Genomic DNA, 105,039 nt, shown 5'->3' with positions numbered 1-105,039 from the left:
AACATCATACACTAAGACCTGAAAACTGCCCTACCCTGCACATCACAGACTTTAGCAAACAAACCCAGTGCAAGCTTTCCTTTGTGATTCCCTTTCTACTCTTATTTCTCAAATATGTCTATTATTAAAATAATCCCATATTCATCCTTCTATTTCTGGCTTATTTCACTTCACAACATTGTTTCAAGCTCAATCCACTATGAGGTAAATAAGCTAAGATGGCAGACTGAGAAGTAGCTTCTTGTCTGAGTTCTGACAACAACTGCTGGAAACGGTAGGATTTTTTGCCTTCAGCAGGACAGTAAATTCAGGGTCCTAGCTGTGACACCAAGGGGGTTAATATAGCCCAGTTTGGGTCTATAGAGGAAAAAAGAAAGGATTTTTTTTATTATTCCAGAAGCGCACCCCTGCCACCCACCCCCATAACAAGACCCCTGTTGCCAGAAAACTGCTCCTAGCAGGCTTCCCTGCTGCGCTTCTTTTTTTACCAAGATTCCTAGCTCAACATGGGTTCCATTCCTAGTCTATTCCTTTCTGAAACCATTGGACCTCTTTCTTTCTAAATGGTCAATTGGATCTACAAAAAGGAAAGACTGCCCTGAGGTGCTTTTTTTTTTTTTTTTTTTGGTTTGTTTGTTTGTTTGTTTTACTTTCTTAAAAATCAGCTGTCTCTGCTCAGGTAGCTTAAGGCAATCTGGGACAGGGTTTTTTACCCTACTCTATCTTATTATTAATATTATATAAAGGTGTATCTCTTCCTCCCCTTTAGGTTGACCAGAATTAACTCTTAGTGTATTTTCCATTGCTATGGGACTGGCATCTTATCCATTGTGAGAAGAACTTGTTTCACAACTCCTACCACCTCTACCCAATCTCCACTTCTCCCTCCTCATAGCTAATTAAAAAATAAAATAATAACTAATTAATTAATTTAAAAAACTTTCCTTTCAATGTGCCTTTATTACAGTTCTTTTTCTTATCTTTTTTTTCTTTTCTCTCTCTTATTTTTCTTCCTTTTTTTCCTCTTGTCTTCCTTTCTTCCTTCCTCGTTCTTTGGCTTTCTGACTTAATGAATATTCATTTGTGAATTATTTTGGGGAAGAAATCTGACTCAGAGTGTGTGTATCTCTGCTCTACTTCCCTTTCTCCTCTTGCTACCCATAGAATACACAGTGGGTAGTAGATTTTCATAATAATCTATTCTTGCTATCCCTTTTTTTCCTTTCTCTTTCTTCTCACTTGGATTTGGTTGTTATTTTTTTCACAGACTGAAGACATTGTTTGTCTAACTGGTAGTGCTTAAACTGCTTCAATCCTTGCTTCAGTTGCTATTTTAATTTCTGAGGTTAGTGATTGCATTTATCATAAAGGTATTTAGTACAGTGTTGCTTGTCCTCAAAACACAACAACTGAGGAACAACAGAACATAAAAATAAGAAAAAATTAATCAAAAAATGGGTAGATCAAGAGAAAATAAAACTGCTACTTCAATGAAATAAGACAAGATCCCAAAGAAACTATAAATCAGCCAGAAGTAACCATAGACAAGAAAAGTATGCAAGCATAATAAACTTATTAAACACAGAAATGAAAACAACTTTGGAGGAAAAAAATAGCAGTATTAGAGAAACAACAGATGAGACCCCCAAGGAAAATACTGATTATCTTTAGGCAGTTAGAGAACTGAAAGCTGAAATAGGTGAACTGAGGAAAGAAGCTGAGGGAAGGGAAAGCAAACTAACAGAAGCAGAAAACAGAATTAGTCAGACAGAGGATGAGTTAAAGAAAACTAAGAAAGAGGTGAAAGAGCTCAAAAAGAGATTGAGAGACACTGAAAACAGAGACATATGGGATGATCTCAAAAGATGTAACATTCTTATAATTGGCCTGCCTCAGGAAGAAAGATGGGAAGGAGAAGGAAACATTCTAGAGGAAATTATAGAAGAAAACTTCCCAGACCTGAATAACAGAAAGGACATTAAGATTCAAGAGGCCCAGAGAGTCCCAAACAGAATCAACACAGACATGAAGACACCAAGACACATCATTGTTACAATGAGAAGAAGTAAGGATAAAGAAAGGATCCTACAGGCTGCAAGAGAAAAACAAAAAGTCACATGCAGGGAAAACCCATAAGATTATCAGCAGACATCTCCACTCAAACTCTAAAAGCCAGAAGAGAATGGCAAGATATCTATCGAGCCCTGAATGAAAAAGGGTTTCAACCAAGGATAATATATCCTGCTAGACTTTCATTCAAACTAGATGGAGGGATCAAAACCTTCTTAGACAAACAACAGTTAAAGGAAGCAACCATCATGAAGCCTGCCCTGAATGAGGTTCTAAAAGACCTCTTACAAACAAGAACTTCCCTATAATACTTGCCATATATCAGAGCAAATAAAAATTCATTGAATAATGGCACTACAATAAATTAAATCAATAATATAAGCAAATATCAATGGCTTAAACTCACCTATCAAAAGGCACAGAGTAGGAGGATGGATCAGAAAACATAACCCAGCCATATGCTGCTTGCAAGAATCCCATGTGACACAACATAAACACGGACTTAAAATGAAAGGATGGAAAACTATCATACAGGCTAATGGACTACAAAAAAAAAAAAAAAAGCGGGAATAGCCATTCTCATCTGACACAATAGATTTTAAAGTAAATAAAGTAATAAAAGATAGGCAAGGACATTACATAATAATTAGAGGATTAATAAGCCAAGAAGACTTAACAATTATTAACATCTATGCAACCAATGAGGGACCATCTAAACACATAAAACATGTACTGAAAGAACTATAAAAATACATCAGTAGTAATACAATAATAGTTGGAGATTTTAACACCCCACTTTCACACTTAGACAGATCAACAAAGCAGAGAATCAACAAAGAAACAAGAGAATTAAATGAAGAGATGGTCATACTAGACCTCCTGGAGTTCTTCAGAGCCCTTCACCCCAAAAAACTGTAATACACATTCTTCTCAAGTCCACACAACACATACACAAGGACAGACCACATGTTAGGCCACAAATACAGCATCAATAAATTTAAGAGCACTCAAATCATCCCAAGTATCTTCTCAGACCACAGTGGAGTAAAACTAACATTTAACAACAAACAGAAAAATATTAAAAGACACAGAATTTGGAAAATAAACAACATACTCCTTAAGAACCACTGGGTCAGAGAGTCACTCAAGCAAGAAATTCAAATGTTCCTGGAAAAAAATGAAAATGAAGACACAACCTATCAAAATATTTGGGACACAGCTAAAGCAGTATTGAGAGGGAAACTTATAGCCATACAATCACATATTGAACACCAAGAAGAAGCTCAAATGAACGACCTTACTGCACACCTCAAGGACTTAGAGGAAGAGGAACAAAGGAACCCTAAAGCAACCAGAAGGACAGAAATCACTAAAATTATAGCAGAAATAAACAACATCGAAAATAAGAGAACCATACAAAAGATCAATGAAGCCAAATGTTGGTTCTTTGAAAGATTAAACAAAATTGACAAGCCCTTAGCCATACTCACTAAACAAAAAAGGGACAAGACTCAAATTCATAGAATTGTAAATGATAGAGGAGATATCACAACTGACACCACAGAAATCCAGAAAATCATGAGAAACTTCTATGAAGAACTATACACCATCAAGCTAGACAATCTGGAAGAAATGGAAGAATTCCTAGAAGCATATGCCCTTCCAAAACTGAACCAAGAAGAACTAAAAAACCTAAATGCAGCAATCACAGACAAAGAAATTGAAACCGTTATTAAAAACCTCCCCAACAACAAAAGTCCTGGACAAGATGGGTTAACAAACGAATTCTACAAAACCTTCAGGAAACAGTTAGTACCCATACTTCTAAGGCTAGCTTTTCCATAATATTGAAGAAACAGGAACACTCCCTTCCACCTTCTATGAAGCCAACATCACCCTGACACCAAAAGTAGATAGGGACACAACAAAAAAGGAAAACTACAGACCAACATCTCTGATGAACATAGATGCCAAAATATTAAACAAGATATTGGCCAACCGGATACAGCTGCATATCAAAAATTTTGTTCATCATGACCAAGTAGTATTCATTCCAGGAATGCAAGGCTGGTTCAACACATGTAAGTCAATCAGTGTCATTTACCACATCAATAAAAGCAAATACAAAAACTACATGATTATCTCAACAGATGCAGAGAAAGCTTTTGACAAAATCCAACACCCATTCATGCTCAAACCCTACAAAAAAATGGGAATAGATGGGAAATTCCTAAAGATAGTGAAATACATATATAACAAACCTACAATGGACATCATACTCAATGAACAGAAGCTGAAAGCATTCCCCCTCAGATCGGGGACTAGACAGGGCTTTCCACTGTCACCATTACTCTTCAACATAGTATTGGAAGTTCTTGCCATAGCAATCAGGCAAGATAAAGGAATCAAAGGAATACAGATAGTAAGGGAAGAAGTCAACCTCTCACTATTAGCAGATGATATGATAGTATACATAGAAAAACCTAAAGAATCCAGCAGAAAACTACTGCAAGTTGTTAGGCAATATAGCAAGGTATCAGGCTACAAAATCAATGTACAAAAATCAGTAGCATTTCTTTATTCAAACACTAAATTTGAATAAGACACCCAGAAATCACTCCCATTCACTGTTGCAACAAAATCAATCAAATACCTAGGAATAAAGTTGACCAAAGAAGTGAAAAACTTGTATACTGAAAACTATAAGTCACTATTCAAGGAAATAGAAACTGATACCAAGAAATGGAAAGACATCCAATGCTCATGGATCGGAAGTATAAATATCATCAAAATGAATATTCTCCCCAGAGCAATATACAAATTTAATGCTATACCCTTCAAAATAGAGTAAAAACTACAATAATTTATCTGGAACCTGAAAACACCTAGAATTGACAAAACTATCCTGAGGAAAAGAAACAGAAATGGAGGCATCACACTCCCAGACCTCAAACTTTATTATAAAGCCATCATAATCTAAACAGCATGGTACTGGATCAAAAATAGGCACATAGACCAGTGTAACATAATTGAAAGCCCAGAACTAAACCCCCACACCTTTGGACATCTAATCTTTGATAAGGGTGCCCAAAGTATTAAATGGAAGAAGTAGGCTCTCTTCAATAAGTGGTGCTGGGAAAACTTGGTTGTAAAATGCAAAAGAATGAAACTGAACCACTTTATCTCACCAGAAACAAAAATCAACTCCAAATGGTTTAAACACCTGGATATTAGACCAGAAACTCTCAGATACTTAGAAGAAAACATTGGTGTAATACTTTCCCACTTAAACCTCAAGGACATCTTTGATGAAACAAACCCAATTGTAAGGAAGACTAAAGCAAAAACAATCCAATGGGTTTACATCAAATTGAAAAGCTTCTCCACAGCAAAAGAAACTATCACATAAACAAAGAGACCACTCACAGAATGGGAGAAGATCTTTGCATGCCATACATCAGACAAGAGACTAATCACCAAAATATACAAAGAGCTCAGCAAACTTAGCACCAAAAAAGCAAATGATCCCATCCAAAAATGGGCAGAGGATATGAATAGAACATTCACTCCAGAGGAGATTCAAAAGGCTAACAAACATGAAAAACTGCTCCAGGTCGCTGATTGTCAGAGAAATGCAAATAAAGACAACATTGAGATATCACCTCATCCCTGTGAGAATGGCACACATCAAAAAGGACAGCAGCAACAAGTGCTGGAGAGGCTGTGGAGACAAAGGGACCCTTTTGCATTGCTGGTGGGAATGTAAATTGGTCCAGCCTCTGTGGAGCTGTCTGGAGAAATCTCACAAGGTTAGAGATGAACCTTCCATATGATCCAGTAATTCCTCTCTTGTGGATATACCCCAAGAACTCCATAACACCCAACCAAAAAGATGTGTGTACTCCTATGTTCATAGCAGTGCAATTCATAATAGCTAAAACCAAGAAGCAACCCAGGTGCCCAAAACAGATGAGTGGCTGAGAAAGCTGTGGTATATATACACAACGGAATACTATGCAGCTACTAAGAACAATGAACTCAACTTATCTGACCCATCTTGGTCAGAGCTAGAAGTAATTATGTTACGTGATCTAAGTCAGAAAGATAAAGATGAGTATGGGATGATCCCCACTCACCAACAGAAGTTGAGAAAAAAGATCAGAAAGGGAAACTAAAAGCATGATCTGACTAAATTGAAAGTAGGGCACCAAAGTAAAAAACCTGTGGTGAGCGGGAGACTTCATGTGTGGAATGACAACCCTTCAGCTTCATTACTCGGGTGAGACCTTTCCTTTCATAGTATACTCTAATTCCATCTCAGGTGGTTCACTTTCTAACAAAGTCCCAAAACCTAGATATACACCAGTTTCTGTGAGAGAGAGCATATGTTCACACATATCCATAAACTACTACAAAATATATACCTGAAAGCAGAAGTACACTAGACTTTGCAGTGAGTAACCCCCTAACACTTCCTCTCCACTATTCCAAGCTTTGGGTCCATGATTCTTCAACAATATGTTTGGCTTTGTATGATAACTCTCTTTTCAGCCACCAGGTTCCAGATGCCATCAGGATGTCGGCCAGGCTTCCCTGGACTGAAGAACCCATCAATGTGTCCTGGAGCTCCCCTTCCCCAGAGACCCACCCTACTAGGAAAAGAGAGAAGCAGACTGGGAGTATGGACTGACCAGTCAACATCCATGTTCAGCTGGGAAGCAATTACAGAAGACAGACCTTCCACCTTCTGCAACCCACAATAACCCTGGGTCCATACTCCCAGAGGGATAGAGAATGGGAAAGATATTGGGGAGGGAATAGGATATGGATATTGTGTGGTGGGAATTGTATGGAGTTGTACTCCTCCTATCCTATGGTTTTGTTAATGTCTCCTTTCTTAAATGAAAAAATTTTAAAAAAAGAAATAGACTTATCATGCTGTTTTGGACTTTAAGAAGGCAATAGATAGTTATTGCAACCAAATTGCTAGGTTTTTTATTATTTTGCTTTGAAAATAACATGGTTAGGATTTGTTATATGTCATAGGCCTTACCATGATTTATGCCATTTAATGCTATAAATATATATATCTTTTTTTTGCCTCCAGGGTTACTACTGAGACTCAGTGCCTTCACCATAAATTCACTACTCCTGGGGGCCATTTTTCCCACTTTGTTAGCCTTGTTGTTGATACTGTTATTATTTTATTGCTGTTGTTGTTGGATAGGACAGAGAGAAATAGAGAGGAGAGGGAGACAGAAAAGGGTAGAGAAAATAGACACTTACAGACCTGTTTTCACTGATTGTGCTATAACCACCCTGCTGCTGGGCTAGCATGGGGGTGCTTCTTCCCTGGGTGCATGCTCTCTGAGTTGGAGAGAACTCGACCAGTGCCAGCCTTGGCTGCTACTCACTCAGCAACGCAGGAGAGTCTTGAACATGTGGCAGAGTGATAATGCAAAAGGTCAACTGATTAGAGAGCCAATGCTTTTATAGGATAGAACTGGACATGGCAAGTCAGAAATGGAAATGGCTAGGAAAGGGGTTCAGAATAGCTGGAAAGGTAGGAACTTCCTTAACAACTGTTGCGAGGGTTTTACCGGTGGGATTAATGTTACCCTGCAGGCAGGACTGGTCTCTAGGTAGAAAGAAGATAGATCAGTGGAATGGGTGGGGATATTTCAGACAAAACAATGACTATGTAAATAGGCCATAGTATCAACAATTCAGCATGGATCAGGGGGAGTTGGTTTAATTCCAGACACCCTGCAGGTGGTGAGCCTAGGTCTTGAAAAGGTATCCCTGAACAGGTCCCTGAGATTCATGTGCTGTGCACTTAACCCATTGTGCCTACCTCCCCCCCCACACCCCATAATTTACAGTTATACAAGTGATAGCTTATGGTCTCCCTGGTCTAAGACTAGCAGGTGATATAATGTTTCAATTATAAATTCAAGATTAAAACTGTATTAAATCTAATTTTCCTCTCAATTATTGATTAGTGATTTATAAGATAAAAATAGTACATATTAATGCCATTTCTACCACCAAAATTCTGTATACAAACTCCAACTCCCTATAATGAAGCTAAACATCTACCTTCTCCCTTACTTTGTTTTTTACTTTGTTTTTTACTTTGGTGCCATACTCAAACTCAGTCAAATTCTACTTTGTTTTTCCATGCATTTATTCCTTTCTCAATTTTTATTTAAGAGTAGCATCAACCTATAACCATAAGCAAAAGTGCACAATAGTTTGTAGTGACCCAAAACAGCAATCAAAGAGAAAGACCTAAAACAAGAAGAAAAGACATTATAGAGCAATACTTAAATAGTTTTCCCGTATTTGGGAGCTACTCTCTTCTCTCATCCAACTTTATAGTCCTATTTCCAACTCTGACACTATCTCCCCAGACAATAATTTTGGTCCCCCTTCATGTTAGCTATTAGGTTCAGGCAAAAATTAGTGAAGTTATGGACCCCTTGGAATACACCTAAAATAGAACAACTAGCTTTTTCCAAAATGAGGATCCCAAAACTTATCTACTATGTTCTTGCTTTTACATTTCTGACAATTAAACAATTTGTTTTGTTCTATATCAATATTTTTTTATCACTAAGTTGCAGATGCTACCATGATGCTAACCTGACATTACCAGTGTACACAGGACCCTACCTCTCCAGAGCCTGGCCCCACTAGGAAAAGATAGAAACACGCTGTAAGTATGGATTGACCTACCGAAACCCGTCTTCAGCACAGAAGCAACTACAGATGCCAGACCTTATACCTTCTGTACCCCATAATGATACTGGGTCTGTGCTTCCAGGGGAACAAAGAATAAGAAAATTTTCATGGGAGTTAATGTGACACGGAGCTATAGTGGTGGAAAAATGTGTGGAATTATACCATGCTTATCCTATGGTCTTGTCAATATTACTATTATTAATCCACATTGAGGGTAAGGTCCTAAAGGGACCCACTAAGGGGTCCATTGTATAGGGTCAAGACAAGGTGACTGTTGGCTTCTTCAGGGTTAACAGGACATTTCTGGCAAAGCCGCAGCTCTCGGCTGAACTAACCTCCTTTGTCTGTGGCCCTCTGCAGACTGTGTAGGGCCAAAGTGACTGTTGGTTCCTTCCGGGTTAACAGGATATTGCTGGCAAAGCCCCAGCACTAGGCTGAACTAGCCTTCTTTGTCTGTGGTCCCTCCTCCTACCACAAATTCTGGCAGATCTCCTACAGAGATATTCTTGGTAATAGTTGTGCTGAGACTGTTGTTCTGCTCTTAGGGGAAATAATTTATGTCAGTCTCTTTCCCTTATTCAGCTTTTGTAGTTCTTACTTTGTCTTACAAGGTTAGCTTTGGAGTGGTTGAGGAACATGCAGTAGGAGGTAGGTGAGGAGGTTATATAGGTGTAAGTAGACAGTGTATAATTAGGTACTTTAAGGTGTCTTTTTAGTTCTTTCTATTTTCTTGATTCATTTACTAACTCACTGCAAATTAGTGTACATTTTTGCTTTAAAACATTTATTTTCCCCTAACATTTTAAAGTATATTTACCCCTAACTTAACATGTACATATGTCTTATCTAATGGGCCCTGGTCTATAACTAGGTTATGAGGTTTTGTTAAGAAGTGAATTTGAAATGGAGTTAAGTACTCCTAAGAGCTAGGAAAGATCTCACCAGAGTAATGAAGCTGAAGAGTTGACATTCCATACCTGATGTCTGAGGTGGTACTGGTTTCACTGAGTAGGTTGGAGAAAGCAGATGCAGAATCAGTTGATATGACATGAAAGAAGCATGGAGGAAAATGAGCCCCATCCTAGAGTTTCCAGGACTGGGCGATGTATTGGCTTTATAGAAAAAGGGGAAGTTTCCTGCTGTCTTAGGGTTAAGAAGGCAATAGATAGCTATTACTATAACCAAGTTATTTGGCAATTGGGTTAACTTTGGTAATCCCATTTTTAGGATATGCTGTATTATACAAGACCTCACCATAATATATGTCCTTTATTGTTGGTATGGTTCTAGTTCTGCTTCTGGGATCCCTTCTGTTACATTGCTTGACGTTGTGGTCTATTTGTATGGTTATTCTGTTACATTGGTTTGGTCTCACTCTCCCTGCCTCCAGGAGATTTTGGTTTAGTCCTTGCCTTTTCATGCCTCTTGCTTCTCCCCATCCCCGATTCTACATACTTCCTTGGTTCCTGACATTGCCGCCGGAGGAGAAAAAGGAAGGGCAGGATCGTGCTATGATTAGGTTAGATTAGTTTTTTGAACCATTCACTCGTGAATAAAGAAATACTGCTTCTCCATTCAGCCCTGTGTCCCTGGTTGTCTGTCTCCTGCCACAAAGCTAGCCTGGCATACTGAACATTGACTGACACTTTATGATATATATTATAAAGTAGCACCACCAGATACTTTTATTCTCCCTGGTCTAAGCTTTTAGAGTAGTAAACATTTCAAAGAACAAGTCATTATTAGAAATGTACTGATGTTTTTGTTTTGGTATCATACTCTGAACTCAGTCAGATTCTGCTTTGAGTTTCTCTTTTTTTATTTATAAAATAAAATTAATTATTAATTTTTTATTTATAAAAAGGAAACATTGACTTAACCATAGGACAAGGGGGTACAATTTCACACAGTTCCTACCACCAGAACTTTGTATCCCATCCCCTCTTCTGAAACTTTTCCTATTCTATAACCCTCTGGGAGTATGGACCCAAGCTCATTGTGGGATGCAGAAGGTGGAAGGTCTGGCTTCTGTAATTTGAACAGGTTGATCCATCCTCCCACCCTATCACCCTCTTTCCCTAGTAGGGGAAGGGCTCTGGAGAAGTAGAGCTTCAGGACATATTGTTGGGATTGACTCTCTGGGGAAGTCTGGTCAGCATCATGGAACCTAGCAACTGGAACCTGATGGTTGAAAAGAGTGTTAACATACAAAGCCAAACAAATTGTTGACCAGTCATGAGTTTCTCTTTCTGTTCTTCTTTCTCAACTTCTGTTTATGAGTGGGATCATCCCATACTCATATTTGTCTTTCTGACTTAGCTCACTTAACATGATTGCTTCTAGATCCATCCAAGATGGGTCAGAGAAGGTGGGTTCATTGTTCTTAATAGCTTCATAGCATTCCATTGTGTATATATACCACAGCTTTCTCAGCCACTCATCAGTTGTTGGGCACCTGGGTTGCTTCCAGGTTTTAGCTATTATGAATTGTGCTACTATTAACATAGGTGTACACATATATTTTTGGTTGGATGTTATGGAGTCCTTGGAGTATATCCCTAGGAAAGGCATTACTGGGTCATAAAGAAGGTCCATGTCTAGCCTAGTGAAAGTTCTTCAGACTGCTCTCCACAGAGGCTGAACCAATTTGCATTCCCACCAGCAGTGCAGAAGTGTTCCTTTGTCCCCACAGGCTCTCCAGCGTTTGTTGCTGCTGTCCTTTTTGATGTATGACATTCTCACAGGGGTAAGGTGTTATTAGAATGTTGTCTTTCTTTGAATTTATCTGACAATCAGTGACCTGGAGTAATTTTCCATGTGTTTTTTAGCCATCTGGACCTCTTCTGTAGTGAAAATCTGTTCATATCAACTGCCCATTATTGAGTGGAATCATTTGTTTTTTGTAGCTAATTTTGGTGAGAAAAGAATGAAATATATTAACAATTAGAGTCAACTGTTAAAATCATTTTGATTATCAGTTTGAAGGCTTAAGTGCTTAGATGAAAGATCATATAATCAGTCTATGGTCTATGCATCAAAAATCTTGAGATATTCAATCCATTTTCCCTCTCATATTAATGAGGTAGTTATTTGTGAGACTGTAAGTTAATAGGAGTGTGTATTAACATCATTCCCACCACCAAAGGTCTCTGTTTCCCACCAACCTCCCAGTGAAGCAGAGCATCTACCTTTACCCTCCACAGATTTTTACTTTGATGTCCTACTCTGAACTCAGTTGGATTCTGCTTTGAGTTTCCCTGTCTGTTATTCCTTTTATGAAAGGGATTTATGAGTGGGATTATCCTATATTTATGAGTGGGATTATCCCACATTCATCTTTGTCTTTCTGACCTACCTCACTTAACATAATTCCTTCTAGCTCCATTAGAGATGGGTCAGAGAAAGTGAGTTCATTGTTCTTTTTTATTATTATTATTTATTTATTGCTGGGGATCATGTGGGGTGAATATCAGCCAGGAAGGTAAGCTTACCGAGACTCTATCACAAGCTCAAGAGACTATGTGATAAAGAAAGAGACTTGGGGAGTATTCTGGCATGAACACTCTCATTTATTTGGGGGTGGGCTTGGGTTTATATAGAGATTTAAACAAAGAACATTTTTCAAATACATCATAAATTACAGGTTTCTTAAAGGTCAGCTTGCCCCTATATTCGGGAGCTGGTAATACAAGAATTGAAGTGATACATAAAGGTCAAGACAATTATTCTCCATGATGCAAACAGGTTAATTATCTAAAGGCATTTGAGAGAAGCATACGGGTTAAACCAATAGGGTGAGATAGAGAGAAGATAAACAAGACTTGATGTAAATAATAAATATCAAAGAACATAAGGAAATAGTGTTTTGGGGCTTCACTGTCTGGTGTCTAGGAAGTGTTTGATGGAGTGTGTTCGCCTTTGTGATCAAAAGTGAGGTGGTTGTGTGAACTCTGGGTGACTATGTGAGCTTTGAATGAACCTTAAAGCAGGCAGCCATGTGGTAGCAGGTGGCCTGCTGCTAGCAGGGAGAAACTGTGAGATTTATGTGGGATTGAGAGTCTTACAAAGGGAAACTGAGTCTGGGAGACTTTTTCCCCTTTACTCATCTCTATGAGAGAGGCTAACAAGGGGGTGTCTTTTCCAGACCTCCATCCAAGGATGGGGAGTTTTCCCTAAGTTCTACCAAGCTTTCACATAGTCCCACAAAGGAAACATTAACAAAACCATAGGATAAGAGGGGTAGAACTCCACACAATTCCCACCAATAGAACTCCATATCCCATTCCCTCCTTTGATAGCTTTCCTATTCTTTAACCCTCTAGGAGTATGGATCCAGGGTCATTGTGAGATGCAGAAGGTGGAAGGTCTGGCTTCTATAGTTGCTTCCCTGCTGAACATTGGCATTGACAGGTCAATCCATACTCTCATCCTGCCTCTCTCTTCCCCTAGAGGGTAGGGGTTCTAGGGAATCAGAATTCCAGGACACAATGGTGGGGTTGTCTGTACAGGGAAGTCTGGTTAGAATCATGCTAGCATCTGGAACCTAGTGGCTGAAGAGAGTTAGCATATAAAGCCAAGCAAGTTGTTTACTAATCATGAACCTAAATGCTGGAATAGTGCAGACGAAGAGTTGGGGGGGGTCTGTTCTGTAGATAGCTAGTAGGCATATTTCAGTTATATTCCAAAAGACACGTGGAAATATTAGTTTTTTGTTTTGGGTGTTTTTTTTGTTGTTGTTGTTGTTGTTGTTTTTCTCCTGATCCTAAAATCTGATATCCAAGTGGATCCTAGTTATTATCTGGGGAGATTATGTCATGGATGGAAATGGACCAGAAAGCTTCTTCACAGAAAATAAACCAGTGCTCAAAGAAAGAGACCCCTCACACTATGAGAGAAGATCTTTACATGTCATACATCATAAAAGAGTTTAATAACCAAAATCTATAAAGAGCTTGCTGAACTCAAGAACAAGAAAACAAATAGTTCCATCCAAAAATGGAGAGAGGACATGGACAGAATATTCATCACAGAAGAGATCCAAAAGGCCAAGAAACACATGAAAAAAATGCTCCAAGTCTTTTATTGTCAGAGAAATGCAAATAAAAACAACAATGTGATACCACTTCACTCCTGTGAGAATGTCATACATCAGAAAAGGTAGCAGCAGCAAATTTTGGAGAGCTTGTGGGGTAAAAGGAACGAGGGTTCTTTGCTGGTGGGAATGCAAATTAGTCCAGCCCCTATGAAGAGCAGTCTGGAGAACTCTCAGAAGACTAGAAATGGACTTACCCTATGATCCTGTGATTCCTCACCTGGGGATATATCCTAAGGAATCAAATACACCTATCCAAAAAGACTTGTGTATACTTATGTTCATAGCAGAACACTATTTAATAGCCAATTTCTAGAAGCAACCTAGGTGTCCAACAACAGATGAGTGACTGAGCAAGTTGTGGTATATATACACAATGGAATACTACTAGCTATCAAAAATGGTGACTTCACCATTTTCATCCCATCTTGGATGGAGCTTGAAGAAGTCATGTTAAGTGAAATAAGTAAGAAAAATAAGGATGAATATGGGATGATCTCACTCTCACGCAGAAGCTGAAAAAACAAGATCAGGAGAGAAAACACAGTAGAGCCTAAATCTGAGTTGATGTATTGCATCAAAGAAAAAGACTCGGGTGGATAGGGGGAGAGTACAGTTCCAAAAAGGATCACAGAGGACCTAGTGGTATGTATTGATATGTGGAAACCTGAGAAATGGTATGCATGTACAAACTATTGTATTTACTGTCTAATGAAAAACATTAACTCCCCAATAAATAAATAAAAAACACAAAGCAAGGACAGACAATTACAAAAAATAAACTCCTCTATAAATTCTAGAGATAGTTGGGAGAGAAAGGAAAGGATAAAACACAGAGAGAGAGAGAGACCACTCCAAATGAGACTTCTTCCACAAAATGATTATTGCCAGTGAATACAGAAAGAAAAAGAAAAAAAAAAACAGTGAAAAGAAAGAGATTTTTTGGATCATCTAGGAGGAGAGAAAAATAAAGGTGGAGAAAAAAAGATAGAGAAAAGCAAGTTTCTACCACAATGGATAGTAAACCCAGTCAACTATCAGTAGAAAAAGCAACAATGGTTAATTTTGATCAACCTGGAGAAGAGGGAAAAGACACAAGTGAATATAGTAATAATAATAATGAAATAAAACAGAATATAAAACCACAACAATCAGTCTGCAGCTTAGACCTCTCCTGATTTGCTGCACACAGCCTCCTAAAGCAAGCAAAAACAATTACAAGAAGAAACTAATAAACAAACCCCAGAGGTAAATCAAGGAAGATAGGTAGCCTTCTCACACCAGGTATTGTGCCCAAGCTACCATCTTGGCTCAAACACAAAATATTTTTAAGTGATTTTAGTACTAATAAACTGTAACAGGTAGCATATGAAAAAAATAATGATAAATGGACCAACCCTATTATCTAGTTATTTCTCTCCTTCATATTTCCCCAATGAAATAAGTAACATCTAATAGAATAGTTCTATGTACACCTAAGTTCATAGCAGCATAATTTCTAACATGCCTGACATGGAAACAAAACAATAGTCTACTGAAAGATGAATAGAAGTGTGTGTGTGTGTGTGTGTGTGTGTGTGTGTGTGTGTGTGTGTGTGTGTACCTGCAGCAGGGGGTCACTTCACAGTGGTTGAAGCAAGTCTTCATGTCTATATTTCTCTCCCCCTATAGTCCCCTCCCCTCTCAATTACTTTTGCTCTCATATTCAATGACATGGAAAAAATACATGCATACTTCTCTCACTCCCAAGCTATCTTTATCAAAGCAAGGACTGAAAAAGCTGAATAAGGGCAAGAGACTGGCATACTCTAACAATGACTCTTTAGTCACTATCAGGCCACTCCAACAGCTGGGGCCCTAGTCGGAGAGTTCTGAGATTTCCAAAGAGACATGATGGGCCTAGACCTCGAATAAATCCCTCTCTCCATTGTTACTGGTTATCTCTATCAGAAACAATAAAACAGACCCCATTGTGGGCCCCCATAGGACCTTGCCCTCAACTTGGATCAACAACGGTAGAGAATGTTCCATTCTCCAAAGGATGGATGGATAACATACTCTATGCTACACCTGAGGAAGATGGGTCCTGATATTGGGGCAGCTTGGAGCATTCCTAATCATGACTATAGAATGTGACTCAGATCTACAGGGATGCAGAAGTTACATAGGCTCCTAAGCTGAATATGGGCCCCAGATCACATCAAATCAATAGGGTTTACAATCAACAATATTTATACACCTTTTCCATATTTGGGAGCTACTCTTTTCCCTGATCCAGCTTTCTGGTCCTTTATGCAGCCATGACATCATCTCCCCAAACAATAACTTGGATCCACCTGCATATCAGATTTCAGGCTCAGGGAAAAAATAATAGTATATCCACAGGCCCTTTGGAATATAACTAAAATATACCTACTAGCTATATACAAAATGGAGACAACCCCCCCCCAACTCTTCATCAGCAGTTCTCCAGCCTTTAGTTTCATGATTAGTCAACAACTTGTTTGGCTTTATATGTTAACTCTCTTTAAAGCCACCAGGTCCCAAATGATAGCATGATGCCAACCATACTCCCTGGACAGACAACCCCACTAATGGGTCCTGGAGTTCCAATTCCCGAGGGCCCCACCCCACTAGGGAAAGAGAGAAGCAGGCTCTGAGTATGGATTGACCTGTCAATGCCCATGTTCTACAGGGAAGCATTTACAGAAGCCAGACCTTCCACCTTCTGCATCTCACAATGACCTTGGGTTCATACTCCTAGAGGCTTAAAGAATATGAAAGCTATCAAGAGATGAGATGGGATACGGTATTTTGGTGGTGGTAATTGTGTGGAACTGCACCCCAGTGTACAATTGGTCCAGGGTTCAACATTTCTGACCACACCACAGGGTAATAGCTTCCTGAGTGATGAAGCAGGGTTGTAGGTGTAACTCTGTCTCTCTCACTCTCTACCTCCCTATCTCTCTCAATTTCTGGATCTTTCCAATAAATAGAAATTTTAAGAAAAATGTGGTACATGACACAGCAGTTAAAAATGATAAAAGTCGGGGGTTGGGCAGTGGTGCAGTGGGTTAAGCACACATGATGCAAAGTGCAGGGACCAGGTGGGGGTCCTGGTTCGAGCCCCTGGCTCCCCACCTGCAGGGGAGTCACTTTGCAGATGGTGAAGCAGGTCTGCAGGTGTCTTTCTCTCCCCCTCTCTGTCTTCTCCTCCTCTCTCCATTTCTCTCTGTTCTATCCAACAATGAACAACATCAACAATGGTGATGATAATAACCACAGCGAGGCTGCAACAACAAGGGCAACAAAAGGTGGAGAGATGGCCTCCAGGAGTGGTGGATTCATGGTGCAGGCACCGAGCCCAGCAATAACCCTGGAGGACAAAAAAAAATGATAAAAGTCAGGAGATGGGCAGTAGTGCAATGGGTTAAGTGCAAGTGGCACAAAGAGCAAGGACCAGCATAAGTATTCGGAGCCCCCCTCCCCCCGCTCCTCACCTGCAGGGGAGTCACTTCACAGGCAGTGAAGCAGGTCTGTAGGTGTCTGTCTTTCTCTCCCCCTCTCTGTCTTCCCCTCTTCTCTCCGTCCTATCCAACAATGACAACAATAATAACTACAACAAGGGCAACAAAAGGGGATAAATAAATAAATATTTTAAAAAATGATAAAGTCATTACATTTGCCTTATCTTGAATATAACCTGAAGGCAACATATGGACTAAAATAATTCAAAAAGAGAAGAAGAAATACAGCACTATCTCACTTATATTTGGAAGATAAGAGAAAAGGACAGAGAAGAAAATCTGAAAGTGATACTTAGGCTTGGTATGGTATATTTCCCCAAAGCTTAGGAGTCTGGGAATTTAGAGGGAGGTTAGTAGTAAAGAGAACCTTGAGGTCTGCTACATAAAGTATAGGGTGATGAGAAACATTACCCATTCTAAACACTCACACTGTAAACCATTAACCTCCAAAGAAAAATGAAAAATATAATAATTAGCACATTTGGAAAATTCCATACTTTATAAACATTTAGGCACTCATCTTTTTTTAATTTTTAATACAATGATTCTGGGTCCATATCCCCAGAGAGATAAAGAATAAGGAAGCTATCAAGGAAGGAGATTGGATATGGAGTTCTGGGGGTGGGAACTATGTGGAAATGTACCATTCTTTTAAAAAAATTTTTTTTTTCCTTTTGTTGCCCTTTTAAAAAAATTGTTGTTGTAGTTATTATTGTTGTTGTTGATGATGTTGTCATTGTTGGATAGGACAGAGAGCTGATATTTGTAATGAGATGAACTTGGACTCTCTTCAATATTTTGTTGACATAAGCTAGTTTTTCTCAATGACTCTATCATGGCAAATGAGCGGTCTAGAATCAGGAGTATAGCATAGTAGTGATGCAAACAAAATACAACACACAAAAACACGAGCAAAATAACTGTGCCTTCATCTCCAGTTTTCCATGATCAAACCCCTGCATCACCGTAAACCAAAGCAGAGGTGATCTCACTGGTAGGCAGAAGTTGTAAAACAAGATGAGAAAAACACTAAGCAGAACTTGGACTACAGTTGTTGCGTTCACCAATTAAAAGACTCTGGGGTGAGTAGTAGGGATGGTTTAGGTCCTGGAACATGATGGCAAAGGATCTAGTGAGGGTTGTATTGTTATGTAGAAAACTGGGAAATGTTAAGCATGTACGAACTGTTGTATTTACTGTCAACTGTAAAGCATTAGTCCCTCAATAAATAAATAGATAGATAAATAAATAAACAAAGCTGAGCATTGAGTGAGGGTGGAGGAAGAGAGCATCACATGGATAAGCCCATTATAGTAAGCTATAAAATCTCCACCCTCCTTATTTCTTTCTTTCTTTGTCTGCTTCTGTGCAGGATAAACAGTTGGATGAGTGAGGGTGAAGGAGAAGCATTCCATGTGTAACTGCATCTGGGTCACTCCTCCAGATGTGTCAGATCTTGTCTCAGGATGAACTGTTCTCCTAGGAAGAATACAGGCATGGATTCATTCAGTTATATGACAGCACATATGCTAGAATATACATGTTTACAAACCCCAGGTGTCAGAAATGAGGCTTGTATTAGACTCATACTATTTCTCTGATGAACTCTCACCTAGAAGAGGATAAACTTAAGATGGGATTGTGTTTCTGCAGTGGTGACCTCAACTCTGAGATTGGTAATCAGGACATTAAATTGAAAGATTTATCCTAGTTCTGAAGGTTTTAAACTGGTTGGGATTAAATATGGTCTCTATGTCCAGGAGGCAATTCACAAGATATAAGAAGAAAGGATGAATCTCTTTGCTGTGTTTGTTTCACATTTTTTTATTTGTAAAATGGAAATATTGACAAGACTATAGGATAAGAATGGTATATTTCCGGAAGAGTCAGGGGGCAGCACAGTGGTTTAAGAGCACATGGTGCAAAGTGCAAGGACTGGCATAAGGATGCCAGTTCGAGCCCCTGGCTTCCCACCTGCAGGGGAGTCACTTCACAGGTGGTGAAGCAGGTCTGCAGGTATCTATCTTTCTCTCCCCATCTCTGTCTTCCCCTCCTCTCTCCATTTCTCTCTGTCCTATCCAACAATGACAACATCATCAACAACAACAATAATAACTACAACAACATTTTTTTAAAAGGGCAACAAAAGGAAAAATAAATTTTAAAAATTTGTTTAAAGAATGGTACATTTCCACATAGTCCCACCCCCAGAACTCCATATCCAATCTCCTCCCTTGATAGCTTCCTTATTCTTTATCCCTCTGGGGATATGGACCCAGAATCATTGTATTTGTTTCATGTTTATAGATGTTGTTTGAAGAATCTTCCCCACATATGGGAATGGGGTCTCTCACTCACCATACACAGCAGTCTAGCTAAATTTCCAAGATTAGCAACTGTCTCTGATCCTTCAGAACTTTCCTAGCTAGGAATCTCTAGGACAAATACCCTAGGACTCTATAGTGTGTCCTTTATAATGGGTACTGGAAGGTCTAGAAAGATATTTTTCCATAACCATTAACAGGGGGGTTTGAGCATTGCCTCTGTTATGACATGGTTTAGTAAACTTTGTTTCTTCTAAATGGAAAATACACAGAATTAGGAGTAAAACTTTCCATACTATAGAAAGACATTATTACTGGATAATTATTTCTGAACAACAGAATGCATTGGTAGGTGAGGCAGGTCAGTCACTTCAAGGTGAAGGGTTCATTGTAGGAGGTGATCAGGATCCCAAAACACAGAGCTATGCCTCAAGAGCAGGTTCAGGCAGTCTGGGAGCAGGGCTTTTTAGGGACCAAGATTGACTGTTTCAAGAGAGAAAACATGTGAGAGTGTACTAATACTGTTATGTGTCTATTAAATCATATTAACTTGAGAACACATACAAGCTGAATGAGAGATTGAATGTTAGCTTATATATATAATGTGCCAGATTTTGCATATAAAAATATAGATTTCAGCTCAGCTACCATCACACAAGAGAAAGTTTTAGTGTTGAACTACCTTTCCCTATCAATTTCTGTAACTAACTTTGTGTCTTTTTTTCTATCAGAAAATTCAGGGGTAGTGGCACACATGGTTTAGTACAAATAAAACTAAGTTGAAGGACCCCTGCTGTTGGGCTTTTTTGGAGGGGGCTCTTTGCTGGGCATAAACCTCTAGCTTACCCGCTCTGTTGCCCACCAGATGTGGGAGGTTTAGAAGAAATGTTCTGGGGCAACAGGAGTGAGCAGCTGTGTCTTGCCCTGTGTAAGTAACAAGAGATGTACCAGAGCTCACTGGGGGAATGTTTCTTGAACAATCCATATATTGAACAGCAAAGTAGGTTTTATAAGGGGTTGTGAGAGGAAGCAGATTATCCATTCATGTATGGTTTCTCTCTCCCTCTCTATCTATCCAATGCCTCTATAATCCCTCTCTATAATAGTCAATACAATGAGAAAAAAATAAATAGAAAGAAAAATGCCCTCAAGGAGCAGAGAATTTGTACTGTCGACATGGTACCCTAGTAATAGCCCTAGAGGCAGAAAAAAAAGAAAAGGAAGAAAATAAAGAATTTCAACTTGTGGTAATTAGACCAGATGATGGATGACAAAAACATCCTGAAAACATATATGCACAAACAAAAAGAATTCCTAAGACCTCTGGTATCTTCAGTGCAAGAGCTGAAGCTCAGGGAGGGTTAAAGGGTCATTGGAGTAACAGTGGGGAGAGACAGTGGCCTGAATAAGCACATATTAAGATCTCAAGAGTCTATATCAGGTTCACTTTCTCTATGTTATTGGAAGGTGTAGTTTAATGAGCAGTCTGTTTTGTGGCAACTGTTCTTTATTGTGTAGACATTATGCACAGCCTTCCAGGACACAAAAATGGTTCCTGACCTCCAAGAGGGTAAAAATTTGTTGGTACCATGTGTCAGCCTGATAGAGCTTAGGAAGAACCACCCCCGTCCTTGGATGGAGGTCTGAGAAGATAACCTCTTGGTAAGTCTCTCTCAACCGAGGTGAGCATGAGGGGGGAAACTCAGACTTGGTTCTTTCCTTCTTGACTCTCAGGCCCACAGAAACCACAGTACTTCCCTCCATTAACTGCAGGCCACATGGCCACAGATTCACTTATTCAAAGTCACCTTCTGATCACAGAAGAACACACGTTATCACACACTTCATCACACACCTCAGACCCCAGACAAGAGAAATTCCAAACTATATGGCCTTTTATTTTCCATCTTCTTTCTGTCTCACCCTATGGGCTTAACCCTTATGCTTCTCTCAAATACCTTTGGATAATTAAGTTGCTTGCATCATGGAGAATAACTGTCTTGTATCTCATTAATTCCTGTCATACCAGCCCCCTACCTTAGAGGCATGCTGACCATTAAGAAACCTGTAATTTCTGATATATTTCAACAATAATTCCCTTCATTGCTTTTCTATTTAACTCATGTCCACTTTGCTAATAAATGGATTATACGGATTCTAGAATTCTAGGCACTCTAAGAGTCCCCTTGTGTCTTTTACTTCATGTCACCCCTGTCGTGAGCAAGAAAGAACCAGCCAGTTACCTTTCCCCTGGAGACCACCCCAAAGCAGAGAGAGAGATACCAAAATCTGGCACCCAGAGCATGGGGCAGAATTTCCCCAACCAGAGAGAGACAGAGATACCAAAAAAAAATTGGAGATTCTCATTGGGTTGGCACTGATCAATTAATCATACTTCCCAGTTTTGACTCAGAAAGAGGTAAGTCCTGACCTATAAACACGTCTGCCTTATGAATATGCAAATAACCTCAGATCTCTGGAGTGAAATGCAGACCAAGGTGTCCTGAGAACATTGCCCACAACTACCACCTCCCTAGGATCCCTGACTGCAAATTCTCCATCATGGAGTTGAGCTGCAGAGTCTTCTTCCTGGTGGCAGTGGCTACAGGTACAACCCCCAGTCCTTAGAGGGAAGAGGGGAACAGAGTCAATTCAGGGCTTGTATCCACTGCTGTTTTCTCCCCACAGGTGTGCACTCCCAGATACAACTGACCCAGTCTGGGGCTGAGGTGAGGAAGCCTGGCACATCTGTCAAGGTCTCTTGCAAGGCTTCTGGATACACTTTCACTGACTATAGCATGCACTGGGTGCGGCAGGCCCCTGGAAAAGGCCTAGAGTGGATGGGATGGGTTTATCCTAAAAATGGTAATACAAAGTATGCCCAGAAGTTCCAAGGAAGAGCCACCATGACTGCAGACACATCTTCCAACACAGCCTACATGCAGCTGAGCAGTCTGAGTTTTGAGGACACAGCTGTGTATTACTGTGCAAGAGACACAGTGAGGAGAAGTGAGGGTGAGCCCAGACAAAAACCTCCCAGCATGGAAAACAGAGGTGGTTGAAGTTGGTGCTCATAACCAGCAGAGGGCGAGCTGACCACATGGACACACATATTTACTGCAGGAACAGGTACAGCTGGACATTTAGTGTTGTTTTCCTGCCAGAGTCAGGAACTTCCTATCCATCAGTTACTCAGAATTTATATTTTCAGTTCTGTGTCTACCAGTCACATTGCTTAATAAAATAAACATATTTGTAGATTGGAAGTCTAGGAATACTCTAACATAAACTAAACACAGGGCAGAAAAGAGACAGAATCAGTGCAGTTGCAATATAGACAGTGTGTCCATAAAGGTAGTAGGTCCCTCACATTATTCATATTTTAGGAAAGGGGTCAGCAGTAACAGTGATTTCTCAAGTCTAATTGTGGTAAAGATCTCATTTCCTAGTAATGGACCCCAAAATACTATCACAATCAATGTCATGACTGCCTGTGCCTTACACACACACACACACACACACACACACACACACGAACCAGATAATTGACCACACAAAAAACTTCTTAGGTCAGGTCCCAAGTAAGTTCTGGAATTAGGATGGGAATTTGTAAACACTGATTAAATTTTTTAAAATATTCATTTAAATATTCTATATGACCAGGGAAATTGCATCCACTTCATGAAAACAAATGAAATCCCCATACTAAATTGATATATAACTATTTCTTCTAACAGTGGTTATCAATGACAAGTGCTGTCCTCTTCTATAATAATTTATATTTGGAAAATTAATGAATTACAGTAAGTACAATTCTTGGTAAATATGTAAAATTTGTGTATTCAGCAAAAAAAGTCTCAGTTCAACCTAGGTTCTCCTTTACATTCTTCCACAAGGACCTAAAAGCCTCCCCAACACAATCTTTGACTTTCCTGGAATATACCAAGTCCAATTCAATTTATCCTTTGAGTTTCCCTTTATGATCTTATAATTTTTGTCTGTGAGTGAGACAATCCTTTATTCCTCCTTCACTTTCTAGCTTACTTTACTTCATATCATTCCTTCAAGCTCAATACAAGAAAAGGTGAAGCTGAGTAGTTTTCCATTTGTATATATACCACTAGCCACTATCTGTTATTGGACACATAGGTTGCTTCTAGGTTTTGTCTATTACAAAGCATGGTGCTAATTTAATGATGATGCCTTCTGGGGCCCTACTCAGGGAATCTTGGGATTCCCACATAGATGTGATGGGACTAGACCTGTAACAGATCCTTCTCTCCAGCAACTCTGATAATCTCCATCAGGAACAACAATCCCTATTGTGGGCCTCTATAAGACTTTGCTTTGTATCTTCATGCTTTTCAGCCACCAATGTGCAGATGCTACAATGATGATAACCTAATTTCCATGGGCAGACGACCTCAGCAATGAGTCCTGGAACCCCACTTCCCCAGATTCGTCTACCACTGTGGAAAGATAGAAACAGGCTGAGAGTATGAATCCACCTGCTAATGTCCATGTTCAACAGAGGAGCAATTATAAAAGTCAGACCTTCCACCTTCTGTACCCTATAAAAATTTTGGTCCATTCCTGAGAGAGAGAGAGAGAGAGAGAGAGAGAGAAGAAACCTTCCAATGGAGGGGGTGAGATATGAAACTCTGGTGGTGGGTATTGTACCTATCTTATCTGACATTCTTATTGATTATTATTAATTCACCAATAAAAAATGTGGAAAGTGTGGTGCCTTGGACATGGTGTACATATATCATTTTATAATGAGAATGTTTGGTTACTTGGGGATATCCAGAAGAAGAAGTATTTCCTAGGGTAAGTCCATTCCCAGACTTCTTAGAGTCATTCAGACTACTCTCCATAGGATTTGAACCTATTTAATTTCCCACCAGCAGCTCAAGAAGGTTCCTTTGTCCCCACAACCTCTCAAGCATATGTTGTTATTATCTTTTCTGATATATTGAATTCTCAAAGAAGTGAAATAATATCTCATTTTTCTTTATTTGCATTTCTCTGACAATCAAAGGCAAAGGAACTGAGAAATATGCCTAATTTTTATAGTTATTCAATGACACATGTCCAGTTGCAAGAAAACAAAACAGAAATAAGACAATGGAGGCAACATAAAATTGAAAAGTTTCTGCACAGCAAAAGAAACTACCACTCAAACAAAGATAATCCTTAGACAATTGAAGAAGTTCTTTCATGCCATACATTAGACAAAAGGCTAATAACCAAAATAAATAAAGAGCTCCCCAAACTCAGCAAACAAATGAATGCATCCAACAGTGGGGACTGAGCATGAATAGAATATTCACCAAAGAAAATATCCAAAAGCCCAACACACATGCAAAAAACAAAATGTTCCCCTGGTCAACTAGGAATACCAAAGAAGATTATATGAGACTATGACAAAATGAGACTAGGACTACTTTGAGAACCCTCCAAGTCACCAGTGAGTGCAAACATGTGTGGCTCATGGACAGAGGGGAACCTAAGGAGAGAATCCTGGGGCTAAACCCCTTATCAAATCCAGAGCAGCTGATAACAGTCTGGTAGTTTGCCACTTGAGGTGCCACCTCCAGTCTGCTTTACCAACAAAAAGACTGCTGAAGGGAGGAGAGGACTCCCCTAAGGCTCACCAAATGCAATTGAGAGTCTCTATTGCTACTGCCCTTCAGAGGCTGGAGCCTCAGTGTGGAGGCCCTGTGCTAACATGGGGTGGGAGGCAAAGAACTGACCAGGAAACTCAGGAGAAGATCTACACCCCAGTGGTATAAATATGGGGTTGTATAGTGGGAGCCTTTCCACATTGTTCTCCTAATGAAAGCATGGCAAATAGTTGACTCAGACCCATAAACAGGATTTATTTAGAAACTCACAAAATCAAAGTGCTATCAGGCTTGTCCTGGTTGCTGGCAGAATAGCTGAATTGAGCCCAGGGCTTTGGATCATTGGGACTTGGGAGACTCTTTGCATAACCACTGTGCTATCTCTCCCCCATCCCCCGCCCTGCTTTATCTCTTGATCAGGAGTGAGTGATTAAGCTAAAAAACACCTATATATATCTGAAAACACCTCAGGATCCTGTAGCCTACAGGGAAGAAAAAGAACAAAGGAGCTTTTTTTTTTTTTTTTGACTCCCAGCATTTTATTCTTTTGTTTTTTTTTAAATTTTTTATTTAAGAAAGGATTAGTGAACAAAAGCATAAGGTAGGAGGGGTACAAATCCACACAATTCCCAACACCCAATCCCCATAACCCACCCCCTCCCATGGTAGCTTTCCCATTCTCTATCCCTCTGGGAGCATGGACCCAGGGTCGTTGAGGGTTGCAGAAGGTAGAAGGTCTGGCTTCTGTAATTGCTTCCCCGCTGAACATGGGTGTTGACTGGTCGGTCCATACCCCCAGTCTGCCTCTCTCTTTCCCTAGTAGGGTGTGACTCTGGGGAAGCTGAGCTCCAGGACACATTGGTGGGGTCTTCAATCCAGGGAAGCCTAGCCAGCATCCTGGTGGCATCTGGAACCTGGTGATTGAAAAGAGAGTTAACATATGAAGCCAAACAATTTGTTGAGCAATCATGGATCCCAAGCTTGGAATAGTGGAGAGGAAGTGTTAGGGAGGTACTCACTGCAAACTCTAGTGTAGTCCTGCTTTCAGGTATATATTTTGCAGTAGTTTATGGATACGTGTGCACATAAGCTCTCTCTCACAGAAACTGGTGTATATCTAGGTTATGGGACTTTGTTGGAAAGTGAACTACCTGAGATGAAATTAGAGTGTACTATTAAAGGAAAGGTCTCACGCGAGTAATGAAGCTGAAGGGTTGTCATTCCACACGTGAAGTCCCTGGATACATTCTGAGGTGAAGCATGTTGAGGTAGCAATCGTTGCTTTGGTTAGGTTGTGATCGGCAGATGCAATGTTATTTGGTTTGGATTGGGAGATGCATACGGGAAAGTGGGCCCTATCCAAGGGTTCCAGGATTGGGGGAAGTAGGGGCTCTATAGTGAAGATGTGAGGTTCCTGCTGTCTTAGGGTTCAAAAAGACAATCAATAGTTAATATTATCATCACATTATTTGTTAATTGGGTTAACTTTGAAAAGTCCCTTTGTTATGGTTTGCTGGACAGTACCCAGTATCTTGTATATAGCTGTGCTATTGGAAGCTTCTAATCTACTTGGTCTAGGCTTTTGAGAGAGTCCGCATATCAAATACATAGCCTATATATTAAAAAGATTCAGTTTGTCTTTTGAGAAACTTTGAGACATACAATTGATTTCCCCCTCTCATATTAATTAGCTCCTGATTTATATGTCTACATTTTGCTAGGAGTGTACATAAACACCATTCCCACCACCAAAGGACTGTGACCCATCCCTCCCGCCCACTCCCACCCCCCACTGGCCAAGGAAGCTACATGCGTATCCCTCACCACTGGGTTTTTACTTTGGTGCCATACTTACAATTTGATCAGGTCCTGCTTTTAGTTTCCCTTTCAGATCTTCTAAGTCAGCTTCTGTTGATGAGTGGGATCATCCCATACTCATCTTTATCTTTCTGACTTAGTTCACTTAACATAATTCCTTCTAGCTCTGTCCAAGATGGGTCAGAGAAGGTGGGTTCATTGTTCTTGATAGCTGCATAGTATTCCATTGTGTATATATACCACAGCTTTCTCAGCCACTCATCTGGTGTTGGGCACCTGGGTTGCTTCCAGGTTTTAGCTATTATGAATTGTGCTGCTATGAACATAGGAGTACACACCTCTTTTTGGTTGGGTGTTATGGAGTCCTTGGGGTATAACCCCAGGAGAGGAATTATTGGGTCATATGGAAGGTCCATGTCTAGCCTTCTGAGAGTTTTCCAGACTTCTCTCCACAGAGGCTGTACCAATTTACATTCCCACCAGCAATGTAAAAGGGTTCCTCTGTCCCCACATCCTCTCCAGCATTTGTTGCTGCTGTCCTTTTTGATGTATGCCATTCTTACAGGAGTGAGGTGGTATCTTAGTGTTGTCTTGATTTGCATTTCTCTGATAATCAGTGACCTAGAGCAGTTTTTCATATGTTTGTTAGCCTTTTGGATCTCCTCTGTGGTGAATGTTTTGTTCATTTCCTCTGCCCATTTTTGGATGGGGTCATTTGCTTTTTTGGTGCTAAGTTTGCTGAGCTCTTTATATATTTTGGTGATTAGTTTCTTGTCTGATGTCTGGCATGTGAAGATCTTCTCCCATTCTGTGAGGGGTCTCTCTGTTTGTTTAATAGTTTCTTTGGATGTGCAGAAGCTTTTCAATTTGATGTAGTCCCATTGGTTTGTTTCTGCTTTGGTCTTCCTTGCAATTGGGTTTGATTCATCAAAGATGTCCTTGAGGTGTAGGTGGGAAAGTGTTTTACCAATGTTTTCCTCTAAGTATTTGATTTTTTCTGGTCTGACATCTAGGTCTTTGATCCATTTGGAGTTGATTTTTGTTTCTGGTGAGATAAAGTGGTTCAAATTCATTCTTCTGCATGTTTCAACCCAGTTTTCCCAGCACCATTTATTAAAGAGAGCCTCTTTTTTCCATTTAATCCTTTGGGCCCCCTTATCAAAGATTAGATGCCCCTAGGTGTTGGGATTTACTTCTGGGCTTTCAATTCTGTTCCACTGGTCTGTATGCCTATTTTTGTTCCAGTACCATGCTGTTTTGATGATGATGGCTTTATAATATAGTTTAAGGTCTGGGAGTGTGATGCCTCCATTTCTGTTTCTTTTCCTTAAGATGGTTTTGGCAATTCTAGGTGTTTTCAGGTTCCAGATAAATGATTGTAGTGTTTGTTCTATTCTCTTAAAGAAGCCTGGTGGAACTTTGATGGGTATTGCATTAAATTTGTATATGGCTCTGGGGAGAATATTCATTTTGATGATATTTATTCTTCCAATCCATGAGCATGGGATATCTTTCCATTTCTTGGTATCAGTTTCTATCTCCTTGAGTAGTGACTCATAGTTTTCAGTATACAAGTCTTTCACTTCTTTGGTCAACTTTATTCCTATGTATTTGATTGATTTTGCTGAAACAGTAAATGGGAGTGATTTCTGGATGTCTTCTTCTTCAGATTTAGTGTTTGCATAAAGAAATGCCACTGATTTTTGTACATTGATTTTGTAGCCTGATACCTTGCTATATTGCCTAACAACTTCCAGTAATTTTCTACTGGATTCTTTAGGTCTTTCTATGTATACTATCTGTTGCTGAGGACTTATTCTGATGCAGTCTCCGCTCCCAGGTTTTTCTATGCTCCGCTAAATCCTAGAGTGCCCCCTTTCAACCAATCCTGGCTCCGCCCCCAGGTTTTTCTATGCCCCGCTAAATCCTAGAGTGCCCGCTTTCAACCAATCCTGGCCCTACACGTCACCCCTGGTTGTCACCCAATAAAAAGCCCCCTCACACCTCCCCTCGCTCTCTCTGGGCTCTCGGCTCTCGCGCTCTCTGGGTTCTCGGCTCTCGCGCTCTCTGGGCTCTCGGCTCTCCCTCTCTCGGCTCTCGGCTCTCGCTCTCTGGGCTCTCGGCTCTCCCTCTCTGAGGTCTCGCTCCCTGCTCTCCCCCCGTGGTCGGCCATTGCTGGCTGGCTCCACGTGGTCTGAACCAAACCTCCCCCCCCATCCTATAATAAAGATCTGTGTACCCCTTTGCTCTGGACGTCCGCTCTCTTCTCCGCGGTGCAGCCCGACACCAGACCGCCTCAACAACAACTATCATATCATCTGCAAATAGTGAGAGCTTGACTTCTTCCCTTCCAATCTGTATCCCTTTGATTTCTTTCTCTTGCCTGATTGCTATGGCAAGAACTTCCAATACTATGTTGAAGAGTAACGGTGACAGTGGACAGCCCTGTCTAGTCCCCGATCTGAGGGGGAATGCTTTCAGCTTCTGTCCATTGAGTATGATGTTGGCTGTAGGTTTGCTATATATAGACTCCACTATCTTGAGGAATTTCCCATCTATTCCCATTTTCTGTAGAGTTTTGAGCATGAGTGGGTGTTGGATTTTGTCAAAGGCTTTCTCTGCATCTATTGAGATAATCATGTGGTTTTTGGCTTTGCTTTTATTGATGTGATGAATGACATTGATTGATTTACGGATGTTGAACCAGCCTTGCATTCCTGGTATGAATCCCACTTGGTCATGATGAACAATCTTTTTGATGTGTTGCTGTATCCGGTTGGCCAAGATCTTGTTTAATATTTTGGCATCTATGTTCATCAGAGATATTGGTCTGTAGTTTTCCTTTTTTGTTCTGTCCCTATCAGCTTTTGGTATCAGGGTGATGTTGGCTTCATAAAAGGTGGAAGGGAGTATTCCTGTTTCTTCAATCTTATGGAATAGCTTAAGAAGTATGGGTATTAACTGTTTCCTGAAAGTTTTGTAGAATTCATTTGTGAAACCATCTGGTCCAGGACTTTTGTTGTTGGGGAGATTCTTAATAACGGTTTCAATTTCTTTGTCTGTGATTGGTGCATTTAGATTTTGTAGTTCTTCTTGGTTCAGTTTTGGAAGTGCATAGGTTTCTAGGAATTGTTCCATTTCTTCCAGATTCTCTAGCTTGGTGGCATATAGTTCTTTATAGAAGTTTCGCAGAATTCTCTGGATTTCTGTGGTGTCAGTTGTGATATCTCCTGCATCATTTACAATTCTATTAATTTGAGTCTTCTCTCTTTTTTGTTTGGTGAGTCTGGCTAGGGGTTTGTCAATTTTGTTTAATCTTTCAAAGAACCAACATTTGGCTTCATTGATCTTTTGTATGGTTCTTTTATTTCCGATGTTGTTTATTTCTGCTCTAACTTTAGTGATTTCTGTCCTTCTGGTTGCTTTAGGGTTCCTTTGTTCCTCTTCCTCTAAGTCCTTGAGGTGTGTAGTAAGGTCGTTCATTTGGGCTTCTTCTTGGTGTTTAATATGTGATTGTATAGCTATAAGTTTCCCTCTCAGTACTGCTTTAGCTGTGTCCCAAATATTTTGATAGGTTGTGTCTTCATTTTCATTAGTTTCCAGGAACATTTTAATTTCCTGTTTGAGTGAGTCTCTGACCCAGTGGTTCTTAAGGAGCATGTTGTTTAGTTTCCAAATTCTATGTCTTTTAATAATTTTCCGTTTTTTGTTAAAAGTTAGTTTTACTCCACTGTGGTCTGAGAAGATACTTGGGATGATTTCAATGCTCTTGAATTTATTGATGCTGTCTTTGTGGCCTAACATGTGGTCTATCCTTGAGTATGTGTTGTGTGGATTTGAAAAGAAGGTGTATTCCAGTTTTTTGGGGTGGAGGAGTCTGAAAATGTCCAAGAGGTCTAGTCTGTCAATCTCTTCACTCAATTCTCTTGTATCTTTATTGGTTCTCTGCTTTGTTGATCTGTCTAAGTGTAAGAGTGGGGTATTGAAGTCTCCCACTATTATTCTGTTACTATTGATGTATTTTTGAAATTCTTTCAGTAGGTGTTTAATGTATTTAGATGGTCCCTCGTTGGGTGCATAGATGTTAATAATTGTTAAGTCTTCTTGGCTGATTGATCTAATCATTATGTAATGTCCTTGCCTATCTTTTATTACTTTATTTAATTTAAAATCTATCGTGTCTGAGATGAGAATGGCTGTTCCTGCCCTTTTTTGTGGACCGTTAGCCTGTATGATAGTTTTCCATCCTTTCACTTTAAGTGTGTGTTTATCTTGTTGTGACAGATGGGATTCTTGCAAGCAGCATATGGTTGGGTTATGTTTTCTGATCCATCCCCCCACCCTGTGCCTTTTGATGGGTGAGTTTAAGCCATTGACATTTATTGATATTATGGATTTCATGTATTGTAGTGCCATTGTTCTAAAAAATGATTTGTTTACTCTGATATATTACAAGTATTATAGTGATGTTCTTGTTTATAAGAGGTCTTTTAGTACCTCTTTCAGGGCCGGCTTGGCGATAGTTGCCTCCTTTAACTGTTGTTTGTCTAAGAAGGTTTTGATCCCTCCATCTAGCTTGAATGAAAGTCTAGCAGGATATATTATCCTTGGTTGAAACCCTTTTTCATTCAGGGCTCGATAGATATCTTGCCACTCCCTTCTGGCTTTTAGAGTTTGAGTTGAGAAATCTGCAGAAAGTCTTATGGGTTTTCCCCTGTATGTGACTTTTTGTTTCTCTCTTGCAGCCTTTAGGATCCTTTCTTTATCCTTACTTCTTCTCATTGTGACTATGATGTGTCTTGGTGTTTCAGGTCTGGGTTGATTCTGTTTGGGACTCTCTGGGCCTCTTGCACCTTGATATCCTTTCTGTTATTCAGGTCTGGGAAATTTTCTTGTATTATTTCCTCTAGAATGTTTGCTTCCCCTTCCTCTCTTTCTTCCTCTGGCAGGCCAATTATACGAATGTTACTTCTTTTGAGATCATCCCATATGTCTCTGTTGTTGTTTTCAGTGTCTCTCAATCTCTTTTTAAGCTCTTTCACCTCTTTCTTAGTTTTCTCTAACTCATCCTCTGTCTGACTAATTCTGTTTTCTGCTTCTATTAGTCTGCTTTCCCTTGTCTCACCTTCTTTCTTCATTACAGCTATTTCAGCTTTCAGTTCTCTAATTGTCTCAAGATAATCAGTATTTTCCTTGGGGGTCTCAACTGTTGTTTCCCTAATACTGCCATTCCTTTCCTCCAATGTTGTTTTCATTTCTGTGATTAATAAGTTTATTATTGCTTGCATACTTTTCTTATCTATGGTTACTTCTGACTGATTTGTGGTTTCTTCTGGGCTCTTGTCTTTATTCATTGGAGTAGCAGTTTTATTTGTTTTTAATATACCCATTTTTTTTATTTAAGTGTTTCTCTTTTTTTTTTAATGCTCTGTTGTTCCTCAGTTGTTGTGATTTGAGCACAAGTAACACTGTACTAAATACCTTTATGACAATTGCACTCACCAACCTCCGGAATTACAGTAGCAACTGAAGTAAGTATTGAAGGAGTTTAATCGTTACCAGTTAGCCAAAAAATTTCTCCAGTCCGTGAAAAAATAGTAACCAAATCCCAGTGAAGAAAGAGAAAGAAAGAGAGGATAGCAAGAATAGACAGTTATGCAAATCTACTATCCAGTGTATATTCTAGGGGTAACAAAAGTGTACAGGGAACTAGAGCAGATATACACACATAGAGAGTCCACTCTGGGTCAGATTTCTTCCCCAAAGTAATTCACAAATTCAGAAAGGCAAAGAAGAAAGAAGTGTATGAAAAGATAAAATAATAATAATAATAATAATAAAAAGAGATAGAGAGAGATAAGAGAGAGAAAATGGAGAATATAAGAAGAAGGGTTGCAATTAAAGAGCAGTGCGAGGAACTTCCCAAATGTGTATCAGTGAGTTTAAAAAAAAAAAAAAAAACCCTGTTTGGTGGTATGGGGTATCCTGCTAGTAGCTGGTCCCAGGCACTGCTTATGGGGGGGGGGGGCGGGGGCGGCGGGAAGGATGTATGCTTGAAAATTAAAAGGAAGAAAAAAGAATTTTTTCCCCTATTCTAATTCTTAACCCAAATTAAGTTATAGACACATCCTTGGTATGACCGCTATGGCCCCTTATTGGCTGGCCTGCTAAAGGCAGAAAATCCTATTGTTTACACGAGATGTGTCCGGAGCTCCAAGGCTAGCCGCTTCTCAGTCCGCCATCTTCCGGGAAACCCCTCCCTCCAGACTTTTTTAAAGGATTTCTCAAAAATGAAAACTAGCTCCAAATCCTTTGATCCAATGAGAGCTATACTCAAGAAGTCTTTGGATCTGTTCTCAGGGCCGCGGTGGACCCTGCAGACTCCCAAGAGAAAGCCCCCAAGCTAAAGTTCTCTCTCCGGTTCCTCTGCCCTCCGCGCTCTGCAACCGGCGGAGGAGCCGCCTTCCTGGGCAGGCGGAGGACAATGCCCGGCGCACTCGCCTTGCCCGGCGCCCTGGGAATTCTGGAGCCCCGCTAGTCCGTGTCACCTTTACTCTAATTCTTAACCCAAATTAAATTGTACTCACTTTTTGGTGTCATCCCTTATTAACTGGCCTGCTAAAGGCAGAAAATCCTACCGTTGCCGACGATGTGGTCAGAGAGCTCGCTGTCAACGACTTCTCAGTCCGCCATCTTCCTCTCCCCCCCAACAAAGGAGGTTTTAACAGCCACTGTGTGACCCTCAGGGATTGAGGTAACATTGAAACAACAGCTAATTTCCACAACTGTGAACTCTTTGAGTACCTTACTTAGAAACAAGTCAATCCAGGCAAGTGGATTGAAAGTACCTTATAGCAGGCTATATACAATAGTTAAACCAAGAAGAAACATTTGAGAAATGAACCAGCACAACAGGCCAGATTGAACCCCCAATCCTTGGAGGGAGTTGGGGAACAGAGTTAGTTAAGGGTTTGTTTCCACTGCTGTCTTATCCCCACAGGTGTACACTGCCAGGTACAACTGCCCCAGTCTGAGGCTGAGCTGAGGAAACCTGTCACATGTGTCAAGGTCTCTTGCAAGGATTCTGGATACACATTCATTGACTGTACATGGACTGAGTGCAGCAGGCCCCTGGAAAATGCCTGGAGTGAATGGGATGGGTTTATCCTAAACATAGTAATACATGGTATGCCCAGAAGTTCCAAAGTAGAGCCACCATAACTGCAGACATATCCTCCAACACAGCCTACATGCAGCTAAGCAGTCTGAATTTTGAGGACATGACTATGTATTACTGTGCAAGAGACACAGTGAGGAGAAGTGAGGATGAGCCCAGACAAAAACATTCCAACAAAGAAAAAAGAGGTGGTGTCTCCTCTCCTCTCTGGATCAACTAGGAATATCAAAGGAGACCACCCGTGACGAAAACAAGACAGGACTAGAATGACCACAGGATCCCACTAAATCACCAGTGACTACAAACACATGTGGCTGGTGACAGAGAGGAGAGAGGAACCTAAGGAGAGGTTAAGTGACTGATAAAAGTCCAGCAGTTTATCAGTTGAGACACCACCTCCAGTCTGCTCCACCAACAAGAGGAGAGGAATCCCCAGAGACTCATCAAGTGCAACTCTGAGTCTCCATTGCTACTACCCTCAGAATCTGGAGCAGTGACAAGGAGGGACACCAGGGGACAGAGATCTAACCAGGAAACTCAGGAGAAGACCTATACCTCCATGGCATAGCTGAGGGGCTGTGAAAGTCTCTTTGCATAACCACTGGATTATCTCTGCCACACCCTGCTTTATCTCTTGGTCAGGAGTCAGTGATTAAGCTTCTTCTTCTTCTAGCATTTGCACTTCTTCTGTAGCCAGTCAACAGCATCAGGTTGAGCCTGATGTAAAGTTTCGAGACCTCCTTTGAATCTGGAGAGGTGGCAGTCGTTGACTATGTGATTAAGCTGAAGTCTATTGATAGTTTAAAAGCCTTCAGGCTCCCATAGCCTACAGGGAAGAAAAAAAAAGAGGCTTTTAAACCATGAGCTCAAACTCAGGGATTAAATACTATTGAAAAAACTTTTAACTTCCAACACTGTGAACCTTTTAATTAACTTCCTTAGACACAAGTCAATCCAGGAAATAGTGATCAGTAATTTGAAAAGTACTGATAAAGGGAACTCATAACATAATATATAAAATGGTTAAAACAACAAGAAGAAATATTGGAGAATCAAACAGGGACAAGAGTCCAGCTAAAAGTCCTCCAGAGGGTGAAGCACAAAATAACGAGTTCAATATTCAAACATTAGCTAAGGAAATAATAACAGGAGTGAGTAAAGAATTTGAAAAAATTGTAATGAGAAATACAGGAACAACAAATGAGACTATGGAAGAAAATACTAATTATCTCATGGTTATTAGAGAGCTGAAAGCTGAAATCGCTGAGCTAAGAACGCAACTAGCTGAACAAGCTAAAACAGTATCAGAACAGGGCAACAAAATAGATGAACTCCAGAAAAAAAGTAGAGGGCAGAGAAAATTGAATCAATGAGGGTGAAGACAGAATTAGCAAGATTGAGGATGAATTAGAGACAACTAAAAAAGAAGTAAAAGATCTCAAAAAGAGATTAAGAGATGCTGAAAACAACAACAGAGTCCTATGGGAGGACTTCAAAAGAAACAATATACGCATTATTGGCACACCAGAGGAAGAAAGAGAAGGAGAGGAAGAAAGCATTTTCCAGGCCATAATAGCTGAAAACTTCTCTAGTCTAGACAACATAAAGATTCAAGAAGCCCAGAGGGTCCCAAACAGAATTAACCCAGACCTAAAGACACCAAGACATATCATAGTTAGAATGGAAAGGAATAACGATAAAGAAAGGATCCTGAAGGCTGCAAGAGAAAAACAAAGAGTCACCTACAAAGGAAAACCCATAAGATTAGCAGCAGACTTCTCCATACAAACACTACAGGCCAGAAAAGAATGGCAAGATATCTATTGAGTGGTCAATGAGAAAGGCTTTCAGCCAAGAATACTATATCCTGCTAGACTGTCATTCAGACTAGATGGAGGCATCAAAACCTTCTCAGACAAGCAACAATTTAAGGAATCTACCATCACCAAGCCTTCCCTGAGAGAAGTTCTGAAAAGTCTCCTATAAACATTCAGACCACCACAAATAGAACATATATCAAAACACTCTAAAACTCTACAAGAATGGCGTTAAAATATCTTCAATCTTTGATATCAATAAATGTCAATGGCCTGAATTCACCTATTAAAAGACACAGAGTAGGAAGATGGATCAGAAAACACAACCCAACAATATGCTGTCTACAGGAAACCCACCTAACTCAACAAGACAAACACAGACTTAAAGTGAAAGGATGTAAAAATATCATACAAGCCAATGGCCCACAAAAAAGGGCAGTAACAGCTATTCTCATATCTGACACGATAGACTTTAAAATACGTAAGATTAAAAAGGATAGGAATGGACACTACTTAATGCTCAGAGGATCAGTCAATCAAGAGAACTTAACAGTTATTAACATCTATGCACCCAATGAGAAGCCATCTAAATACATCAAACTTCTACTGAAAGAGCTACAGCAATATATTAACAGTAACACAATCATAGTAGGGGACTTCAACACCCCACTCTCTCAACCTGACAGATCATTCAGGCAGAAAATCAATACAGACATAAGGGAGCTAAATGAAGTGATAGATAAATTAGAGCTATTGGACATTTTCAGAGTGATTCATCCCAAGAAACTGGAATACACATTTAACTCAAATGCACATGGGTTATTCTCAAGGCTAGACCATATATTAGGCCACAAAGACAGCATCAGCCAATTCAAGAGCATTGAAATCATCCCAAGCATCTTTTCAGACCACAGTGGAATTAAACTAACATTTAACAATCAACAAAAGATTAGTAATAGTCCCAAAATGTGGAAGCTCAACAGTACACTTCTTAACAACTTCTGGGTCAAAGAGGAAATCAAGGAAGAAATAAAAATGTTTCGAGAGTTCAATGAAAATGAAGACACAAGCTACCAAATATTTGGGACACAGCTAAAGCAGTAGTAAGAAGGAAGTTCATAGCTATACAAGCACACATTAGGAAACAAGAAAAAGCACAAATAAACAGCCTGATTGCACATTTTAAAGACCTAGAAGAAGAACAACAAAGGAACCCTAAAGCAACCAGAAGGACAGAAATCACTAAAGTTAGGGCAGAAATAAATAATTTGAGAATAGGAAAACCATACAAAAGATCAACAAAAGTGAATGTTGTTTCTTCGAAATAGTAAACAAAATCGACCAAACTTTAGCCAGACTCACAGAACAAAAAAGGGAGAAGACCCAAATAAATCGGATAGTAAATGAAAGAGGAGCTATCACAAAAGACACTGCAGAAATTCAACATATGATACGAGGCTTCTATGAACAACTATATGCCACCAAGCTAGAGAACCTGTAAGAAATGGACAATTTCCTAGATACCTACCAACTTCCAAAACTAAGTAAAGAGGAAGTGGATAACATGAACAGGCCCATCACAGCTAATGAAATTGAAACAGTTATCAAAAATCTCCCCAAAAATAAAAGTCCTGGACCAGATGGTTTTACAAATGAATTCTACAAAACCTTCAAAGAAGAACTAATACCTCTACTTTTAAAGGTCTTCCAGAAGATTGAAGACACTGGAATACTCCCTGCCAGCTTCTATGAAGCCAACATCACTCTGATACCAAAAGCAGACAGGGACACAACCAAAAAAGAAAACTACAGACCAATATCTCTGATGAACATAGATGCTAAAATATTGAACAAAATTCTATCCAACTGGATACAGCATTATATCAAAAAGATTTTTCATCATGACCAAGTGGGGTTTATCCCAGGCATGCAAGGTTGGTTGAATATATGTAAATCAATCAGTGTGATCCACCACATCAACAAAAGCAAGACCAAAAACCACATGGTCATATTAATAGATGCAGAGAAAGCCTTTGACAAAATACAACATCCCTTTATGATCAAAACACTACAAAAAATGGGAAAGATGGAAAATTCCTCAAGATAGTGGAGTCTATATATATAGCAAACCTACAGCCAACATTATACTCAATGGTGAAAAACTGGAAGCATTTCCCCTCAGATCAGGTACTAGACAGGGCTGCCCACTATCACCATTACTATTCAACATAGTGTTGGAAGTTCTTGCTATAGCAATCAGGCAGGAGCAAAGAATTAAAGGGATACATACTGGAAGATAAGTCAAACTCTCCCTATCTGCAGATGACATGATAGTATACATGGAAAAACCTAAGGAATCCAGCAAGAGGCTTTTGGAAATCATCAGGCAATACAGTAAGGTGTCAGGCTACAAAATTAATATTCAAAAGTCAGTGGCATTCCTCTATGCAAACACTAAGTCATAAGAAATTGAAATCTGGAAATCAATTCCTTTTACTATAGCAACAAAACCAATAAAATATCTAGGAGTAAATCTAACCAAAAAAGTGAAAGACTTGTACACTGAAAATTATGAGTCACTACTCAAAGAAATTGAAAAAGACACACAGAAGTGGAAAGATATTCCATGTTCATGGGTTGGAAGAATTAACATCATCAAAATGAATATACTACCGAGAGCCATCTACAAATTTAATGCTATCCCCATCAAGATCCTAAGCACATTTTTTTAGGAGAATAGAAAAAATGCTACAAATGTTTATCTGGAACAAGAAAAGTCCTAGAATTGCCAAAATAATCTTGAGAAAAAAGAACAGAACTGGAGGCATCACACTCCCAGATTTCAAACTGTATTATAGGGCCATTGTCATCAAAACTGCTTGGTACTGGAACATGAATAGACACTCTGACCAGTGGAATAGAATTGAAAGCCCAGAAATGAGGCCCCACACCTATGGACATCTAATCTTTGACAAAGATTATTAAATAGGGAAAGCAGAGTCTCTTCAACAAATGGTGTTAGAAACAATGGGTTGAAACATGCGGAAGAATGAAACTGAATCACTGTATTTCACCAAATACAAAAGTAAATTCCAAGTGGATCAAGGACTTGGATGTTAGACCAGAAACTATCAGATACTTAGAGGAAAATATTGGCAGAATTCTTTTCTGTATAAATTTTAAAGATATTTTCAATGAAACAAATCCAATTACAAAGAAGACTAAGGCAAGTATAAACCTATGAGACTACATCAAATTAAAATGCTTCTTCACAGCAAAAGAAACCACTACCCAAACCAAGAGACCCCTCACAGAATGTGAGAAGATCTTTACATGCCATACATCAGATAAGAGTTTAATAACCAACATATATAAAGAGCTTGCAAGACTCAACAACAAGACAACAAATAACCCCATCCAAAGATTGGGGGAGGACTTGGACAGAATATTCACCACAGAAGAGATCCAAAAGGCCGAGAAACACATGAAAAAATGCTCCAAGTCTCTGATTGTCAGAGAAATGCAAATAAAGACAACAATGAGATATCACTTCACTCCTGTGAGAATGTCATACATCAAAAAAGGTAACAGCAGCAAATGCTGGAGAGGGTGTAGGGTCAAAGGAACCCTCCTACACTGTTGGTGGGAATGTCAGTTGGTCCAACCTCTGTGGAGAACAGTCTGGAGAACTCTCAGAAGGCTAGAAATGGACCTACCCTATGACCCTGCAATTCCTCTCCTGGGGATATATCCTAAGGAATTCAACACATCCATCCAAAAAGATCTGTATACACATATGTTTTTGGCAGCACAATTTGTAATAGCCAAAACCTGGAAGCAACCCAGGTGTCCAACAACAGATGCTGAGCAAGTTGTGTTATATATACACAATGGAATTCTACTCAGCTGTAAAAAATGGTGACTTCACCGTTTTCAGCCGATCTTGGATGGACCTTGAAAAATTCATGTTATGTGAAATAAGTCAGAAACATAAGGATGAATATGGGATGATCTCACTCTCAGGCAGAAGTTGAAAAACAAGATCAGAAACAAAAACACAAGTAGAACCTGAAATGGAATTGACATATCGAACCCAAGTAAAAGACTCTGGGGTGGGTTGGGAGAATATAGGTCCATGAAGAGGTTGTATTGTTAAATGGGAAACTGGGGAATGTTATGCATGAAAAAACTATTGTATTTACTGTTGAATGTAAAACATTAATTCCCCAATAAAGAAATAAGTTTTTTTAAAAAAGAAAACAGAGGTAGTTTTTAAGAGAGTCAACATATCAAAGACTCAGCCTATATATTAAAAAGACTCAGTCTGTGCTTTAAAAAGTTTGAGACATTCAGTCAATTTTCCCCTCTCATATTAACTAAATAGTGAGTTATATGACTATAAGTTCATAGGAGTGTACATAAACACCATTTCCACCACCAAAAGAATGTGTCCCACCCCCCCACACCCACCCCATAAAGCCAAACATTCATCCTCCTCCTCAACCCAGGATTGTTGCTTTGGTGCCCTACTCCAAATTTAGTCAAATCCTGCTTTTAGTTTCCCTTTGTGTTCTTCTTTCTCAACTTCCGTTTATGAATGGGATCATCCCATACTCATCTCTATCTTTCTTACTTAGCTCACTTAACATAGTTCCTTCCATAATTCCTTTGTAACATAATTCCAAGATGGGTCATAGAAGGTGGGTTCATTATTCTTTTTTTATTTAAGAAAGAATAAATTAACAAATCCATAGCTGTTTAGTATTGCATTGTGTATATATATCCCACAAGCCACTCATCTGTTGTTTGGCATGTGGGTTGCTTCCAGGTTTTAGTTATTACAAATAGTGGCACAGCCATATACAAATAATGTCAAGGGACATCAATTATGGTGATATTATGTATGATACAGCAAATCATAATAAAGGTATACTTCAAAGTTAACCCAAATGCCAAAATAATGTGATTATAGCAATAACTTCTTAAACCCTAATACAGCAGGAACCTCCCACTTCCTCTATAGAGTCTATATTTCCCCCTGTCCTGGAACCTCTAGGGTGGGACTCACTTTCCTGCATGTTTCTCTCAATTCATATCTAATGATATTGTGTCCACCGATCCCAACCTAATCAATGCAACAAGTACCATATCAGCATGCTTCACTTCAAACTGTGTCCAGAGACATCAGGCATGGAATATCAACCCTTCCCTCATTACTCTGGTGAGACCTCTCCTTTCATAGGATTCTCTAATTCCATTCTAGGTGGTTCACTTCCAAAGTCCCAAAACCTAGATAAAGACCAGATCCCATGAGATAGAGCTTATATTCACATGTATCCATAAATTAGGGCAAAATATGTACCTGAAAGCAAAAGTACACAATAGTCTATAGTGAATCAGTATTAAGTTCATAATGAAATAGTGCCTATTTAGACTTACTCTCCTCACCTACTTTCTATTACAGTTCACTCACTCACTCCAAAGTTAACCTTATCAAAGCAAGGAATGCAAAAGCTGAATAAGAGCAAGAGACTGACATACTTTAATGATGACTCTTTAGTCACTCTCAGGCCACCCCATCAGCTGGGGCCATATTCAGGGAGTCCTGAGATTCCCAAATATATGTGATGTGCCTAGACATAGAATAAATACCTCTCTCCATTGTTACTGTTCATCCCTATCAGGAACAACACAACAGACCCATTTGTGGACCCCCATAGGACCTTGCCCTCAACTTGGATCAACAACACTAGAGAATTTTCCATCCTCCCAAGGGAATGTGTGATGTGTCCTGATATTGGGGAAGCTTCAGATGTTCCTACTACAGAATGTGAGCTCATATCTACAGGGATGCAGAAGTCACATCAGCTCCTAAGCTAAATATGGGTCCCAGATCACATCAAATTGATGGGGTTTGCAGAAATATTTATACCCTTTTTCCCATATTAGAGAGCTACTCTCTTCCCTGATACAGCTTTCTGGTCCTTTTTCCAGCCATGACATCATCTCCCCAGACAATAACTAGGATCCACCTGCATATCATATTTCAGGCTCAAGGGAAATATAAAATGGAAAAAACAAAACTAATATAGCTATAGGCCCTTTGAAATATAACTAAAATATGACTACTAGATATCCACAAAATGGAGAACCCCCCAACTCTACATCTGCACTATTCCAGCCTTTAGGCTCATGATTGGCCAATAATTTATTTGGTTTTGTATGTTAACTCTCTTGCCAACCACCAGGTTCCAGATGCTAGCATTATGCCAACCAGACTTCCCTGGAAAGACAACCCCACCACATGGTCCTGGAGCTCCTCTTCCCCAGAGACCTTCCCCACTAGGGAAAAATCTAGGTAGGCTGGGAGTATGGATTGACCTGTCAATGCCCATGTTCAGTGGGAAAGCAATTACAGAAGCCATATCTTCCACCTTCTGCATCCCACAATGAGCTTGGGTCCATACTCCCAGAGAGTTAAAGAATACAAAAGCTATCAGGAGATGGTATGGGATTATGGTGGTGGAAATTGTGTGGAGTTGTACTGCTCTTACCCTATGGCTTTTTCCTTTTTATAAATAAAAGAAAGAAGGAAAGAAAACAGAGGTATTTGTAAGTGGTGCTGATAACCAGCAGAGGGTGAGCTGACCACGTGACACACAGATTTGCTCCATGAACAGATGCAGCTGAAGATTTAGAGCTATTTTCCTTCCAGAATGAGGAACTTCCTCTCCATCTGCCAGTTACTCAGAATTTTATATTATCAGTATTATGTCTACCATTTCTATTGTGGAATAAAATAAAATGTTTATAAATTGTAAGTCTAGGAATACTCTCAGAATAACTAAACACAGTACATAAAAGAGGCAGAAACCTATGCAACTGCTGTTAAGACTGGTCCACAAAGGACAGTTTTTGTTCATATTTCAGGAAATAGAACAGCAGTGTTCATGGTGGTTTCTCAAGTTTAACTGAGGAAAGCGGTCTGTGTTTCCCTGTAATGACCCCCAAAACAGTGTCACAGTCAATGTCATGATTTCCTGGGAGATATCAACATTGATCTCCTTCTTCACACATCAGATGATTATTACATCAGTGACAATTTCTGCGGGTTTGATCACAAACACTCTCTGAAATTAGGATGGAAAGTAGACTTTATGTCTTAAACACTGATTAATTTCTAAGAAACTTTCATTAAATATTCTGTATGAGAAGATAAATTGTGAGTAGAGTCAAGATGACAGTTTGGAGGCAGCTGCTGGTGAGAGTTCTGACAACAGTGGCCTGAGAGGGTGACTGGTTTTCCTGTCCATTGAGAGAGGAACTTGTCTCATTCTACCTCTTCCATCCACTCTCCCCTTTTTTACTCCTCCCAACTAATGCAAAAAACAAAAACAAACAAAAAAAAACTTTCCTTTCATTGCTCTTTTTTTTTCTTGTTTTATCTTCTTTTCTTACCTCCTCCTTCTTCTGCTTTCTAGATCACTGATACTTGCTTGTGAATTATTTTGGGGAAGAAATCTGACTCAGAGTGGACTCTCTGTGTTTGTCTCTCTTCTCTACTTCCCTTTCTCCTCTTACTATGCCTAGAATTTACAGTAGACAGTAGATTTGCATAATTGCCTATTCTTGCTTTCCTTTTTTTCATTTCTCTTTCTCATTCATTTAGATTTGGTTGCTATTTTTTCTTGGACCAGAGGTGTTGCTTGGTTAACTGGTATTGGATAAATTGCATCAATCCTTGCTTCAGTTGCTATTGTTATAATTCCTGAGGTTAGTGACTGCATTTGTCATAAAGATGTTTAGCATAATGTGGCTTATACTCAAAACACAAAGGATGAATAGTGACAGGACAGAAAAATAAAAAACACATCAATTAAAAAATGGTTAATTGAAGAGCAAATAAAATGGCAACCACAATGAATCAAGACAGGATCTAAGAAGAAACTCCAAAACAGTCAGAAGTAACCATAGATAAGAAAAGTATGCCAGCAATAGTAAACTTAATAATTGCAGAAATGAAGACATCTATGGAGGAAAGGGCTATCAAAATTAGGAAAACAACAGATGAGACCCTCGAGGAAAATACTAGCTACCTCGAGGTAATCAGAGAACTGAAAGCTGAAATAGCTGAACTAAAAGGTCAATTAGCAAAACAAGTTAATACTGTAACTGAACTGAAGAAAGAAGCTGAGGGAAGGGAAACCAGGCTAACAGAAGTAGAAAACAGAATTAGCCAAACAGAGGATAGGCTACAGAAAACTAAGGAAACAGTAAAAGAGTCCAGTAAAAGAGATTGAGAGACACTGAAAACAACAACAGAGACATATGGGATGATCTCAAAAGAAGAAACATTCATATCGTTGGCCTACCAGAGGAAGAAAGAGAGGAAGGGGAAGGAAACATTCTAGAGGAAATAATAAAAGAAAACTTCCCAGACCTAAACAACAGAAAGGACATTAAGATTCAAGAGGCCCAGAGAGTCCCAAACAGAATCAACCCAGACCTGAAGACACCAAGACACATCATAGTTACAATGAAAAGAAGTAAGGATAAAGAAAGGATCCTACAGGCTTCAAAAGAAAAACTAAAAGTCACATGCAGGGGAAAACCCATAAGATTATCTGCAGACTTCTCCACTCAAACTCTAAAAGCCAGAAGAGAATGGCAAGATATTTATTGAGTCCTGAATGAAAAAGAGGTTCAACCAAGGATAATATATCCTGCTAGACTTTCATTCAAACTAGATGGAGGGATCAAAACCTTCTTAGACAAACAACAGTTAAAGGAGGTAACCATCACCAAGCCTGCTCTGAAAGAGGTTCTAAAAGACCTCTTATAAACAAGAACATCACCATAATAGCTAGCATATGCTGGGGCCCACTTGAAGTCACTCTCAGCAACGAAGGGAAGCTAACCAGCTCTCCCTCACTCAGTCAAGAGATGCAGCAAAATAGGCAAGAGACACAGGGGAAAATTGGAAAATTCTCGTTTATTTGGGGATGGGCATGGTTTATATAGAGGTACAGACAAAGAACAGTTTTCAAATATGTCAGAAATTAAAAGTTTCTTAAAGTTCAGCTTGCCCCTATGGTAGGGGGCTGGTATGACAAGAATTGATGCAGATACATAAAGGTCAAGATAATTAGTCTCCTGATGTAGGCATTTAATTACCCAATGGCATTTGAGAGGATGATAGGGGTTAAACCAGTTAAGGCAAGATAGAGAGAAGATAAGCAAATTAAGGACACCAAAGGGCACTGTTACGAGTGTGTTATAAGGTGTGTTCTCCTTTGTGATCAGAAGGTGAGGTGAACTTTGAGTAAATGAACCTTAAAGCAGGCAGCCATATGGCCTGCAGTTAGCAAGGAGAAACTGTGAGATCTCTGTGGGCTTGAGAGGCTAACAAGGCAAGCTTAGTCTGGGAGACTTTTTTCTCTCTCAGCTTACCTCTATTACTAGAGAGAAAAACAAGTGGGGTGTCTTCCCAGACCTCCATCCAAGGATAGGAGAGCTCCCCTAAGCTCTACCAAGCTTTCACATAGTCCCACAAGCATATATCAGAGAAAAAAAATGTTGAATAATGAATATCAATGGCTTAAAAGGCACAGAGTGGGAGGATGGATCAGAAAACACAACCCAACCACATGCTCCTTGCAAGAATCCCATCTGATCCAACAAAACAGAGACTTAAAGTGAAAGAATGGAAAACTATCATAAAGGCTAATGGACCACAAAAAAAAGGCAGGAAAAAACTTTCTTATCTCTGACACAATAGACTTTAAATAAAGTAATAAAATCTAGACAAAGCCATTCCATAATGATTAGATGATCAATCAACCAAGAAGATTTAACAATTATTAACATCTATGCACCCAATGAGGGACCATCTTAAATACATCAAACAAGTACTGAAAGAATTGCAAAAATACATCAATAGTAACACAATAATAGTGGGATACTTTAACCCCCCCACTCTCACGCTTAGATCAATGAAGCAGAGAATCAACAAAGAAAGAAGAGAATTAAATTAAGAGGCGGACATACTAGACCTCCTGGACATTTTCAGAGTTCTTCACTCCAAAAAACACCTGGAATACACATTCTTTTTAAATTCACACAACACATAATCAAGAATAGACCACATGTTAGGCCACAAAGACAGCATCAACAAATTAAAGAGCACTTAAATCATGCCAAGTATGTTCTCAGACCACAGTGGAGTAAAGCTAATATTTAACAACAAACAACCAACAAATTACTAAAAGACACAGAATTTGGAAATTAAACAATATACTGCTTAGGATCCACTGGGTCAGAGAGAGACTCAAGCAACAAATTCAAATGTTGCTGGAAACAAATGAAAATGAAGACACAACCTAACAAAATATTTGGGACAAAGCTAAAGCAGTACTGAGAGGGAAACACATAAGGATTTAGAGGAAGAGGAACAAAGGAACCCTAAAGCAACCAGAAGGACAGAAATCACTAAAATTGGAGCTTAAATAAACAACATTGAAAATAAGAAAACCATACAAAAGATCAGTGAAGTCATATGTTGGTTCTTTGAAAAAATAAACAAGATTGACAAACCCCTATCAGACACACACACAAAAAGGAGACAATTCAAGTTAATATAATTAAAAATTATAGAGGAAATATCACAGCTGACACTACTTCTGAAATCCAGAAAATCATGTGAAACTTCTAGGAAGATTGCCCATCATGACCAAGTGGGATTTATGCAAGGAATGCAAGGCTGGCTTAACATATGTAAGTCAATCAATATCATTCACCACATCAATAAAAGCAAAGCCAAAAACCACATGACTATCTCAATAGATGCAGAGAAATCCTTTGACAAAATGCAATACCCATCCATGCTCAAAACACTACAAAAATGGGAATAGACAGGAAATTCCTCAAGATAGTGGAGTTCATATATAGCAAACCTACAGCCAACATTATAGTCAATGGACAGAAGCTGAAAGCATTCCCCCTCAGATTGGGGACTAGACACGGCTGTCCATTATCAACATTACTCTTCAACATATTATTGGATGTTTTTGCTATAGAAATCAGGCAAGAGAAAGAAATCAAAGAAATACAGTTTGGAAGGGAAGAAGTCAAGCTCTCACTATTTGCAGATGATATGATAATATACATAGAATAAACTAAAAAATCCAGCAGAAAACTACTGTAAGTTATTAGGCAATATAGCAAGGTGTCATGCTACAAAATCAATGTACAAAAATCAGTGGCATTTCTTTATGCAAACACTAATTCTGAAGAAGAAATCACTCCCATTTACTGTTGCAGCAAAATCAATAAAATACCTAGGAATAAAGCTGACCAAAGAAGTGAAAGACTTGTATACTTAAAACTTTGAGTCACTATTCAAGGAAATAGAAACTAATACCAAAAATGGGAAGACATCCCATGCTCATGGATTGGAAGAATAAATATCATCAAAATGAATATTCTCTCCAGAACCATATACAAATTTAACACAATACCCATCAAAGTTCCACCAAGCTTCTTTAAAAGAATATAACAAAAACTACAATAATTTATCTGGAACCTGAAAACACCTAGAATTGTCAAAACCATCTTGAGGAAAAGAAACATAAATGGAGGCATCACACTCCCAGATATCAAACTATATTATAAGGCCATCATCATCAAAACAGCCTGGTAGTGGAACAAAAATAGACACAAAGACCAGAGGAACAGAATTGAAAGCTCAGAACTAAACCCCCACACCTATGGACATCAAATCTTTGATTAGGGGCCCAAAGTATTAAGTTGAGGAAGTAGGCTCTCTTCATTAAATGGTGCTGGAAAAACTGAGTTGAAACATTCAGAAGAGTGAAATTGATCTACCTTATCTCACCAGAAAAAAAATTAACTCCAAATGGATCAAGGACCTGGATGTTAGACCAGAAACTATCAAACACTTAGAGGAAAACATTGGTGGAACACTTTACCACCTAAACCTCAAGGACATCTTGATGAAACAAACCCATCTTCAAAGAAGACTAAAGGAGAAACAAACCAGTGGGACTACATCAAATTGAAAACTTCTGGAAGCCAAAGAAACTATCACACAGACAAAGCCAAGAACTATACCCCCACACCTATGGACATTAAGTATTAAATGGAGGAAGGAGGCTTTCTTCAATAAATGATGCTGGGAAAACTGGGTTGAAATATGCTGAAGACCACTCAAAGAATGGAAGATCTCCACATGCCATATATCAGACAAGAGATAATAACCAAAATATACAAAGAGCTCAGAAAACTTAGCAACAAAAAAGCAAATAACTCCATTAAAAAAATGGGCAGAGAATATGAACAAAACATTCACTCCAGAAAAGATCCAAAATTCTAACAAAAATGAAAAATTGCTCCAGGTCGCTGATTGTCAGAGAAATGCAAATTAAGACAACACTGAGATACCACTTCATACCTGTGAGAATCTCATACATCAAAAAGGACAGCAGCAACAAATGCTGGAGAGGCTGTGGGGACAGAGGAACCCTTCTGCACTGATGGTGGGAATGTAAATTGCTCCTGCCTCTGTGGAGAGCAGGATGAAGAACTCTCACAAGGCTAGACATGGATCTTCTATATGATCCAGTAATTCCTCTCCTGGGTATATACCCCAAGGACTCCATAACACCCAATGAAAAAGATGTGTGTACTCCTATGTTCATAGCAGCACAATTCATAATAGCTAAAACCTGGAAGCAACCCAGGTGCCCAACAACTGATGAGTGGCTGAGAAAGCTGTGGTATATATACACAATGGAATACTATGCAGCTATTAAGAACAATGAACCCACCTTATCTGACCCATCTTGGACAGAGATAGAAGGAATTATGTTAAGTGAGCTAAGTCTGAAAGATAAATTTGAGTATGGGATGGTCCCACTCATACACAGAAGTTGACAAAGAAGAAAAGAAATGGAAATGCAAAGCAGGAATAGACTTGATTTTGGAGTAGAGCACTAAAGTAACAGCCCTGGGTGGAGGGTGAGGGTGAATGTTCAGCTTCATGGGGCAGGGGAGTGGGTGATGTGTGGGAGGGTATGGGACAGTCTTTTGGTTGTGAGAATGGTGTTTATGTACACTCCTATCAATTTGCAGTCATATAAATCACTATTTAATTAATATGAGGGGAAAATTCGATTGAATATAATAAACTTTTTTAAAAAATTTATTTAAGAAAGGAGACATTAACAAAACTGTAGGATAGAAGGCTTACAACTCCACAGAATTCCCACCACCCAATCTCCATATCCCATCCCCTCCCCAATAGCTTTCCCATTCTCTATCCCTCTGGGAGTATGAATCCAGGGTCACTGTGGTTTGCAGAAGGTGGAAGGCCTGGCTTCTGTAATTGCTTCCCTGCTGAACATGGGTGTTGATTGGTTGGTCCATACTCTCAGTCTGCCCCTCTTGTTTCCTAGTAGGGTGGGTCTCTGGGGAAGAAGAGCTCCAGGACACATTGGTGGAGTCATCAGTCCAGGGAAGTCTGGTTGGCATCATGCTGGCATCCAGAACCTGGTGGCTGAAAAGAGAGTTAACATACAAAGCCAAACAAATTGTTGGACAATCATGGACAGAAGGGCTTGAATAGTGCAGATGAAGTATTTTAAAGCACAGACTGAGTTTTTTAAATATATAGGCTGAGTCTTTGATATGTTGACTCTCTTAAAAGCTTAGTCCAGGGAGAACAAAAGTAACTGGTGGCATAATTATATGCAAACAATGTCAAAGGACATGAAATATGGTGAGGGTGTATGTGATACATCAGATCCTAACAAAGTCATTCTTCAAAGTTAACCCAATTGGCAAACAATATGATTATTGCAATAACCATCTATTGTCTTCTTAAAACCTAAGACAATAGGAATCTCTTGCTTCATCTATAGAGCTATGATTCTCCCAATACTGGAACCTCTGGGGTGGGGATTACTTCCCTGCACTTCTCTCAAGTCAGGCCAAATGATATTGCATCCACTGATTCCAACGTAATCAATGCAACAAGTACCATATAAGCATGCTTCACCTCAAACTGTGTACAGAGACATCAGGCATGGGTTGCCAACCCTTCACCCTAATCACTCGGGTGAGACCTTTCCTTTCATAGTAGTCTCTAATTCCATTCCAGGAGGTTCACTTCCTAACAAAGTCCCAAAACCAAGATATAGGCCAGGTCCCATAAGATAGAGCATATGTTCACATGTATCCACAAATTAGGGCAAAATATATACCTGAAAGTGAAATACACAATAGAATTTAGTGATTCAGTATCAAGTTCATAATGAAATAGTGTCCACTTAGACTTAGATACCCTCTTCACCTACTTTTTTAAAAAATATTTTATTTATTTATTAATGAGAAAGATAGGAGAAAGAACCAGACATCAGTCTGGCACATGTGCTGCCGGGGATCGAAATCAGGACCTCATGCTTGAGAGTTCAAAGCCTTATCACAGTGCCACCTCCCAGACCACCCTCACCTACTTTCTATTACATTTCTCTCACTTACTCCAAAGCTAACTTTAGCAAAGCAAGGACTGCAAAAGCTGAATAAGGGCAAGAGAGTGGCATACTTTAATGGTGAATCTTTAGTCACAATCAGGCCATTCCACCAGCTGGGACCCTAATCAGGGAGTCCTGAGTCTCTCAAATAGACTTGATGGGCCTAGGCCTCAAATAAATTCCTCTTTCCATTATTTCCAGTCATCTCTATCATGAACAACAAAATAGACCCTTTGTGGGCCCCCATAGGACCTTGCCCTCAACCTGGATGAACAATGGTAGAAAATGTTCCATCCTCTGAAGGGAGGATGGACAACATATTCTATGATACACCTGAGGAGGATGGGTCGATACTGGGGCAGCATGGTATGTTCCTACTCATGACCACATAATGTGAGCTCAGATCTAGAGGTATGTAGATGTCACACAGGCTCCTCAACTAATTATGGTCCCCAGATCACATCAAATTGATTGGGTTTACAGTAATATTTATACCCTTTTCCCATATTAGGGAGCTACTCTCTTCCCTGATCCAGCTTTCTGGTCCTTTTTCCAGCCATGACATCATCTCCCCAGACAATAATTAGGATTCACCTGTATATCAGATTTCTGGCTCAGGCAATAAAATAAATAAATAACACTAGTATAGCTACAGGCCCTTTGAAATATAACTAAAATATGCCTACTAGCTATCTACAAAATGGAGGACACCCTAACACTTCATCTGCACTTTTCCAGGCTTTAGGTCCATAATTGTGCAACAGTTTGTTTGGCTTTGTATATTAACTCTCTTTTCAGCCACCAGGTTCCAGATGCTAACAGGATGTGACCAGACTACCTTGGACAGACAACCCCATTAATGTGCCTTGGAGCTCTGCTTCCCTAGAGCCCTTTCCCACTAGGGAAAGCGAGAGACAGGATGGGATTATGGATTGATCTGTCAACACCCATGTTCAGCAGGGAAGCAATAACAGAAGCCAGACCTTCAACCGTCTGCATCCCACAATGATCTTGGGTCCATATCCCCAGAGGGTTAAAAAGTAGGAAAGCTATCAGGGGAGGGGTTAGTATACAGAAGTCTGGTAGTGGGAATCAGTCAGAAGTAAACATAGATAATAAAAGTATGCAAGCAATAATAAACTTAATAATCACAGAAATGAAGACAACTGTGGAGGAAAGGGCTAACAGAATTAGGGAAGCAACAGGTAAGACAATCAAGCTACCTTGAGGTAATTAGAGAACTGAAAGCTGAAACAGCTGAGCTAAAAGGTGAGTTAGCAGAACAAGCTAATACTACAACTGAACTGAAGAAAGAAGCTGAGGGAAAGGAAAGCAAATTAACAGAAGCAGAAAACATAATTAGTGAGACAGAGGATGAGTTTTTGAAAACTAAGAAAGAAGTAAAAGAGCTGAAAAAGAGGTTGGGAGACACTATCAACAATGACAGAGACATATGGATAATCTCAAAGGAAGTAACATTCATATAATTGGCCTACCAGAGGAAGAAAGAGAGGAAGGGGAAGTAAACATCCTAGAGGAAATTATAGAAGAAAACTTCCCAGACGTAAACAACAGAAAGGACATTAAGATTACAAGAGGCACAAAGAGTCCCAAACAGAATCAACTGAGACACATCATAGTTTCAAAAAAAAAGAGAAGTAAGGATAAAGAAAGGATCATAAAGGCTGAAAGAGAAAAAAAAAAGTCACATACAGGGGAAAACCCATTAGGTTATCTTCAGACTTCCCCACTCAAACACTAAAAGCCAGAAAAGAATGGCAAGATATCTATCAAACCTTCAATGAAAATGGGTTTCAAGCAAGAATAATATATCCTGCTAGACATTTATTCAAACTAGATGGAGGGATAAAATCTTCTCAGATAGGAAACAGTTAAAAGGGGCAACAATCACCAAGCCTGCAATGAAAGAGGATCTAAATGACCACTTACAAACAAGCACATGACCAAAATACTTGTCATATACAAAAGCAAATAAATTATTTAATAATGGGATTCGGGTTTAGTAGCACAGAGGGTTAAGCGCATGTGGCAGAAAGCTCAAGGACCTGTGTAAGTTTATGCCCCCAGCTCCTCACCTGCATGGGAATTGCTCCACAAGCAGTGAAGCAGGTCTACAGGTATCTATCTTTCTCTCTCCCTCTCTGACTTCCCCATCCCTTTCCATTTCTTTCTGTTCAATCCAACTACAATGGCATCACTAATAACTACAATAAAACAACAAGGGCAACAAAAAAGGAATGAATAAATAAATATTAAAAAATTGTTAAATAATGGCACTACAATACATTCAATCCATAATATCAACAAACATCAATGGCTTAAACTCACCCATCAAAAGGCACAGAGTGAGAAGATGTATCGGAAAACAAAACCCAACCATATGTTGTTTGTAAGAATCCCACCTGACCCAACAAGCCAAACAAAGAATTAAAGTTAAAGGATGGAAAACTATCATACAGGATAATAGACCACAAAAAAGTCCAGGAAAAGCCATTTTCATCTCTGACACAGTAAACTTAAAATTAAATAAAGTAATAAAAGATAGACAAGGCCATTACATAATTATTAGAGTATCAATCAATCAAGAAGATTTAACAATTATTAATATCTATGAATCAGATGAGGGACCATATAAATAAATCAAAAACCTACTTAAAGAACTACAAAAATACAACAATAGTAATACAGTAATAGTGGGAGACATCAACAACCCACTCTCACACATACACAGATTAATGAAGCAGAGAATCAACAAAGAAACAAGAGAATTAAATGAAGAGATGGACTGAATAGACCTCCTGGACATTTTCAGAGTTCTGCACTCCCAAATAAAGGAATATACATTCTTTTAAAATCCACACAGCACATCCTCAAGAATAGACCACATGTTAGGCCAAAAAGACAGCATCAACAAATTCAAGAGCACTGATATCATCCCAAGTATGTTCTCAGATCACAGTGAAGTAAAGCTATCATTCAACAACAAACAGAAAATTACTAAAAGTCACAAAATTTGGAAACACAACAACATGCTCCTTATGAACAGCTGGGTCAGACAGGCACTCAAATATGAAATTCAAATGTTCCTGTAAACAAATGAAAAAGAAGACACAAGCTATCAAAATACACAGCAAAAAGCAGTACTGAGAGGGAAACTCATAGACATACAATCACACATTAAGAGACCAAGAAAAAGCTCAAATAAATACCTTACTGCACACCTTAAGGACATAGAGGAAGAGGAACAAACAAACCCTAAAGAAACTAGAAGAACATAAGTCACTAAAATTAGAGCAGAAATAAACAACATTGAAAATAAGAGACTTCCTCCTTTCAGGAGGGAAGCAATTACAGAAGCCAGACCTTCTACATCTCACAGTGTCCTTTGGTCCATACTTCCAGAGGGATAAAGAATAGCAAAGCTATCAGAGGAGGGGATGGGATACGAAGATATGATGGTCAGAATTGTGTGGAGTTGTATCCCTCTTATCCTATGGTTTTGTTAATGTCTCCATTTTTAAATAAATAAAATGTTTTTTTTAAAAAAATGAAAAAGAAAATAAGTGAATGATACAAAAGATTAATGAAAGCAAATATTGGTTCATTGAAAAAATTAAACAAGATTGACAAACCACTACCCAGACTCACAAAAAAAAGGAGAAGACTCAAATAAATGGAATTGTAAATGATAGAGGAGATATCACAACTGACACCAGAGAAATCCAGAAATTCATGCAAAACTTCTACAAAGCACTATATGCCACCAAGCTAGAGAATCTGGAAGAAATGGAAGAATTCCTAGAAACATATGCCCTTCCAAAATTGAACCAAGAAAAACAACAACAACAACAACAAAAATAAACGCATCAATCACAGACAAAGAAATCAAAACAGTTGTTAAGAATTAACCTGTGGTCTGGGAGGTGGAAAAATGGATAAAATATTGGTCTCTCAGGTATTAGGTCCTGAGTTCAATCCCCTTCAGCACATGGGCCAGGATGATTTTCTTCTCAGCAAAAGTCCTCTACCAGATGGATTCACAAAAGAATTCTACAAAAACTTCAGGAAATAGTTAATACCTATACTTCTAAAGTTCTTCCACAAGATCGAAGAAACAGGAACACTCCATTCCACCTTCTATAAAGCCACCATCACCCTGATACCAAAAGCAGATTGGGACACAAGAAAAAAATAAAACTACAGACTAATATTGCTGATGAATATAGATGCCAAAATATTAAAACAACATCCTGGAAAACTGGATACAGCAGTATATAAAAAGATTGTTCATCAAAACCAAGTGGGATTTATCCCAGGAATGCAAGGTTGGTTCAACATAGGTAAATCAATCAATGTCATTCACCACATCAATAAAAGCAAAACCAAATGATTATCTCAATAAATGACAGAGAAAACATTTGGCAAAACCCAACACCCATTCATGCCCTCATAACACTAGAAAAAAATGAGAATATGGGAATCAGGCAGTAGCACAATGGGTTAAGTGAACATGTCTCAAAGTGCAAGGACCTGTGTGAGGATGCCAGATTTGAGCCCCTGGCTCCCCATATGCAGGGGAGTCACTTTACAGGTGGTAAAGCAGGTCTGCAGTTGTCTTTTTCTCCCCACCCTCTGTATTTCCTTCCTCTCTCCATTTATCTCTGTTCTATGACAACAACGACATCAATAACAACAACAATAATAACTACAACAATGAAAAATCAAGGGCAACAAAAGGGAAAATAAATAAATATTTTAAAAAATGGAAATATATAGAAAATTACTCAAGATAGTGCAGTCCATATATAGCGAATCTATACCCAACATCATTTCAGAAGCTGAAAGCATTCACCCACAGTGCTGTCGATTTTCACCATTACTCTTCAACATAGTATTGGAAGTTCTTTCCATAGCAATCAGGCAAGAGAAAGAAATCAAAGGATACAGATTGGCAGGGAAGAAGTCAAACTCTCACTCCTTGCAGATGATATGACAGTATACATAGAATAACCTAAAGAATTCAGTAGAAAACTACTGGAAGTTGTTAGACAATATAGCAAGGTGTCAGGCTACAAAATCAATGTACAAAAATCAATGACATTTATTTATGCAACACTAAATCTGAAGAAAATGATATCCAGAAATCAATCCCATTCACTGTTGCAGCAAAATCAATAAAGTACCTAGGAATAAAGCTGACCAAAGAAGTGAAAGACTTGTATACTGAAAATTAAGAGTCACTATTCAAGGAAATAGAAACTGATACCAAGAAATGGAAAGACATTCCATGTTCATGGATTGGAAAAATTAATATCATGAAAATGAATATTCTCCCCAGAGCCATATAAAAATTTAATGTGATACCCATCAAAGTTCTACCAAGCTTCTTTAAGAGAATAGAACAAAAACAACAATCATTTATCTGGAACCAGAAAACACCTAGAATTGCCAAAAAAAAATCTTGAGGAAAAGAAAAAGAAATGGAGGCATCACACTCCCAGGTCTCAAAATATATTATAAGGCCATCATCATCAAAACAACCTGGTGCTGGTACAAAAATAGGCAAACAGAACAGTGGAAAAAAACTGACCCAGAACTGAACCCCAACACCTATGGATATCTAATTTTAGAGGACTAAATGGAGAAAGGAAGCTCTCTTCAATAAATGGTGCTGGGAAAAACTGGGTTGAAACATGCAGAAGAATGAACCTGAACCATTTTATCTCACCAGAAACAAAAATTAACTCCAGATGGATCAAGGACGTTGATATCTGAGAAGAAACTATCAAATGTTTAAAGGAAAACATTAGTGGAACATTTTCCCACCTAAATCTCAAGGACATCTTTGATGATAACAACCCAACTGAAAGGAAGACTAAAGCAGAAACAAATCAATGGGAGTACATCAAATTGAAAAGCTTCTGCACAGCCAAAGAAACTATCACACAAACAGGGTAACCACTCATGGAATGGGAGATCTTCACATGCAATGCATCATACAAGAGACATATAAATGGGAGTGAATTCTGGATATCCTCTTCTTCGGATTTAGTGTTTGCATAAAGAAATGCCACTGATTATTGTACATTGATTTTGTAGGCTGATACTTTGCTATATTTCATAATAATTTAAAGTAATTTTTTGCTGGATTCTTTAGGTTTTTCTATGTATACTATCATATAATCTGCAAATAGTGAGAACTTGACTTCTTCCCTTCTAATATGTATTCCTTTGATTTATTTCTCTTGCCTGAATAATGGCAAGAACTTGCAGTACTATGTTGAAGGGTAATGGTGACAATGGTTGGCCCTGTCTAGTCCCCTATATGAGGGGGAATGCTTTCAGCTTCTGTCCATTAAGTATAATGTTGCCTGTAGTTTGCTATATATGGACTCCACTATCTTGAAGAATTTCCCATCTATTCCCATTTTTTGTTGTGTTTTCAGCATGAATGAATATTGGATTTTGTCAAACTCTCTGTATCTATTGAGACAATCATGTGGATTTTTGTTTTTCTTTTATTGATGTGGTGAATGACATTGATTGACTTACCTATGTTGAATGAGCCTTGCATTCCTGGAATAAATACTACTTGGTTGTGATGAACAATCTTTTTTATATACTGCTGTATCCGGTTTTCCAGGATGTTGTTTTAATATTTTGGCATATATATTCATCAGCAATATTAGTCTGTAGTTTTATTTTTTTATTGTGTCCCAATATGCTTTTGGTATCAGGGTGATTTTGACCTCTTAGAAGGTGGAACAGAGTGTTCCTATTTCTTCTATCTTTTGGAAGAGCTATAGAAATATAGGTATTAAATGTTTCCTATAGGGTTTGTAGAGTTTATTTGTAAATCCAGCTGGTCCCAGATTTTTGGTGTTGGGAATATTCTTAGTAACTGTTTTGATTTCTTTGTCTGTGACTTGTGCATGTAAGTTTTGTAGTTCTTCTTGGTTCAGTTTTGGAAGGGCATATGTTTCTAGGAATTCTTCCATTTCTTACAGATTCTCTAGCTTGTTGCTGTATAGTTATTTGTAGAAGTTATGCTTGAATTTCTGGATTTCTGAGGTGTCCATTGTGATATCTTCTTTATTGTTTACAATTCTATTTATTTGAGTCTTCTCCCCTTTTTTGTGAGTCTGTCTTGGGATTTGTCAGTTTTCTTTATTTTTTCAAAAAACCAACATTTGACTTCATTGATCTTTTGTCTAGTTCTCTTATTTCAATATTGTTTATTTCTGCTATAATTAGTGATTTCCATCCTTCTGATTTCTTTAGGCTTCATTTGTTCCTCTTCCTCTAACTCCTTAAGGTGTGCAGTAAGGTCATTTATTTGAGGTTTTTCTTGTTCTCTAATGTGTGATTATATCTTTGAGTTTCCCTCTCAGTACTGCTTTAGCTGTGTCCCATTTATTTTGATACCTTGTGTCTTCATTTACATTTGTTTTCAGGAACATTTTAATTTCATGTTTGAGTGCCTGACTGACCCAGCAGCTGAAAAACAGCATGCTATTGAGTTTCCAAATTCATTTTTGTTTATTTTTTATTAATGAAAAGGAAACATTGACAAAATTATGTGACTTTTAGTACTTTTTTGTTTGTTTCTGAATAATAGCTTTACTCCACTGTGGTCTAAGAACATACTTGGCATGATTTCAATGCTCTTGAATTTGTTGATGCTGTCTTTGTGGCCTAACATGTGGTGTATCCTTGAGGACATGCTATGTGGGTTGAAACATGCAGAAGAATGAAATTGAACCACTTTATCTCACCAGAAACAAAAATCAATTCCAAATGGATCAAAGACCTAGATGTTAGACCAGAAACAGTTAAATACTTAGAGGAAAACATTGGTAAAACACTTTACCACCTACACCTTAAGGACATCTTTGATGAATCAAACCCAATTGCAAGAAAGTCTAAAGTAGAAACAAACCAATGAGACTACATCAACTTGAAAAGCTTCTGCACATCCAAAGAAACTATTAAACAAACAAAGAGACCCCTCACAGAATGGGAGAAGATCTTCACATGCCATACATCAGACAAGAAACTAATCACCAAAATATATAAAGAGCTCAGCAAATTTAGCAACAAAAAAGCAAATGACCCCATCCAAAAATGGGCAGAGGATATGAAAAAAACATTCACCTCAGAGGAGATCCAAAAGGCTAACAAACATATGAAAAACTGCTCTAGGTCACTGATTGCCAGAGAAATGCAAATTAAGACAAAATTGAGAAACCACCTCACTCCTATAAGAATGGCATACATCAAAAAGGACAGCAGCAACAAATGATGGAGAGGATGTGGGGACAGAGAAACACTGTTACATTGCTGGTGAGAATGTAAACTGGTCCAGCCTCTGTGGAGAGCAGTCTGGGAAACTCTCACAAGGCTAGACATGGACCTTCCATATGACCCAGTAATTCCTCTCCTGGGGATATACCCCAAGGACTCCATAACACCCAACCAAAAAGAGGTGTGTACTCCTATGTGCATAGCAGCACAATTCATAATAGATAAAACCTGGAAGCAACCCAGGTGCCCAGCAACAGATGAGTGGCTGAGAAAACTTTGGTATATATACACAATGGAATACTATGCAGCTATCAAGAACAATGAACCCACCTTCTCTGACCCATCTTGGATGGAGTTAGAAGGAATCATGTTAAGTGAGCTAAGTCAGAAAGATAAAGATGAGTATGAGATGATCCCACTCACCAACAGAAGCTGAGAAAGAAGATCTGAAAGGGAAACTAAAAGCAGGATCTGACTAATTTGAAAGTAGGGCACCAAAGTAAAAACCCTGTGGTGAGGGGTAGACATGCAGCTTCCTGGGCTGGTGGGGGGTGGGGGTGGTTGGGTGGGATGGGACCCAGTCTTTTAGTGGTGGGAATGGTGTTTATGTACACTCCTAGTAAAGTGTAGTCATATAAATCACTAGTTAATTAATATGAGAGGGGGAAAATTAATTGTATGTCTTGAAGTTTTTAAAACAAAGACTGACTCTTTTTGATATATAGGCTGTGTATTTGATATGCGGACTCTCTCAAAAGCCTAGACCAAGTAGATCAGAAGCAACCAATGGCACAGCTACACACAAGATACTAGGTACTATACAGCAAACCCTAACAAAAGGACTTTTAAAAGTTAACCCAATTACCAAATAACGATTATAATATTAACTATCCATTGTCTTTTTGAACCCTAAGACAACCTCACATCTCCACTATAGAGCCTATATTTCTGCCAGTCCTGGAACCCTTGGATAGGGCCCACTTTCCCGCATGCCTCTCCCAATCCATATCAAATAATATTGCATCTGCCAATCGCAACCTAATCAATGCAACGATTGCCACCTCAACATGCTTCAGCTCAGACTGTGTCCAGAGACTTCAAGTGTGGAATGACAACCATTCAGCTTCATTACTCAGGTGAGAATTTTCCTTTCATAGTATACTCTAATTCCATCCCAGGTGGTTCACTTTCTAACAAAGTCCCAAAACCTAGATATAGACCAGGTTCTGTGAGAGAGAGCATATTATCACACATATCCATAAACTAGCATAAAAAGCATACCTGAAAGAAGAAGTACACTAAAGTTTGCAGTGAGTACCCCCATAACACTTCCTCTCTACTATTCCAACCTTTGGGCCCATGATTGCTCAACAATTTGTTTGGCTTTGTATGTTAACTCTCTTCAGCCTCCAGGTTCCATATGCCATGAGGATGCTGTCCAGGCTTCCCTGGACTGAAGACCTCACCTGTTGGTATGCATAAGACCCCTTCTGTTTCATTTGGTTTAAATCCCCCCTGCTTAACACTATTCTATTTGCATAACCACTTCATTCTATTTACATAACCGCTATTAACAAGCACTACCCTCCTTCCAAGGCATTGGTTCAATCCCCACTGTTTCATATGTTTTTGCTCCACCCTGATCCTCTCTTTGTCACACTCTGATTTTCAACAGTCACTTTTCTCTCCACCCTCTCTATGTCACATCCTGTTTCCACCTTACTTGGCAAGTATATGTAAATACAGCATTGTGAGTTTTACAGTACTGTACCTTGAGTTTAGCTTAGCTCGTCTTAGATTGTGCTGCGTCCTGCATGAATAAAGAGATACTGCCTATAGCTCAACCATGAATCCCTGGTCGTCTGTTACCCGCCTGTGAAGCCAGCCAGGCGAAAACAACCTAACCCATCGAAAACAACATATGGCGCCTGAACAGGGACTGAAATAAGCCCTGAAATATGGACCGGCATCAACGCGGGACCCTACCCACCCATCGTCCAGATAAGTAAACTTGGCTACCCATCCACCATGGGTTGCCTTTCTACTTATGAAGAGGTTTGCCAAAACCTCTACTGTTTCATCATGAGACAGTTACTCTGTCTCTGGAACATTTTACTCTGGGCCACATTTCGGTTCCCTGACCAGGAACTTTGGTTTCTTATGACCGGGATCATAGAGCTTGGGAGATGCACGGAGATTTCTCCTTGGACTTTCTGGATTCCCTCTCCCATGTTTTCTGAGGAAAAGGACTACATTTTGCTCCGGGCCACAATTTGGTTCTTTATGACCGTAATCATAGATCTTAGGATATGCATGGGGATTTCCACTGGGACTTTCTGGACTTCTTCTCGAATGTTCCCCATGGAGAAGGACTACTCTAATTTGAAGAGCATTCTCTAGTACCCTGGCAGTTCCCAAGTATGGAGACACGTGGTTAGTTCTACTCTCCTGATTGGATTCTTTCTTCGATGGGAAGACACTTTTAAAAATGGGTGCCTGAAGCAATCCAGCAGGAACAGTCAGAAGCACCCTAAATGGAATTTCGAGGACCTTTTTGGACTAGGATGCCCTCCGGGGATTCTTAATCCTACATGGTGAGATCTTGATAATCTGGTTCAAGTTGCGTTTCATAAGAGAATGATTTGAATGACTGAATTTTTGTTTGACATTGACTTAAAAAAAAATGCTGGACGCAGCCATAATTTCTAGAGACATCCAGAAACAATTCAAAAATTGTTTTTTCCCTCCTATGATTTCTCTTTTACGTCTGTCTTGACAAGAATCTGAAACGTTTAATCCTGAAAACTGTATGAGTTATGGGTGGGGCAGCTAGTGCAATGATTATGTTAATTATTCTCATGCCTGAGGCTTTTAACCGTGGTTCTTCTGTTTACCTTTCCACATTGTATTTAGTTTAAACTGTTTAAACAACCTTAAAATCATACTAGAAAGGACTTCCAATTATAATGGAATTATCAATTATAGTAAACTTCTAATCTGCTACAAGTTTTGTTCAACAAGTAAGTGAATTTCAGCTGTCAAGTCTTCACATGGAAAAGCATCTACTCAAATGAAATTCCCAGAAATCCATTTGGACCCCTGTTCTCTGACATCGCCCACAAGATGGAATGACTACAACACACCCCCGGAAACCAATGATGAGACCTGGCACGACCTGAAAAAACAGATTCATAGACTCCAAAGCTCACTCTCTACAGAAAAGCAGAATTCTGGTGGCCGACATTCCCCATTGAGACAGACGTGCAGCATTTCATCCTCTGGCATTTTCTTCTGTGGTCAGCTACTTTGGACTGACACCTCCATCGGACTTACTGGTACATGCTGCTGTGTTTCTCAAAGACTAACTTCAGCCAATTGCCTTGAGACTTTATAGACCATGTCCCCTTGCCTGCAGGCTCTGCCCCAGAGGCAGAAAACTCCCCCTCCTTATTAGGTTATGCCCACAGAGGCATGAAACTCCCTAAGAGGCAAGAGATGCCCACAGAGGCAGGAAACACCCTTTGAGGCAAGAGATGCCCCCAGAGGCATGAAGCTTTCCCAGAGGCAAGAAATGCCTGTGAGGCCTTGCCCTTTGAGGCAAGAAACGTTCCCCTTGGCATCACACTGGTTATTGCTGCTTGCCTATTTTGTTTTCCATGTCATGCCAGTTCTTTTGAAAACGCCTGTACGATATACGTTTCTGTTCACCCCGCAATGGCCATTAGTTAAAAAGAAAGGGGGAATTGTTGGTATGCATGAGACCCCTTCTGTTTCATTTGGTTTAAATCCCCCCTGCTTAACACTATTCTATTTACATAACCACTTCATTCTATTTACATAACCGCTGTTAACAAGCACTACCCTCCCTCCAGGGCATTGGTTCAATCCCCACTGTTTCATATGTTTTTGCTCCACCCTGATCCTCTCTTTGTCACACTCTGATTTTCACCAGTCACTTTTCTCTCCACCCTCTCTATGTCACATCCTGTTTCCACCTTACTTGGCAAGTATATATAAAGACAGCATTGTGAGTTTTACAGTACTGTACCTTGAGTTTAGCTTAGCTCGTCTTAGATTGTGCTGCGTCCTGCATGAATAAAGAGATACTGCCTACAGCTCAACCATGAATCCCTGGTCGTCTGTTACCCGCCTGTGAAGCCAGCCAGGCAAAAACAACCTAACCCATTGAAAACAACACTCACCAATGTGTCCTGTAGCTCCGCTTCACCAGAGACCCACCCTACTAGGGAAAGAGATAGGCAGACTGGGAGTATGGACCGACCAGTCAATGTCCATGTTCAGCAGGGAAGCAATTACAGAAGCCAGACCTTCCACCTTCTGCTATCCACAATGACCCTGGGTCCATGCTTCCAGAGGGACAGAGAATGGGAAAGCTCTCAGGGGAGGGGATGGGATATGGAGAATGGGTGGTGGGAATTGTGTGGAGTTATACCCCTCCTACCCTATGGTTTTGTTAATTTATCCTTTCTTAAATTAAAAAAAAAAAGTAAAAAAAATCAGAAATGTGGGAGTTGGGCGGTGGTTAAACGCAGGTGGCACAAGCCAGGGAGCCGATTCACAGGCGGTGAAGCAGGTCCGCAGGTGTCTATCTTTCTCTCCCCCTCTCTGTCTTCCCCTCCTCTCTCCATTTCTCTCTGTCATATCCAACAATGATATCAATAACAACAATAATAACTAAACAATAAAACAACAAGGGCAACAAAAGGGAATAAATACATAAATAAATATTTAAAAAAAAGAAAAAAGAAATCAGAAATGTTGGAGAAGATACAGGGATAAAGTGACTTTTTTTTTTTAGAAAGGGACAGGTTCTAGCCCCCAGTCCCCACCTGCAAGGGGAAAGCTTTGCAAATGGTGAAGCATTATTGCAGGTGTCTCTCTGTCTTTCTCCCTCTCTATCACCCCTACCCTCTTGATTTCTGGTTGTCTCTATCTAATTATTAAATAAAGATAATAATATTAAAAAAAGAAAGGGATATTTTTTTTCTTACACTATTGTTCCATTTAAATTGTACCAAAACCTTATAGAAAATAGAACGTTAGAAACAGAGCTACCATGATATCTTGGGCTTAAGAAGGCAATAGTTATTATTGTAGCCAAGTTATTAGCAAATTTCGTTTAACTGTGAAAAATCACATGTTTAAGATTTGTTGTGTCATAGAAGACCTTACCATGATTTATGCCATTTAATGCTATTTACAAACAACAGGGTTTTTTTTTTCTTGTTTGTTTTTTCTTGTTTGTTTGTTTGTTTCCCTTGCCTCTGGGATTATCGCTGGGGCTCAGTGTCTTCACCAGGAATCCACTGCTCCTGCAGGCCATTTTTTCCCATTTTGTTACCCTTGTTGTTATTGCTGTTGTTTTTGGATAGGACAGAGAGATATAGAGATGACGAGAAGACAGAAAGGGGTGAGAAAAATAGACACCTGCAGAACTGGCTTCACTGATTATGAAGTGACCCCCTTGCAGGTGAGGAGCCTGGGGCTGAAACCAGGATCCCTGACTTTGTCCCTGTGCTTCGTACACTGTGTGCCTAACCTACTGTGCTACAGCCCAGCCCCCATATAGCTATATCTTATATTATGACACAAGCAGTTACTTATGGTCTCCCTGGTCTAAAATTAGGTGATTTAATATTTCAATTAAACAGTCATTATTATAAATGTATTAAAAATTTGAGCCCATAATTAGAATTCAATCAAGTTACCAATTTGAAACCTTAAGTTGTTAGATTGAAGGATTATATACTCAGGACTGTAGTCTATGCACAAAAAAATTGAGTTTCAATCTAATTTCACTTCACATATTGATCAAATAGTGATTTTTAAGATAATAGGAGTGTATATAAACACCGTTTCCACCACCAAAGGTCTGTGTCCACACACCTGCATCCCTATAATGAAGCTAAAAATATACCCTCTCCCCCATCCAGAGATTTTTACTTTGGTACCGTACTACAAATTAAGTCAAATTCTACTTTGTTTTTCCCTGTCTATCCTTCTTTCTCAATTTTTGTTTATTACTGGGATCAATTCATAATCATCAGCAAGCGTGCACAATACTTACATTGACCCAAAATAGCAAGCAAGGAGAAAGACATAAAGGAAACAAAAAAAGACAATATATAATGACACTTATATAGATTTCTCATATTTGGGAGCTACTCTCTGGCCTGATACAACTTTCTAATCCTATTTCCAACTCTGACACCATCTCCCCAGACAATACCTTTGGTCTATCTTCATGTTAGCTATAAGGCTCAGGAAAAACTTAGTGAAGCCATGGGCCTTTTGGAATATACCTAAAATAAGCCTACTAGCTTTTTCAAAATGGGGATCCAAAAACTCATCTGCTTTTATGTTCCTGACTATTAAACAATTTATTGTTTTATGTCTTAATACTTTTTTAATCACCAAGTTGCAGATACTATCATGATGCCAGCCTGACCTCACAAATTTACCCTGGATCACCATCTCTCCATACCCCTAACCCACTAGAGAAAGATAATAACAAGCTGGGAGTATGGATAGGCCTGCCAAAGCCCATGTTCAGTGGAGAAGCAATTAAGTTCTGGACCTTATAATGATCTTATAATGATCTACCTTCTGGGCCTTATAATGATCCTGGATCCATGCTCCCAAGGAAAAATTTCAAGGGAGGGGATGGGATACGAAACTCTGGTAGTGGAAACTGTGTGTAATTGTATCATTTTACCCCATGGTCTTGTCAATATTTTTTAATTTTATTAATTAATAGTAATACAAAACTAACTAATAGGATGTTCACTCCAATCCATAGCAATTATAAGTAAAAATAGAGATGATATATATATATATGGCGTATATATTATGTTTTAAAAATAATTTTACATGAATTTAATATCAATAAACTATAATATGAGGCATATTAAAAAAAGAAGAAATGGACCAACCTTATGACCCAATCATTTCTCTCCTGGATATTTTCTCAGAAGAATCAATAACATCTAACATAATAATTCTATGTACACCTAAGCTCATAACAGCACAATTTCTAATAGGTCAGGCATGGAAACAAAACAATTGTCTACTGACAGATGAGTGTGTGTGTGTGTGTGTGTGTGTGTGTGTGTGTGTGTGTGTGTGTGTGTGCGTGCAGGAGGGTCACTTCACAAGGGGTGAAGCAGGTCTGGACATGTCTATATTTCTCTCCTCCTATCTTCCCTTCCCCTCTCAATTACTCTCACTCTCTCATATTCAATAACATAGAAAAAATATGTCCACCAGGAGCAGTAGATTCATAATGCTGGCACCAAGAACCAGTGATAAACCTGGAATAAAAAAAAAGTGCTTTATATGTCCTGGGTAGTGGTGCACCTGCTTGAGTGTACATATTACAATACACAAGGCCCATGGTTCAACACTTCTGACCACACCTGCAGGGGAATAGCTTCCTGAGTGATGAAGCAGGGCTGTAGGTATCACTCTGTCTCACTCTCTACATCCCCATCTTTCTCAATTTCTGGCTGTCTCATTTCAATCAATAATAAAGATAGTAAACAATTTTAAGAAAAATGTGTATGATCACAGTAGTTAAAAATGATAAAGTCATTACATTTGCATTATCTTGAATAGAACTTGAAGGCAAAATACTGACTAAAGTCAAAAAGAGAAGGAGAAATACAGCACTACCTCACTTATAGTTTGGAAGATAAGAGAAAAGGACAGAGAAGAAAATCACAAAGTGAATGTCGGAGAATTATACAGATGCAGGCTTTGCCACTCCCTGCTATTCCTCACAGTGCCCTTCTCAACCAATCCTGTCCCGACACGTCACTCCTGGTTGTTGCCCAATGAAAGCCCTCCCAATTCCCCCCCCCTTGCTCTCGGCTCTTGCTCTCTCTTTCTCTCTCTCTCTCATGTGATCGCTCTGGCATGAGCCACTCCCTCCTGATCCAATAATAAAGATTTGTATACCCCACTTGCTCCAGACCTCCTCTCTCTCTTCTCCACTGCGCAGCCCAACACCTGGGCATGTCACGCTGTGCGTGTCATGCCCCACTGGGTGGCCCGGCCTGAAGTCCAGGAAAGTTACCCAGACACATCTGCCTGCCTATGTGGCCCTGCGTTTTTTATCCACCATGGGATTTTTTCCGCTTTATGAGGAGGTGTCCCAGACATTATATCCTTCTCTCCTGGGACAGGTTTTCGATCTCAGAGACGCTTTAATTTTTGCTACACCGTGGGTTCTCATATATTTGTTACTTTCAGGATACGTACAAGGCCTCCTGCCAAAAGGTTAAGTGACCTTGAGGCTGAGATACGAGAGTTAAAGGATATGTGCTCAGTACTTAAACTCCCTAAGCTATCTGCAGTCAGCCCCAAAACTTTTGCCCCCCCAGACACGTGTTCCATTTCTTCTGCTTCTTTGACCCCTCCCCCCACTGATACCTCATCATTAAGAGACCTTGTGGCTGAAAAACAAGAGTTAAAGGATATGTTTTCAGTGCTTAGAGACCTTAAACCTTTTGCAGTCTGCCCCGAGAGCTCTGTCCCCATAGATACGGGTTCAGTTTCCCCTGCGGCCACTACGGCAGCTTCCACTTCTGTGACTTTTTCCCCCGGGTCATCAAACCAACTCCACACCTTCCCAGTAAATGTGGCCCCCAATAGACAAAACCCTCAGGTGTGGCATCCATACTCCTCCAAATAACTCAGAGAACTGAGACAGGCTATGAAGGAGGACGGGTTTCATGCCCCATGGACCAAGTCCATTTTACAAAGCTTTTTCCAGCACCTTAACACCCCCCAGGACTGGAAAGACCTGGCTTGTGCTGCACTCCCAGACCCCCTCTACCTGCAGTGGAAGGCATGCTTCCGTGATGAATGCTCTAGACAATTACAGGAAAATAGTAACAAACAGAATGAAATTTTGATGCATTGTTTGGAGCAGGAGAGTTTGAAACTGGAACTCAACAGGCAGAAGCCAAGTTTCCAACCAGTTATTTTGAACAGGTACGCATCTGCACAGCACAAGCATGGGAAAGGTTAACCCCAACCACAGTAGAGGCCTCAGTCCCCATTAACTCTCTTCGCCAAGGCACTGATGAATCTTCATCTCAAGGGTGAGGTCAACCTTAGAGAGAAAGATTTATAATCCTGAAGTCTGTTCTCTCCTCCTGTGTTCTATTGTCTGGGATTGCATGGTCCCACAATTCCATCAGGCATGCCTTAGTCTTAAACGCCTACACCCAGATAATTGGATTTTAGCGACACAAGAACTTACATCAGGCTCTTATGAGGCACCCATTATGACACAGGTTTATGCAGTTACCCCACATAATCAAAACGGGGCCTGCTTTCAGTGTGGCTGCCAAGGGGATTGGCATAACCAATGTCCACATAAGCTCCAGTTAGGGCAACCACGCCTCCAGTTAGAGCAACCACACCTCCAGTCAGGACAACCCCACCTTCAGTCAGGGAGCCAGAAGCCACGAACACTTTGTCCCAGATGTCGGAAAGGTTTTCATTGGAAGAGAGATTGTTGGTCCAAATTTCATAAAGATGGCATGCCCCTGAATGGTACAAATTCGTGGCCTGAGATTTTGTGGACCACTCCTGTTTTAGAACGAGGTCACCCTACTATGACAGTAAAGATTGGAAATATTCCTTTTAAATTTTTTATTGACACGGGGGCAGAAAAGATGATTTTAAGGCAAGCAGAGGTTCCCCAAAATTGGGAACTCCTCCTGGGGCCCCATATACATGGAGTTGGAGGGGTGACCCAATCCTTTCTCACATGAGATTCGCTCATGTGGGAAGACCCTGAAGGTTCTACTGGACACTTCCACCCATTGGTAGCTGATATTAGCACCAACCTATTGGGCAGGGATCTTCTAGAATGTCTTGATGTTAGGATATCCACAGATGCCTCTGCAGAAACCAGACCTATTCAGCACCCCCAATACTAACTGACACTGTTCGTAACCAAACACCCTGCTTAGACTGGCTTTCTAATGAGCCTGTCTGGGTGGAACAGTGGCCTTTGCCTAGGGATAAGCTAGAAATTTTAAAAGAGCAGGCACCGAGAGCAAGAGGGGGGACGTGGGAGGGCTTTTATTAGGCAACAACCAGGAGTGACGTGTCGGGACAGGATTGGTTGAGAAGGGCACTGTGAGGAATCGCAGAGAGTGGCAAAGCCTGCATCTGTATAGAGAAGGAGTGGAGCTCTGGCCCAGCTCAGGCAGGACGCATTACAGGGAGGCTGGGCCAGGCACCAGGCTGTGTAGAGAAGTGAGCGCACTCATCTGCCCTTGTCCTCGCTACCCTGAACCAGAAGGCAGTGAGCTCCAGAGGCCCGTGCTGAGGCCCCGTCCTGTGCACCCTCTGCCCAGCGGCATCTGCCGGCACTCAGTCCCACTTGCTGCACTGACCCTCCCACGCCTCTGCCATGTCACCCATCTCCCTCACTCCAGGCCAGCTGTGGGGGGAGCAGCCCAAACAAGACCACTCAAGGTGAAGGATAATCAACCAATACCAGCACTTTGAATGAAAACTTGTTTCTCTGCCACAAATTGAACATTTTCTTTGTGTGTGTAGGGGGACACTGAAACAGAAACTTAACTTTGTGGCATAGCAGCTATGCAGCTTGAAATCCAAGTAGCAATAAATTTTATTATTTCATATTTGTACAATAAGCTTCCCAGGAGACGTGTCAACATTTTTGGAGAAGGAGGCAGGTCATGAATAAAGAAATACAGCTTCTCTGCCCAGCCGTGTGTCCATGAGTCTCTGTCTACTGCCGTGAAGCTAGCCCAGCCTGCTCAAGCCCCGAACATTAACGACAAATGGCGCCCACGTGGACCTGACCTGCACATCCCCCCATATAAGTGAAGACTTTGCCTACCTATCTACAATGGCCTTCTCTTCTGCTTGTGAAGAGATCTCCAAAGGCCTCTGCCCTTTCTTCACGAGACTGTTTCACTGTTTCTGGAACATTTATCTCTGGACCACTCTGTGGTTTCCACCCAACGCCAACCCGCAGGAGCCCAACTCCAGCCCGCATGAGCCGGCTTTCCACTGTGTGGTGCAGGGCATTGGGTGCGGGCTCCCCCCCATGCTGCTTGGCAGCCTGGAGCAGGGCAGCAGGTATGGCAGGCAGGGCTGCAGCCCATCATGACCACCACCCCAGGGCACTTTGGCCCGCGCCTTCTGCATGGCTGGCCCACCCGCCCTCCTGCTATGAAGTCTGGGCAGATGCCGGACCACGCGGAGACAGTGGGCTCCCTGCCGAAACTGGGCCCCCTGGCCGAGATCTCCAGCTTGGGTCTGAAGGCAGATGAGCTAGAATATGCAGAGATTTGTCCAGAGATCCCAACATACAATTCCTAGAGCTGAAGTTGTGCAAGAGGCCACCGCTAGACGACACACTCCCCAAATGGCTAAGACAGTACAGATCTAAATTTGTGTTTAAAATGACATGTCTTCGTAACAAAGGTTTCTCTCCTTGTGTATTAAAGACCATGTTTACGTGTGTGTTTAAAGTTTGGTAAACATTAACTTTAAGGTTAAAAATATAACTTTAAGGCTATATTCTTACCAGACAGAGTTAAATGAAAAAGGTTTTCAACATAGTTCTCATAAAGGTAAAATTAACTTACATTCAAAGTCTGAGTTAAAAATTAGTTTAAAATCAATATATTTTAACTAAGTTAGTCTAAAAAAAAAAACCTGGGCACACATAGGGTGTGTCTCCATCTTCAGTGGGTGTAACAAAAGGTTAAATAGACTTATTGACATGTAAAACTCTCAAATTCCTTCTCAATTAGAAACATTAGATTGCGCTATGGTTATGCTAATGATTCTCATGCCTGAGGCTTTTTTCTTTCCATGGTTCTTATGTTTACCTTTCCACATTCTATTGTTTAAACTTTAAACAACCTTAAAATCATACTAAAAAAGACTTCCAATTGTAATAGAGTTATCAATTGTGACAAACTTCTAACCTGCTACAAGTTTTAATAGTAAATAAACTGCAGCTGTCAAGTTCTCTACAGAAAAGCAGAATTCCAGCAGCTGACCTTCCTCATGCAACATTCCACCCCCTGGCATTTTTCTGTGGACATCTGCTTTGGACTAGCATTTCTATCAGACTCACTGGTACACCTCTTGGACACTTTGCATAAAACTAGCAGCTTCCCTTTATGCTGCTGGGTTTCTCAAAGACTGACTGCAGCCAGCAGCCTTGGGACTCTAGGCCATTCCCTGCCCCCATGCTAGAAAATGCCCATCAAGGCAAGTAACGCCCCCCAGAGGCAAAAAAGGTCCCCCTCAGGCCTTCCCTTGGCAGTACACTGGTTCTTGTTGCTCACTTACATGTTCATCCATGTTTGTGCCAGTTTCTTTAAAAAAAAATGCCTGTATGATATAGGTTTCTGTTCACCCCACAACCCTGATACTATGGTCATTTAGTTAAAAAGAAAAGGGGGAATTATTGTATGCTTCACATTGGTTTTGGTCTCACCCCCCTCTGCCTCTGGGAGACTGTGGTATGGCCCCTGCTAGTTTTGCAGGCCCCCTTCTCCCCGCAAGTGGAACCCCTATGGATTTCAAGAGTTCTTGCCACAGCCACCAGAGGAGAAGGATGCAGGACAGATCTGTGTGGTGATTGGTTTGGGTTAGTTTTGAATCGTTGCTCATCAATAAAGAAATACAGCTTCTCTGTCCCGCCATGTGTCCTCGAGTCTCTGTCTACCGCTGTGAAGCTAGTCTGGCCTTCTGGAGCCCTGAACTTTAACGACAAGTGAAGATTAGGTTTGTTATGGCATATTTAACCAAAGCAATAAGTTCTGGGAATTTAGAGAGATGTTAGGGTTATGGAGAACCTTGAGGTCTATTTCATAAAGCATAGCATGATGAGAAATTGTTACCATTTTTAAAGACATTTCAATATTTATTTATTTCCTTTTTGTTTTCCTTCTTGTTTTATTATTGTAGTCATTATTGTTGTTATTGATGTCATTGTTGCAAGATAGGACAGAGAGAAATGGAGATAGGAGGGGCAACAAAGACATAGAGAGAAAGATACACACCTGCAGACATGCCTCATCACTTATAAAGTGACTCCCCTGCAGGTGGGGAGTCGGGGGCCCATTTTTAACACTTACACTACAAACCATTAACCTTCAAAGGAAAATCGAAAACATCATAATTAGCACATTTAGAAAATGCCAGACTCGGAAGGAGGAGGAAGATGGCGGACTGAGAAGCTGCTAGCAGCGAGTGCTCTGATAGCATTGTTGGCAACGGTAGTATTTTCTGCCTTTAGCAGGCCAGTCAATAAGGGGTGACACCAAAGAGGTGATTATAATTTAATTTGGGTTAAGAATTAGAGTAAAGGTGACATGGACTAGCGGGGCTCCAGACTTCCCAGGCGGCGCCGGGCAAGGCAAGTGCACCAGGCATTGTCCTCCACCCAGGAAGGCGGCTCCTCTGCTGGTTGCAGAGTGCGGCGGGCAGAGGACCCGGAGAGAGCACTTTAGCTTGGGGGATTTCTCTTGGGAGTCTCCAGGGACCACCGCGACCCTGAGGGCGGATCCAAAGACTTCTTGAGTATAGCTCTCATTGGATCAAAGGACTTGGAGCTAGTTTTCATTTTCAAGAAATCCTTTAAAAAAGTCTGGAGGGGGCGTTTCCCAGAAGCTGCTAGCCTCTGAGCTCCAAACGCACTCCCCTGGAGACAATAGGATTTTCTGCCTTTAGCAGGTCAGCCAATAAGGTGTCCTTAGACACCAAGGAGGCGACTATAACTTAATTTGGGTTAAGAATTAGAGTAGGGAAAAAAATTCTTTTTTCTTCCTTTTAATTTTCAAGCATACATCCTTCCTGCCGCCCCCCCCCCCATAAGCAGTCCCTGGGACCAGCTCTTAGCAGGATACCCCATACCACCAAACAGGGTGTTTTTTTTTAATTCACTGATATGCATTTGGGAAGTTCCTTGCACTGCTCTTTAATTACAACTCTTCTTCTTATCTTCTCCCTTTTCTCTCTCTTATCTCTCTCTCTCTTTTAATCTTGTCATACACTTCTCTCTTCTCTGCCTTTCTGAATTTGTGAATTACTTTGGGGAAGAAATCTGACTCAGAGTAACTCTCTATGTGTGTATCTCTGCTCTAGTTCCCTTTACACTCTTGTTACCCCTAGAATATACACTGGATAGTATATTTGCATAACTGTCTATTCTTGCTATCCTCTCTTTCTTTTATCTTTCTTCACTGGGATTTGGTTACTATTTTTTCACGGACTGGAAAAATTGTTTGGCTAACTGGTAACGATTAAACTACTTCAATACTTACTTCAGTTGCTACTGTAATTCCGGAGGTTGGTGAGTGCAATTGTCATAAAGGTATTTAGTACAGTGTTACTTGTACTCAAGACACAACAACTGAGGAACAACAGGGCAGAAAAAAAGAGAAACACATAAATAAAAAAATGGGTAGATTAAAAACAAATAAAACTGCTACCCCAATGAATGAAGACAAGAGCCCAGAAGAAACCACAAATCAGTCAGAAGTAACCATAGATAAGAAAAGTATGCAAGCAATAATAAACTTATTAATCACAGAAATGAAAACAACATTGGAGGAAAGGAATGGCAGTATTAGGGAAACAACAGTTGAGACCCCCAAGGAAAATACTGATTATCTTGAGGCAATTAAAGAACTGAAAGCTGAAATAGCTGTAATGAAGAAAGAAGGTGAGACAAGGGAAAGCAGACTAATAGAAGCAGAAAACAGAATTAGTCAGACAGAGGATGAGTTAGAGAAAACTAAGAAAGAGGTGAAAGAGCTCAAAAAGAGATTGAGAGACACTGAAAACAACAACAGAGACATATGGGATGATCGCAAAAGAAGTAACATTCATATAATTGACCTGCCAGAGGAAGAAAGAGAGGAAGGGGAAGCAAAAGTTCTAGAGGAAATAATACAAGAAAACTTCCCAGACCTGAATAACAGAAAGGATATCAAGGTTCAAGAGGCCCAGAGTACCAAACAGAATCAACCCAGACCTGAAGACACCAAGACACATCATAGTCACAATGAGAAGAAGTAAGGATAAAGAAAGGATCCTAAAGGCTGCAAGAGAGAAACAAAAAGTCACATACAAGGGAAAACCCATAAGATTATCTGCAGATTTCTCCACTCAAACTCTAAAAGCCAGAAGGGAGTGGCAAGATATCTATCGAGCCCTGAATGAAAAAGGGTTTCAACCAAGGATAATATATCCTGCTAGACTTTCATTCAAGCTAGATGGAGGGATCAAAACCTTCTTAGACAAACAACAGTTAAAGGAGGCAACCATCACCAAGCCGGCCCTGAAAGAGGTACTAAAAGACCTCTTATAAACAAGAACATCACTATAATACTTGCAATATATCAGAGTAAACAAATTGTTTTTTAGAACAATGGCACTACAATACATGAAATCCATAATATCAATAAATGTCAATGGCTTAAACTCACCCATCAAAAGGCACAGGGTGGGGGAATGGATCAGAAAACATAACCCAACCATATGCTGCTTGCAAGAATCCCATCTGTCACAACAAGGTAAACACAGACTTAAAGTGAAAGGATGGAAAACTATCATACAGGCTAACGGTCCACAAAAAAGGGCAGGAACAGCCATTCTCATCTCAGACACGATAGATTTTAAATTAAATAAAGTAATAAAAGATAGGCAAGGACATTACATAATGATTAGAGGATCAATCAGCCAAGAAGACTTAACAATTATTAACATCTATGCACCCAACGAGGGACTATCTAAATACATTAAGCATCTACTGAAAGAATTTCAAAAATACATCAATAGTAATACAATAATAGTGGGAGACTTCAATACCCCACTCTCACACTTAGACAGATCAACAAAGCAGAGAACCAATAAAGATACAAGAGAATTGAATGAAGAGATAGACAGACTAGACCTCTTGGACATTTTCAGACTCCTCCACCCCAAAAAACTGGAATACACCTTCTTTTCAAATCCACATAACACATACTCAAGGATAGACCACATTTTAGGCCACAAAGACAGCATCAATAAATTCAAGAGCATTGAAATCATCCCAAGTATCTTCTCAGACCACAGTGGAGTAAAACTAACATTTAACAAAAAACGGAAAATTATTAAAAGACATAGAATTTGGAAACTAAACAACATGCTCCTTAAGAACCACTGGGTCAGAGCCTCACTCAAACAGGAAATTCAAATGTTCCTGGAAACAAATGAAAATGAAGACACAACCTATCAAAATATTTGGGACACAGATAAAGCAGTACTGAGAGGGAAACTTATAGCCATACAATCACATATTAAACACCAAGAAGAAGCCCAAATGAACGACCTTACTGCACACCTCAAGGACTTAGAGGAAGAGGAACAAAGGAACCCTAAAGCAACCAGAAGGACAGAAATCACTAAAGTTCGAGCAGAAATAAACAACATCGAAAATAAAAGAACCATACAAAAGATCAATGAAGCCAAATGTTGGTTCTTCTAAAGATTAAACAAAATTGACAACCCCTAGCCAGACTCACCAAACAAAAAAGAGAGAAGACTCAAATTAGTAGAATTGTAAACGATGGAGGAGATATCACAACTGACACCACAGAAATCCAGAGAATCCTGTGATACTTCTATAAAGAACTATATGCCACCAAGATAGAGAATCTGGAAGAAATGGAACAATTCCTAGAAACCTATGCCCTTCCAAAACTGAAACAAGAAGAACTACAAAATCTAAATGCACCAATCACAGACAAAGAAATTGAAACCGTTATTAAGAATCTCCCCAACAACAAAAGTACTGGACCAGATGGCTTCACAAACGAATTCTACAAAACTTTCAGGAAACAGTTAATACCCATACTTCTTAAGCTATTCCATAAGATTGAAGAAACAGGAATACTCCCTTCCACCTTCTATGAAGCCAACATCACCCTGATACCAAAAGCTGATAGGGACAGAACAAAAAAGGAAAACTACAGACCAATATCTCTGATGAACATAGATGCCAAAATATTAAACAAGATCTTGGCCAACCGGATACAGCAACACATCAAAAAGATTGTTCATCATGACCAAGTGGGATTCATCCCAGGAATGCAAGGCTGGTTCAACATCCATAAGTCAATCAATGTCATTCACCACATCAATAAAAGCAAAGCCAAAAACCTTATGATTATCTCAATAGATGCAGAGAAAGCCTTTGACAAAATCCAACACCCATTCATGCTCAAAACTCTACAAAATATGGGAATAGATGGGAAATTCCTCAAGATAGTGGAGTCTATATATAGCAAACCTACAGCCAACATCATACTCAATGGACAGAAGCTGAAAGCATTCCCCCTCAGATCGGGGACTAGACAGGGCTGTCCACTATCACCGTTACTCTTCAACATAGTATTGGAAGTTCTTGCCATAGCAATCAGGCAAGAGAAAGAAATCAAAGGGATATAGATTGGAAGGGAAGAAGTCAAGCTCTCACTATTTGTAGATGATATGATAGTATACATAGAAAGACCTAAAGAATCCAGTAGAAAATTACTGGAAGTTATTAGGCAATATAGCAAGGTATCAGGCTACAAAATCAATGTACAAAAATCAGTGGCATTTCTTTATGCAAACACTAAATGTGAAGAAGAAGACATCCAGAAATCACTCCCACTTACTGTTTCAGCAAAATCATTCAAATACCTAGGAATACAGTTGACCAAAGAAGTGAAAGACTTGTATACTGAAAACTGTGAGTCGCTACTCAAGGAAATAGAAACTGATACCAAGAAATGGAAAGATATCCCATGCTCATGGATTGGAAGAATAGATATCATCAAAATGAATATTCTCCCCAGAGACATATACAAATTTAATGTAATACCCATCAAATTTCCACCAAGCTTCTTTAAGAGAATAGAACAAACACTACAATCATTTATCTGGAACCTGAAAACACCTAGAATTGCCAAAACCATCTTAAGGAAAAGAAACAGAAATGGAGGCATCACACTCCCAGACCTTAAACAATATTATAAAGCCATCATCATCAAAACAGCATGGTACTGGAACAAAAATAGGCACACAGACCAGTGGAACAGAATTGAAAGCCCATAAGTAAATCCCAACACCTATGGGCATCTAATCTTTGATAAGGGGGCCCAAAGGATTAAATGGAAAGAGGAGGCTCTCTTCAATAAATGGTGCTGGGAAAACTGGGTTGAAACATGCAGAAGAATGAAATTGAACCACTTTATCTCACCAGAAACAAAAATCAACTCCAAATGGATCAAAGACCTAGATGTCAGACCAGAAACAATCAAATACTTAGCGGAAAACATTGGTAAACACTTCCCCACATACACCTCAAGGACATCTTTGATGAATCAAACCCAATTGCAAGGAAGACTAAAGCAGAAACAAACCAATGGGACTACATCAAATTGAAAAGCTTCTGCACATCCAAAGAAAATATTAAACAAACAAAGAGACCCCTCACAGAATGGGAGAAGATCTTCACATGCCAGACATCAGACAAGAAACTAATCACCAAAATATATAAGGAGCTCAGCAAACTTAGCCACAAAAAAGCAAATGACCCCATCCAAAAATGGGTAGAGGATATGAACAAAACATTCACTACAGAGGAGATCCAAAAGGCTAACGAACATATGAAAAACTGCTCTAGGTCACTGATTGTCAGAACAATGCAAACTAAGACAACACTAAGATACCACCTCACTCCTGTAAGAATGGCATACATCAAAAAGGACAGCAGCAACAAATGCTGGAGAGGATGTGGGGACAGAGGAACCCTTTTACATTGCTGGTGGGAATGTAAATTGGTACAGCCTCTGTGGAGAGCAGTCTGGAAAACTCTCAGAAGGCTAGACATGGTCCTTCCATATGACCCAGTAATTCCTCTCCTGGGGTTATACCCCAAGGACTCCACAACACCCAACCAAAAAGAGGTGTGTACTCCTATGTTCATAGCAGCACAATTCATTATAGCTAAACCTGGAAGCAACCCAGGTGCCCAACAACAGATGAGTGGCTGAGAAAGCTGTGGTATATATACACAATGGAATACTATGCAGCTATCAAGAACAATGAACCCACCTTTTCTGACCCTTCTTGGACAGAGCTAGAAGGAATTATGTTAAGTTAACTAAGTCAGAAAGATAAAGATGAGTATGGGATGATCCCATTCATCAACAGAAGCTGACTAAGAAGACCTGAAAGGGCAACTAAAAGCAGGACCTGATCAATTTGTAAGTAGGGCACCAAAGTAAAAACCCAGTGGTGAGGGGTAGACATGTAGCTTCCTGGGCCAGTGGGGGGTGGGAGTGGGTGGGAGGGATGGGTCACAGTCCTTTGGTGGTGGGAATGGTGTTTATGTACACTCCTAACAAAATGTAGACATATAAATCAGGAGCTAATTAATATGAGAGGGGGAAATCAATTGTATGTCTCAAAGTTTCTCAAAAGACAAACTGAATCTTTTTAATATATAGGCTATGTATTTGATATGCGGACTCTCTCAAAAGCCTAGACCAAGTAGATTAGAAGCATCCAATAGCACAGATATATATAAGATACTGGGTACTGTACAGCAAACCATAACAAAGGGACTTTTCAAAGTTAACCCAATTAACAAATAATGTGATGATAATATTAACTATCGATTGTCTTTTTGAACCCTAAGACAGCAGGAACCTCACATCTTCACTATAGAGCCCCTACTTCCCCCAGTCCTGGAACCCTTGGATAGGGCCCACTTTCCCATATGCATCTCCCAATCCAAACCAAATAATATTGCATCCGCCAATCACAACCTAACCAAAGCAACGATTGCCACCTCAACGTGCTTCACCTCAGACTGTATCCAGAGACTTCACATGTGGAATGACAACCCTTCAACTTCACTACTCGGGTGAGACCTTTCCTTTTATAGTACACTCTAATTTCATCTCAGGTAGTTCACTTTCTAACAAAGTCCCATAATCTAGATATACACCAGTTTCTGTGAGAGAGAGCTTATGTGCACACGGATCCATAAACTACTGCAAAATATATACCTGAAAGCAGAAGTACACTAGAGTTTGCAGTGAGTAATTCCCTAACACTTCCTCTCCTCTATTCCAAGCTTGGGATCCATGATTGCTCAACAAATTGTTTGGCTTCGTATGTTAACTCTCTTTTCAATCACCAGGTTCCAGATGCCACCAGGATGCTGGCTAGGCTTCCCTGGATTGAAGACCCCACCAATGTGTCCTGGAGCTCAGCTTCCCCAGAGACACACCTTACTAGGGAGAGAGGCAGACTGGGGGTATGGACCGACCAGTCAACGCCCATGTTCAGCGGGGAAGCAATTACAGAAGCCAGACCTTCTACCTTCTGCAACCCTCAATGACCCTGAGTCCATGCTCCCAGAGGGCTAGAGAATGGGAAAGCTACTATGGGAGGGGGTGGGTTATGGGGATTGGGTGGTGGGAATTGTGTGGAGTTGTACCCCTCCTATCTTATGTTTTTGTTCACTAATCCTTTCTTAAATAAAAAATTTAAAAAAAAATGCCAGACTCCAAAATATTTAGGCATTTATTTTTCATCTTATCTCCACTTGAAAATGCTGTTATTTGTGATGAGATGAACTTGGACTCTCTTAAGCTAGAGAACTATGTACAGCTAAAAACTCTCTAATGGCAAATGAGAGGTCTAGAGTCAGGAATATAGTACAGTAGTCATGAAACACACACACACAAACACACACACACCACAAAAACATAAGCAAAAAAATGTGCCTGAATCTCCAGGTTTTGATGATCAAGCCCCTGCATAACCATAGACCAAAGCTGAGGTGATCTCACTGATAGGCAGAAGTTGAAAATCAAGATAATAAAATATTTACCAGAACTCAGACTGGAGTTGGTGTATTTCACCAAAGTAAAAAGATTCTAGTGTGGGTGGTGAGGGTGTTCAGGTCCTGGAACATGATAGCAGAGGACCTAGTGGGGGTTGCATTATTATGTGGAAAACTGGAAAATGTTAAGCAATTCCAAACTTTTGTATTTACTGTGAACTGTAAAACATTAATCACCCAATTAATAAATAAAAAAATTAAAATAAAAATAGCAGAGCAGTGAGTGAGGATGGGGTAAAAGAGCATAATGTGGATAAGAGCCCATTAGAGTAAGCTCTTGGAGTTTTGGGTGTTTTTTTTTTTTTTTTGTCTGTTTCTGTGCAGGACAAACAGATGGGTGAGTGAGAGTGAAGGAAAAGCACTCCATGTGTAACTTCTTTTGGGTCACTCCTCTAGAAGTGTCAGATCTTGTCTCAGGAGGAACTGTTCACCTAGGAAGGTGCATATTATGTTCACATTCTTGGACTCATTAAGGTATATGACAACACATATGCTAGAATTTACATATCTACAAAACTCGAACTGTCAGCAATGAGGCTTGTATTAGACTCATTATTTTTCTGGTGAACTCTCACCTGGAAGAGGACAAACAAGAAGAGATTGTGTTTCTGCAATGGTAACCACAAATCTGATATTATTAATCAGGACACTAAATTGAAAGATTCATCCTAGTTCTGAAGGCTTTAAACCAGTTGGGATTAAAGATGGGTCTCTAGTTCCAGGAGGAACAAAGGATGAATCTCTTTACTGTATTTGTTTCATATATAATCCCATTGTTTGAAGAATATTTCCCGCATTGTATGGAACTGGGACTCTCACAGACCATATATGACTGTCCAGCTACATTTCCAAAATGAGCACCTATCTCTGTTCCTTTGGAACTTTACCAGATAGAAAGCTATAGGACAAATACTCAGGCCTTCATACTGTGTCCTTTAGAATGGGGACTTGAAGGTCTAGAAAGATATTCTTCCATATGACCTCAGAGACTAATCATTAACAGGGGGGTTTAGGCCTTGCCTCTGACATTACATGACTTAATAAAATGTGTTTCTTCTCCATGAAAATACACAAAATTAGAAGGAAAATTTGCCATGTTACAAAAGGACACTTTTACAGTTGGGTCCTATACACTGATTCCTGGACTACACAGCCTGAGATATGAATGCATTAGTAGGTCAGGCAGGTTAGTCACTTCAGGGTGAGGAGCTGGTTGCAGAAGGTGATCAGGAACCCAAACCACAGGGGTACTTACTGCCTCAATAGCAGGATCAGGCAGTCTTGGAGCAGGGCCTTTCAGGGACCAGGATTGACTATATCAAGATAGAAAACATGTGGGACTATACAAATATTGTTAAGTGTCTATAAAATCATATTTGCTGGAAAATAAATACAAGTTGAATGAGAAACTGAATATTAGATTATATAAACAATGTGTCAGTTTTTGCATATAAAAATACAGATTGGGAATTGTTTGGAAATATACCCCTCTTGTCTTGTCAATATTTCCATTTTATAAATAAGAATTTAAAAATATAGCAATTTCAGCTCAGCTACCATCACACAAGAGAAAGCTGAATTATCCTTCCCTATCAATTTCTATAATTATATTTTTCTATGTCCCTTTTTTCCTATCATCAAATTCAGTGGTTCATGGAGTAGCACTAGTTAAATGTAAATAAGGCTAAATGTAAAGACCCCTGGAAGGAATAAGGTTTGATTGTGACTACTCAACCTACAGTTGAGGCACTTTATAAATGGTGAAGCATTTCTTCAAGTGTCCCTTTCTCTCTCCTTCTGTATCTACCCAATGCCTCGATAATTCTTCTCAGTAATATGTAATACAATGAGAAAAAAATACATAGAAAGAAAAATGTTCTCTAGGAACACAGGAACTCTACTGACAACATGGAACCCTAATAACCCTAGAGGCAAAAAAAATAATACAAAGGAAAAGGAAAATAAAAGGGAAAGAAAGAAAGAATATTCAATATGGGGTAATGAGGCCAGATGTTCAATGACAAAAAGATCCTTAAAATATATAAGAACAAAAACCAAATATTTCTAAGACTTCTGGTATCTGCAGTCCAAGAGCTGGAGCTCAGGGAGGGTTAAAAGGCCATTGGAGTGACACTGGGGAAACACAGTATGTCTGAGGAAGGAGACACTCAGATTTCAAGAATCTATAGCAAGTTCAAATTGTCTATTTCATTCAAATGTGTGATTTAATGGGCATTCTTTTTTGAAGTGACTGCTGTTTATTGTAGTAACCCTGTGCACACCCTTCCAGAGCACAGAAATGGCTCCTGACCTCCAACAGGGAAAAAAAAATTGCAGATACTTATTTTGTTGATACTGATCAATTCTATTTCCCAGCTCTGACTCAGACAAAGACATGTTCTGACTTATGAACAATTCTTTCATATGAATATGCAAATAATCTCAGACATCTGGAGTGAAATGCAAACCGAAGTGTCCAGAGAACATTGCCCAAAACCACAACATTGCTTGAAGCCCTCCATCATGAGTAGAGCTGGAGAGTCCTCTTCCTGGTAGCAGTGACTGCAGGTAAAGTCCCTAGTCCTTGGAAGGAAGAGAAGAATATGTTGTTGTTTTTTTTCCCAACAGGTGTGCACTCCCAGGAACAACTGACCCAGTCTGCGGCTGAGGTGAGGAAGCCTGGCACATTTGTCAAGGTCTCTTGCAAGGCTTCTGGATATGATTTCACCAACTACTACATGCACTTGGTGCAGCAGGCCTCTGGAAAATGCCTGGAGTGGATTGACCCTGAAGATAGTAATGCAGATTATGCACAGAAGTTCCAGGGCAAAGCCACCATGACTGCAGAAACATCCTCCAACACAGCCTACATGCAGCTGAGCAGTCTGAGTTTTGAGGACACAGCTGTGTATAACTGTGCAATACACTCAGTGATAAGAAGTGAGGGTGAGCCCAGACAAAAACCTCCCAACATGGATAACTGAAGTGCTTTAAGGTGGTGCCCAGCAGTGGGCGAACTGACCACATAGACACACAGATTTGCTACAGGGACAGGTGCAGCTGGACATTTAGGGCTGATTTTTTGTTTTTGTTTTTTACTGCCAGTCAGGAACTTCCTCTCCAGATGTCAGTTACTTAGACTTTTATATTTTCAGTGCTATTCCTACCAGATGAATGTCTCAGTAAGATAAACATATTTTTTAATTTATTTTTTATTTAAAAAAGGATAAATTGGGGGTCGGGCGGTGGCGCAGTGGGTTAAGCGCATGTAGCGCAAAGCACAGGGACCGACGTAAGGATCCCGGTTCGAGCCCCTGGCTCCCCACCTGCAGGGGAGTCGCTTCATAGGCGGTGAAGCAGGTCTGCAGGTGTCTATCTTTCTCTCCCCTTCTCTGTCTTCCCCTCCTCTCTCCATTTCTCTCTGTCCTATCCAACAAAGAATTGTGTCAACAAGGGCAATAATAATAACCACAACGAAGCTACAACAAGGGCAACAAAAGGGGAAAAGAGCCCAGCAATAATCCTGGAGGAAAAAAAAAAAAGGATAAATTAACAAAACCATAGGATAGGAGGGGTATATTTATAGGCTGTAAGTGCAGGAATACTCTAACATGAACTAAACACAAGGTAGAAAAGAAAACTGGTGCAGGAGTACAGATATAATATAATAGACTGTCCATAAAAAAATTAGCTACTACTAGTTAGTCATATTTTGGGAAAGGGCTCAGCAGCAGCCATGATGTTTTCTCAAGTCGAATTGTGGAAAATGGTTCTGTTTCCCTGTAATGACCCTCAAAATAGTTACATTTATGTCATGATTTTCAAGGAGATATTAAAGTTGATCTTACACACACACACACACACACACCAGATAACAGACCAAAGGTAAAAAAAAACCAAAAACTCCTGAGGTCATATAAATCATTATTAAATTAATATGAGAGGGGAAAATGGATTGAATGTTTCCAACTTTTTAATACACAGACCATAGGATGAGTCTTTGGAATGTTGACAATCTTTTTTTTTTATTTATCTATTTTTAAGAAAGGATAAATTAACAAAACCATAGGGTAGGAGGGGTACAACTCCACACAATTCGCACCACCCAATCTCCATATCCCATCCCCTCCCCTGATAGCTTTCCCATTCTCTATCCCTCTGGGAGCATGGACCCAGGGTCGTTGTGGGTTGCAGAGGGTAGAAGGTCTGGCTTCTGTAATTGCTTCCCTGCTGAACATGGACGTTGACTGGTCGGTCCATACTCCCAGTCTGCCTCTCTCTTTCCCTCGTAGGGTGGGTCTCTGGGGAAGTGGAGCTCCAGGACACATTGGTGGGGTCTTCAGTCCACGGAAGCCTGGCCGGCATGCTGATGACTTCTGGAACCTGGAGGCTGAAAAGAGAGTTAACATACAAAGCCAAACAAATTGTTGAGCAATCATGAACCCAAAGCTTAGAATAGTGGAGAGGAAGTGTTAGGGGGGTACTCACTGCAAACTCTAGTGTCCTTTTGCTTTCAGGTATATATTTTTCACTAGTTTATGGATATGTGTGATCATATGCTCTCTCTCACAGAACCCGGTCTATATCTGGGTTTTGGGACTTTGGTAGAAAGTGAACCACCGGGGGTTCCCAGAAGATGGCGGACTGAGAAGCTGCTAGTGGCTTGAGCTCTGATCACATCTTCTGGAAACAGTAGGATTTTCTGCCTTTAGTAGGCCAGTCAATAAGGGGTCCTAGCGGTGACACCAAGGAGGTGACTATAACTTAATTTGGGTTAAGAATTAGAGTAGGAAAAAAGGAGGAAACATTTTTTTCTTCCTTTTAATTTTCAAGCATACCTGCTTCCTGCCCCCCACCCCATAACCAGTCCCTGGGGACCAGCTCCTAGCAGGAACCCCCACACCACCAAACAGTGTGCTATCGAATTCATTGATACACATTTGGGAATTTCCTTTCACTGCTCTTTAATTACAGCTCTTTTTTTATCTTTTCCCTTTGCTCTCTCTTGTCTCTCTCTCTCTCTTTTTTTTAATATTGTCAAAAACTTCTTCCTTCTTCTTTGCCTTTCCGAATTTGTGAATTATTTTGGGGAAGAAATATGACTCAGAGTGGACTCTCTATGTGTTTATCTCTGCTCTAGTTCCCTTTCCCCTCTTGTTACCCCTAGAATATACAGTGGATAGTAGATTTGCATAACTGTCTATTCTTGCTATCCTTTATTTCTTTTCTCTTTCTTCACTGGAATTTGGTTACTATTTTTTCACGGACTGGAGAAATTTTTTGGCTAACTAGTAACGATTAAACTGCTTCAATACTTGCTTCAGTTATTACTGTAATTCCTGAGGTTGGTGAGTGCAATTGCCATAAAGGTATTTAGTACAGTGTTGCTTGTACTCAAGACATAACTACTGAGGAACAACAGAGCATATAAAAAAAAAAGAAACACATAAAACAAAAAAAAATGGGTAGATCAAAAACAAATAAAACTGCTACTCCAATGAATGAAGACAAGAGCCCAGAATAAACAACAAATCAGCCAGAAGTAACCATAGATAAGAAAAGTATGCAAGCAATAATAAACATATTAATCACAGAAATGAAAACAACATTGGAGGAAAGAAATGGCAGTATTAGTGAAACAACAGTTGAGACCCCCAAGGAAAATGCTGATTATCTTGAGGCAATTAGAGAACTGAAAGCTGAAATAGCTGCAAAGAAGAAAGAAGCTGAGGGAAGGAAAAGCAGACTAACAGAAGCAGAAAACATAATTAGTCAGACAGAGGATGAGTTAGAGAAAACTAAGAAAGAGGTGAAAGAGCTCAAAAAGAGATTGAGAGACACTGAAAACAACAACAGAAACATATGGGATGATCTCAAAAGATGTAACATTCGTATAATTGGCCTGCCAGAGGAAGAAAGAGAGGAAGGGGAAGCAAACATTCTAGAGGAAATAATAGAAGAAAACTTCCCAGACCTGAATAACAGAAAGGACATCAAGATTCAAGAGGCACAGAGAGTACCTAACAGAATCAACCCAGACCTGAAGACACCAAGACACATCGTAGTCAGACTGAGAAGAAGTGAGGATAAATAAAGGATCCTAAAGGCTGCAAGAGAGAAACAAAAAGTCACATAGAGGGGAAAACACATAAGATTATCTGAAGACTTCTCCACTCAAACTCTAAAAGCCAGAAGGGAATGGCAAGATATCTATCGAGCCCTGAATGAAAAAGGGTTTCAACCAAGAATAATATATGCTGCTAGACTTTCATTCAAATAGATGAAGGGATCAAAACCTTCTTAGACAAACAACAGTTAAAGGAGGCAACCATCACCAAGCCGGCCCTGAAAGAGGTTCTAAAAGACCTCTTATAAACAAGAACATCACTATAGTACTTGAAATATATCAGAGCAAATTTTTTTTGAACAATGGCACTACAATACATTAAATCCATAATATCAATAAACATCAATGGCTTAAACTCACCCATCAAAAGGCACAGGGTGGGGGGATGGATCAGAAAACATAACCCAACCATATGCTGCTTGCAAGAATCCCATCTGTCACAACAAGATAAACACAGACTTAAAGTGAAAGGATGGAAAACTATCATACAGGCTAACGGACCACAAAAAAGGGCAGGAACAGCCATTCTCATCTCAGACACGATAGATTTTAAATTAAATAAAGTAATAAAATAGGCAAGAATATTACATAATTATTAGAGGATCAATCAGCCAAGAAGACTTAACAATTATTAACATCTATGTACCCAATGAGGGACCATCTAAATACATCAAGCACCTACTGAAAGAATTTCAAAAATACATCAATAGTAATACAATAATAGTGGGAGACTTCAATACCCAACTTTCACAAAAACCAACTTTCAATAAAGCAGAGAACCAATAAAGATACAAGAGAATTTAATGAAGAGATTGACAGACTAGACCTCTTGGACATTTTCAGACTCCTCCACCCCAAAAAACTGGGATACACCTTCTTTTCAAATCCACACAACACATACTCAAGGATAGAACACATATGAGGCCACAAAGACAAAATCAATAAATTCAAGAGCATTGAAATCATCCCAAGTATCTTCTCAGACCACAGTGGAGTAAAACTAACATTTAACAACAAACAGAAAATTATTAAAAGTCACAGAATTTGAAACTAAACAACATACTCCTTAAGAACCAGTGGGTCAGAGACTCACTCAAGCAGGAAATTCAAATGTTCCTGGAAACAAATGAAAATGAGACACAATCTATCAAAATATCTGGGACACAGCTAAAGCAGTACTGAGAGGGAAACTTATAGCCATACAATCACATATTAAACACCAAGAAGAAGCTCAAATGAACGACCTTACTGCACACCTCAAGGACTTAGAGGAAGAGGAACAAAGGAACCCTAAAGCAACCAGAAGGACAGAAATCACTAAAGTTCGAGCAGAAATAAACAACATCGAAAATAGAAGAACCAAAAAAAGATCAATGAAGCCAAATGTTGGTTCTTTGAAAGATTAAACAAAATTGACAACCCTAGCCAGACTCACCAAACAAAAAAGAGAGAAGACTCAAATTAATAGAATTGTAAACGATGGAGGAGATATCACAACTGACACCACAGAAATCCAGAGAATCCTGCGAAACTTCTATGAAGAACTGTATACCACCAAGCTAGAGAATCTGGAAGAAATGGAATAATTCCTAGAAGCATATGCCCTTCCAAAACTGAACCAAGAAGAACTACAAAATCTAAATGCACCAATCACAGACAAAGAAATTAAAACCGTTATTAAGAATCTCCCCAACAACAAAAGTCCTGCACCAGTTGGCTTCACAACGAATTCTACAAAACTTTCAGGAAACAGTTAGTACCCATACTTCTTAAGCTTTTCCATAAGATTGAAGAAACAGGAATACTCCCTTCCACCTTCTATGAAGCCGACATCACCCTGATACCAAAAGCTGATAGGGGACAGAACAAAAAAGGAAAACTACAGACCAATATTTATGATGAGCATACATGCCAAAATATTAAACAAGATCTTGGCCAAACGGATACAGCATCATATCAAAAAGATTGTTCATTATGACCAAGTGGGATTCATCCCAGGAATTCAAGGTTGGTTCAACATCCATAAGTCAATCAATGTCATCCACCACATCAATAAAAGCAAAGTCAAAAACCACACTGTCCCATCTCCCAAAGATAACAAGCATAGTTATCACAAGGCTTAAAAACAGTTTGCTTGCTTCTGTTTCTTTTTTTTTTTTTTTGGTGTGTGTGTGTGTGTGTGTGTGTGTGTGTGTGTGTGTGTGTGTGTGTGTGTGTGTGAGAGAGAGAGAGAGAGAGAGAGAGAGAGTTCATGTGTATCAGATCTCTAGATTCCACATATAAGTGAAACTATGGGATGCATTGGATCGACCTTCCCATGGTGCATCTTGTGAGTACCCATTCATTGGGGAAACTGACGATCCTTCCTAGCCGACTGAGTCCACATTGATCCCAGTCACTTTCAAAACCAGCAACAAGCAGCTCCTGACAGCTTTCAAGCTGTTGGTCCTGCTCTTCAAGTCCTCCAACTTAATGTTGAGGGGCTGTCCTTTGCCAAACGCGTTCTTATTGGTCAATTGGCGATTCAGCATCAGGCAGATGTTATCTGCCTATAAGAAACACATATAGCACTCGATGAAGCTGCTTGATTCACCATCAGTGGATTTGGTTTAATATGCTATAATCTCCATCGTAAACATGGCCGAGCCATCTACGCCAAATTGTGTCTTGTGGACGTTTACCATACGGCCTCTTCGACCTTCTACAACTCCATTACTATTGGAACTATTCAGCTCGTCAACGTATATAAGCCTCCCAGTGCCTCATGGGATAACGAGGTCCTGCCTAGACCGAATCACCCAGCCATTTACATTGGAGACTTTAATAGTCATCACCAAGACTGGGGATATTCCTCCACTCGTGCTGACAGCTCTATCTTAGCCGACTGGGCTTCAACGAATGACCTCTCCCTATTATACAATCCCAAACAGCCAGGCTCTTTTCACAGTGCTAGATGGAATAAAGACTAGCACAGTCAACGGCCAAGCCTTTCCCACTACGAGACAAGTTCGCAAGATCTTCCCGCACAGTCATCACCACCCAGCTATCACCCACATTGGTCTCCAGCTCCCCCTGATTCTGTGCTCAGAGAAACTAAGATGGAACTTGCGGAAAGCAAACTGGTGTCTGTTCAGTGATCTTACCAACAAATCTATTCCTGCAATTCCAATTAACTATCCCCTCTGAAGATTCCTACAGGCACTTCCGCCAAGCCATCTTCAAAGCAGCTTCCCAAGCCATTCCTCGTGGGAGACGTGCTAACTATACGCCTTGTCTTGATGCTGAATGCGAGCAACTACTAAAGCAGTATGATGAGTCGGGCAACCCAGATGTGGCTGACCATCTCATTGCTTCCCTGGATGCAGCACGCCAAGCCCGCTGGCAACAACTCACGGAAAGTCTGAACTTCACCCACTCAAGTAGGAAGGCCTGGAAGCTTCTTCACAGACTGGGTGCCAGTAGCCAACCCCCTCCCATCTCCCATCCTCCCATAGCTCCAAACTCAGTGGCCAGTCACCTAACTCAAGTTGGAAGTGCTAAGATCGACCCAGTCTGGAAAAGAGAAATTTCCCATGAGTGGTCATCCCACTTCTGGTTATCTTGTCCATCTCCAAAAATCTCTCCCTTTACACCGTCTGAACTGGAAGACGCTTTGAAGAGGGTTAAACCAGGAACAGCTGCTGGCTATGATAACATCACCCCAGAACTCATTCGTAACCTGGGCTCCGCGGCAAAGAAATGGCTCACTACATTCCTGTCCCACATCTTGGAATCTGAGTCTATGCCCAAAGTTTGGCATCATGTGAAGATTATAGCGGTTTTGAAACCAAAGAAAGACCCAACACTGGCCTCCAGCTATAGACCAATTTCTCTCCTCTCCGTGTGTTACAAACTCCTTGAGAGGCTGCTTCTGTCATGTATTTCTCATCTTACAGAGAAATTCCTATCACCCGCCCAGGCTGGTTTCCGCCTAGGAAGATCTACCTGCAAACAAGCCCTGGCCCTCTCAACTTACATTGAAAATGGATTCCAGAAGAATTTAAAGATGGGTGCTGACTTTGTTGATCTCACGGCAGCCTATGACACGGTCTGGCATCGTGGTCTCCTAGTCAAGACCTCAAGATGCCTGCCTCCATGTGTGGCCAACACTATATCGTTTCTTCTCCAAAACAGAAGATTCCAGGTACATCTGGGTGACAAGTCTAGCAGATGGAGACTTGTATCAAGTGGCCTCCACCAGGGCTCTGTTCTGGCTCCTACGCTATTTAATATTTACATCAATGACCTCCCAGAAACTTCTTCAAGGAAGTTCATCTACGCTGAGACATCTGCTGTGCAACTCAGGCATCCAAGTTCGACATCCTCGAGGAAACACTCACGAAAGACATGTCTCTGATATCTGATTACTGTAAAAAATGGCGTCTAATCCCTAGCACTGCAAAAACGGTATCATCTGTTTTCCATCTACACCATGCCCTGGCCTCGCATGAGCTTAATGTGCAGTTTGGCGATACGAGAATCCGGCATGAAGCCAAGCCAGTCTATCTTGGCGTTACTCTCGATCGCACTCTGTCATTTCACGAACATCTCATAAAAACTGCAGCAAAGGTGGGCACGAGGAATAACATCATTGCAAGACTGGGTAGCTCCTCATGGGGCGTGAGCGCTTCCACACTACGATCATCATCCCTGGCATTATGCTATTCCACTGCAGAATACTGTGCCCCAGTATGGTTCCGTAGCCCCCATGTCCACTTGGTCGATTCCAAATTATATTCCTCCATGAGGATAATTTCTGGAACCATCCGTTCCACCCCGGTTCCATGGCTGCCAGTTCTTAGCAACATCGCCCCGCCAGATATTCGTCGGGATGCGGCATCATCTAAGTTCATTTCCCACGTCTACGCTCGACCGGACCTGCCAATATACGCAGATATCTTCGCCCGCCCTGTCCAATGCTTGACGTCTCGTCATCCAATCTGGTCCCCTACGCCTACACTGAACTTCTCTGTTCCAGACTCTTGGAAACAGAGTTGGCAGTCAGCTGAGGTAAAGAACAAACACCTCATCACAGACCCCTGCAAGCATCAACCTGGCTTTGACCTAGCACGTTATGATTGGGCTCTCCTCATTCGCTATCGAACAGGCCATGGCCAGTGTGCCGCTATGTTCCATTGCTGGGGAGCCAGAGATGACCCGAACTGCCCCTGCGGCTGCAGACAGACTATGACCCACATAGTCAACGACTGCCACCTCTGCAGATTCAAAGGATGTCTCAAAACTTTACATCAGGCTCCACCTGATGCTGTTGACTGGCTACGGAAGAAGGGCAAAGGCTAGAAGAAGAAGAAGTCAATCAATGTCATTCACCACATCAATAAAAGCAAAGCCAAAAACCACATGATTATCTCAATAGATGCAGAGAAAGCCTTTGACAAAATCCAACACCCATTTATGCTCAAAACTCTACAAAAAATGGGAATAGATGGGAAATTCCTCATGATAGTGGAGTCTATATATAACAAACCTACAGCCAACATCATACTCAATGGACAGAAGCTGAAAGCATTCCCCCTCAGATCGGGAACTAGACAGGGCTGTCCACTGTCACCGTTACTCTTCAATATAGTATTGGAAGTTCTTGCCATAGCAATCAGGCAAGAGAAAGAAATCAAAGGAATACAGATTGGAAGGGAAGAAGTCAAGCTCTCACTATTTGTAGATGATATGATAGTATACATAGAAAGACCTAAAGAATCCAGCAGAAAACTACTGTAAGTTATTAGGCAATATAGCAAGGTATCAGGCTACAAAAACAATGCACAAAAATCAGTGGCATTCCTTTATTAAAACACTAAATCTGAAGAAGAAGACATCCAGAAATCGCTCCCATTTACTGTTTAAAAAAATCAATCAAATACCTAGGAATAAAGTTGACCAAAGAAGTGAAAGACTTCTATGCTGAAAACTATGAGTCGCTACTCAAGGAAATAGAAACTGATACCAAGAAATGGAAAGATATCCCATTCTCATGGGTTGGAAGAATAAATATCATCAAAATGAATATTCTCCCCAGCGCCATAAACAAATTTAATGCAATACCCATCAAAATTCCACCAAGCTTCTTTAAGAGAATAGAACAAACACTACAGTCATTTATCTGGCACCTGAGAACACATAGAATTGCCAAAACCATCTTGAGGAAAAGAAACAGAAATAGAGGCATCACACTCCCAGACCTTAAACTATCTTATAAAGCCATCATCATCAAAACAGCATGGTACAGAAACAAGAAATAGGCACACAGACCAGTGAACAGAATAGAAAGTCCAGAAATAAATCCCCACATCTATGGACATCTAATCTTTGATAAAGGGGCCCAAAGGATTAAATGGAAAAAGGAGGCTCTCTTCAATAAATGGTGCTGTGAAAACTGGGCTGTAAGATGCAGAGAATGAAATTGAACAACTTTATCTCACCAGAAACAAAAATCAACTCCAAATGGATAAAAGACCTAGATGTGAGACCAGAAACAATCAAATACTTAGAGGAAAACATTGGTAAAACACTTTCTCACTTACACCTCAAGGACATCTTTGATGAATCAAACCCAATTGCAAGGAAGACTAAAGCAGAAACAAACCAATGGGACTACATCAAATTGAAAAGCTTCTGCACATCCAAAGAAACTATTAAACAAACAGAGAGACCCCTCACAGAATGGGAGAAGATCCTCATATGGCATACATCAGACAAGAAACTAATCACCAAAATAGAGTTCAACAAACTTAGCACCAAAAAAGCAAATGACCCCATCCAAAAATGGACAGAGGATTTGAACAAAACATTCACTACAGAGGAGATCCAAAAGGCTAACAAAAATATGAAAAACTGCCCTAGGTCGCTGATTTTCAGAGAAATGCAGATTAAGACAACACTAAGATACCACCTCACTCCTGTAAGAATGGCATACATCAAAAAGCACAGCAGCAACAAATGCTGGAGAGGATGTGGGGACAGAGGAACCCTTTTACATTGCTGGTGGGAATGTAAATTGGTACAGCCTCTGTGGAGAGCAGTCTGGAAAACTCTCAGAAGGCTAGACATGGTCCTTCCATATGATCCAGTAATTCCTCTCCTGGGGTTATACCCCAAGGACTCCATAACACCCAACCAAAAAGAGGTGTGTACTCCTATGTTCATAGAAGCACAATTCATAATAGCTAAAACCTGGAAGCAACCCAGGTGCCCAACACCAGATGAGTGGCTGAGAAAGCTGTGGTATATATACACAATGGAATACTATGCAGCTATCAAGAACAATGAACCCACCTTCTCTAACCCATCTTGGACAGAGCTAGAAGGAATTATGTTAAGTGAGCTAAGTCAGAAAGATAAAGATGAGTATGGGATTACCCTACTCATCAACAGAAGTTGAGTAAGAAGATCCGAAAGGGAAACTAAAAGCAGGACCTGATCAAATTGTAAGTAGGGCACCAAAGTAAAAACCCTGTGGTGAGGGGTAAACATGCAGCTTCCTGGGCCAGTGTGGGGTGGGAGTGGGTGGGAGGGATGGGTCACAGTCTTTTGGTGGTGGGTATGGTGTTTATGTACACTCCTAGCAAAATGTAGACATATAAATCAGTAGTTAATTAATATGAGAGGGGGAAAATCAATTGTATGTCTCAAAGTCTTTCAAAACACAATTTGAATCTTTTAAATATATAGGCTGTGTATTTGATATGCGGACTCTCTCAAAAGCCTAGACCAAGTAGATTAGAAGCATCCAATAGCACAGCTATACACAAGATACTGGATACTGTACAGCAAACCATAACAAAAGGACTTTTCAAGTTAACCCAATTACCAAATAATGTGATGATAACATTAACTATCGATTGTCTTTTTGAACCCTAAGACAGCAGGAACCTCACATCTCCACTATAGAGCCCCTACTTCCCCCAGTCCTGGAACCCTTGGATAGGGCCCACTTTCCCGTATGCCTCTCCCAATCCATACCAAATAATATTGCATCCGCTGATCACAACCTGACCAACCCAATGATTGCCACCTCAACATGCTTCACTTCAGACTGTGTCCAGAGACTTCACGTGTGGAATGACAACCCTTCAGCTTCATTACTCAGGTGAGACCTTTCCTTTTATAGTATACTCTAATTTCATCTCAGGTGGTTCACTTTCTAACAAAGTCCCAAAACCTAGATATACACCAGTTTCTGTGAGAGAGAGCTTATGTTCTCACGTATCCGTAAACTACTGCAGAATATATACCTGAAAACAGAAGTACACTAGAATTTGCAGTGAGTACCTCCCTAACACTTCCTCTCCACTATTCCAAGCTTTGGGTCCATGATTGCTCAACAATTTGTTTAGCTTCGTATGTTAACTCTCTTTTCAATCACCAGGTTCCAGATGCCACCAGGATGCTGGCCAGGCTTCCCTGGATTGAAGACCCCACCAATGTGTCCTGGAGCTCAGCTTCCCCAGAGACACACCCTACTAGGGAAAGAGAGAGGCAGACTGGGAGTATGGACCGACCAGTCAATTCTGGTGTTCAGCGGGGAAGCAATTACAGAAGCCAGACCTTCTACCTTTTGCAACCCTCAATGACCCTGGGTCCATCCCTCCCAGAGGGATAGAGAATGGGAAAGCTATCAGAGGAGGGGGTGGGAAATGGAGATTGGGTGGTGGGAATTGTGTGGAATTGTAACCCTCCTACCCTATGGTTTTGTTAATTAATCCTTTCTTAAATAAAAAAAAATTAAAAAAAAGAAAGTGATGTGAACCACCTGGGATGGAATTAGAGAATACTATGAAAGGAAATGTACCACCCACGTAATGAAGCTGAAGGGTTGTCATTATACACCTGAAGTCTGGACACAGTCTGAGCTGAAGCATGTTGAGGTGGCAATCGTTGCATTGATTAGGTTGCGATTGGCAGATGCAATATTATTTTATATGGATTGGGAGAGGCATGAGGGAAAGTGGGCCCTATCCTAAGGTTCCAGGACTGGACAGAAAATTATTAAAAGTCACAGAATTTGGAAGCTAAACAACATACTCCTTAAGCACCACTGGTTCAGAGAGTCACTCAAGCAAGAAATTCAAATGTTCCTGCAAACAATTGAAAATGAACGCACAACGTATCAAAATGTTTGGGACACAACTAAAGCAGTATTGAAAGGGAAACTTATAGCCATACAATCACATATTAAACAACAAGAAAAAGCTCAAATGAACGACCTTACTGTACACCTCAAGGAACCCTAAAGCAACCAGAAGGACAGAAATCACTAAAATTAGAGCATAAATAAACAATATCAAAAATAAGAGAACCATACAAAAGATCAATGAAGCCAAATGTTGGTTCTTTGAAAGATTAAACAAAATTGACAGACCCCTAGCCAGACTCACCAAACAAAAAAGAGAGAAGACTCAAATTAATAGAATTGTAAACGATGGAGGAGATATCACAACTGACACCACAGAAATCCAGAGAATCATGTGAAACTTCTATGAAGAACTATACACTACCAAGCTAGAGAATCTGGAAGAAATGCAACAATTCCTGGAAACATATGCCCTTCCAAAACTGAGCCAAGAAGAACTACAAAACCTAAATGCACCAATCACATACAAAGAAATTGAAACTGTTATTAAGACTCTCCCCAACAACAAACGTCCTGTACCAGATGGCTTCACAAACAAATTCTACAAAACTTTCAGGAAATAGTTAGTATCCATACTTCTTAAGCTTTTCCATAAAGATTGAAGAAACAGGAATACCCTCTTACACCTTCTATGAAGCCAACATCACCCTGATACCAAAAGATGACAGGGACACAACAAAAAAGGAAAACTATAGACCAATATATTTGATGAACATAGATGCCAAAATATTAGACAAAATCTTGGCCAACCGGATACAACAGTACATCAAAAAGATTGTTCATCACGACCAAGTGGGATTCATCCCAGGAATGAAAGGCTGGTTCAACATCCATAAGTCAATCAATGTCATTCACCACATCAATAAAAGCAAAGTCAAAAACCACATGATTATCTCAGGAATGTTGACTATCTTAAAAGCTTAGACTAGGGCAAGCAGCAACCAGTGGCATTACTCTATAAGACACAGCTATATACAAATAATGTCAAAGAACATAAATTATAGTGATGTTGTGTATGAAATAGAAAATCCTAACAGAGGGATTTTCAGAGTTAATCCAATTGCCAAATAATTTGATTGCATCAATAAGTGTTTATTGCCTTCTTAAACCCTAAGACAGCAGGAACCTCCCACTTCCTCTATAAAGTCCAAATTTCCCCCTGTCCTGGAACTTCTAGGGTGGGGCTCACTTTCCTGCATGCTTCTCTCAATTAATACAAATATTATTGCATCTGGTGCTGCCAACCTAATGAACACAACTAGTACCACCACAGCATGCTTTAATTCAACTGTGTCAAGAGACATCAGGCATGGAATTTCAACCTTTCAGCTTCATTACTAGAGTGAGACATTTCCTTTCATAGGATTCTCTAGTACCATTTCAGGTGGTTCACTTCCTAACAAAGTCTCAAAACTATATATAGACCAGTTCCCATGAGATAGGGCATAGATTCACATGTAACCATAAATTAGTGCAAAATATATACCTTAAAGCAAAGATGCACAATTGTCTGCAGTGAGTCAGTATATGCAGCAAGCAAGTAGAAAGACCTAATAAGACACCATAAAGTTCCCAATGAAATAGTGTCTACTTAGTCTTAGATACCCTCCTCACCTATTTCCTATTATACTTCCTTCACTCACTCCAAAGCTAACCTTATCAAAGCAAGGACTGCAAAAGCTGAATAAGAGCAAAAGATCAGCATACAACCACTCTTTAGTCACTATCAGGCTACCCCATCAGCTGGGCCCTATTTGGGGAGTCCTGAGACCACCAAGTTGCAGAAACTACAATGATGGCAACCGCGGGAGTCGGGCTGTAGTGCAGCAGGTTAAGCGCAGGTGGCTCAAAGCACAAGGACTGGCATAAGAATCCTGGTTCAAACCCCGGCTCCCCACCTGCAGGGGAGTCGCTTCATAGACGGTGAAGCAGGCCTGCAGGTGTCTATCTTTCTCTCCTCCTCTCTGTCTTCCCTCCTCTCTCCATTTCTCTCTGTCCTATCCAACAACGACAACAACAATAATAACTACAACAATAAAAAAACAACAAGGGAAACAAAAGGGGATAAATAAACAAAATAAATATTTTAAAAAATGATGGCATTCGCAATTCCCTGGTCAGATGACCTCACCAATGTGTCCTAGACCCACACTTACCCAGGTCCCTGATCCCACTAGGGAAAAAATAGAAACAGGCTGGGGGTATGGATCCACCTACCAATGCCCATGTTTAGCAGATAAACAATTACAAAAGTCTGACCTTACAATTTCTGAACTCCATACTAAATTTTGGTCCATTCCACACAGGGAAAAAAAAAATAGTTACCTTCTAATGAAGGTGATGGGTCATGGAACTCTGGAGGTATAAATTGTATGAAATTATACCCCTCTTATCTAACAATCATATTGCTCATTATTAAATCACTAATAAAAAAGAGGGAAAATGTGTGGTGCCATGAACATAGGTGTACACATATCATTTTGTATGGATATCTTTGTTTACTTAGGGATATCCAGTAGAAGTATCAGTTCATAGGGTAGGTCCATTCCCAGACTTCCCAGATTGCTCTCCATAAGGTTTCAACCAATTTAATTTCTGACCAGATGCTCAATAAGATTCCTCTGTACCCAGAGTTCTAAATCATCTGTTGGTATTATCTTTTTTGATATATGGTATTCTCACAGAAGTGAAATAGTAGCTCCTTTTTGTCTTTATACGCATTTCTCTGACAATAAATGTCAAGAAAACCAAGGATTATGCTTAATTTATATATATATATATATATATATATATATATATATATATACATATGTACAATGACATATTTCCAATTTCAAGAAAGAAAAAAACAAAAAGAAACTAATGTCCTACATCAAATTGAAAATTTAAGCACAGCAAAGGAAACCACCACTTAGGAAAAAGAACCGATAGGGAAAGGAAGAATTTCTTTCATTCCATACAACTGAAAAAGACCAATAACTAAAACAGAGAGCTTCCCACATTCAGAAAACAAATTAACTCATCCAAAAGTGGCAATTGAATACAATTGAATATGAACAGAATATTCACCAAAGAAAATATCCAGAAGGCCAATAGACATATGAAAAAAGTATTGCATGTCCACTCAACCAGCAAAGCTATGTTAGAAAATTACCTTTGACCTCCATACCCCAACTTCACTGAGAGTCATAATGAAAAAGTAAGACTAGCATACTTCACTTAGGAGGAGGTCCAGCAAGCAAACCAAGACATGAGAATGTGCACAAAGTCACTGATTATCAGAGTAATGCGATTGAAGACATAATCAGTCACAACTTGACAGCTCTGTGAAATGGTATAGAAACAATTATCTTTGTTTCTGTATCTTTCTTCCTATAAGTAAATTCAGGAGCCCAAGTTATTGTTCTTCACTGAGGAAAAGATCCAGAGAGCCTACCTAAACAACTAATACCAATATCAATAAATGTCAATGGATTAAATTCACCCACTAAAAGGCACAGAGTAGGGGGGTGGATCATAAAACACAACCCAAACATAAGCCATATGCTGCATTCCCATCAGACTCAACAAGACAAATACAGACTCAAAATGAAAGTATGGAAAATTATCATACAAGCTAATGGACCACACAAAAGGCAGGAGCAATGATCTCCTCTCTGATATAATAGATTAGCAACACAGTAATAGTAGGAGACTTCAACACCCCACTCTCATACTTAGAAAGATCATCGAAGCAAAGAAAAAACAGAACTACTTGAAGAGATGGATAGAATAGGTCTCCTGGACATATTCAGACCTCTTCAGCCCGAGAAATTTAAATACAGACTTTTTTAAATCTACGTGGAACATCCTCAAGGATAGGCCACATGTTAGGCAACAAAGACAGTATCAAAAAATTCAAGAACATTGAAATCATCACAAGTACCTTCTCAGACAACAGTTGTGTAAAGATAACTCTTAAAAACAAACAGAAAATGAGTAAAATTCACAAAATTTGGAAACTCAGCAACATACTGCATAATAATTGCTGGGTCAAAGAGGAACTCAAGGACAAATGTTCCTAGAAACAAATAAAAATGAAGACACTACCTATCAAAATATTTGGGATACATGTAAAATAATACTTAGGGAGAAAATCATATCCATAAAAGCACACATTAGAGAACAAGAAAAAGCTGAAACAAACAATTTTACTGCATGCCTTAAAGAATTACAAGAAGAGGATCAAAGGAACCCCTAAAGCAACTAGCAGGACTGAAGTCACTAAAATTAGAGGAGAAATAAACTAAATTGAAAATAGAAAACTATAAAAGGGAGCTGGGCAGTAGTGCAGCGGGTTAAGGGCACATGATGCAAAGCACAGGGATTGGTGTAAGAATCCCAGTTTGATCCCCAGACTCCTCACCTGCAGGGACAGGACGTCACTTCACAAGTGGTGAAGAAGGTCTCCTGGTGTCTTTCTCTCTTCCCGTCTCTGTCTTCCCTTCCTCTCTCCATTTTTCTCTGTCCTAACAATGGCATCAACAATAACAGCAACAATAACTACAACAATAAAAAAACAAGGGCAACAAAAAGGAAAATAAATATATATATATATATAATAAGAAAACAATACAAAAGATAAATGAGGCCAAATGTTGGTTCTTTGAAATAGTAAACGAAGTTGATAAACCTTTAACCAGACTAAGTGGGAAAAAAGGATGGAAGACATAAATAAATAGAACTGTAAAAGGTAGAGGAGACATCACAACAGACAACACAGAAATTTTAAAAAATCATATGAAGCATCTATGAACAACTGTATGCCACCATAGAGAATCTGGAAGAATGGAAGAATTCCTAGAAACATATACTGTTCCAAAACTGAACCAGGAGGAACTAAAAAACATAAATGTACCAATCACAGACAGAGAAATGAAAAAGTTATTAAGAATATTCCCAACAATAAAAGTCCAGGACCAGATGGATTTACAAATGAATTCTAGAAAACCTTCAGGAAACAGTTGTTGCCTTTACTTTTAGAGCTCTTCCAAAGGAAACAAGAGCATTTCCTTGCACCTTGTATGAAGCCAGCATCATCTTGATACCAAAAGCAGATAAGGACAGAACGAAAAAGGGAAAATACAGACCAATATGTCTGATGAACATACATGCCAAAATATTGAAAAGGATCTTAATCAAGCAGAAACAACAGTATATTTAAAATATTGTTCAAAGATGGTGGGTGGCTTGGAGACAGCAATGGATGTGACCTCTGGAAGGAAGCTGCTGAAACACTTAGAGCTGTAACACTCAAGAGCTGTAACACTTGGAGTTGTACCACTCAGAGCTATTCTGCAGATATTTTTTTTCCATAACAGTACCACTTCAGCATGCTTCACTTTGGACTGTGTACAGAGAAGTCAGGCCTGGAATGTCACTCTTTAGCTTCATTACTTTAATGAGACTGTTTCTAGCTCATAGGACTCCTTAACCCCATTTTGATTGGCACACTTCTTAACAAAGCCCCAAAACCTAGGTATAGACCAGGGCCCATGAGATAGGGAATATGTACATGTATCCATATGTTAGGGGAAAATGAAAAAAAAAGTGAGTCAAAAAATGAAGCAAGAAAGTAGAAAGAACTAAAAAGACAACTTAAAATATAATGAAACACCTTCTACTTAGTCCTACACACCCTACTCACCTACCTTCTATTACATGCCCCCACAATCACTCCAAAGCTAACCTAACCAGACAAAGTAAGGACTACAAAAGCTGACTAGGGGAAAGAGAGTAGCATAACTTAATTATGACTATTTAGTCACAATCAGGCCACCCCATCACCTATAGCACCAGTCAGGGATCCCTGGGGTTCCCACACAAACATGATGGACCTAGACCTCTAATAGATCCCTCTCACCACTGTCACTGGTCATGACCACCAGCAACAACATAGTGGACTCCTTTGTGGGCCCCTGTAGGACCTTTCCCTCAATGTAGATGAATAATGGTAGAGAATACTCCATTCTCCAAAGGGAGGTTGGACAAAATACTCTATCCACTACCCGAGGAAGATGAGTGCAGCCTGGAATGTTCCTATCTGTGAGCACAGAATATGAGCTCAGACCTACACAGATGCAGAGGTTACATAGGCTCCAGTGCTGAATATGGGCTCCAGATCAAACCCGTGGGGGTTACAGTTAACAATACTTATAACTTTCCCCATATTTGGGAGCTACTATCTTCCCTGATCCAGCTTTGTAGTCCTTTTTTCAAACAATGACACCATCTCCCCAGACAATAACCTGGGTTCACCTGTATATTAGATGTCAGGCCAAGGCAAAAACTAGTAAAGCCATGGGGCCTCTGGAATACACCTAAAGTAGACATACTACCTATCTTCAAACTGGAGACCGCAAATATACATCTGCAATATTCCAGCCCTTAGGTTCATGATTAGTCAACAATTTGTTTGGCTTTATATGTTAACTCTTTTTTCTTTTTAATTTCTTTATTTGGGGAATTAATGTTTTACATTCTACAGTAAATACAATAGTTTTTACATGCATAACATTCCCCAGTTTTTCATACAACAATACAACCCCCACTAGGTCCTCTGTCATCCTTTGTGGACCTGTATTATCTGCCCCACCCACCCAACCCAGAGTCTTTTACTTTGGTGCAATACACCAACTCAAGTTCAGGTTCTACTTGTGTTTTCAATTCTGATCTTGTTTTTCAACTTCTGCCTGAGAGTGAGATCATCCCATTTAAACCCTTCTGTTTCTGACTTATTTCACTTAACATGAATTTTTCAAGGTCCATCCAAGATTGGCTGAAAATAGTGAAGTCATCATTTTTAATAGCTGAGTAGTATCCCATTGTAGATATATATACCACAACTTGCTCAGCCACTCATCTGTTGTCGGACACCTGTGTTGTTTCCAGGTTTTGGCTATTACACATTGTGTTGCTAAGAACATATGTGTACACAGGCCTTTTTGGATGGGTGTGTTGGATTCCTTAGGATCTATCTATCCCCAGAGAGGAATTGCAGGATCATAGGGTAGGTCCATTTCTAGCCTTGTGAGAGTTCTCCAGACTGTTCTCCACAGAGGCTGGACCCATTTGCATTCCCACCACCAGTGCAGGAGTGTTCCTTTGACTCCACAACCTCTCCAGCATTTGCTGTTGTTACCTTTTCTGACTATGACATTCTCACAGGAGTGAAGTGGTATCTCATTGTTGTCTTTATTTGCATTTCTCTGACAAAGACCTAGAATTTTTTCATGTGTTTCTCGGCCTTTTGCATCTCTTCTGTGGTGAATATTCTGTCCATTCCTCTCCCCATTTTTGGATGGGGTTAGTTATTTTCTTGTTGTTGAGTTTGGCAAGCTCTTTATATATTCTGGTTATTAGCCTCTTGTCTGATGTATGGTATGTAATGATCTTTTCCCATTCTGTAAGGGGTTTCTTGGTTTGGGTCGTGGCTTCTTTTGCTGTGCAGAAGCTTTTTAATTTGATGTAGTCCCATAGGTTTATACTTGCCTTAGTCTTCTTTTTAACTGGATTTGTTTCACTGAAGATGTTTTTAAAATTTATATGGAAAAGAGTTCTGCCAAATTTTCCTCTAAGTATCTCATAGTTTCTGGTCTTACATCCAAGTTCTTGATCCACTTGGAATTTACTTTTGTGTTTGGTGAAACATAGTGGTTCACTTTCATTCTTCTGCATGTTTCATAACCCATTTTTTTTACAACATTTGTTGAAGAGACTATGATTTCCCCATTTAATAGTCTGGGCACCTTTGTAAAAGATTAGGTGTCCATAAGTGTGGGGATTTACTTCTGGGCTCTCAATTCTTTTTTTTTTTTTTTGCCTCCAGGGCTACTGCTGGGGCTCAGTGCCTGCACCATGAACCACTGCTCCTGGAGACCAATTTCCCCCACCTTTGTTGACCTTGTTGTTGTAGCCTTGTTGTGGTTATCATTGTTATTGTTGATGTTGTCTGTTGTTGGATAGGACAGAGAGAAATGGAGAGAAGAGGGGAAGACAGAGAGGGAGAGAAAAAGAGAGACAACTGCAGACCTGCTTCACCGCCTGTGGAAGCGACTCCCCTGCAGGTGGGGAGCTGGGGCCTCATACTGGGATGCTGGCCCTTGAGCTTTGTGCTACATGCACTTAACCCTCTACACTACTGCCCAACACCCCTGGGCTCTCAATTCTATTCCACTGGTCACTGTGTCTATTCATGTTCCAGTACCAAGCAGTTTTGATGACAATGGCCCTATAATACAACTTGAGATCTGGGAGTGTGATGCCTCCAGTTCTGTTCTTTCTTCTCAAGATTGTTTTGGCAAGTCTAGGTTTTTTCTGGTTCCAGAAAAAAACATTTGTAGCATAAGTTCTAGTCTCCAAAAAATGTGGTTGGGTCTTGATAGGGATAATATTAAACTTGTAGATGGCTATGGGAAGTATATTCATTTTGATGATGTTAATTCTTCCAACCCATGAACATGAAATACCTTTCCACTTCTTTGTGTCTTTTTCAATTTCTTTGAGGAGTGACTCATAATTTTCAGTATACAAGTCTTTCACTTCTTTGATTAGGTTTATTCCTAGATATTTTATTGTTTTTGTTGCTATAGTAAAAGGAATTGATTTCTGGATTTCAACTTCTTCTAATTTAGTGTTTACATAGAGGAATGCCACTGACTTTTGAATGTTAATTTTGTAGCCTGGTACCTTACTGTATTGCCTGATGATTTCCAAAAGCTTCTTGCTGGATTCCTTAGGTTTTTCCATGTATACTATCATGTCATATGCAAATAAGGAGAGTTCAACTTCTTCTCTTCCAATCTGTATGCCTTTAAATCCTTGCTCCTGCCTGACTGCTATGGCCAGAACTTCCAACACAATGTTGAATAGTAATTGTGATAGTGGGCATCCCTGTCTAGTACCTGATCTGAGGGGAAATGCTTCCAGTTTTTCACCATTGAGTATGATGTTGGCTGTAGGTTTGCTATATATAGACTCCACTATCTTGAGGAATTTTCCATCTATTCCTATTTTTGTAGTGGTTTTGACCATAAAGGGTTGTTGCATCTATTGATATGACCATGTGGATTTTGGTCTTGCTTTTATTGATGTGGTGGATCACCTTAGTTAATTTACGTTTCTTAAACCAACCTTGCATCCCTGGGATAAACCCCACTTGGTCACGATGAACAATCTTTTTAATATACTGCTGTCTCCGGTTGACTAGAATTTTGTTCAATATTTTAGTATTCATGTTCATCAGAGATATTGCCCTGTAGTTTTCTTTTTTGGTTTTGTCCCTGTCTGCTTTTGGTATCAGAGTGATGCTGGTTTCATAGAAGATGGAAGGGAGTATTCCAGTGTCTTCAATCTTCTGAAAGACTTTTAAAAGTAGAGGTATTAGTTCTTCTTTGAAGTTTTGTAGAATTCATTTGTAAAACCAATTGATCCAGGACTTTTATTTTCGGTAAAGTTTTTGATAACTGTTTCAATTTCATTAGCTGTGATGGGCCTGTTCATGTTATCTAGTTCTGCTTTATTTAATTTTGGAAGTCTGTAGGTATCAAGGAAATTGCTCATTTCTTCCAGATTCTCTATCTTGGTAGCATATAGTTGTTCATAGAAGCATCGCATAATATATTGAATTTCTGA

General features: G+C 39.8%; 2 gene segments (V, D, J or C); both read left to right on the top strand.

The window, feature by feature from the left end:
• Positions 1 to 22,280: 22,280 nt before the first annotated feature.
• On the top strand, positions 22,281 to 22,819 carry LOC103121427 (immunoglobulin heavy variable 1-3-like). The segment is given in 2 exon segments: positions 22,281 to 22,365; positions 22,446 to 22,819. Coding segments are annotated over 2 exon segments (420 nt in total).
• Positions 22,820 to 34,452: 11,633 nt separating this feature from the next.
• Positions 34,453 to 86,686, top strand: LOC103121425 (immunoglobulin heavy variable 1-69-2-like; the record flags this gene model as incomplete). The annotated part of the segment is given in 4 exon segments: positions 34,453 to 34,512; positions 82,582 to 82,618; positions 82,679 to 82,968; positions 86,669 to 86,686. Coding segments are annotated over 4 exon segments (405 nt in total), but the record flags the coding sequence as incomplete, so codon positions are not given.
• Between the last annotated feature and the right edge of the window lie 18,353 nt (positions 86,687 to 105,039).

This window comes from Erinaceus europaeus, chromosome 14 (genome assembly GCF_950295315.1).
Source record: "Erinaceus europaeus chromosome 14, mEriEur2.1, whole genome shotgun sequence".
Lineage (NCBI taxonomy): Eukaryota > Metazoa > Chordata > Mammalia > Eulipotyphla > Erinaceidae > Erinaceus > Erinaceus europaeus.
The sequence above is the reverse complement of the archived record's forward strand: the minus strand, read 5'-3'. Positions and strand labels throughout refer to the sequence as shown.